The sequence below is a fragment of the Oncorhynchus clarkii genome, chromosome 22 (assembly GCF_045791955.1).
Source record: "Oncorhynchus clarkii lewisi isolate Uvic-CL-2024 chromosome 22, UVic_Ocla_1.0, whole genome shotgun sequence".
Lineage (NCBI taxonomy): Eukaryota > Metazoa > Chordata > Actinopteri > Salmoniformes > Salmonidae > Oncorhynchus > Oncorhynchus clarkii.
Window position 1 is genome coordinate 50,862,067 of NC_092168.1, and position 126,859 is coordinate 50,988,925.

General features: G+C 47.2%; 1 protein-coding gene across 2 annotated transcripts; it reads right to left on the minus strand.

Annotated features, from left to right (window-relative positions):
- Positions 1-13,799: 13,799 nt before the first annotated feature.
- On the minus strand, positions 13,800-121,422 carry LOC139380995 (alsin Rho guanine nucleotide exchange factor ALS2 a). 2 transcript variants are annotated; one of them, XM_071124218.1, is made up of 35 exons: positions 121,347-121,422; positions 120,584-120,732; positions 120,023-120,288; positions 117,490-117,660; positions 114,768-116,019; positions 105,321-105,574; positions 104,948-105,025; positions 104,359-104,466; positions 102,819-102,932; positions 101,520-101,691; positions 96,132-96,321; positions 95,475-95,540; positions 85,352-85,514; positions 85,063-85,194; positions 84,076-84,204; positions 82,164-82,187; positions 48,721-48,788; positions 47,734-47,800; positions 46,221-46,393; positions 45,557-45,622; positions 45,337-45,435; positions 42,416-42,580; positions 40,553-40,664; positions 40,091-40,168; positions 39,335-39,471; positions 38,737-38,895; positions 36,989-37,106; positions 35,584-35,741; positions 29,979-30,059; positions 27,992-28,168; positions 21,848-21,893; positions 19,401-19,462; positions 17,059-17,208; positions 15,058-15,154; positions 13,800-14,897 (listed from the first exon to the last, which is right to left on the minus strand). In XM_071124218.1, exons 1-35 carry the CDS (start codon positions 121,364-121,366, stop codon positions 14,859-14,861), a joined length of 5,340 nt encoding a protein of 1,779 aa, XP_070980319.1. In that variant the 5' UTR covers positions 121,367-121,422; the 3' UTR covers positions 13,800-14,858. The 2 variants fall into 2 exon arrangements, with proteins under 2 accessions (XP_070980319.1, XP_070980321.1); XM_071124220.1 differs by lacking the exons at positions 19,401-19,462; positions 21,848-21,893 and having other exon boundaries at positions 14,806-15,154.
- Between the last annotated feature and the right edge of the window lie 5,437 nt (positions 121,423-126,859).

The following is a 126,859-nucleotide window of genomic DNA, read 5'->3' on the forward strand; positions in this document are numbered from 1 at the left end:
TAGATCTGATTCTGCACCATAGAGGAAAATACTTGTCTATTTGTGGAAAAATCACATTGACTATTTGGTCCTATGACAGTTTACTGACTTACTAATGGCACTGCCTAGTCCAGATGACTCATTTTTTAAATTATATGAGCAAAACATATTTCATTTTATTTGGAATGCTAAGCCAGACAAAATTAAACGTTTATAAAATTAATATGAGTTTGGTGGGGGGGGGGGGGGATAACATGATGAAATACTACAGCCTTAAACTTAAACAAAGGCTCATCCTTTGATCAAAAAATGGCTTTTCCTTTATACAGATTAAAGTATCGCCCTTTTCTTAAACAATTACTTATCCTCCAGAAAAGACAAGAAATATTACGACGAATGTTAAACGCAAATATATAATATTATGATTAAACAAAACAACATTATTTATTATGGTTAAACGCAAATATACTGATTAAACAAAACATGATTTATTATGGTTAAACCCAATATACTGATTAAACAAAACTTAACAACATAATTTATGGATAAAACAAAATGTTTTATATGTATGAATGATATTATGAATGGAAATGGAGGAGTTAAGTCACATATGCAGCTATCGAAAATATCTGGGAATATCTGATCAATCCAAACGTACAACCAACCAACGCAGCACGACCACAGAAAATGGAGGAGACAAGAGGAAAAGAGAGAAGGTAGGGAACTTGTTTGCCTGCCATATTAAAGATACTAATTGGCTGAAAGGAACTGGGATTAAATAGAAAAATTTAACCAGTTTCATTTGAGGACCAACATGTTGACAGCTGCGCCGTGCAGGTTGCAAAATAAATGGGAGGAGATGTTCGATGTTTCGTTTCCATGGCACCTGGTTGATGAACCGGTACAAAACACAACACTTTTTTCAATTTAAATTATATAAAATTCTTGCCATAACAGAATGCTATATATATATATATATATATATATATATATATACACTGCTCAAAAAAATAAAGGGAACACTTAAACAACACAATGTAACTCCAAGTCAATCACACTTCTGTGAAATCAAACTGTCCACTTAGGAAGCAACACTGATTGACAATAAATGTCACATGCTGTTGTGCAAATGGAATAGACAACAGGTGGAAATTATAGGCAATTAGCAAGACACCCCCAATAAAGGAGTGGTTCTGCAGGTGGTGACCACAGACCACTTCTCAGTTCCTATGCTTCCTGGCTGATGTTTTGGTCACTTTTGAATGCTGGCGGTGCTTTCACTCTAGTGGTAGCATGAGACGGAGTCTACAACCCACACAAGTGGCTCAGGTAGTGCAGCTCATCCAGGATGGCACATCAATGCGAGCTGTGGCAAGAAGGTTTGCTGTGTCTGTCAGCGTAGTGTCCAGAGAATGGAGGCGCTACCAGGAGACAGGCCAGTACATCAGGAGACGTGGAGGAGGCCGTAGGAGGGCAACAACCCAGCAGCAGGACCGCTACCTCCGCCTTTGTGCAAGGAGGAGCACTGCCAGAGCCCTGCAAAATGACCTCCAGCAGGCCACAAATGTGCATGTGTCTGCTCAAACGGTCAGAAACAGACTCCATGAGGGTGGTATGAGGGCCCGACGTCCACAGGCTGTGCTGTTGTGCTTACAGCCCAACATCGTGCAGGACGTTTGGCATTTGCCAGAAAAGACCAAGATTGGCAAATTCGCCACTGGCGCCCTGTGCTCTTCACAGATGAAAGCAGGTTCACACTGAGCACATGTGACAGACGTGACAGTCTGGAGACGCCGTGGAGAACGTTCTGCTGCCTGCAACATCCTCCAGAATGACCGGTTTGGCGGTGGGTCAGTCATGGTGTGGGGTGGCATTTCTTTGGGGGGCCGCACAGCTCTCCATGTGCTCGCCAGAGGTAGCCTGACTGCCATTAGGTACCGAGATGAGATCCTCAGACCCCTTGTGAGACCATATCCTGGTGCGGTTGGCCCTGGGTTCCTCCTAATGCAAGACAATGCTAGACCTCATGTGGCTGGAGTGTGTCAGCAATTCCTGCAAGAGGAAGGCATTGATGCTATGGACTGGCGCGCCCGTTCCCCAGACCTGAATCCAATTGAGCACATCTGGGACATCATGTCTCGCTCCACCCACCAACGCCAAGTTGCACCACAGACTGTCCAGGAGTTTGGTGGATGCTTTAGTCCAGGTCTGGGAGGAGATCCCTCAGGAGACCATCCGCCACCTCATCAGGAGCATGCCCAGGCGTTGTAGGGAGGTCATACAGGCATGTGGAGGCCACACACACACTACTGAGCCTCATTTTGAATTGTTTTAAGGACATTACATCAAAGTTGGATCAGCCTGTAGTGTGGTTTTCCACTTTAATTTTGAGTGTGACTCCAAATCCAGACCTCCATGGGTTGATAAATTTGATTTCCCTTGATAAATTGATAGTTATGAGACTGCTTAATGTAAAACTACCATGTACAGTGGGGAAAAAAAGTATTTAGTCAGCCACCAATTGTGCAAGTTCTCTCACTTAAAAAGATGAGAGAGGCCTGTAATTTTCATCATAGGTACACCAACTATGACAGACAAAATGAGAAAAAAAATCCATGCAACAGCCCCAAAACATCACTGCTCTAGAGGAGATCTGCATGTAGGAATGGGTCAAAATACCAGCAACAGTGTGTGAAAACCTTGTGAAGACTTACAGAAAACGTTTGACCTCTGTCATTGCCAACAAAGGGTATATAAGAAAGTATTGAGATAAACTTTTGTTATTGACCAAATACTTATTTTCCACCATAATTTGCAAATAAATTCATAAAAAATCCTACAATGTGATTTTCTGGATTTTTTCCCCTCATTTTGTCTGTCATAGCTGAAGTGTACCTATGATGAAAATTACAGGCCTCTCTCATCTTTTTAAGTGGGAGAACTTGCACAATTGGAGGCTGACTAAATACTTTTTTGCCGCACTGTATGTAACATGTACGTGTAACAAAAAAGCTGTAAAAATATATATTTGTTGCACTACTTTTTACCCCATCGGGCCCTGGTCAAAAGTAGTGCACTATATAGGGAATAGGGTGCCATTTGGGACCTAAACAGAGAGAGATCCACAGATCAAGCTCTACAGTACCAGGTCCAGTTGGTCACCAGAGCTTCTTTAATCAGAACAACAGTTTTCAGTTGTGCTAACATGATTGCAAAAATGTTCAACCGCAGGTCCTGGGAAGGTTATTAAAAACAATTACAACAACAATACAGACAAACAAGGAGCAGTGACCTCAACTGCAGAGCAACATAGAACACGTAGCACACAGACACGTAGCACGCAGACAGACACGTAGCACGCAGACAGACACGTAGCACACAGACAGACACGTAGCACACACACGTGGCACACAGACAGGCACGTAGCAGGCAGACAGACACGTAGCACGCAGACAGACACGTAGCACACAGACAGACACGTAGCACACACACGTAGCACACAGACAGACACGTAGCACACAGACACCCACGTAGCACGCAGACAGTAATGTAGCACACAGACAGACAAGTAGCACGCAGACAGACACGTTGCACGCAGACAGACACGTAGCACGCAGACAGACACGTAGCACACAGACAGACATGTAGCACACAGACAGACACGTAGCACACAGACAGACACGTAGCACACAGACAGACACATAGCACACAGACAGACACGTAGCACACAGACAGTAATGTAGCACACAGACAGACACGTAGCACACAGACAGAGAAATATAGAACAGACAACACAAAGCATGCACTACCCTGAGTTGTAGTACCCCCCCTCCCCCCCAGTACCCTGACCTGTAGTATCCCCCCACTACCCTGACCTGTAGTACCCCCCCACTACCCTGACCTGTAGTACCCCCCCCCCCCAGTACCCTGACCTGTAATACCCCCCCCACTACCCTGACCTGTAGGATCCCCCCCATTGCCCTGACCTGTAATACCCCCCCACTACCCTGACCTGTAGTACCCCCCACTACCCTGACCTGTAGTATCCCCCCACTACCCTGACCTGTAGTATCCCCCCACTACCCTGACCTGTAGTACCCCCCCACTACCCTGACCTGTAGTACCCCCCCACTACCCTGACCTGTAGTACCCCCCCCCCCCCCACTACCATGACCTGTAGGATCCCCCCACTACCCTAACCTGTAGCACCCCCCACTACCCTGACCTGTAATACCCCTTCACTACCCTGACCTATAGTATCCCCCCACTACCCTGACCTGTAGGACCCCCCCACTAACCCTGACCTGTAGGACCCCCCCCCCCCCCCACTACCCTGACCTGTAGTACCCCCCCCCACTACCCTGACCTGTAGTACCCCCCCACTACCCTGACCTGTAGCACCCCCCACTACCCTGACCTGTAATACCCCTTCACTACCCTGACCTATAGTATCCCCCCACTACCCTGACCTGTAGGACCCCGCCACTAACCCTGACCTGTAGGACCCCCCCCCCCCCCACTACCCTGACCTGTAGTACCCCCCCCCCCCCACTACCCTGACCTGTTGTACCCCCCCACTACCCTGACCTGTAGTATCCCCCCACTACCCTGACCTGTAGTATCCCCCACTACCCTGACCTGTAGTACCCCCCACTACCCTGACCTGTAGTACCCCCCCCCCACTACCCTGACCTGTAGTATCCCCCCACTACCCTGACCTGTAGTATCCCCCCACTACCCTGACCTGTAGTATCCCCCCACTACCCTGACCTGTAGTATCCCCCCACTACCCTGACCTGTAGTACCCCCCCACTACCCTGACCTGTAGTACCCTCCCACTACCCTGACCTCTAGTACCCCCCCACACTACCCTGACCTGTAGTACCCCCCACTACCCTGACCTGTAGTACCCCACCCACTACCCTGACCTGTAGTATCCCCCCACTACCCTGACCTGTAGTACCCCCCCACTACCCTGACCTGTAGTACCCCCCCCAGTACCCTGACCTGTAGTATCCCCCCCCCCAGTACCGTGACCTGTAGTATCCCCCCACTACCCTGACCTGTAGTATCCCCCACTACCCTGACCTGTAGTACCCCCCACTACCCTGACCTGTAGTACCCCCCCCCACTACCCTGACCTGTAGTATCCCCCCACTACCCTGACCTGTAGTATCCCCCCACTACCCTGACCTGTAGTACCCCCCCACTACCCTGACCTGTAGTACCCCCCCAGTACCCTGACCTGTAGTATCCCCCCCCCCAGTACCCTGACCTGTAGTATCCCCCCACTACCCTGACCTGTAGTATCCCCCCACTACCCTGACCTGTAGTATCCCCCCACTACCCTGACCTGTAGTACCCCCCCCCACTACCCTGACCTGTAGTACCCCCCCACTACCCTGACCTGTAGCACCCCCCACTACCCTGACCTGTAGTACCCCCCCACTACCCTGACCTGTAGTACCCCTCCCCCAGTACCCTGACCTGTAGTATCCCCCCACTACCCTGACCTGTAGTACCCCCCCATTACCCTGACCTGTAGTATCCCCCACTACCCTGACCTGTAGTACCCCCCACTACCCTGACCTGTAGTACCCCCCCACTACCCAGACCTGTAGTATACCCCACTACCCTGACCTGTAGTACCCCCCCACTACCCTGACCTGTAGTACCCCCCACTACCCAGACCTGTAGTATCCCCCCTACCCTGACCTGTAGTATCCCCCCTACCCAGACCTGTAGTACCCCCCCCCCCCCCACTACCCTGACCTGTAGTACCCCCCCACAACCCAGACCTGTAGTATACCCCACTACCCTGACCTGTAGTACCCCCCCACTACCCTGACCTGTAGTACCCCCCACTACCCTGACCTGTAGTACCCCCCCATACCCAGACCTGTAGTATCCCCCCACTACCCTGACCTGTAGTATCCCCCCACTACCCTGACCTGTAGTACCCCCCCACTACCCTGACCTGTAGTACCCCCCCCCCACTACCCTGACCTGTAGTATCCCCCCACTACCCAGATCTGTAGTACCCCCCCCCCCCCACCCAGACCTGTAGTATCCCCCCCACTACCCTGACCTGTAGTACCCCCCCACTACCCTGACCTGTAGTACCCTCCCACTACCCTGACCTGTAGTATCCCCCCCTTCAACCCTGACCTGTAGTACCCCCCCTACCCAGACCTGTAGTATCCCCCCCTTCAACCCTGACCTGTAGTACCCCCCCTACCCAGACCTGTAGTATCCCCCCCTACCCAGACCTGTAGTACCCTCCCACTACCCAGACCTGTAGTATCGAATAGCTATTTGTTCACATGGAAATTAAGTAATAAAACCATTTCTAGTCTCAGCCATTTATTTTATTGTCCTTTTTAAATAGTTATCTTTTTGTTCAGAAACACATTTCATAATTAGATTTTATACATTTTAGTTAATGACATTTCATACATTTTAGTTAATGAAGTGTTAGAAACATGTCACTGAATGTTAAAAAATGTTAGTAATTTTGTCACAATAACAAACTCACAAAGATCTGCTGGAATAAACAAGTTATGACATAATGACCAAGTATGTCTATCAGGGATGACATAGTGACCAGGTATGACATAATGAACAGGTAAGCCTATCAGGGATGACATAGTCACCAGGTAAGCCTATCAGGGATGACATAGTCACCAGGTAAGCCTATTAGGGATGACATTGTCACCAGGTATGACATAATGACCAGGTATGACATAATGCCTATCAGGGATGACATAGTGCCCAGGTATGCCTATCAGGGATGACATAGTGACCAGGTAAGCCTATCAGGGATAACATAGTCACCAGGTAAGCCTATTAGGGATGACATAGTGACCAGGTATGCCTATCAGGGATGACATAGTGACCAGGTATGCCTATCAGGGATAACATAGTCACCAGGTAAGCCTATTAGGGATGACATAGTGACCAGGTATGCCTATCAGGGATGACATAGTGACCAGGTATGCCTATCAGGGATGACATAGTGACCAGGTATGCCTATCAGGGATGACATAGTGCCCAGGTATGCCTATCAGGGATAACATAGTCACCAGGTAAGCCTATTAGGGATGACATAGTGACCAGGTATGCCTATCAGGTATGACATAATGACCAGGTAAGCCTATCAGGATGACATAGTCACCAGGTAAGCCTATTAGGGATGACATAGTCACCAGGTAAGCCTATTAGGGATGACATAGTCACCAGGTAAGCCTATCAGAGCCCTTTTCTGCACTCACCAGTCACGTGTATGTCCCCCTAATATGTTTCTCTGGCAGGTCCTCTATTTAGATAGGCTATATATGTCCCCCTTTCTGTAACAGAATGCCCCTTCATATGAATTACAATCCCTTTATTAGGTTAAATGAACCTCAATGAACTTTTCCTAAACCCCCTGAGGAGTATCAATATCTCCAATGCATGACAAAATGTAACTTTGATCTCTCTCTCTCTAATGAAATGCCATAAGGATACATTTTAATTGTCAGTCTAGTAGCAGCGTAGTAATATGAATGACATTTTTTGTGATTTTGTAAAAAAAATTATAAGTTCACCATCATTTGCTCAAAGTGAAGTCTGTGTTTAGTATTTGTTTCACGCCAGGCCTCCCTAACCAGACTGTCACGCCAGGCCTTCCTAACCAGACTGTTAGGCCTTCCTTCCTAACCAGACTGTCACGCCAGGCCTTCCTAACCAGACTGTCACACAAGGCCTTCCTAACCAGACTGTCCCGCCAGGCCTTCCTAACCAGACTGTCACACAAGGCCTTTCTAACCAGACTGTCACACAAGGCCTTCCTAACCAGACTGTCCCGCCAGGCCTTCCAAACCAGACTGTCTCGCCAGGCCTTCCTAACCAGACTGTCACGCCAGGCCTTCCTAACCAGACTGTCACACAAGGCCTTCCTAACCAGACTGTCCCGCCAGGCCTTCCAAACCAGACTGTGTCACAAGGCCTTCCAAACCAGACTGTGTCACAAGGCCTTCCAAACCAGACTGTGTCACAAGGCCTTCCAAACCAGACTGTGTCACAAGGCCTTCCAAACCAGACTGTGTCACAAGGCCTTCCAAACCAGACTGTGTCACAAGGCCTTCCTAACCAGACTGTCCCGCCAGGCCTTCCTAACCAGACTGTGTCACAAGGCCTTCCTAACCAGACTGTCCCGCCAGGCCTTCCTAACCAGACTGTCCCGCCAGGCCTTCCTAACCAGACTGTCACACAAGGCCTTCCTAACCAGACTGTCCCGCCAGGCCTTCCTAACCAGACTGTCACGGCAGGCCTTCCTAACCAGACTGTCCCGCCAGGCCTTCCAAACCAGACTGTCCCGCCAGGCCTTCCTAACCAGACTGTCCCGCCAGGCCTTCCTAACCAGACTGTCCCGCCAGGCCTTCCAAACCAGACTGTCCCGCCAGGCCTTCCTAACCAGACTGTCACGCCAGGCCTTCCTAACCAGACTGTCACGCCAGGCCTTCCTAACCAGACTGTGTCACAGTATAAAGACACATCTATGTGCCAAATTGCAAATAGCCTTTATTAGTTGCAATTTTTTTTTTACACAAATCAAATCTAAAAAGGGATCAATCATGATAACTATATTTCTTAGCGATTTTATAATGGCTAACTATTAGCTTGGATTATTCAGTTGAACAATAATAGCAGTCTTGATTTAAGGCATTCTACAGTGTCTGAACTACTAAGATAATGTAACACAGTACCCATACTAAGGGCGGCAGATAAGCTACCGATTAACATTGGGCAAGTAACCAAAAAAGGTTTCTGGATTGAATCCCTGAGCCGACCAGGTGAAAAATGTCTTGACACCTGGACGTGGCTCTCTGAGTGTGTCTCATGGCGAGGTGGGATATGCAAAAATACGTTTCCATTTCACACCTCGTACAGGTTACCCACTTGTACATGCAATGATACAGGACAAATATAAGTTCTCCCTAGTTGACCCTTTTTCAAAATGCTAACATGCTACAACTCTTTAATACAGACTGTAATATAATAACAATAAAAAATACACTCCTTGGCATATTTTAATATATTCTATATTTTTCTCCCAATAATTTTTTTTTCCTAAATATTTTGTAAACATTTTCCAGTGTCTTTCATGATTTTAAAATCTGTCTTTCCCTCATTAGAATGAGTTGGCACAATCCTATCAGTGTTAACAAAATCATTGCACATTCCAACTCAATGTGGAGTTTCTCAATAGTTATCGGTTACAAGAAACATAAAGATATTTCTCAGGATTAAAGAAAGTCAGGATTAAAGAAAGTCAGGATTAAAGAAAGTCAGGATTAGGGTTGCAAAGGGTCGGAAACTTTCTGGTACATTTCCGTAATTTTTCCATGGGAAGTTAGGCCCTGGAATTTGGGGAATTCTGCTTAAATTCATTAAAAAAAGTTATCTTATAACAGTGAACCTTTTTGTGGGATACACATAAGGCAATTCTAGGTCTTGTGGCATATTTTGTGGCATACTATCCCCAATTCAATAGAATTGCAACCCTCTGCATGCACAGTGCATTCTTCCATCACATGTACAGCTGATTCTCAAGATCTTACACACTAATGAGATGCTATTGAGTCCACACTACTACACTGTTTGAGCCAAGGACTACATGCTTTCTGGTAAGTTTTGATTACAATACTGGGTACGGGTGAATATATTTTATATGACACACGTGATTTTTTGTAACCTCTTGAAGCTAGGGGGAACTATTTTTATGTTTGGAAAATTAACGTTCCCAAAGTAAACGGCCTATTTCTCATGACCAGATGCTAGAATATGCATATAATTGACAGACTAGGATAGAAAACACTCTAAAGTTTCCAAAACTGTAAAAATATTGTTTGTGGTTATAGCAGAACTGATATTGCAGTTGATATATTATCGAATATATATTTAAAAAACTACCTGAGGAATGATAAAAAACGTTTGACATGTTTCTGTGGACATTATGAAGACCATTTGGAATTTCCGTCTGCATTTCCGTCTGCGTTGTCATGACTGCTCTTTCCTTGTGGATTTCTGAACATAACGCAACAAACAAACGTCGGTATTTTGGGTATAAAATAATCTTTATGGAACAAAAGGAACATTTGTTGTGTAACTGGGAGTCTCGTGAGTGAAAACATTTGAAGATCATCAAAGGTAAACGGTTCATTTGATTGCTTTTCTGGTTTTCGTGACCAAGCTTCCTGATGCTAAGTGTACATAATGCTATGCTAGGCTATCGATAAACTTTCACAAACGCTTGGATTGCTTTCTCTGTAAAGCATAATTTCAAAATCTGAGACGACAGTGATTAACAAAAGGCTAAGCTGTGTTTCAAAATATTGCACTTGTGATTTCATGAATATAAATATTTTCTAGTAATATTATTTGACTGTTGCGCTATGCTATTCAGCGGTTGCAGACTAAAATGATCCCGCTACAGAGATTGGTAGTGTCAAGAAGTTAACTAGTAAATAGTAGCCTACAGCAAAGTGTGTTTAAATCATTTCTAACTTGTTAACAATTTCTGCTAGTTAGTTTTTGCTACCATGTGGGTTTTAGCTTGCTTCAGCCTGGTAACTGAGGAGTGTTAATTCACCTGTTTCCATACATGTTTCATTTTAAAACATGCATCTTACATAGGAGTTGTTTAATCTAACTGCTTAACTATTTATCTGTACATATAATTTTTTTTAATTTTTTTTTTTTACTCATTTGTTTCTAATCTTTACAGGAAAATGCCACAGGCACTATCTGATGAGTGGAGACATTTCACTACAGGAAAAGCTGTGTACATTTTCAAATACAGTGCCAAATCATATGTGAAGAACTCAACAAAGATGCAGAATCATCTGGCAAAGTGCATAAGGTTACCTCAGCGCTCACAACAAACAACCTCTGACAAAAGTCCCTCTACTATTCCGAGGTGAAAATGATGAATCAGACACCTTATCGATAGCAACAGCTCAGGGTCCTCCTGGAATCAGAAGTTTTTTTTGACTCAATGGAGGAACGTAGTCAAAGAAATGCTGATGAATGTCTTGCTCGAGCTGTGTATGCTACTAGTTCAACTCTGATGCTCACAGGCAATGTGTATTGGAAGAGATTTCTGAATGTTTTTCGTCCAGCATACACCCCTCCAACCAGACATGCTTTATCTACTCATTTGCTGAATGCAGAGTTCAACAGAGTTCAAGTGAAGGTCAAGCAAATCATAGAGAAAGCAGACTGTATTGCAATCATCTGTGATGGGTGGTCGAATGTTCGTGGGCAAGGAATAATTAACTACATAATCTCCACCCCTCAACCAGTATTCTACAAGAGCACAGACACAAGGAACAACAGACACACCGGTCTCTACATTGCAGATGAGCTGAAGGGAGTCATCAATGCCCTTGGACCACAGAAAGTATTTGCACTGGTGACAGACAATGCTGTGAACATGAAGGCTGCTTGGTGTAAAGTGGGAGGAGTCCTACCCTCACATCACACCCATTGGCTGTGCTGCTCATGCATTGAATCTGCTCCTCAAGGACATCATGGCACTGAAAACAATGGATGCACTCTACAAGAGAGCCAAGGAAATGGTTAGGTATGTGAAGGGTCATCAAGTTATAGCAGCAATCTACCTCACCAAGCAAAGTGAGAAGAATAAGAGCACCACATTGAAGCTGCCCAGCAACACCGGTTGGGGTGGTGTTGTCATCATGTTTGACAGTCTCCTGGAGGGGAAGAAATGGCCATATCACAGTCTGCCGATATGGACAGCTCCATCAAGAGGATCCTCCTGGATGATGTATTTTGGGAGAGAGTGGTAAGCAGCCTGAAACTCCTGAAACCTATAGCAGTAGACATTGCACAGATTGAGGAAGACAATGCCATCCTGTCTGATGTTCAGACTCTGCATGCAGATGTAAGAGAAGAAATCTGTACTGCCCTGCCCACTTCACTTTTGCTCCAAGCAGAGGAAACTGAAGTTCTGAAATACATAAAAAAGTGTGAAGACTTCTGCCTGAAGCCCATCCACACCGCAGCGTACATGTTGGACCCCAAGTACGCTGGCAAGAGCATCCTGTCTGGTGCAGAGATCAACAAGGCCTATGGTGTCATCACTACCGTGTCTCGCCACCTTGGCCTGGATGAGGGCAAGGTTCTTGGCAGTCTGGCAAAGTACACTTCCAAGCAAGAGCTTGGGGATGGCTTTGGGATGCTTTGGGATGGAGATGCAATATGCATGTGAAGAGTCAACTCATTTAATTAAAGTTCAATTCAATGCACAAAAAAATAAAGGGAACACTAAAATAACACATCCTAGATCTGAATGAATGAAATATTCTTATTAAATACTTTTTTCTTTACATAGTTGAATGTGCTGACAACAAAATCACACAAAAATGATCAATGGAAATCAAATTTATCAACCCCTGGGGGCCTGGATTTGGAGTCACACTCAAAATTAAAGTGGAAAACCACACTACAGGCTGATCCAACTTTGATGTAATGTCCTTAAAACAAGTCAAAATGAGGCTCAGTAGTGTGTGTAGCCTCTACGTGCCTGTATGACCTCCCTACAACACCTCGGCATGCTCCTGATGAGGTGGCGGATGGTCTCCTGAGGGATCTCCTCCCAGACCTGGACTAAAGCATCCGCCAACTCCTGGACAGTCGGTGGTGGATGGAGCGAGACATGATGTCCCAGATGTGCTCAATTGGATTCAGGTCTGGGGAACGGGCGCGCCAGTCCATAGCATCAATGCCTTCCTCTTGCAGGAATTGCTGACACACTCCAGCCACATGAGGTCTAGCATTGTCTTGCATTAGGAGGAACCCAGGGCCAACCGCACCAGGATATGGTCTCACAAGGGGTCTGAGGATCTCATCTCGGTACCTAATGGCAGTCAGGCTACCTCTGGCGAGCATATGGAGGGCTGTGCGGCCCCCCCAATGAAATGCCACCCCCATGACCGCCAAACCGGTCATGCTGGAGGATGTTGCAGGCAGCAGAACGTTCTCCACGGTGTCTCCAGACTCTGTCACATGTGCTCAGTGTGAACCTGCTTTCATCTGTGAAGAGCACAGGGCGCCAGTGGCGAATTTGCCAATCTTGGTCTTTTCTGGCAAATGCCAAACGTCCTGCACGGTGTTGGGCTGTAAGCACAACCCCCACCTGTGGACGTCGGGCCCTCATACCACCCTCATGGAGTCTGCTTCTGACCGTTTGAGCAGACACATGCACATTTGTGGCCTGCTGGAGGTCATTTTGCAGGGCTCTGGCAGTGCTCCTCCTGCTCCTCCTTGCACAAAGGCGGAGGTAGCAGTCCTGCTGCTGGGTTGTTGCCCTCCTCCACATCTCCTGATGTACTGGCCTGTCTCCTGGTAGCGCCTCCATGCTCTGGACACTACGCTGACAGACACAGCAAACCTTCTTGCCACAGCTCGCATTGATGTGCCATCCTGGATGAGCTGCACTACCTGACCCACTTGTGTGAGTTGTAGATTCCGTATCATGCTACCACTAGAGTGAAAGCACCGCCAGCATTCAAAAGTGACCAAAACATCAGCCAGGAAGCATAGGAACTGAGAAGTGGTCTGTGGTCACCAACTGCTGAACCACTCCTTTATTGGGGGTGTCTTGCTAATTGCCTATAATTTCCACCTGTTGTCTATTCCATTTGCACAACAGCATGTGAAATGTATTGTCAATCAGTGTTGCTTCCTAAGTGGACAGTTTGATTTCACAGAAGTGTGATTGACTTGGAGTCACATTGTGTTGTTTAAATGCTCCCTTTATTTTTTGGAGCAGTGTATATTTTTTCTATTGGAAGAATTTAATCATTTGCAAAAATGTCTACTTATGATAAGGTAAAAGGTTTATGTTTCTGTCTCCATATATGGTAAATATAGCCAACGCAAAAATAATCTACATTGAAATGGTATTAATATAAATTTGCATATATTTTCATTAATTCCCATATTTTCCCGTTAATTCCCACGTGAAGTTTCCACCTCTGAATATTCCCCAAAAAGTGCAACCCTAATCAGGATAAAAGACAGTCAGGATTAAAGTTAGTCAGGCTTAAAGATAGTCAGGATTAAAGATAGTCAGGCTTAAAGATAGTCAGTCAGGATTACAGATAGTCAGTCAGGATAAAAGATAGTCAGGATTAAACAGTCAGGATTAAAGATAGTCAGGATTAAAGATAGTCAGTCAGGATTAAACATAGTCAGGATTAAAGATAGTCAGTCAGGATTAAAGATAGTCAGTCAGGATTAAAGATAGTCAGTCAGGATTAAAGATAGTCAGTCAGGATTAAAGATAGTCAGTCAGAATTAAAGATAGTCAGTCAGGATTAAAGATAGTCAGTCAGGATTAAAGATAGTCAGTCAGGATTAAAGATAGTCAGTCAGGATTAAAGATAGTCAGTCAGGATTAAAGATAGTCAGGACAAAACACAAAAAGGCAGTGATTCTTCAATCTTCTCAGGGTGGTTGCATAAAAGTTCCCTTTGTCATAAGGCAGCAGTACCTGAAATCTAGAAATCTCTTAAACATTTAGTATATATTTTTCTAATAGTATTTCGCCGGCCTTTGATTGTTAGAAGTGTTTCACAAATTCCCTTTGTGTTTTTTATTGTTTTGTTACTTTTTGTGAAGCAGGGTTCCCTTGCAAAAGAGACGTCGGTCTCAATGGGACTTCCCTGTATAAATAATGGTAAAAAAATAATAATAATGTCTTTAGCCAGGGGATAATCCATCTATAGACGGACTATCAGGTCGTCTGGAGTCGACGGTATGAAAAATGGGACCCTCCGTCGACCTCCATTGTAGAAGGCACCTCCTCTTCCCTATGTCGTCTTCTCCTGTTGGATCTGAAAACAGCAAGCCTAGACAAGGACATGTCGAGAAAATCAATCAATCAATGGATCCCTCATAACAAATTCAGAAACGCTAATCAATAAATCCACTTTCCAAACTAGAAAAGGAATATGTTCTTGAAGAAAAATTGTTTGTTTGCTTCAGCTGCGGGAAAGTACTGAATGTTACCTTGAGTGTGGTGAACATGAGTCCCAGCTCTCCGTGCTGCAGAGAGGGGTCCATTAGATCTTCTATAAAACTCACCTCAGCAGCCAGGTTCCTCATCCTAAAACAGGGACAAAGCTATCTGCACCTTGACTGGGACTGCAATGTAGGAAACTAGCTTTAAAACATATAAATGTTGTCTCTGCAGCCCGTTGTCAGTAGGAGTAATGCCTCCTGTCCTCAGTAGTAACAGTAGTAATGTCTCCTGTCCTCAGTAGTAATGCCTCCTGTCCTCAGTAGTAACAGTAGTAATGCCTCCTGTCCTCAGTAGTAATGCCTCCTGTCCTCAGTAGTAATGCCTCCTGTCCTCAGTAGTAACAGTAGTAATGTCTCCTGCCCTCAGTAGTAATGCCTCCTGTACTCAGTAGTAATGCCTCCTGTACTCAGTAGTAATGCCTCCTGTCCTCAGTAGTAATGCCTCCTGTCCTCAGTAGTAACGGTAGAAATGCCTCCTGTCCTCAGTAGTAACAGTAGTAAATACCTCCTGTCCTCAGTAGTAACGGTAGTAATGCCTCCTGTCCTCAGTAGTAACGGTAGTAATGCCTCCTGTCCTCAGTAGTAACGGTAGTAATGCATCCTGTCCTCAGTAGTAACAGTAGTAAATACCTCCTGTCCTCAGTAGTAACGATAGTAATGCCTCCTGTCCTCAGTAGTAACGGTAGTAATGCCTCCTGTCCTCAGTAGTAATGCCTCCTGTCCTCAGTAGTAACGGTAGTAATGCCTCCTGTCCTCAGTAGTAACGGTAGTAATGCATCCTGTCATCAGTAGTAACGGTAGTAATGCATTCTGTCCTCAGTAGTAACAGTAGTAATGCCTCCTGTCCTCAGTAGTAACAGTAGTAATGCCTCCTGTCCTCAGTAGTAACAGTAGTAATACCTCCTGTCCTCAGTAGTAACAGTAGTAATAACTCCTGTCCTCAGTATAAACTGTAGTAATGCCTCCTGTCCTCAGTAGTAATGCCTCCTGTCCTCTTTAGTAACAGTAGTAATGCCTCCTGTCCTCAGTAGTAACAATAGTAATGCCTCCTGTCCTCAGTAGTAACGGTAGTAATGCCTCCTGTCCTCAGTAGTAACAGTAGTAATGCCTCCTGTCCTCAGTAGTAATGCCTCCTGTCCTCAGTAGTAACAGTAGTAATGCCTCCTGTCCTCAGTAGTAACGGTAGTAATGCCTCCTGTCCTCAGTAGTAACAGTAGTAATGCCTCCTGTCCTCAGTAGTAACGGTAGTAATGCCTCCTGTCCTCAGTAGTAATGCCTCCTGTCCTCAGTAGTAACAGTAGTAATGCCTCCTGTCCTCAGTAGTAACGGTAGTAATGCCTCCTGTCCTCAGTAGTAACGGAAGTAATGCCTCCTGTCCTCAGTAGTAACGGTAGTAATGCCTCCTGTCCTCAGTAGTAACGGTAGTAATGCCTCCTGTCCTCAGTAGTAACGGTAGTAATGCATCATGTCCTCAGTAGTAACGGTAGTAATGCCTCCTGTCCTCAGTAGTAACAGTAGTAATGCATCCTGTCCTCAGTAGTAACAGTAGTAATGCCTCCTGTCCTCAGTAGTAACGGTAGTAATGCATCCTGTCCTCAGTAGTAACGGTAGTAATGGTAGTAAAGGTAGTAACGGTAGTAACGGTAGTAACGGTAGTAACGGTAATAACGGTAGTAATGGTAAAAATGGTAGTAATGGTAGTAATGGTAGTAACGGTAGTAATGGTAGTAATGCCTCCTGTCCTCAGTAGTAATTGTAGTAACGGTAGTAATGGTAGTAACGGTACTAATGGTAGTAATGGTAATAATGGTAGTAATGGTAGTAATGGTAATAATGGTAGTAATGGAAATAATGGTAGTAATGGTAGTAACGGTAGTAACGGTAGTAATGGTAATAATGGTAGTAATGGCAGTAATGGTAGTAACGGTAATACTGGTAGTAATAGTAGTAACGGTAGTAATGGTAGTAATGGTAGTAATGCCTCCTTACCGTGCTCTAAGCACCACGTAGAGAAACAGAGGTAAGAGGTCATCCATGGACAACAGGAAGTTCCCCTCTAGCAGGGCTTGTACTTCCTGGTTCAGCTCCTCAAAGGTACGCTGGATCACCTGCAGCTTGTCTGACGGTGTGAAGGTGTTGCTGCGAGAAGTAAACAAACAAACACACAAACACACACAAATCAAAGTTTATTTGTCACGTGCGCCAAATAAAGTGAAATGCTGAATACAACAGGTGTAGTAGACCTTACAGTGAAATGCTGAATACAACAGGTGTAGTAGACCTTACAGTGAAATGCTGAATACAACAGGTGTAGTAGACCTGACAGTGAAATGCTGAATACAACAGGTGTAGTAGACCTGACAGTGAAATGCTGAATACAACAGGTGTAGTAGACCTGACAGTGAAATGCTGAATACAACAGGTGTAGTAGACCTCACAGTGAAATGCTGAATACAACAGGTGTAGTAGACCTTACAGTGAAATGCTGAATACAACAGGTGTAGTAGACCTCACAGTGAAATGCTGAATACAACAGGTGTAGTAGACCTCACAGTGAAATGCTGAATACAACAGGTGTAGTAGACCTTACAGTGAAATGCTGAATACAACAGGTGTAGTAGACCTCACAGTGAAATGCTGAATACAACAGGTGTAGTAGACCTTACAGTGAAATGCTGAATACAACAGGTGTAGTAGACCTCACAGTGAAATGCTGAATACAACAGGTGTAGTAGACCTCACAGTGAAATGCTGAATACAACAGGTGTAGTAGACCTCACAGTGAAATGCTGAATACAACAGGTGTAGTAGACCTCACAGTGAAATGCTTACTTACAGGCTCTAACCAATAGTGCCCAAAAAAAGTATGTGTGTGGGTAAGTAAAGAAATAAAACAACAGTACAAAGATTTGAAAATAAGAGTAGAGAGGCTATATACAGTAGAGGGGCTATATACAGTAGAGGCTATATACAGTAGAGAGGCTATATACAGTAGAGAGGCTATATACAGTGAGAGGCTATATACAGTAGAGAGGCTATATACAGTAGAGAGGCTATATACAGTAGAGAGGCTATATACAGTGAGAGGCTATATACAGTAGAGAGGCTATATACAGTAGAGGCTATATACAGTAGAGAGGCTATATACAGTGAGAGGCTATATACAGTAGAGAGGCTATATACAGTAGAGGGGCTATATACAGTGAGAGGCTATATACAGTAGAGAGGCTATATACAGTAGAGAGGCTATATACAGTAGAGGGGCTATATACAGTAGAGGGGCTATATACAGTAGAGGCTATATACAGTAGAGAGGCTATATACAGTAGAGAGGCTATATACAGTAGAGAGGCTATATACAGTAGAGAGGCTATATACAGTAGAGAGGCTATATACAGTAGAGAGGCTATATACAGTAGAGAGGCTATATACAGTAGAGGCTATATACAGTAGAGGCTATATACAGTAGAGGCTATATACAGTAGAGAGGCTATATACAGTAGAGAGGCTATATACAGTAGAGAGGCTATATACAGTAGAGAGGCTATATACAGTAGAGGCTATATATACAGTGAGAGGCTATATACAGTAGAGGGGCTATATACAGTAGAGGGGCTATATACAGTGAGAGGCTATATACAGTAGAGAGGCTATATACAGTAGAGAGGCTATATACAGTAGAGGGGCTATATACAGTAGAGGGGCTATATACAGTAGAGGCTATATACAGTAGAGAGGCTATATACAGTAGAGAGGCTATATACAGTAGAGAGGCTATATACAGTAGAGAGGCTATATACAGTAGAGAGGCTATATACAGTAGAGAGGCTATATACAGTAGAGAGACTATATACAGTAGAGAGGCTATATACAGTAGAGAGGCTATATACAGTAGAGAGGCTATATACAGTAGAGAGGCTATATACAGTAGAGAGGCTATATACAGTAGAGAGGCTATATACAGTAGAGAGGCTATAAAAGTAGCGAGGCTACATAAAGACACAGGTTAGTCAGGCTGATTGAGGTAGTATGTACATGTATATATGGTTAAAGTGACTATGCATATATGATGAACAGAGAGTAGCAGTAGCGTAAAAGAGGGGTTGGCGGGTGGTGGGACACAATGCAGATAGCCCGGTTAGCCACTGTACGGGAGCACTGGTTGGTCGGCCCAATGAAAGAGAGAAAAGACATGCATGATACAAGACTATATCTGCCTCCCAAATGGGCCCCGGATCAAAAGCAGTCACCTATAAAGGGAATGAGGGTCCATTTGGGAGGTTGCCTGAGGGATATGACACTGTAATACACGACACTGGAGCATCCCTTACCTGATCTGTTGTAAAGTCTTCACTGCAGAAGCAAAGCAAGCATTTTTGGTGCTGGGAAGGACCTAATCGCAGAAATATATCAGAGGTTTGAGTAACAGATATTTATCAAGTGGACGACATTGATGGAAAAGGGTATAGGACATGAAATATCAAGAGGAGGAAAAGTCTCTGGGGGAAATAGGGTACTATAACAATAATCCCCTGTAGTAATACCGTAACAAGGTTTGTTTGATATTGATCTCATGAAATCAAGCTGCCCCGGGGGGTTCAAGCTACCTCGGGAGAGCCAAGCTACCTCGGGAGAGCCAAGCTACCTCGGGAGAGCCAAGCTACCTCGGGAGAGCCAAGCTACCTCGGGAGAGCCAAGCTACCTCGGGAGAGCCAAGCTACCTCGGGAGAGCCAAGCTACCTCGAGAGAGCCAAGCTACCTCGGGAGAGCCAAGCTACCTCGGGAGAGCCAAGCTACCTCGGGAGAGCCAAGCTACCTCGGGAGAGCCAAGCTACCTCGGGAGAGCCAAGCTACCTCGGGAGAGCCAAGCTACCTCGGGAGAGCCAAGCTACCTCATGAGATCCAAGCTATCAAGCTACCTCAGGAGATCCAAGCTACCTCAGGAGATCCAAGCTACCTCAGGAGATCAAAGATCACAGATTTCCTAGAAGAGCTAAAGAGGGTCAACTGCATGAGGACAAAGGCTACATAGTACAGAAAGAGTTACATACAGTGCCTTGCGAAAGTATTCGGCCCCCTTGAACTTTGCGACCTTTTGCCACATTTCAGGCTTCAAACATAAAGATATAAAACTGTATTTTTTTGTGAAGAATCAACAACAAGTGGGACACAATCATGAAGTGGAACGACATTTATTGGATATTTCAAACTTTTTTAACAAATCAAAAACTGAAAAATTGGGCGTGCAAAATTATTCAGCCCCCTTAAGTTAATACTTTCTAGCGCCACCTTTTGCTGCGATTACAGCTGTAAGTCGCTTGGGGTATGTCTCTATCAGTTTTGCACATCGAGAGACTGACATTTTTTCCCATTCCTCCTTGCAAAACAGCTCGAGCTCAGTGAGGTTGGATGGAGAGCATTTGTGAACAGCAGTTTTCAGTTCTTTCCACAGATTCTCGATTGGATTCAGGTCTGGACTTTGACTTGGCCATTCTAACACCTGGATATGTTTAATTTTGAACCATTCCATTGTAGATTTTGCTTTATGTTTTGGATCATTGTCTTGTTGGAAGACAAATCTCCGTCCCAGTCTCAGGTCTTTTGCAGATTCCATCAGGTTTTCTTCCAAAATGGTCCTGTATTTGGCTCCATCCATCTTCCCATCAATTTTAACCATCTTCCCTGTCCCTGCTGAAGAAAAGCAGGCCCAAACCATGATGCTGCCACCACCATGTTTGACAGTGGGGATGGTGTGTTCAGCTGTGTTGCTTTTACGCCAAACATAACGTTTTGCATTGTTGCCAAAAAGTTCAATTTTGGTTTCATCTGACCAGAGCACCTTCTTCCACATGTTTGGTGTGTCTCCCAGGTGGCTTGTGGCAAACTTTAAACGACACTTTTTATGGATATCTTTAAGAAATGTCTTTCTTCTTGCCACTCTTCCATAAAGGCCAGATTTGTGCAATATACGACTGATTGTTGTCCTATGGACAGAGTCTCCCACCTCGGCTGTAGATCTCTGCAGTTCATCCAGAGTGATCATGGGCCTCTTGGCTGCATCTCTGATCAGTCTTCTCCTTGTATGAGCTGAAAGTTTAGAGGGACGGCCAGGTCTTGGTAGATTTGCAGTGGTCTGATACTCCTTCCATTTCAATATTACCGCTTGCACAGTGCTCCTTGGGATGTTTAAAGCTTGGGAAATCTTTTTGTATCCAAATCCGGCTTTAAACTTGTTCACAACAGTATCTCGGACCTGCCTGGTGTGTTCCTTGTTCTTCATGATGCTCTCTGCGCTTTTAACAGACCTCTGAGACTATCACAGTGCAGGTGCATTTATACGGAGACTTGATTACACACAGGTGGATTGTATTTATCATCATTAGTCATTTAGGTCAACATTGGATCATTCAGAGATCCTCACTGAACTTCTGGAGAGAGTTTGCTGCACTGAAAGTAAAGGGGCTGAATAATTTTGCACGCCCAATTTTTCAGTTTTTGATTTGTTAAAAAAGTTAGAAATATCCAATAAATGTCGTTCCACTTCATGATTGTGTCCCACTTGTTGTTGATTCTTCACAAAAAAATACAGTTTTATATCTTTATGTTTGAAGCCTGAAATGTGGCAAAAAGTCGCAAAGTTCAAGGGGGCCGAATACTTTCGCAAGGCACTGTATTATGGGTAAAAGCAAGATGGATTCTAAGATATGGCTCAAAAGACCGGAGAGAAGCAGGAAAGACCTGTCACATAAGAAGAAGAGAGTAGAGATCTAGAGCCCACCTGCTGCTTCTCTCCCAACACGGAGACGGAGACCGGCCAGAACTTCCTGAGAGGTAATCACAGAGGGTCGACATTAATAATCACAGAGGGTCGACATTAATAATCACAGAGGGTCGACATTAATAATCACAGAGGGTCGACATTAATAATCCCAGAGGGTCGACATTAATAATCACAGAGGGTTCAGATAATCACAGAGGGTCGACATTAATAATCCCAGAGGGTCGACATTAATAATCACAGAAAGTAGGTTTTTACCATAAAGAGGTACAGAAGATCAGATACTGCACTGATCAGTGTACAGAGAAGAATTCCGCTGTAGTTAACGAGACACTGTTGGTTTAATATCCGTCTGCTGCTGAGTAGATACAGCTGTAAGACGGTGTGTGAGTGTGTATGTGAGCGTGCCTGTGCACGTGTGTGTGTGTTGGGGTTTGGCAAAATGTTCCCTCTAAACTGCGCACGTGTGCGGGCGTGCAGTAGCTCCGAGACTGCCATTGCCAAGCACAGAAGAAACATCAGCCCATGGAGCATGAGGTTGAATTTCACTTAACTTCCTAGAGTTTTCCCTGTTAGTTAACACTGTCAACGTTTCCCTTTACTGTGGGAAATGTGATGCAATGTTATCCACTTTCAATGCAACATACCGAAACAAAACGAACTATGCAAAAGATTTTGTTGTAGGCAGAACACATCAGAGTAGGATTCTATTGTGCACTACTCAGCCCGTACTCTACACAGACGGTGCGGCATATGCAAATAGACCATTGCCATATATGGATCTGTGCCATTCACTTTGAACTGGACTTTGTTTACAGCATGAGCGGTCGTGAGTAGAATAACTTGTTTTGAGATCAAAGCAAGTGCTGCATGTAGCCAAGCGTGAACATTTGTTCATATCCTTTACTAGTTATTGAGTTATCTATTACTGGGATAATTATTTGTGGTCAACAATGGGGGAGTGATTGCTCCCTACAAGAGCACAAAATGTGTACATTTCTAGACATCTTTGTCTTAAAGTGGCAGTGTTGTATTTTGAGACAGGCTTGAATAAGCTCAGTAGCCAATAGGCAGGGGGGAGCATAATTTGTCTGATTCTCTGTAATATTGGTATTGGAATAATAATAAATGTTTATTTTGTAAAGTGGTTTCTTGCATAAAACAACACAACAACATTTTCAGTGGCTAAACAGGTTAATGTCAAGCCCTGCATGTTTGTTTCTCATGGAATGTAGACCTACATTGAAAACCACCGATTGGCTGCTACTGTAGGCTGAATGATAAAACAGTTGGGATGTCTTCACTATTATTCTACGATGTAGAAAATAGTAAAAATAAAGAAAAAAACCTTGTATGTTCTAAACCTTTTGACCAGTAGAATTGCGACTCCACTTTGTCTCTGTACTGATGTTTAGCCTGTTTGATTGCCTTACAGAGGGAAACACTGTTTGTATTCGGCCATATTCCCAGTCACCTTGCCATGGTTAAATGCGGTGGTTCTCAGTTTCAGTTTTGTGTGAAAGCTGCCATCTATCCACGGTTTTTGGTTTGGGTAGTCACGGTGGGAACAACATCCACAATACACTTCCTGATGAACTCAGTCACCGTGTCAGTGTATACATCAATGTTGTGTTATTCACAGAGGCTACCCGGAACATATCCCAGTCCGCATGATCAAAACAATCTTGAAACATGGATTCCGATTGGTCAGACCAGCGTTGAACAGTACCACAGGTACTTCCTTTGAGTTTCTGCCTATGGGAAAGGAGGAGCAGGACAGAGGCATGATCTGATTTGCCGAAGGGAGGGCGGGGGAGGGCCTTGTAACAATGGTTTTCCTCAGATTTAATTTATCACAGTCCCAAACTACAAATAAATGCAAGCCTCAGGATATTTGGTTTCCAGTTTGCACAAAGTCCAGTGTGGTTCCTTGAGAGCCGTCGTGGTATCGGCTTGAGGGGGAATATACACGGCTTGACGATTACTGAAGATAATTATCTCCGGCGGTAAAGCGGACGGCACTCAATTTGTTTTTCTACTAGCACTGACTTTGTTGATAACTTTTGTGATGTATTGATAACACAATGTATTGATAATACGATTGTGATGTATTGTTGTCTCACCTAGCTATCTGTAGATGAACGCACTAATTGTAAGTCGCTCTGGATAAGAGTGTTAGAGAGCTAAATGACTAAAATGTATTCGGAAAGAATTCAGACCCTTTGCAATGAGACTCTAAATTAGGCTCAGGTGCATCCTGTTTCCATTGATCATCCTTGAGATGTTTCTACAACTTGATTGGAGTCCACCTGTGGTAAATTCAATTGATTGGACATGATTTAGAAAGGCACACACCTGTCTATATTAGGTCCCACAGTTGACAGTGCATGGCATGCCAAAAACCAAGCCATGAGGTCAAAGGAATTGTCCGTAGAGCTCCGAGACAGGATTGTGTTGAGGCACAGATCTGGGGAAGGGTACCAAAACATTTCTGAAGCATTGAAGGTCCCCAAGAACACAGTGGCCTCCATCATTCTTAACCTGTTGAGTGTAGGGGGCAGTATTTTAATGTTTGGATGAAAAATGTACCCAAATTAAACTGCCTATTTCTCAGGCCCAGAATCTAGAATATGGATATAATTGTCAGATTAGGATAGAAAACACTGATATTGCAGGGGAAAACCTGAGGAAAATCCAACCCGGAAGTGCTGTTTTACCTGAAAGATCTCTGTTCCATAGCCTGCCTTCGCTCCATTTAAAGGGATATCAACCAGATTCCTTTTCCTATGGCTTCCCCATGGTGTGAACAGTCTTTAGACATAGTTTCAGTCTTTTATGTTGAAAAATTAGCGAGAAAGATCACATTGCGTCTAGTGGATGTCTTGGTGAAGCAGAGTTTTGCATGCGCAACAGCTTGGAGCAGACATTTTCTCTCTCTCTCCTATTGAAAAAGCTACAGTCCCGGTTTAAATATTATAGATTATATGTTGTAAAAAACAACCTGAGGATTGATTATAAAAAATGTTTGACATGTTTCTACGAACTTTACGGATGCTATTTGGAATTTTCGTCTGCAATGTCGTGACCGCTCGAGCCTGTGGATTTTCTGAACACGCCAACCAAATGGAGGTATTTTGGATATGAAAATAATCTTTATGGAACAAAAGGAACATTTATTGTGTAACTGGGAGTCTCGTGAGTGCAAACATCCGAAGATCATCAAAGGTAAGCAATTTAATTTATTGCTTTTCTGACTTTCGTGACCAATCTACGACTGCTAGCTGTTTGTGATATTTTGTCTACTGAGAGAGATTTTCTTACATAAACGCTTGTTATTCTTTCGTCGAAAAGCTTTATTGAAATCTGACACGCCAGGTGGATTAACAACAAGCTAAGCTGTGTTTTGCTATATTGCACTTGTGATTTCATGAAAAATAAATATTTTTAGTAATTTAATTTGAATTTGGCGCTCTGCAATTTGAAAATGATCAGTGCGCCAAGAAGTTAAATGGAAAAAGTTTGGAACCACTATGGTGGAAATTACAACATTATTCTCTACTCTACTCTATTCTAGTCTACTCTAGTCTACTAGAGTAGCAGCATACCACCCTGCATCCCATACCACATTGATTTATATTAGAATCTATTCTTAATTGTACTTATTAGTAGTATTTATAGCCAGCACCATACAACCCTGCATCCCACTGCTGGCTTGCTTCTGAAGCTAAGCAGGGTTGGTCCTGTTCAGTCACTGGATGGGAGACCAGATGCTGCTGGAAGTGGTGTTGGAGGGCCAGTAGGAGGCGCTCTTCCCTCTGGTCTAAAAAAAAATATCCCAATGCCCCAGGGCAGTGATTAGGGATATTGCCCTGTGTTGGATGCTGTCTTTCAGATGGGACGTTAAACGGGTGTCCTGACTCTCTGTGGTCACTAAAGACCCCATGGCACTTATCGTAAGAGTAACCCCGGTGTCCTGGCTAAATTCCCAAGCTGTCCCTCATACCATCACCTAATCATCCCCAGCTTACAATTGGCTCATTCATGCCCCCCTCCTCTCCCCTGTAACTATTCCAAGTCGTTGCTGTTAAGAGAACGTGTTCTCAGTCAATTTACCTGGTTAAATAAAGTACTTTCACACTTGTCGGTTTTTCTTAGAGGAGCCTCTGAGGCTTAATGCTGACAGTTGATTGAGACAATGGTGATAAAACCTAAAGACTGAAGTGTTGGCCTGTCTGCCAGGCCCTCCAGTTTATTTCTCCCACATCGCAGAGTGAACACTGGGCTTTATCATTTTGAGGACCTAGTTGGTATTTCTGGATAAGGAAGTAGTAATTTGGCACATTTGGCACCATGTACATCTTGCTGTCTGTTGCGTGACCCTTTTATGATATTACATATCTGTTCTTTGTCACAGGGACTCAGGAGGACTAAAAAGACCCTGCTTGTTTGAGCTCTCTGCATCACACTTCAGAGTGTGTGTGTGTGTGGGGAGGGGGGGGGGGGGGGTCGACCAGCTTCATTGATTAATTGATATTAAAGTATGAATATTTGAAGAAATCTAAAAGTCTCTTTCCTTTGAATCAGAAATATTCCACGACACCCCCCGAGACTCTTCCTAGAGCCGTCCGGCCGAACTGAACAATCAGGAGAGATGGGCCTCAGGGAGGTGACCAAGAACCTGATGGTCACTCTGACAGAGCTCCAGAGTTCCTCTGTGGAGATGGGAGAACCTTCCAGAAGGACAACCATCTCTGCAGCACTTCACCAATCAGCGTCACCTGGCACTATCCCTACGGTGAAGCATGGTGGAGGCCGCATCATGCTGTGGTGATGTAGAATGGAACAAAGTACAGAGAGATCCTTAATGAAAACCTGCTCCAGAGCGCTCAGGTCCTCAGACTGGGGTGAAGTTTCACCTTCCAACAGGACAACGACCCTAAGCACACAGCCAAGACAACGCAGGAGTGGCTTTGGGACAAGTCTCTGAATGTCTTTGAGTGGCCCAGCCAGAGCCTGGACTTGAACCTGATCAAACATCTCTGGAGAGACCTGACAAAAGCTGTGCAGCGACGCTCCCCATCCAACCTGACAGAGCTTGAGAGGATCTGCAGAGAAGAATGGGAGAAACTCCCCAAAATACAGATTTGCCAAGCGTGTAGCGTCATACCCAAGAAGACTCGAGGCTGTAATCGCTGCCAAATGTGCTTCAACAAAGTACTGAGTAAAGGGTCTGAATACTTATGTAACTGTGATATTTCAGTATTTTTTATTTATTTGCAAAAATGTCTAAAAACCTGTTTTTGCTTTGTTATTATGGGGTATTGTGATGTCATTATGGGCTTTTTTGTGATGTCATTATGGGGTATTGTGATGTCATTATGGGGTATTGTGTTGTCATTATGGGGTATTGTGATGTCATTATGGGGTATTGTGTTGTCATTATGGGGTATTGTGATGTCATTATGGGGAATTGTGATGTCATTATGGGGTATTGTGATGTCATAATGGGGTATTGTGATGTCATTATGGGGTACTGTGTGTAGATTGATGAGGGGAAAAAAAAACAATTGAATCAATTTTAGAAAAAGGCTGAAACATAACAAAATGTGTAAAAAGTCAAGGGGTCTGAATACTTTCCAAATGTAAATTTAAACTGGCGAACTACGGTAGCCTTCATAATGTAAAAGAATGTGAAAGGTGACATGAAGAACGTGCTCTGCATTATCTCCTTCACCACCATGGTCTATTTATTGCCTTACTTCTCTTATCCTACCTCATTTGCACATACTGTATATAGACTTTTTCTACTGTATTATCGACTGTATGTTTGTTTATTTCATGTGTAACTCTGTGTCGCACTGCTTTGCTTTATCTTGGCCAGATCGCAGTTGTAAATGAGAACTTGTTCTCAACTGGCCTCCCTGGTTAAATAAATGTGAAATAAAATATGAAAATAAATCATGTATTGCACAAGTTGACTCCAGGTATTAACTTAAAAAGCAGATACAAATATTAACATGTATTGAAAAACTTCAGATAAATAGTTTTAACGATATTGAAAAAACATCCAGTTTCCAAATACCCCGGTATATACGGTATACCGCCCAAGAATAGTGTGTCTGTGTGCCTCCGTATTTAACTTACTGTAGGACCCCCAGGAAGGCCAACAGGCCCAGGTCAGGCTGTTTGTTGAGCCTCAGGACACAGTCCCAGTACACCTCCTCCTCTCTCTCCTTGTCCAGGGCATACAGGGTGAACAGAGGAGGGTACAGCCTGGGCAGCAGGACTGGTAGTAGGAGAGTGGAGCTACTCACCATCAAGCTACCATAAAGGACAGGAGGTAGGGAGTGACACACAACGCAGACAGACACGCAGACAGACAGGCAGACAGGCAGACAGACAGACAGGCACACAGGCAGACACACGCAGGCAGACAGACAGACAGACAGGCAGGCAGACAGACAGGCAGACAGGCAGGCAGACAGACAGGCAGACAGACAGACAAACACGCAGACAGACATGAAGACAGACATGCAGACAGACACACAGACGGTGGAAAGGAGGGATTCACACAGAGGAAGGGGACTAATTATATTATATTAATATACAGAAGTAAAAAGTCTGAATACAGGAAGCTGATCTGACCAAGGCAGACTCAACTGACCAAGGCAGACTCATCTGACCAAGGCAGACTCATCTGACCAAGGCAGACTCATCTGACCAAGACAGACTCATCTGACCAAGACCCCAGGCAGACTGATCTGACCAAGGCAGACTGATCTGACCAAGGCAGACTGATCTGACCAAGACAGACTGATCTGACCAAGGCAGACTGATCTGACCAAGGCAGACTGATCTGACCAAGACAGACTGATCTGATCAAGGCAGACTGATCTGACCAAGGCAGACTGATCTGACCAAGACAGACTGATCTGACCAAGGCAGACTGATCTGACCAAGACAGACTGATCTGACCAAGACAGACTGATCTGACCAAGGCAGACTGATCTGACCAAGGCAGACTGATCTGACCAAGGCAGACTGATCTGACCAAGACAGACTGATCTGACCAAGACAGACTGATCTGACCAAGGCAGACTGATCTGACCAAGGCAGACTGATCTGACCAAGGCAGACTGATCTGACCAAGACAGACTGATCTGACCAAGGCAGACTGATCTGACCAAGGCAGACTGATCTGACCAAGACAGACTGATCTGACCAAGACAGACTGATCTGACCAAGACCCCAGGCAGACTGATCTGACCAAGGCAGACTGATCTGACCAAGGCAGACTGATCTGACCAAGGCAGACTGATCTGACCAAGGCAGACTGATCTGACCAAGACAGACTGATCTGACCAAGACAGACTGATCTGACCAAGGCAGACTGATCTGACCAAGGCAGACTGATCTGACCAAGGCAGACTGATCTGACCAAGGCAGACTGATCTGACCAAGACAGACTGATCTGACCAAGACAGACTGATCTGACCAAGGCAGACTGATCTGACCAAGGCAGACTGATCTGACCAAGGCAGACTGATCTGACCAAGACAGACTGATCTGACCAAGGCAGACTGATCTGACCAAGACAGACTGATCTGACCAAGGCAGACTGATCTGACCAAGACAGACTGATCTGACCAAGGCAGACTGATCTGACCAAGGCAGACTGATCTGACCAAGACAGACTGATCTGACCAAGACAGACTGATCTGACCAAGGCAGACTGATCTGACCAAGACAGACTGATCTGACCAAGACAGACTGATCTGACCAAGACAGACTGATCTGACCAAGGCAGACTGATCTGACCAAGGCAGACTGATCTGACCAAGGCAGACTGATCTGACCAAGACAGACTGATCTGACCAAGGCAGACTGATCTGACCAAGACAGACTGATCTGACCAAGGCAGACTGATCTGACCAAGGCAGACTGATCTGACCAAGGCAGACACCCTATTCTAGCCAGTCACGCCGAACATGGTGTTTGATGGAACTTTGATGGTCCAAAAATAATATTCAACTAACAAAGCCACGCACTATATACAGTAATATAACGTCTATCATGGTGGAATGCAGTACCATGACTGGGACTGTAGAGGGCGTATGAAGTGTAGACTCACCCTTGCTGGTCTGTTTCTGAGGATCCTTTGGGGTCAGGGTGAATAACACCTCCCTCGTCAGGGAGGTCAGGGAACAGAAACCTGGACAACACAGAGAGGATGAGGTGAGACAGAAATCTGGACAACACCGAGAGGATGAGGTGAGACAGAAACCTGGACAACAGAGAGAGGATGAGGTGAGACAGAAATCTGGACAACAGAGAGGATGAGGTGAGACAGAAACCTGGACAGCAGAGAGGATGAGAGGAGACAGAAACCTGGACAACACAGAGAGGATGAGAGGAGACAGAAACCTGGACAACAGAGAGGATGAGGTGAGACAGAAACCTGGACAACAGAGAGGATGAGGTGAGACAGAAACCTGGACAACAGAGAGGATGAGGGGAGACAGAAACCTGGACAACAGAGAGGATGAGGTGAGACAGAAACCTGGACAACAGAGAGGATGAGGTGAGACAGAAACCTGGACAACAGAGAGGATGAGGTGAGACAGAAACCTGGACAACAGAGAGGATGAGGTGAGACAGAAACCTGGACAACAGAGAGGATGAGGTGAGACAGAAACCTGGACAACAGAGAGGATAAGAGGAGACAGAAACCTGGACAACAGAGAGGATGAGGTGAGACAGAAACCTGGACAACACAGAGAGGATGAGGTGAGACAGAAACCTGGACAACAGAGAGGATGAGGTGAGACAGAAACCTGGACAACAGAGAGGATGAGGTGAGACAGAAACCTGGACAACAGAGAGGATGAGGGGAGACAGAAACCTGGACAACACAGAGAGGATGAGGTGAGACAGAAACCTGGACAACAGAGAGGATGAGGGGAGAACATGTCACTCAGGTGCTGTGGAACATATCCCTGTAATTAGACAACAGGTGTTGTGGAACATATCCCTGTAATTAGACAACAGGTGTTGTGGAACATATCCCTGTAATTAGACAACAGGTGTTGTGGAACATATCCCTGTAATTAGACAACAGGTGTTGTGGAACATATCCCTGTAATTAGACAACAGGTGTTGTGGAACATATCCCTGTAATTAGACAACAGGTGTTGTGGAACATATCCCTGTAATTAGACAACAGGTGTTGTGGAACATATCCCTTTAATTAGAAAACAGGTGTTGTGGAACATATCCCTGTAATTAGACAACAGGTGTTGTGGAACATATCCCTGTAATTAGACAACAGGTGTTGTGGAACATATCCCTGTAATTAGACAACAGGTGTTGTGGAACATATCCCTGTAATTAGACAACAGGTGTTGTGGAACATATCCCTGTAATTAGACAACAGGTGTTGTGGAACATATCCCTGTAATTAGACAACAGGTGTTGTGGAACATATCCCTGTAATTAGACAACAGGTGTTGTGGAACATATCCCTGTAATTAGACAACAGGTGCTGTGGAACATATCCCTGTAATTAGACAACAGGTGTTGTGGAACATATCCCTGTAATTAGACAACAGGTGTTGTGGAACATATCCCTGTAATTAGACAACAGGTGCTGTGGAACATGTCTCTACATCTAGTGTACTGTACCTGTACCTGTAGTATCTCTACATCTAGTGTACTGTACCTGTAGTATCTCTACATCTAGTGTACTGTACCTGTACCATCTCTACATCTAGTGTACTGTACCTGTAGTATATCTACATCTAGTGTACTGTACCTGTACCATCTCTACATCTAGTGTACTGTACCTGTAGTATCTCTACATCTAGTGTACTGTACCTGTAGCATCTCTACATCTAGTGTACTGTACCTGTAGTATATCTACATCTAGTGTACTGTACCTGTAGCATCTCTACATCTAGTGTACTGTACCTGTAGCATCTCTACATCTAGTGTACTGTACCTGTACCTGTAGCATCTCTACATCTAGTGTACTGTACCTGTAGTATCTCTACATCTAGTGTACTGTACCTGTACCTGTAGAATCTCTACGTCTAGTGTACTATACCTGTAGCATCTCTACATCTAGTGTCCTGTTTTTTATTTTTTATTTTACCTTTATGTACCTGTAGCATCTCTACATCTAGGGTCCTGTACCTGTAGCATCTCTACATCTAGTGTACTGTACCTGTACCTGTAGAATCTCTACATCTAGTGTACTGTACCTGTACCTGTAGTATTTCTACATCTAGTGTACTGTACCTGTAGCATCTCTACATCTAGTGTACTGTACCTGTAGCATCTCTACATCTAGTGTACTGTACCTGTACCTGTAGCATCTCTACATCTAGTGTACTGTACCTGTACCTGTAGCATCTCTACATCTAGTGTACTGTACCTGTACCATCTCTACATCTAGTGTACTGTACCTGTAGTATATCTAAATCTAGTGTACTGTACCTGTAGCATCTCTACATCTAGTGTACCTGTACCTGTAGCATCTCTACATCTAGTGTACTGTACCTGTAGTATATCTACATCTAGTGTACTGTACCTGTAGCATCTCTACATCTAGTGTACTGTACCTGTAGCATCTCTACATCTAGTGTACTGTACCTGTACCTGTAGCATCTCTACATCTAGTGTACTGTACCTGTAGTATCTCTACATCTAGTGTACTGTACCTGTACCTGTAGCATCTCTACATCTAGTGTACTATACCTGTAGCATCTCTACATCTAGTGTCCTGTACCTGTAGCATCTCTACATCTAGTGTCCTGTACCTGTAGCATCTCTACATCTAGTGTACTGTACCTGTACCTGTAGTATTTCTACATCTAGTGTACTGTACCTGTAGCATCTCTACATCTAGTGTACTGTACCTGTAGCATCTCTACATCTAGTGTACTGTACCTGTACCTGTAGCATCTCTACATCTAGTGTACTGTACCTGTACCTGTAGCATCTCTACATCTAGTGTACTGTACCTGTACCTGTAGTATCTCTACATCTAGTGTACTGTACCTGTAGTATCTCTACATCTAGTGTACTGTACCTGTAGTATCTCTACATCTAGTGTACTGTACCTGTAGTATCTCTACATCTAGTGTACTGTACCTGTAGTATCTCTACATCTAGTGTACTGTACCTGTAGTATCTCAACATCTAGTGTACTGTACCTGTACCTGTAGTATCTCTACATCTAGTGTACTGTACCTGTAGTATCTCTACATCTAGTGTACTGTACCTGTACCATCTCTACATCTAGTGTACTGTACCTGTAGTATCTCTACATCTAGTGTACTGTACCTGTAGCATCTCTACATCTAGTGTACTGTACCTGTACCTGTAGCATCTCTACATCTAGTGTACTGTACCTGTAGTATCTCTACATCTAGTGTACTGTACCTGTACCTGTAGTATCTCTACATCTAGTGTACTATACCTGTAGCATCTCTACATCTAGTGTCCTGTACCTGTAGCATCTCTACATCTAGTGTCCTGTACCTGTAGCATCTCTACATCTAGTGTACTGTACCTGTACCTGTAGCATCTCTACATCTAGTGTACTGTACCTGTAGCATCTCTACATCTAGTGTACTGTACCTGTACCATCTCTACATCTAGTGTACTGTACTGTACCTGTAGTATCTCTACATCTAGTGTCCTGTACCTGTAGTATCTACATCTAGTGTCCTGTACCTGTAGTATCTCTACATCTAGTGTACTGTACCTGTACCTGTAGCATCTCTACATATAGTGTACTGTACCTGTAGCATCTCTACATCTAGTGTACTGTACCTGTAGTATCTCTACATCTAGTGTACTGTACCTGTACCTGTAGCATCTCTACATCTAGTGTACTGTACCCGTAGCATCTCTACGTCTAGTGTACTGTACCTGTAGCATCTCTACATCTAGTGTACTGTACCTGTACCTGTAGCATCTCTACATCTAGTGTACTGTACCTGTAGCATCTCTACATCTAGTGTACTGTACCTGTAGTATCTCTACATCTAGTGTACTGTACCTGTACCTGTAGCATCTCTACATCTAGTGTACTGTACCTGTAGCATCTCTACATCTAGTGTACTGTACCTGTACCTATAGTATATCTACATCTAGTGTACTGTACCTGTAGCATCTCTACATCTAGTGTACTGTACCTGTAGCATCTCTACATCTAGTGTACTGTACCTGTAGCATCTCTACATCTAGTGTACTGCACCTGTAGCATCTCTACATCTAGTGTACTGTACCTGTAGCATCTCTACATCTAGTGTACTGTACCTGTAGCATCTCTACATCTAGTGTACTGTACCTGTAGTATCTCTACATCTAGTGTACTGTACCTGTACCTGTAGCATCTCTACATCTAGTGTCCTGTACCTGTAGCATCTCTACATCTAGTGTCCTGTACCTGTAGCATCTCTACATCTAGTGTCCTGTACCTGTAGCATCTCTACATCTAGTGTCCTGTACCTGTACCTGTAGCATCTCTACATCTAGTGTCCTGTACCTGTACCTGTAGCATCTCTACATCTAGTGTACTGTACCTGTACCTGTAGTATCTCTACATCTAGTGTCCTGTACTTGTAGCATCTCTACATCTAGTGTACTGTACCTGTACCTGTAGTATCTCTACATCTAGTGTACTGTACATGTACCTGTAGCATCTCTACATCTAGTGTACTGTACCTGTAGTATCTTTACATCTAGTGTACTGTACCTGTACCTGTAGTATCTCTACATCTAGTGTACTGTACCTGTAGCATCTCTACATCGAGTGTCCTGTACCTGTAGCATCTCTACATCTAGTGTACTGTACCTGTAGTATCTCTACATCTAGTGTCCTGTACCTGTAGTATCTACATCTAGTGTACTGTACCTGTAGTATCTCTACATCTAGTGTACTGTACATGTACCTGTAGCATCTCTACATCTAGTGTACTGTACCTGTAGTATCTTTACATCTAGTGTACTGTACCTGTACCTGTAGTATCTCTACATCTAGTGTACTGTACCTGTAGCATCTCTACATCGAGTGTCCTGTACCTGTAGCATCTCTACATCGAGTGTCCTGTACCTGTAGCATCTCTACATCTAGTGTACTGTACCTGTAGTATCTCTACATCTAGTGTCCTGTACCTGTAGTATCTACATCTAGTGTACTGTACCTGTAGTATCTCTACATCTAGTGTCCTGTACCTGTAGTATCTACATCTAGTGTCCTGTACCTGTAGCATCTCTACATCTAGTGTACTGTACCTGTACCTGTAGTATCTCTACATCTAGTGTACTGTACCTGTACCATCTCTACATCTAGTGTACTGTACTGTACCTGTAGTATCTCTACATCTAGTGTCCTGTACCTGTAGTATCTTTACATCTAGTGTACTGTACCTGTGCCTGTAGTATCTCTACATCTAGTGTACTGTACCTGTAGTATCTCTACATCTAGTGTTCTGTACCTGTACCTGTAGCATCTCTACATCTAGTGTACTGTACCTGTAGTATCTTTACATCTAGTGTACTGTACCTGTACCTGTAGTATCTCTACATCGAGTGTACTGTACCTGTAGTATCTCTACATCTAGTGTACTGTACCTGTAGTATCTCTACATCTAGTGTACTGTACCTGTAGCATCTCTCTATACTGGGGCATCAGTTTAGACAGTGGTACAACATCTAGTGTACTGTACCTGACCAGCTGGAAGATCCGTATGAGGTAGGACCTGATCTCTTCCACAGCCTGTTGTAGCAACCTTCTGTTAGATCCTACCCCTATATAGGTAATCCTGTACACAGTCACTAGGGTCTCCAGTAACCCCCCCAAAGGGTGGAGGGGGGTTTCGCAGGCCTGGAGAAGGACAGGGGAGGGCGAGGGGAGGAGGAGGATGATGATGTAGAAGAGAGGTGCAATGAGGGGAAGAAGAAGAATCATCTACAGACAAATCATCTAGCAAGCACAAAGTCTTACGCAACAGCCCCAATCTGTTAGCGTACCATGTCGAAACACAACTAGGTATACTGGGAATATCAGTCTGCTATCAGTCTGCTACCCTTGACAGCTGTTGACCTTATCAGTCTGCTACCATTGATAGTTGTTGACCCTATCAGTCTGCTACCCTTGACAGCTGTTGACCCTATCAGTCTGCTACCCTTGACAGCTGTTGACCTTATCAGTCTGCTACCCTTGACAGTTGTTGACCCTATCAGTCTGCTACCCTTGATAGTTGTTGACCATATCAGTCTGCTACCCTTGACAGTTGTTGACCCTATCAGTCTGCTACCCTTGGCAGTTGTTGACCATATCAGTCTGCTACCCTTGACAGCTGTTGACCCTATCAGTCTGCTACCCTTGACAGTTGTTGACCATATCAATATGCTACCCTTGACAGTTGTTGACCATATCAGTCTGCTACCCTTGACAGTTGTTGACCATATCAGTCTGCTACCCTTGACAGCTGTTGACCATATCAGTCTGCTACCCTTGACAGCTGTTGACCATATCAGTCTGCTACCCTTGACAGCTGTTGACCCTATCAGTCTGCTACCCTTGACAGTTGTTGACCTTATCAGTCTGCTACCCTTGACAGCTGTTGATCATATCAGTCTGCTACCCTTGACACTTGTTGACCATATCAGTCTGCTACCCTTGACAATTGTTGACCCCATCAGTCTGCTACCCTTGACAGCTGTTGACCATATCAGTCTGCTACCCTTGACAGCTGTTGACCAAATCAGTCTGCTACCCTTGACAGCTGTTGACCATATCAGTCTGCTACCCTTGACAGTTGTTGACCCTATCAGTCTGCTATCAGTCTGCTACCCTTGACAGTTGTTGACCATATCAGTCTGCTACCCTTGACAATTGTTGACCCCATCAGTCTGCTACCCTTGACAGCTGTTGACCATATCAGTCTGCTACCCTTGACAGCTGTTGACCATATCAGTCTGCTACCCTTGACAGCTGTTGACCATATCAGTCTGCTACCCTTGACAGCTGTTGACCATATCAGTCTGCTACCCTTGACAGCTGTTGACCATATCAGTCTGCTACCCTGTTGACCTACAGTACGGTGTGTTAAAATGTGTGTTATTCACCTTGGTGAGGTATCGTCGGATGCCGTCATACCCCCCAGCAGTAACTGGACCTGTGTGTTGAGGAATCACCTCCAGCTTCTCCAGGACTCGACTCTGAGACCTGCTCAGCAGCTCTGGACTGGAGACAGACATCATACACCCATCACTATAGAAACCAGTCACCGTGAGTGTTTGTTCAGGTGTGTAAATTAAAAATCCCCATAAAGCAAGAGACATATTTTTTTGCATGGTCTGGGTGGTCTCAGTTCACCGCATCCGCAGATGTCGCACTTTCACATTTGAGGTGAAAGGTGACCGAGTTAGAGAGGTGTTTGTCAGACCAGGAGACATCCCATCTGAGGTGAAAGGTGACAGAACTAGAGAGGTGTTTGTCAGACCAGGAGACATCCCATCTGAGGTGAAAGGTGACAGAACTAGAGAGGTGTTTATCAGACCAGGAGACAGTTTGGCCTACAAACTATTAGACAGGTCCTCACCCCGGGGTTAGACGGGTCCTCACCCCGGGGTTAGACGGGTCCTCACCCCGGGGTTAGACGGGTCCTCACCCCGGGGTTAGACGGGTCCTCACCCCGGGGTTAGAAGGGTCCTCACCCCGGGGTTAGAAGGGTCCTCACCCCGGGGTTAGACGGGTCCTCACCCCGGGGTTAGACGGGTCCTCACCCCGGGGTTAGACGGGTCCTCACCCCGGGGTTAGAAGGGTCCTCACCCCGGGGTTAGACAGGTCATTACCCCGGGGATAGACAGGTCCTCACCCCGGGGTTAGACAGGTCAATACCCCGGGGTTAGACAGGTCATTACCCCGGGGTTAGACAGGTCCTTACCCCGGGGTTAGACAGGTCCTTACCCCGAGGTTAGACAGGTCCTTACCCCGGGGTTAGACAGGTCCTTACCCCGGGGTTAGACAGGTCATTACCCCGGGGTTAGACAGGTCATTACCCCGGGGTTAGACAGGGCCTTACCCCGGGGTTAGACAGGGCCTTACCCCGGGGTTAGACAGGTCATCACCCCGGGGTTAGACAGGTCATCACCCCGGGGTTAGACAGGTCATTACCCCGGGGTTAGACAGGTCATTAATATGACCCCTCTGTGGAAAGGTGAGACTCTCACGAACACGTTCATGTTGGTTGTTTTGCTTTAGGATCCCAACAGGACTTACAAAGACTCGTCTGATTGGTACCCGTTAAAACATTCTATGAAAGTATAATGAACAAAAAATATAAATAGCCACATGTAAAGTGTATATAACACAACACAGATGTGTCAAGTTTTGAGGTTGTGTGCAATTGGCATGCTTGACTGCAGGAATGTCCACCAGAGCTGTTGGGCGGAGAATGTAATGTTCATTTCTCTACCATAAGCCGCCTCCAACGTCATTTTAGATAATTTGTCAGTACGTCCAACCGGCCTCACAACCACAGACCAGGTGTAACCACGTCAGCCCCACAGACCACATGTAGCCACGCCAGCCCAGGACCTCCACATCCGGCTTCTTCACCTGTGGGATCGTCTGATCCCAGACCGACCAGCTGGTCTCAGACCAGCCACCCGGACAGCTGATGAAACTGAGGAGTATTTCTGTCTGTAATAAAGCCTTTTTGGGGGGAAAAACTCATTCTGATTGGCTGGGCCTGGCTCCCCAGTGGGTGGGCCCATGCCCTCCCAGGCCCACCTCTGGCTGAGCCCCTGCCCAGTCATGTGAACTCCATAGATTAGTGTGTGTGTGTGTGTGTGTGTGTGTGTGTGTGTACCTGTCTCTGCGTCCTGTGGTGAGTGTAACAGCGATGTTTTCCCAGGCCCTCGTTCTCTCCTCAGGCTGTCCCGGGGCCTCACAGCCCAGCCTGCTCCAACACTCTGAGAACACTGCCTTCCACTTCTGCTCTGGGGATACGGCTAGACGGCCCAACTCACTGTAGAGAAACACAGACAGCCTCACTGTAGAGAAACACAGACAGCCCACCTCACTGTAGAGAAAACACAGACAGCCTCACTGTAGAGAAAACACAGACAGCCTCACTGTAGAGAAACACAGACAGACAGGCAGAGAGACACAGACAGACAGACAGACAGACAGGCAGAGAGACACAGACAGACAGACAGGCAGAGAGACACAGACAGACAGACAGGCAGAGAGACACAGACAGACAGGCAGAGAGACACAGACAGACAGGCAGAGAGCCACAGACAGACAGGCAGAGAGCCACAGACAGACAGGCAGAGAGCCACAGACAGACAGGCAGAGAGCCACAGACAGACAGTCAGAGAGAGAGACGCGCAGGAAGAGATGAAAGCTCACACTTTACACCAAATGATATTAGATTTCTAGAGTATAAAGAAGACCATCCTTACAGCACCCTGGTTGATTGCTTCTTGTCAGGTTCATAGAGGTTAGGCTTCATGTAGGTTCCCGTGATCTTCAGCCCCGAGGTCCACTCTCCACTAAACAGACCCTCTATGGAGTCTCCATTGGACATGGACAGGTAACCCTGTGGACAGACGGCAACACAAGATGAGTGTTTAATGCAGTGTCTTCTGACAGAGGGCGTCAATTCTGACGACTACCGTCTCACGTAATTGGTCAGCTGCTCGAAAAGTTATTTAACGAGGCTAGTCAGTTAAGAACAAATTCTTATTTTCTATGATGGCCTGGGAATTGTGGGTTAACTGGTCTAGGAACAGTGGGTTAACTGGTATAGGAACAGTGGGTTAACTGGCCTAGGAACAGTGGGTTAACTGGCCTAGGAACAGTGGGTTAACTGGCCTAGGAACAGTGGGTTAACTGGCCTAGAAAAAGTGGGTTAACTGGCCTAGAAACAGTGGGTTAACTGGCCTAGGAACAGTGGGTTAACTGGCCTAGGAACAGTGGGTTAACTGGTCTAGGAACAGTGGGTTAACTGGTCTAGGAACAGTGGGTTAACTGGTCTAGGAACAGTGGGTTAACTGGTCTAGGAACAGTGGGTTAACTGCCTTGTTCAGGGGGCAGAATGACAGATGTTTTACCTTGTCAGCTCAGGGATTCGAGCCACCAACCTTTCGGTTACTGGACCAACACTCTAACCACTAGGCTTCCCTGCTGCCCCGCATCCCTCTCTATCTATACCTTACCTTGCCATTAGGGGTCCAGTCTTCTGAGAACTCTCCCTCAAAGGCTGTGTCATCATCAGATACTAGCAGACCAGTACCCTAACAGAGAAAATATTACATTCAACATTGAGATCAAGTTAGATAGGAAGGGTTGAGGGTAGCTGAAGAATGGGATTAAAAACTAACATATAACTCTGGTAAACTAGGTTGTGACAGTAAAATGTATATAGTATGTATAAACAGGAAGTAGAAGCCCAAGTGTTGTTGTTTATTAGTTTACTCCAATTAGGAGAGGGATGGTAGGGTTAAGGGACAATAATAAAGGAACATATATTTACATATATATACAGTATATTTATATATATTTAACCCCCCAAATATATATGAGGGATTGGAAATAATGCAGATAATTACATTGATAGAAATCACAATCTATTTGCAATATTAAAGCTGATCTACAGCCTAAAAGATTTAATGACTCACCACCATCTTGTTGTTGCTGAAGGTCCCTTCATAGTAAAGACCAAACTGAGTGACTACCACACCACTGCCCTGTCGCTGGTCATCAGTCCACAGGCCCATGTACTTCTCTCCTCTGAAACAAGACAGGCACATAGACTGGAGCAAAGCAGAGAAGCAACCACAGACCTGAGACCAGGCTATTCAACCACAGACCTGAGACCAGGCTATTCAACCACAGACCTGAGACCAGGCTATTCAACCACAGACCTGAGACCAGGCTATTCAACCACAGACCTGAGACCAGGCTATTCGACCACAGATCTGAGACCAGGCTATTCGACCACAGACCTGAGACCAGGCTATTCAACCACAGATCTGAGACCAGGCTATTCAACCACAGATCTGAGACCAGGCTATTCAACCACAGACCTGAGACCAGGCTATTCAACCACAGACCTGAGACCAGGCTATTCAACCACAGATCTGAGACCAGGCTATTCAACCACAGACCTGAGACCAGGCTATTCAACCACAGACCTGAGACCAGGCTATTCAACCACAGATCTGAGACCAGGCTATTCAACCACAGATCTGAGACCAGGCTATTCAACCACAGATCTGAGACCAGGCTATTCAACCACAGATCTGAGACCAGGCTATTCAACCACAGACCTGAGACCAGGCTATTCAACCACAGACCTGAGACCAGGCTATTCAACCACAGACCTGAGACCAGGCTATTCAACCACAGACCTGAGACCAGGCTATTCAACCACAGATCTGAGACCAGGCTATTCAACCACAGATCTGAGACCAGGCTATTCAACCACAGACCTGAGACCAGGCTATTCAACCACAGACCTGAGACCAGGCTATTCAACCACAGACCTGAGACCAGGCTATTCAACCACAGACCTGAGACCAGGCTATTCAACCACAGATCTGAGACCAGGCTATTCGACCACAGATCTGAGACCAGGCTATTCAACCACAGATCTGAGACCAGGCTATTCAACCACAGACCTGAGACCAGGCTATTCAACCACAGACCTGAGACCAGGCTATTCAACCACAGATCTGAGACCAGGCTTTTCGACCACAGATCTGAGACCAGGCTATTCGACCACAGATCTGAGACCAGGCTATTCAACCACAGATCTGAGACCAGGCTATTCAACCACAGATCCGAGACCAGGCTATTCAACCACAGATCCGAGACCAGGCTATTCAACCACAGATCCGAGACCAGGCTATTCAACCACAGACCTGAGACCAGGCTATTCAACCACAGATCTGAGACCAGGCTTTTCGACCACAGATCTGAGACCAGGCTATTCGACCACAGATCTGAGACCAGGCTATTCAACCACAGATCTGAGACCAGGCTATTCAACCACAGATCCGAGACCAGGCTATTCAACCACAGATCCGAGACCAGGCTATTCAACCACAGATCCGAGACCAGGCTATTCAACCACAGACCTGAGACCAGGCTATTCAACCACAGATCTGAGACCAGGCTATTCAACCACAGATCTGAGACCAGGCTATTCAACCACAGATCTGAGACCAGGCTATTTAACCACAGATCTGAGACCAGTCTATTCAACCACAGAACTGAGAATTTTTCAACTACAGCTGTACGTTTGTATCAACAGATCTGAGACCAGGCTAAGAAACCACAGATTAACGTTTTCATCAACCACAGACCAGGCTATTCAACCACAGACCTGAGACCAGGCTATTCAATCACAGATCTGAGACCAGGCTATTCAATCACAGACCTGAGACCAGTCTATTCAACCACAGATCTGAGACCAGGCTAAGAAACCACAGATGTACGTTTTCGATGACAAATCAAGTCAATCAAGCGCTGTACTATACCTAGTGATGTCATCAAACACTCCATATCCCATCTTCTTGTCTTGAAGCCACTGGCCAACGAACACACTGGAAGAAGAGCCAAGCAGCTTCCCAGAGCTCAGCATCCCATGGCCCTGACGGATGTTCTCATGGAAGGATCCCTCATACACCTGACCTGTAGCATACCTGGAGAGAACTACAATCATACACCTGACCTGTAGCATACCTGGAGAGAACTACAATCATACGTGGAGAGAGCTACAATCATACACCTGACCTGTAGCATACCTGGAGAGAACTACAATCATTCACCTGTAGCATACCTGGAGAGAACTACAATCATTCACCTGTAGCATACCTGGAGAGAACTACAATCATACGTGGAGAGAACTACAATCATACACCTGACCTGTATCATACCTGGAGAGAACTACAATCATACCTGGAGAGAACTACAATCATACACCTGACCTGTAGCATACCTGGAGAGAACTACAATCATTCACCTGTAGCATACCTGGAGAGAACTACAATCATACGTGGAGAGAACTACAATCATACACCTGACCTGTAGCATACCTGGAGAGAACTACAATCATACACCTGACCTGTAGCATACCTGGAGAGAACTACAATCATACACCTGACCTGTAGCATACCTGGAGAGAACTACAATCATACACCTGACCTGTAGCATACCTGGAGAGAACTACAATCATACACCTGACCTGTAGCATACCTGGAGAGAACTACAATCATACACCTGACCTGTAGCATACCTGGAGAGAACTACAATCATACACCTGACCTGTAGCATACCTGGAGAGAACTACAATCATACGTGGAGAGAGCTACAATCATACACCTGACCTGTAGCATACCTGGAGAGAACTACAATCATACACCTGTAGCATACCTGGAGAGAACTACAATCATTCACCTGTAACATACCTGGAGAGAACTACAATCATACCTGGAGAGAACTACAATCATTCACCTGTAACATACCTGGAGAGAACTACAATCATTCACCTGTAACATACCTGGAGATAACTACAATCATTCACCTGACCTGTAGTATACCTGCAGAGAACTACAATCATTCACCTGTAACATACCTGGAGATAACTACAATCATTAACCTGTAACATACCTGGAGATAACTACAATCATACCTGGAGAGAACTACAATCATTCACCTGTAACATACCTGGAGAGAACTACAATCATCCACCTGACCTGAACACAGTAACTCCCTTACTGTAGCATATACAGGTGAACACAGTAATTCCCTGTAGTATATACAGGTGAACACAGTAACTCCCTGTAGTATATACAGGTGAACACAGTAACTCCCTTACTGTAGTATATACAGGTGAACACAGTAACTCCCTTACTGTAGTATATACAGGTGAACACAGTAACTCCCTTACTGTAGTATATACAGGTGAACACAGTAACTCCCTTACTGTAGTATATACAGGTGAACACAGTAACTCCCTTACTGTAGTATATACAGGTGAACACAGTAACTCCCTTACTGTGGTATATACAGGTGAACACAGTAACTCCCTTACTGTAGTATATACAGGTGAACACAGTAACTCCCTTACTGTAGTATATACAGGTGAACACAGTAACTCCCTTACTGTAGTATATACAGGTGAACACAGTAACTCCCTTACTGTAGTATATACAGGTGAACACAGTAACTCCCTTACTGTAGTATATACAGGTGAACACAGTAACTCCCTTACTGTAGTATATACAGGTGAACACAGTAACTCCCTTACTGTAGTATATACAGGTGAACACAGTAACTCCCTTACTGTGGTATATACAGGTGAACACAGTAACTCCCTTACTGTAGTATATACAGGTGAACACAGTAACTCCCTTACTGTAGTATATACAGGTGAACACAGTAACTCCCTTACTGTAGTATATACAGGTGAACACAGTAACTCCCTTACTGTAGTATATACAGGTGAACACAGTAACTCCCTTACTGTAGTATATACAGGTAAACACAGTAACTCCCTTACTGTAGTATATACAGGTGAACACAGTAACTCCCTGTAGTATATACAGGTGAACACAGTAACTCCCTTACTGTAGTATATACAGGTGAACACAGTAACTCCCTTACTGTAGTATATACAGGTAAACACAGTAACTCCCTGTAGTATATACAGGTGAACACAGTAACTCCCTGTAGTATATACAGGTGAACACAGTAACTCCCTGTAGTATATACAGGTGAACACAGTAACTCCCTTACTGTAGTATATACAGGTGAACACAGTAACTCCCTGTAGTATATACAGGTGAACACAGTAACTCCCTTACTGTAGTATATACAGGTGAACACAGTAACTCCCTGTAGTATATACAGGTGAACACAGTAACTCCCTGTAGTATATACAGGTGAACACAGTAACTCCCTGTAGTATATACAGGTGAACACAGTAACTCCCTTACTGTAGTATATACAGGTGAACACAGTAACTCCCTTACTGTAGTATATACAGGTGAACACAGTAACTCCCTTACTGTAGTATATACAGGTGAACACAGTAACTCCCTGTAGTATATACAGGTGAACACAGTAACTCCCTGTAGTATATACAGGTGAACACAGTAACTCCCTGTAGTATATACAGGTGAACACAGTAACTCACCTGTAGTATATACAGGTGAACACAGTAACTCCCTGTAGTATATACAGGTAAACACAGTAACTCCCTGTAGTATATACAGGTGAACACAGTAACTCCCTGTAGTATATACAGGTGAACACAGTAACTCCCTGTAGTATATACAGGTGAACACAGTAACTCCCTGTAGTATATACAGGTGAACACAGTAACTCCCTTACTGTAGCATATACAGGTGAACACAGTAACTCCCTGTAGTATATACAGGTGAACACAGTAACTCACCTGTATGTCCCAAAGCCATGCATCTTCCCATCTCTCCAGTGGCCCTGGTAACAATCACTCTTGTTGAGGATCTTGTTTGGCATTATACAGTCTCCATAGCTACAGGCACAAGAGACAAAAACACAGTGGTTACAACATCTGCATGTTGACCATGCCTCTCACACTGCCTGGTTTAACCACTGTGAACTCTGAACTCTGCATTAATCGGGCTAACACTGACCCGTCCTCCAGTCCTTGTTTAAAGGTCCCCGTGAACTTTCTTCCATCTGGCCATTTCATGATCCCTCTGTTCCAAAAAGAAGAAGACAATCTGTCAGCACAAACAAAACAAAAAAAGTGTACTTTGGCCTTATTATACAATAGTGCAGAATTGTATGTTAAGGATAGACCTACTAGAAAGTGTAAATAATCTAGCTAATACAAACGACTGGTCTTAGAACACCTTCAGTTCCCTGTTTTCTGTAAAGTGTTCTGTAAAGTTATCTGTAAAGTTCTCTGTAAAGTGTTCTGTAAAGTGTTCTGTAAAGTACTCTGTAAAGTTCTCTGTAAAGTTCTCTGTAAAGTGTTCTGTAAAGTGTTCTGTAAAGTTCTCTGTAAAGTGTTCTGTAAAGTGTTCTGTAAAGTGTTCTGTAAAGTTCTATGTAAAGTGTTCTGTAAAGTGTTCTGTAAAGTGTTCTGTAAAGTTCTCTGTAAAGTGTTCTGTAAAGTGTTCTGTAAAGTTCTCTGTAAAGTGTTCTGTAAAGTGTTCTGTAAAGTGTTCTGTAAAGTGTTCTGTAAAGTGTTCTGTAAAGTTCTCTGTAAAGTGCTCTGTAAAGTTATCTGTAAAGTTCTCTGTAAAGTTATCTGTAAAGTTTTCTGTAAACCCGTCCCTTCTTTAGACTCACTTGCCGTGGGGTTTGCCAGACAGCCAGCGGCCTGAGTAGGAGGCATCCTTCAGACGTAGGTCTTTGTAGAAGATGTAGGAGGCGGTACGAGAGACAGCGGGGACCCCAGGACCGCTCCCCTCTCCGGTCAACACCGCCTCCACGGCCTGGTTGATAGCCCTCAGCCACTTAGCCTAGAGGGAAACAGTGGGAAACAGTGGGATAACACATCAACCTTAAGAGTCAAAGACAGCTGTGGTTAGTCTGATGTGGATATCCTGGGAGAGTTGGGATTATGAGGTGTGTCAACTAGACTGAGAGCTGTACCTTCTCCTGAGGTGAGGATGCTATCAGAGTTGGGATTATGAGGTGTGTCAACCAGACACTAGACTGAGAGCTGTACCTTCTCCTGAGGAGAGGATGCTATCAGAGTTAGGATTACGAGGTGTGTCAACCAGACACTACACTGAGAGCTGTACCTTCTCCTGAGGAGAGGATGCTATCAGAGTTGGGATTATGAGGTGTGTCAACCAGACACTAGACTGAGAGCTGTACCTTCTCCTGAGGAGAGGATGCTTTCAGAGTTGGGATTATGAGGTGTGTCAACCAGACACTAGACTGAGAGCTGTACCTTCTCCTGAGGAGAGGATGCTATCAGAGTTGGGATTATGAGGTGTGTCAACCAGACACTACACTGAGAGCTGTACCTTCTCCTGAGGAGAGGATGCTATCAGAGTTGGGATTATGAGGTGTGTCAACAAGACACTACACTGAGAGCTGTACCTTCTCCTGAGCTGAGGATGCTATCAGAGTTGGGATTATGAGGTGTGTCAACCAGACAGAGCTGTACCTTCTCCTGAGGAGAGGATGCTATCAGAGTTGGGATTATGAGGTGTGTCAACCAGACACTACACTGAGAGCTGTACCTTCTCCTGAGGAGAGGATGCTATCAGAGTTGGGATTATGAGGTGTGTCAACCAGACACTACACTGAGAGCTGTACCTTCTCCTGAGGAGAGGATGCTATCAGAGTTGGGTGTATGAGGTGTGTCAACCAGACACTAGACTGAGAGCTGTACCTTCTCCTGAGGAGAGGATGCTATCAGAGTTGGGATTATGAGGTGTGTCAACCAGACACTAGACTGAGAGCTGTACCTTCTCCTGAGGAGAGGATGCTATCAGAGTTGGGATTATGAGGTGTGTCAACCAGACACTAGACTGAGAGCTGTACCTTCTCCTGAGGAGAGGATGCTATCAGAGTTGGGATTATGAGGTGTGTCAACCAGACACTAGACTGAGAGCTGTACCTTCTCCTGAGGAGAGGATGCTATCAGAGTTGGGATTATGAGGTGTGTCAACCAGACACTACACTGAGAGCTGTACCTTCTCCTGAGGAGAGGATGCTATCAGAGTTGGGATTATGAGGTGTGTCAACCAGACACTAGACTGAGAGCTGTACCTTCTCCTGAGGAGAGGATGCTATCAGAGTTGGGATTATGAGGTGTGTCAACCAGACACTAGACTGAGAGCTGTACCTTCTCCTGAGCTGAGGATGCTATCAGAGTGAAGCTCTCCTCTGGAGTTGTCACCTTAATTCCATACCTGGGGGCAGAAGAAGACAACATTAAATAGAACAGTAGGAGATTTAAAAACAAGCTTTCTAGGGGTGTTGGTCGGATTCGCGTTTATCGTCAAAGGAATGAGCATTTCACCGAGGCCTGTACTCTGGAGCGGGATCGATTTGGAGGTGGAGGGTCCGTCATGGTCTGGGGCGCTGTGTCACAGCATCATCGGACTGAGCCTGTTGTCATTGCAGGCAATCTCAACGCTGTGCGTTACAGGGAAGACATCCTCCTCCCTCATGTGGTACCCTTCCTGCAGGCTCATCCTGACATGACCCTCCAGCATGACAATGCCACCAGCCATACTGCTCGTTCTGTGCGTGATTTCTTGCATGTCAGGAATGTCAGTGTTCTGCCACGGCCAGTGACGAGCCTGGATCTCAATCCCATTGAGCACGTCTGGGACCTGTTGGATCGGAGGGTGAGGGCTAGGGCCATTCCCGCCAGAAATGTCCGGGAACTTGCAGGTGCCTTGGTGGAACAGTGGGGTAACATCTCACAGCAAGAACCGGCAAATCTGGTGCAGTCCATGAGGAGGAGATGCACTGCAGTACTTAATGCAGCTGGTGGCCACACCAGATACTGACTGTTAGTTTAGATTTTGACCCCCCCCCCCCCCTTTTGTTCAGGTTCACATTAAATTTCTGTTAGTCACATGTCTGTGGAACTTGTTCAGTTTATGTCTCAGTTGTTGAATCTTGTTATGTTCAGACAAATATTTACACATGTTAAGTTTGCTGAATATAAACTCAGTTGACAGTGAAAGGACGTTAATTTTTTAGCTGAGTTTACATTAGTTATTGATTAGTCTGGTGTTACCAGACCTCAACCCCATACTCTCCCTAGAACAGGCTAGTCAGTTATTGGTTGACAGAAGGATAGCAGGTAGACTAAACTTACAGGTTTCTGCTGGCAGTGATTGGTTCCACCCAGAGAGTAGCCAGGGAGTAGACATGATGAGATGAGAACTGAAGGGAGACAGAACAGTGATGTCAGTGATTGGTTCCACCCAGAGAGTAGCCAGGGAGTAGACATGATGAGATGAGAACTGAAGGGAGACAGAACAGTGATGTCAGTGATTGGTTCCACCCAGAGAGTGGCCAGGGAGTAGACATGATGAGATGAGAACTGAAGGGAGACAGAACAGTGATGTCAGTGATGGGTTCCACCCAGAGAGTAGCCAGGGAGTAGACATGATGAGATGAGAACTGAAGGGAGAGAGAACAGTGATGTCAGTGATGGGTTCCACCCAGAGAGTGGCCAGGGAGTAGACATGATGAGATGAGAACTGAAGGGAGACAGAACAGTGATGTCAGTGATTGGTTCCACCCAGAGAGTGGCCAGGGAGTAGACATGATGAGATGAGAACTGAAGGGAGACAGAACAGTGATGTCAGTGATTGGTTCCACCCAGAGAGTAGCCAGGGAGTAGACATGATGAGATGAGAACTGAAGGGAGACAGAACAGTGATGTCAGTGATGGGTTCCACCCAGAGAGTGGCCAGGGAGTAGACATGATGAGATGAGAACTGAAGGGAGACAGAACAGTGATGTCAGTGATTGGTTCCACCCAGAGAGTGGCCAGGGAGTAGACATGATGAGATGAGAACTGAAGGGAGACAGAACAGTGATGTCAGTGATTGGTTCCACCCAGAGAGTGGCCAGGGAGTAGACATGATGAGATGAGAACTGAAGGGAGACAGAACAGTGATGTCAGTGATGGGTTCCACCCAGAGAGTAGCCAGGGAGTAGACATGATGAGATGAGAACTGAAGGGAGAGAGAACAGTGATGTCAGTGATGGGTTCCACCCAGAGAGTGGCCAGGGAGTAGACATGATGAGATGAGAACTGAAGGGAGACAGAACAGTGATGTCAGTGATTGGTTCCACCCAGAGAGTGGCCAGGGAGTAGACATGATGAGATGAGAACTGAAGGGAGACAGAACAGTGATGTCAGTGATTGGTTCCACCCAGAGAGTGGCCAGGGAGTAGACATGATGAGATGAGAACTGAAGGGAGACAGAACAGTGATGTCAGTGATTGGTTCCACCCAGAGAGTGGCCAGGGAGTAGACATGATGAGATGAGAACTGAAGGGAGACAGAACAGTGATGTCAGTGATGGGTTCCACCCAGAGAGTGGCCAGGGAGTAGACATGATGAGATGAGAACTGAAGGGAGACAGAACAGTGATGTCAGTGATTGGTTCCACCCAGAGAGTAGCCAGGGAGTATACATGATGAGATGAGAACTGAAGGGAGACAGAACAGTGATGTCAGTGATTGGTTCCACCCAGAGAGTGGCCAGGGAGTAGACATGATGAGATGAGAACTGAAGGGAGACAGAACAGTGATGTCAGTGATTGGTTCCACCCAGAGAGTGGCCAGGGAGTAGACATGATGAGATGAGAACTGAAGGGAGACAGAACAGTGATGTCAGTGATGGGTTCCACCCAGAGAGTGGCCAGGGAGTAGACATGATGAGATGAGAACTGAAGGGAGACAGAACAGTGATGTCAGTGATTGGTTCCACCCAGAGAGTAGCCAGGGAGTAGACATGATGAGATGAGAACTGAAGGGAGAGAGAACAGTGATGTCAGTGATGGGTTCCACCCAGAGAGTGGCCAGGGAGTAGACATGATGAGATGAAAACTGAAGGGAGACAGAACAGTGATGTCAGTGATTGGTTCCACCCAGAGAGTGGCCAGGGAGTAGACATGATGAGATGAGAACTGAAGGGAGACAGAACAGTGATGTCAGTGATTGGTTCCACCCAGAGAGTGGCCAGGGAGTAGACATGATGAGATGAGAACTGAAGGGAGACAGAACAGTGATGTCAGTGATTGGTTCCACCCAGAGAGTAGCCAGGGAGTAGACATGATGAGATGAGAACTGAAGGGAGAGAGAACAGTGATGTCAGTGATTGGTTCCACCCAGAGAGTAGCCAGGGAGTAGACATGATGAGATGAGAACTGAAGGGAGACAGAACAGTGATGTCAGTGATTGGTTCCACCCAGAGAGTGGCCAGGGAGTAGACATGATGAGATGAGAACTGAAGGGAGACAGAACAGTGATGTCAGTGATTGGTTCCACCCAGAGAGTAGCCAGGGAGTATACATGATGAGATGAGAACTGAAGGGAGACAGAACAGTGATGTCAGTGATTGGTTCCACCCAGAGAGTGGCCAGGGAGTAGACATGATGAGATGAGAACTGAAGGGAGACAGAACAGTGATGTCAGTGATTGGTTCCACCCAGAGAGTGGCCAGGGAGTAGACATGATGAAATGAGAACTGAAGGGAGACAGAACAGTGATGTCAGTGATTGGTTCCACCCAGAGAGTGGCCAGGGAGTAGACATGATGAGATGAGAACTGAAGGGAGACAGAACAGTGATGTCAGTGATTGGTTCCACCCAGAGAGTGGCCAGGGAGTAGACATGATGAGATGAGAACTGAAGGGAGACAGAACAGTGATGTCAGCGATTGGTTCCACCCAGAGAGTAGCCAGGGAGTAGACATGATGAGATGAGAACTGAAGGGAGACAGAACAGTGATGTCAGTGATTGGTTCCACCCAGAGAGTGGCCAGGGAGTAGACATGATGAGATGAGAACTGAAGGGAGACAGAACAGTGATGTCAGTGATTGGTTCCACCCAGAGAGTGGCCAGGGAGTAGACATGATGAGATGAGAACTGAAGGGAGACAGAACAGTGATGTCAGTGATTGGTTCCACCCAGAGAGTAGCCAGGGAGTAGACATGATGAGATGAGAACTGAAGGGAGACAAAACAGTGATGTCAGTGATTGGTTCCACCCAGAGAGTGGCCAGGGAGTAGACATGATGAGATGAGAACTGAAGGGAGACAGAACAGTGATGTCAGTGATTGGTTCCACCCAGAGAGTGGCCAGGGAGTAGACATGATGAGATGAGAACTGAAGGGAGACAGAACAGTGATGTCAGTGATTGGTTCCACCCAGAGAGTGGCCAGGGAGTAGACATGATGAAATGAGAACTGAAGGGAGACAGAACAGTGATGTCAGTGATTGGTTCCACCCAGAGAGTGGCCAGGGAGTAGACATGATGAAATGAGAACTGAAGGGAGACAGAACAGTGATGTCAGTGATTGGTTCCACCCAGAGAGTGGCCAGGGAGTAGACATGATGAGATGAGAACTGAAGGGAGACAGAACAGTGATGTCAGTGATTGGTTCCACCCAGAGAGTGGCCAGGGAGTAGACATGATGAGATGAGAACTGAAGGGAGACAGAACAGTGATGTCAGCGATTGGTTCCACCCAGAGAGTAGCCAGGGAGTAGACATGATGAGATGAGAACTGAAGGGAGACAGAACAGTGATGTCAGTGATTGGTTCCACCCAGAGAGTGGCCAGGGAGTAGACATGATGAGATGAGAACTGAAGGGAGACAGAACAGTGATGTCAGTGATTGGTTCCACCCAGAGAGTGGCCAGGGAGTAGACATGATGAGATGAGAACTGAAGGGAGACAGAACAGTGATGTCAGTGATTGGTTCCACCCAGAGAGTAGCCAGGGAGTAGACATGATGAGATGAGAACTGAAGGGAGACAGAACAGTGATGTCAGTGATGGGTTCCACCCAGAGAGTGGCCAGGGAGTAGACATGATGAGATGAGAACAGTGATGTCAGTGATTGGTTCCACCCAGAGAGTAGCCAGGGAGTAGACATGATGAGATGAGAACTGAAGGGAGACAGAACAGTGATGTCAGTGATTGGTTCCACCCAGAGAGTGGCCAGGGAGTAGACATGATGAGATGAGAACTGAAGGGAGACAGAACAGTGATGTCAGTGATTGGTTCCACCCAGAGAGTGGCCAGGGAGTAGACATGATGAGATGAGAACTGAAGGGAGACAGAACAGTGATGTCAGTGATTGGTTCCACCCAGAGAGTGGCCAGGGAGTAGACATGATGAGATGAGAACTGAAGGGAGACAGAACAGTGATGTCAGTGATTGGTTCCACCCAGAGAGTGGCCAGGGAGTAGACATGATGAGATGAGAACTGAAGGGAGACAGAACAGTGATGTCAGTTATTGGTTCCACCCAGAGAGTGGCTAGGGAGTAGACATGATGAGATGAGAACAGTGATGTCAGTGATTGGTTCCACCCAGAGAGTAGCCAGGGAGTAGACATGATGAGATGAGAACTGAAGGGAGACAGAACAGTGATGTCAGTGATTGGTTCCACCCAGAGAGTGGCCAGGGAGTAGACATGATGAGATGAGAACTGAAGGGAGACAGAACAGTGATGTCAGTGATTGGTTCCACCCAGAGAGTAGCCAGGGAGTAGACATGATGAGATGAGAACTGAAGGGAGACAGAACAGTGATGTCAGTGATGGGTTCCACCCAGAGAGTGGCCAGGGAGTAGACATGATGAGATGAGAACAGTGATGTCAGTGATTGGTTCCACCCAGAGAGTAGCCAGGGAGTAGACATGATGAGATGAGAACTGAAGGGAGACAGAACAGTGATGTCAGTGATTGGTTCCACCCAGAGAGTGGCCAGGGAGTAGACATGATGAGATGAGAACTGAAGGGAGACAGAACAGTGATGTCAGTGATTGGTTCCACCCAGAGAGTGGCCAGGGAGTAGACATGATGAGATGAGAACTGAAGGGAGACAGAACAGTGATGTCAGTGATTGGTTCCACCCAGAGAGTGGCCAGGGAGTAGACATGATGAGATGAGAACTGAAGGGAGACAGAACAGTGATGTCAGTTATTGGTTCCACCCAGAGAGTGGCTAGGGAGTAGACATGATGAGATGAGAACAGTGATGTCAGTGATTGGTTCCACCCAGAGAGTAGCCAGGGAGTAGACATGATGAGATGAGAACTGAAGGGAGACAGAACAGTGATGTCAGTGATTGGTTCCACCCAGAGAGTGGCCAGGGAGTAGACATGATGAGATGAGAACTGAAGGGAGACAGAACAGTGATGTCAGTGATTGGTTCCACCCAGAGAGTAGCCAGGGAGTAGACATGATGAGATGAGAACTGAAGGGAGACAGAACAGTGATGTCAGTGATTGGTTCCACCCAGAGAGTAGCCAGGGAGTAGACATGATGAGATGAGAACTGAAGGGAGACAGAACAGTGATGTCAGTGATTGGTTCCACCCAGAGAGTGGCCAGGGAGTAGACATGATGAGATGAGAACTGAAGGGAGACAGAACAGTGATGTCAGTGATTGGTTCCACCCAGAGAGTGGCCAGGGAGTAGACATGATGAGATGAGAACTGAAGGGAGAGAGAACAGTGATGTCAGTGATTGGTTCCACCCAGAGAGTGGCCAGGGAGTAGACATGATGAGATGAGAACTGAAGGGAGACAGAACAGTGATGTCAATGATTGGTTCCACCCAGAGAGTGGCCAGGGAGTAGACATGATGAGATGAGAACTGAAGGGAGACAGAACAGTGATGTCAGTGATGGGTTCCACCCAGAGAGTGGCCAGGGAGTAGACATGATGAGATGAGAACAGTGATGTCAGTGATTGGTTCCACCCAGAGAGTAGCCAGGGAGTAGACATGATGAGATGAGAACTGAAGGGAGACAGAACAGTGATGTCAGTGATGGGTTCCACCCAGAGAGTGGCCAGGGAGTAGACATGATGAGATGAGAACTGAAGAGAGACAGAACAGTGATGGCAGTGATGGGTTCCACCCAGAGAGTGGCCAGGGAGTAGACATGATGAGATGAGAACTGAAGGGAGACAGAACAGTGATGTCAGTGATTGGTTCCACCCAGAGAGTGGCCAGGGAGTAGACATGATGAGATGAGAACTGAAGGGAGACAGAACAGTGATGTCAGTGATTGGTTCCACCCAGAGAGTGGCCAGGGAGTAGACATGATGAGATGAGAACTGAAGGGAGACAGAACAGTGATGTCAGTGATTGGTTCCACCCAGAGAGTGGCCAGGGAGTAGACATGATGAGATGAGAACTGAAGGGAGACAGAACAGTGATGTCAGTGATTGGTTCCACCCAGAGAGTGGCCAGGGAGTAGACATGATGAGATGAGAACTGAAGGGAGACAGAACAGTGATGTCAGTGATTGGTTCCACCCAGAGAGTGGCCAGGGAGTAGACATGATGAGATGAGAACTGAAGGGAGACAGAACAGTGATGTCAGTGATTGGTTCCACCCAGAGAGTGGCCAGGGAGTAGACATGATGAGATGAGAACTGAAGGGAGAGAGAACAGTGATGTCAGTGATTGGTTCCACCCAGAGAGTGGCCAGGGAGTAGACATGATGAGATGAGAACTGAAGGGAGACAGAACAGTGATGTCAGTGATTGGTTCCACCCAAAGAGTGGCCAGGGAGTAGACATGATGAGATGAGAACTGAAGGGAGACAGAACAGTGCTGTCAGTGATGGGTTCCACCCAGAGAGTGGCCAGGGAGTAGACATGATGAGATGAGAACAGTGATGTCAGTGATTGGTTCCACCCAGAGAGTAGCCAGGGAGTAGACATGATGAGATGAGAACTGAAGAGAGACAGAACAGTGATGTCAGTGATGGGTTCCACCCAGAGAGTGGCCAGGGAGTAGACATGATGAGATGAGAACTGAAGGGAGACAGAACAGTGATGTCAGTGATTGGTTCCACCCAGAGAGTGGCCAGGGAGTAGACATGATGAGATGAGAATTGAAGGGAGACAGAACAGTGATGTCAGTGATTGGTTCCACCCAGAGAGTAGCCAGGGAGTAGACATGATGAGATGAGAACTGAAGGGAGACAGAACAGTGATGTCAGTGATTGGTTCCACCCAGAGAGTGGCCAGGGAGTAGACATGATGAGATGAGAACTGAAGGGAGACAGAACAGTGATGTCAGTGATTGGTTCCACCCAGAGAGTAGCCAGGGAGTAGACATGATGAGATGAGAACTGAAGGGAGACAGAACAGTGATGTCAGTGATTGGTTCCACCCAGAGAGTGGTCAGGGAGTAGACATGATGAGATGAGAACTGAAGGGAGACAGAACAGTGATGTCAGTGATTGGTTCCACCCAGAGAGTAGCCAGGGAGTAGACATGATGAGATGAGAACTGAAGGGAGACAAAACAGTGATGTCAGTGATTGGAACCACCCAGAGAGTAGCCAGGGAGTAGACATGATGAGATGAGAACTGAAGGGAGACAGAACAGTGATGTCAGTGATTGGTTCCACCCAGAGAGTGGCCAGGGAGTAGACATGATGAGATGAGAACTGAAGGGAGACAGAACAGTGATGTCAGTGATTGGTTCCACCCAGAGAGTGGCCAGGGAGTAGACATGATGAGATGAGAACTGAAGGGAGACAGAACAGTGATGTCAGTGATTGGTTCCACCCAGAGAGTGGCCAGGGAGTAGACATGATGAGATGAGAACTGAAGGGAGACAGAACAGTGATGTCAGTGATTGGTTCCACCCAGAGAGTAGCCAGGGAGTAGACATGATGAGATGAGAACTGAAGGGAGACAAAACAGTGATGTCAGTGATTGGAACCACCCAGAGAGTGGCCAGGGAGTAGACATGATGAGATGAGAACTGAAGGGAGACAGAACAGTGATGTCAGTGATGGGTTCCACCCAGAGAGTGGCCAGGGAGTAGACATGATGAGATGAGAACAGTGATGACAGTGATTGGAACCACCCAGAGAGTGGCCAGGGAGTAGACATGATGAGATGAGAACTGAAGGGAGACAGAACAGTGATGTCAGTGATTGGTTCCACCCAGAGAGTAGCCAGGGAGTAGACATGATGAGATGAGAACTGAAGGGAGACAGAACAGTGATGTCAGTGATGGGTTCCACCCAGAGAGTGGCCAGGGAGTAGACATGATGAGATGAGAACTGAAGGGAGACAGAACAGTGATGTCAGTGATTGGTTCCACCCAGAGAGTAGCCAGGGAGTAGACATGATGAGATGAGAACTGAAGGGAGACAGAACAGTGATGTCAGTGATGGGTTCCACCCAGAGAGTGGCCAGGGAGTAGACATGATGAGATGAGAACTGAAGGGAGACAGAACAGTGATGTCAGTGATGGGTTCCACCCAGAGAGTGGCCAGGGAGTAGACATGATGAGATGAGAACTGAAGGGAGACAGAACAGTGATGTCAGTGATTGGTTCCACCCAGAGAGTGGCCAGGGAGTAGACATGATGAGATGAGAACTGAAGGGAGACAGAACAGTGATGTCAGTGATTGGTTCCACCCAGAGAGTGGCCAGGGAGTAGACATGATGAGATGAGAACTGAAGGGAGACAGAACAGTGATGTCAGTGATTGGTTCCACCCAGAGAGTGGCCAGGGAGTAGACATGATGAGATGAGAACTGAAGGGAGACAGAACAGTGATGTCAGTGATTGGTTCCACCCAGAGAGTGGCCAGGGAGTAGACATGATGAGATGAGAACTGAAGGGAGACAGAACAGTGATGTCAGTGATTGGTTCCACCCAGAGAGTGGCCAGGGAGTAGACATGATGAGATGAGAACTGAAGGGAGACAGAACAGTGATGTCAGTTATTGGTTCCACCCAGAGAGTGGCTAGGGAGTAGACATGATGAGATGAGAACAGTGATGTCAGTGATTGGTTCCACCCAGAGAGTAGCCAGGGAGTAGACATGATGAGATGAGAACTGAAGGGAGACAGAACAGTGATGTCAGTGATTGGTTCCACCCAGAGAGTGGCCAGGGAGTAGACATGATGAGATGAGAACTGAAGGGAGACAGAACAGTGATGTCAGTGATTGGTTCCACCCAGAGAGTAGCCAGGGAGTAGACATGATGAGATGAGAACTGAAGGGAGACAGAACAGTGATGTCAGTGATGGGTTCCACCCAGAGAGTGGCCAGGGAGTAGACATGATGAGATGAGAACAGTGATGTCAGTGATTGGTTCCACCCAGAGAGTAGCCAGGGAGTAGACATGATGAGATGAGAACTGAAGGGAGACAGAACAGTGATGTCAGTGATTGGTTCCACCCAGAGAGTGGCCAGGGAGTAGACATGATGAGATGAGAACTGAAGGGAGACAGAACAGTGATGTCAGTGATTGGTTCCACCCAGAGAGTGGCCAGGGAGTAGACATGATGAGATGAGAACTGAAGGGAGACAGAACAGTGATGTCAGTGATTGGTTCCACCCAGAGAGTGGCCAGGGAGTAGACATGATGAGATGAGAACTGAAGGGAGACAGAACAGTGATGTCAGTTATTGGTTCCACCCAGAGAGTGGCCAGGGAGTAGACATGATGAGATGAGAACAGTGATGTCAGTGATTGGTTCCACCCAGAGAGTAGCCAGGGAGTAGACATGATGAGATGAGAACTGAAGGGAGACAGAACAGTGATGTCAGTGATTGGTTCCACCCAGAGAGTGGCCAGGGAGTAGACATGATGAGATGAGAACTGAAGGGAGACAGAACAGTGATGTCAGTGATTGGTTCCACCCAGAGAGTAGCCAGGGAGTAGACATGATGAGATGAGAACTGAAGGGAGACAGAACAGTGATGTCAGTGATTGGTTCCACCCAGAGAGTGGCCAGGGAGTAGACATGATGAGATGAGAACTGAAGGGAGACAGAACAGTGATGTCAGTGATTGGTTCCACCCAGAGAGTAGCCAGGGAGTAGACATGATGAGATGAGAACTGAAGGGAGACAAAACAGTGATGTCAGTGATTGGAACCACCCAGAGAGTAGCCAGGGAGTAGACATGATGAGATGAGAACTGAAGGGAGACAGAACAGTGATGTCAGTGATTGGTTCCACCCAGAGAGTGGCCAGGGAGTAGACATGATGAGATGAGAACTGAAGGGAGACAGAACAGTGATGTCAGTGATTGGTTCCACCCAGAGAGTGGCCAGGGAGTAGACATGATGAGATGAGAACTGAAGGGAGACAGAACAGTGATGTCAGTGATTGGTTCCACCCAGAGAGTGGCCAGGGAGTAGACATGATGAGATGAGAACTGAAGGGAGACAGAACAGTGATGTCAGTGATGGGTTCCACCCAGAGAGTGGCCAGGGAGTAGACATGATGAGATGAGAACTGAAGGGAGACAGAACAGTGATGTCAGTGATTGGTTCCACCCAGAGAGTGGCCAGGGAGTAGACATGATGAGATGAGAACTGAAGGGAGACAGAACAGTGATGTCAGTGATTGGTTCCACCCAGAGAGTAGCCAGGGAGTAGACATGATGAGATGAGAACTGAAGGGAGACAGAACAGTGATGTCAGTGATGGGTTCCACCCAGAGAGTGGCCAGGGAGTAGACATGATGAGATGAGAACTGAAGGGAGACAGAACAGTGATGTCAGTGATTGGTTCCACCCAGAGAGTGGCCAGGGAGTAGACATGATGAGATGAGAACTGAAGGGAGACAGAACAGTGATGTCAGTGATTGGTTCCACCCAGAGAGTGGCCAGGGAGTAGACATGATGAGATGAGAACTGAAGGGAGACAGAACAGTGATGTCAGTGATTGGTTCCACCCAGAGAGTGGCCAGGGAGTAGACATGATGAGATGAGAACTGAAGGGAGACAGAACAGTGATGTCAGTGATGGGTTCCACCCAGAGAGTGGCCAGGGAGTAGACATGATGAGATGAGAACTGAAGGGAGACAGAACAGTGATGTCAGTGATTGGTTCCACCCAGAGAGTGGCCAGGGAGTAGACATGATGAGATGAGAACTGAAGGGAGACAGAACAGTGATGTCAGTGATTGGTTCCACCCAGAGAGTGGCCAGGGAGTAGACATGATGAGATGAGAACTGAAGGGAGACAGAACAGTGATGTCAGTGATTGGTTCCACCCAGAGAGTGGCCAGGGAGTAGACATGATGAGATGAGAACTGAAGGGAGACAGAACAGTGATGTCAGTGATTGGTTCCACCCAGAGAGTGGCCAGGGAGTAGACATGATGAGATGAGAACTGAAGGGAGACAGAACAGTGATGTCAGTGATTGGTTCCACCCAGAGAGTAGCCAGGGAGTAGACATGATGAGATGAGAACTGAAGGGAGACAGAACAGTGATGTCAGTGATTGGTTCCACCCAGAGAGTGGCCAGGGAGTAGACATGATGAGATGAGAACTGAAGGGAGACAGAACAGTGATGTCAGTGATTGGTTCCACCCAGAGAGTGGCCAGGGAGTAGACATGATGAGATGAGAACTGAAGGGAGACAGAACAGTGATGTCAGTGATTGGTTCCACCCAGAGAGTGGCCAGGGAGTAGACATGATGAGATGAGAACTGAAGGGAGACAGAACAGTGATGTCAGTGATTGGTTCCACCCAGAGAGTAGCCAGGGAGTAGACATGATGAGATGAGAACTGAAGGGAGACAGAACAGTGATGTCAGTGATTGGTTCCACCCAGAGAGTGGCCAGGGAGTAGACATGATGAGATGAGAACTGAAGGGAGACAGAACAGTGATGTCAGTGATTGGTTCCACCCAGAGAGTGGCCAGGGAGTAGACATGATGAGATGAGAACTGAAGGGAGACAGAACAGTGATGTCAGTGATTGGTTCCACCCAGAGAGTGGCCAGGGAGTAGACATGATGAGATGAGAACTGAAGGGAGACAGAACAGTGATGTCAGTGATTGGTTCCACCCAGAGAGTGGCCAGGGAGTAGACATGATGAGATGAGAACTGAAGGGAGACAGAACAGTGATGTCAGTGATTGGTTCCACCCAGAGAGTGGCCAGGGAGTAGACATGATGAGATGAGAACTGAAGGGAGACAGAACAGTGATGTCAGTGATTGGTTCCACCCAGAGAGTGGCCAGGGAGTAGACATGATGAGATGAGAACTGAAGGGAGACAGAACAGTGATGTCAGTGATTGGTTCCACCCAGAGAGTGGCCAGGGAGTAGACATGATGAGATGAGAACTGAAGGGAGACAGAACAGTGATGTCAGTGATTGGTTCCACCCAGAGAGTGGCCAGGGAGTAGACATGATGAGATGAGAACTGAAGGGAGACAGAACAGTGATGTCAGTGATTGGTTCCACCCAGAGAGTGGCCAGGGAGTAGACATGATGATGAGATGAGAACTGAAGGGAGACAGAACAGTGATGTCAGTGATTGGTTCCACCCAGAGAGTGGCCAGGGAGTAGACATGATGAGATGAGAACTGAAGGGAGACAGAACAGTGATGTCAGTGATTGGTTCCACCCAGAGAGTGGCCAGGGAGTAGACATGATGAGATGAGAACTGAAGGGAGACAGAACAGTGATGTCAGTGATTGGTTCCACCCAGAGAGTGGCCAGGGAGTAGACATGATGAGATGAGAACTGAAGGGAGACAGAACAGTGATGTCAGTGATTGGTTCCACCCAGAGAGTGGCCAGGGAGTAGACATGATGAGATGAGAACTGAAGGGAGACAGAACAGTGATGTCAGTGATTGGTTCCACCCAGAGAGTGGCCAGGGAGTAGACATGATGAGATGAGAACTGAAGGGAGACAGAACAGTGATGTCAGTGATTGGTTCCACCCAGAGAGTAGCCAGGGAGTAGACATGATGAGATGAGAACTGAAGGGAGACAGAACAGTGATGTCAGTGATTGGTTCCACCCAGAGAGTGGCCAGGGAGTAGACATGATGAGATGAGAACTGAAGGGAGACAGAACAGTGATGTCAGTGATTGGTTCCACCCAGAGAGTGGCCAGGGAGTAGACATGATGAGATGAGAACTGAAGGGAGACAGAACAGTGATGTCAGTGATTGGTTCCACCCAGAGAGTGGCCAGGGAGTAGACATGATGAGATGAGAACTGAAGGGAGACAGAACAGTGATGTCAGTGATTGGTTCCACCCAGAGAGTGGCCAGGGAGTAGACATGATGAGATGAGAACTGAAGGGAGACAGAACAGTGATGTCAGTGATTGGTTCCACCCAGAGAGTGGCCAGGGAGTAGACATGATGAGATGAGAACTGAAGGGAGACAGAACAGTGATGTCAGTGATTGGTTCCACCCAGAGAGTGGCCAGGGAGTAGACATGATGAGATGAGAACTGAAGGGAGACAGAACAGTGATGTCAGTGATTGGTTCCACCCAGAGAGTAGCCAGGGAGTAGACATGATGAGATGAGAACTGAAGGGAGACAGAACAGTGATGTCAGTGATTGGTTCCACCCAGAGAGTGGCCAGGGAGTAGACATGATGAGATGAGAACTGAAGGGAGACAGAACAGTGATGTCAGTGATTGGTTCCACCCAGAGAGTGGCCAGGGAGTAGACATGATGAGATGAGAACTGAAGGGAGACAGAACAGTGATGTCAGTGATTGGTTCCACCCAGAGAGTGGCCAGGGAGTAGACATGATGAGATGAGAACTGAAGGGAGACAGAACAGTGATGTCAGTGATTGGTTCCACCCAGAGAGTGGCCAGGGAGTAGACATGATGAGATGAGAACAGTGATGTCAGTGATTGGTTCCACCCAGAGAGTAGCCAGGGAGTAGACATGATGAGATGAGAACTGAAGGGAGACAGAACAGTGATGTCAGTGATTGGTTCCACCCAGAGAGTGGCCAGGGAGTAGACATGATGAGATGAGAACTGAAGGGAGACAGAACAGTGATGTCAGTGATTGGTTCCACCCAGAGAGTGGCCAGGGAGTAGACATGATGAGATGAGAACTGAAGGGAGACAGAACAGTGATGTCAGTGATTGGTTCCACCCAGAGAGTGGCCAGGGAGTAGACATGATGAGATGAGAACTGAAGGGAGACAGAACAGTGATGTCAGTGATTGGTTCCACCCAGAGAGTGGCCAGGGAGTAGACATGATGAGATGAGAACTGAAGGGAGACAGAACAGTGATGTCAGTGTCATTGGTTCCACCCAGAGAGTGGCCAGGGAGTAGACATGATGAGATGAGAACTGAAGGGAGACAGAACAGTGATGTCAGTGATTGGTTCCACCCAGAGAGTAGCCAGGGAGTAGACATGATGAGATGAGAACTGAAGGGAGACAGAACAGTGATGTCAGTGATTGGTTCCACCCAGAGAGTGGCCAGGGAGTAGACATGATGAGATGAGAACTGAAGGGAGACAGAACAGTGATGTCAGTGATTGGTTCCACCCAGAGAGTGGCCAGGGAGTAGACATGATGAGATGAGAACTGAAGGGAGACAGAACAGTGATGTCAGTGATTGGTTCCACCCAGAGAGTGGCCAGGGAGTAGACATGATGAGATGAGAACTGAAGGGAGACAGAACAGTGATGTCAGTGATTGGTTCCACCCAGAGAGTAGCCAGGGAGTAGACATGATGAGATGAGAACTGAAGGGAGACAGAACAGTGATGTCAGTGATTGGTTCCACCCAGAGAGTGGCCAGGGAGTAGACATGATGAGATGAGAACTGAAGGGAGACAGAACAGTGATGTCAGTGATTGGTTCCACCCAGAGAGTGGCCAGGGAGTAGACATGATGAGATGAGAACTGAAGGGAGACAGAACAGTGATGTCAGTGATTGGTTCCACCCAGAGAGTGGCCAGGGAGTAGACATGATGAGATGAGAACTGAAGGGAGACAGAACAGTGATGTCAGTGATTGGTTCCACCCAGAGAGTGGCCAGGGAGTAGACATGATGAGATGAGAACAGTGATGTCAGTGATTGGTTCCACCCAGAGAGTAGCCAGGGAGTAGACATGATGAGATGAGAACTGAAGGGAGACAGAACAGTGATGTCAGTGATTGGTTCCACCCAGAGAGTGGCCAGGGAGTAGACATGATGAGATGAGAACTGAAGGGAGACAGAACAGTGATGTCAGTGATTGGTTCCACCCAGAGAGTGGCCAGGGAGTAGACATGATGAGATGAGAACTGAAGGGAGACAGAACAGTGATGTCAGTGATTGGTTCCACCCAGAGAGTGGCCAGGGAGTAGACATGATGAGATGAGAACTGAAGGGAGACAGAACAGTGATGTCAGTGATTGGTTCCACCCAGAGAGTGGCCAGGGAGTAGACATGATGAGATGAGAACTGAAGGGAGACAGAACAGTGATGTCAGTGATTGGTTCCACCCAGAGAGTGGCCAGGGAGTAGACATGATGAGATGAGAACTGAAGGGAGACAGAACAGTGATGTCAGTGATTGGTTCCACCCAGAGAGTGGCCAGGGAGTAGACATGATGAGATGAGAACTGAAGGGAGACAGAACAGTGATGTCAGTGATTGGTTCCACCCAGAGAGTGGCCAGGGAGTAGACATGATGAGATGAGAACTGAAGGGAGACAGAACAGTGATGTCAGTGATTGGTTCCACCCAGAGAGTGGCCAGGGAGTAGACATGATGAGATGAGAACAGTGATGTCAGTGATTGGTTCCACCCAGAGAGTAGCCAGGGAGTAGACATGATGAGATGAGAACTGAAGGGAGACAGAACAGTGATGTCAGTGATTGGTTCCACCCAGAGAGTGGCCAGGGAGTAGACATGATGAGATGAGAACTGAAGGGAGACAGAACAGTGATGGCAGTGATGGGTTCCACCCAGAGAGTGGCCAGGGAGTAGACATGATGAGATGAGAACTGAAGGGAGACAGAACAGTGATGTCAGTGATTGGTTCCACCCAGAGAGTGGCCAGGGAGTAGACATGATGAGATGAGAACTGAAGGGAGACAGAACAGTGATGTCAGTGATTGGTTCCACCCAGAGAGTGGCCAGGGAGTAGACATGATGAGATGAGAACTGAAGGGAGACAGAACAGTGATGTCAGTGATTGGTTCCACCCAGAGAGTGGCCAGGGAGTAGACATGATGAGATGAGAACTGAAGGGAGACAGAACAGTGATGTCAGTGATTGGTTCCACCCAGAGAGTGGCCAGGGAGTAGACATGATGAGATGAGAACTGAAGGGAGACAGAACAGTGATGTCAGTGATTGGTTCCACCCAGAGAGTGGCCAGGGAGTAGACATGATGAGATGAGAACTGAAGGGAGACAGAACAGTGATGTCAGTGATTGGTTCCACCCAGAGAGTGGCCAGGGAGTAGACATGATGAGATGAGAACTGAAGGGAGAGAGAACAGTGATGTCAGTGATTGGTTCCACCCAGAGAGTGGCCAGGGAGTAGACATGATGAGATGAGAACTGAAGGGAGACAGAACAGTGATGTCAGTGATTGGTTCCACCCAGAGAGTGGCCAGGGAGTAGACATGATGAGATGAGAACTGAAGGGAGACAGAACAGTGATGTCAGTGATGGGTTCCACCCAGAGAGTGGCCAGGGAGTAGACATGATGAGATGAGAACTGAAGGGAGACAGAACAGTGATGTCAGTGATTGGTTCCACCCAGAGAGTAGCCAGGGAGTAGACATGATGAGATGAGAACTGAAGGGAGACAGAACAGTGATGTCAGTGATGGGTTCCACCCAGAGAGTGGCCAGGGAGTAGACATGATGAGATGAGAACTGAAGGGAGACAGAACAGTGATGTCAGTGATTGGTTCCACCCAGAGAGTGGCCAGGGAGTAGACATGATGAGATGAGAACTGAAGGGAGACAGAACAGTGATGTCAGTGATTGGTTCCACCCAGAGAGTGGCCAGGGAGTAGACATGATGAGATGAGAACTGAAGGGAGACAGAACAGTGATGTCAGTGATTGGTTCCACCCAGAGAGTGGCCAGGGAGTAGACATGATGAGATGAGAACTGAAGGGAGACAGAACAGTGATGTCAGTGATTGGTTCCACCCAGAGAGTGGCCAGGGAGTAGACATGATGAGATGAGAACTGAAGGGAGACAGAACAGTGATGTCAGTGATTGGTTCCACCCAGAGAGTGGCCAGGGAGTAGACATGATGAGATGAGAACTGAAGGGAGACAGAACAGTGATGTCAGTGATTGGTTCCACCCAGAGAGTGGCCAGGGAGTAGACATGATGAGATGAGAACTGAAGGGAGACAGAACAGTGATGTCAGTGATTGGTTCCACCCAGAGAGTGGCCAGGGAGTAGACATGATGAGATGAGAACTGAAGGGAGACAGAACAGTGATGTCAGTGATTGGTTCCACCCAGAGAGTGGCCAGGGAGTAGACATGATGAGATGAGAACTGAAGGGAGACAGAACAGTGATGTCAGTGATTGGTTCCACCCAGAGAGTGGCCAGGGAGTAGACATGATGAGATGAGAACTGAAGGGAGACAGAACAGTGATGTCAGTGATTGGTTCCACCCAGAGAGTGGCCAGGGAGTAGACATGATGAGATGAGAACTGAAGGGAGACAGAACAGTGATGTCAGTGATTGGTTCCACCCAGAGAGTGGCCAGGGAGTAGACATGATGAGATGAGAACTGAAGGGAGACAACAACAGTGATGTCAGTGATTGGATGTCAGTGACCACCCAGAGAGTGGCCAGGGAGTAGACATGATGAGATGAGAACTGAAGGGAGACAGAACAGTGATGTCAGTGATTGGTTCCACCCAGAGAGTGGCCAGGGAGTAGACATGATGAGATGAGAACTGAAGGGAGACAGAACAGTGATGTCAGTGATTGGTTCCACCCAGAGAGTGGCCAGGGAGTAGACATGATGAGATGAGAACTGAAGGGAGACAGAACAGTGATGTCAGTGATTGGTTCCACCCAGAGAGTGGCCAGGGAGTAGACATGATGAGATGAGAACTGAAGGGAGACAGAACAGTGATGTCAGTGATTGGTTCCACCCAGAGAGTGGCCAGGGAGTAGACATGATGAGATGAGAACTGAAGGGAGACAGAACAGTGATGTCAGTGATTGGTTCCACCCAGAGAGTGGCCAGGGAGTAGACATGATGAGATGAGAACTGAAGGGAGACAGAACAGTGATGTCAGTGATTGGTTCCACCCAGAGAGTGGCCAGGGAGTAGACATGATGAGATGAGAACTGAAGGGAGACAGAACAGTGATGTCAGTGATTGGTTCCACCCAGAGAGTGGCCAGGGAGTAGACATGATGAGATGAGAACTGAAGGGAGACAGAACAGTGATGTCAGTGATTGGTTCCACCCAGAGAGTGGCCAGGGAGTAGACATGATGAGATGAGAACTGAAGGGAGACAGAACAGTGATGTCAGTGATTGGTTCCACCCAGAGAGTGGCCAGGGAGTAGACATGATGAGATGAGAACTGAAGGGAGACAGAACAGTGATGTCAGTGATTGGTTCCACCCAGAGAGTGGCCAGGGAGTAGACATGATGAGATGAGAACTGAAGGGAGACAGAACAGTGATGTCAGTGATTGGTTCCACCCAGAGAGTGGCCAGGGAGTAGACATGATGAGATGAGAACTGAAGGGAGACAGAACAGTGATGTCAGTGATTGGTTCCACCCAGAGAGTGGCCAGGGAGTAGACATGATGAGATGAGAACTGAAGGGAGACAGAACAGTGATGTCAGTGATTGGTTCCACCCAGAGAGTGGCCAGGGAGTAGACATGATGAGATGAGAACTGAAGGGAGACAGAACAGTGATGTCAGTGATTGGTTCCACCCAGAGAGTAGCCAGGGAGTAGACATGATGAGATGAGAACTGAAGGGAGACAGAACAGTGATGTCAGTGATTGGTTCCACCCAGAGAGTGGCCAGGGAGTAGACATGATGAGATGAGAACTGAAGGGAGACAGAACAGTGATGTCAGTGATTGGTTCCACCCAGAGAGTAGCCAGGGAGTAGACATGATGAGATGAGAACTGAAGGGAGACAGAACAGTGATGTCAGTGATTGGTTCCACCCAGAGAGTGGCCAGGGAGTAGACATGATGAGATGAGAACTGAAGGGAGACAGAACAGTGATGTCAGTGATTGGTTCCACCCAGAGAGTGGCCAGGGAGTAGACATGATGAGATGAGAACTGAAGGGAGACAGAACAGTGATGTCAGTGATTGGTTCCACCCAGAGAGTGGCCAGGGAGTAGACATGATGAGATGAGAACTGAAGGGAGACAGAACAGTGATGTCAGTGATTGGTTCCACCCAGAGAGTGGCCAGGGAGTAGACATGATGAGATGAGAACTGAAGGGAGACAGAACAGTGATGTCAGTGATTGGTTCCACCCAGAGAGTGGCCAGGGAGTAGACATGATGAGATGAGAACTGAAGGGAGACAGAACAGTGATGTCAGTGATTGGTTCCACCCAGAGAGTGGCCAGGGAGTAGACATGATGAGATGAGAACTGAAGGGAGACAGAACAGTGATGTCAGTGATTGGTTCCACCCAGAGAGTAGCCAGGGAGTAGACATGATGAGATGAGAACTGAAGGGAGACAGAACAGTGATGTCAGTGATTGGTTCCACCCAGAGAGTGGCCAGGGAGTAGACATGATGAGATGAGAACTGAAGGGAGACAGAACAGTGATGTCAGTGATTGGTTCCACCCAGAGAGTGGCCAGGGAGTAGACATGATGAGATGAGAACTGAAGGGAGACAGAACAGTGATGTCAGTGATTGGTTCCACCCAGAGAGTGGCCAGGGAGTAGACATGATGAGATGAGAACTGAAGGGAGACAGAACAGTGATGTCAGTGATTGGTTCCACCCAGAGAGTAGCCAGGGAGTAGACATGATGAGATGAGAACTGAAGGGAGACAGAACAGTGATGTCAGTGATTGGTTCCACCCAGAGAGTGGCCAGGGAGTAGACATGATGAGATGAGAACTGAAGGGAGACAGAACAGTGATGTCAGTGATTGGTTCCACCCAGAGAGTGGCCAGGGAGTAGACATGATGAGATGAGAACTGAAGGGAGACAGAACAGTGATGTCAGTGATTGGTTCCACCCAGAGAGTGGCCAGGGAGTAGACATGATGAGATGAGAACTGAAGGGAGACAGAACAGTGATGTCAGTGATTGGTTCCACCCAGAGAGTGGCCAGGGAGTAGACATGATGAGATGAGAACTGAAGGGAGACAGAACAGTGATGTCAGTGATTGGTTCCACCCAGAGAGTAGCCAGGGAGTAGACATGATGAGATGAGAACTGAAGGGAGACAGAACAGTGATGTCAGTGATTGGTTCCACCCAGAGAGTGGCCAGGGAGTAGACATGATGAGATGAGAACTGAAGGGAGACAGAACAGTGATGTCAGTGATTGGTTCCACCCAGAGAGTGGCCAGGGAGTAGACATGATGAGATGAGAACTGAAGGGAGACAGAACAGTGATGTCAGTGATTGGTTCCACCCAGAGAGTGGCCAGGGAGTAGACATGATGAGATGAGAACTGAAGGGAGACAGAACAGTGATGTCAGTGATTGGTTCCACCCAGAGAGTGGCCAGGGAGTAGACATGATGAGATGAGAACTGAAGGGAGACAGAACAGTGATGTCAGTGATTGGTTCCACCCAGAGAGTGGCCAGGGAGTAGACATGATGAGATGAGAACTGAAGGGAGACAGAACAGTGATGTCAGTGATTGGTTCCACCCAGAGAGTGGCCAGGGAGTAGACATGATGAGATGAGAACTGAAGGGAGACAGAACAGTGATGTCAGTGATTGGTTCCACCCAGAGAGTGGCCAGGGAGTAGACATGATGAGATGAGAACTGAAGGGAGACAGAACAGTGATGTCAGTGATTGGTTCCACCCAGAGAGTGGCCAGGGAGTAGACATGATGAGATGAGAACTGAAGGGAGACAGAACAGTGATGTCAGTGATTGGTTCCACCCAGAGAGTAGCCAGGGAGTAGACATGATGAGATGAGAACTGAAGGGAGACAGAACAGTGATGTCAGTGATTGGTTCCACCCAGAGAGTGGCCAGGGAGTAGACATGATGAGATGAGAACTGAAGGGAGACAGAACAGTGATGTCAGTGATTGGTTCCACCCAGAGAGTGGCCAGGGAGTAGACATGATGAGATGAGAACTGAAGGGAGACAGAACAGTGATGTCAGTGATTGGTTCCACCCAGAGAGTAGCCAGGGAGTAGACATGATGAGATGAGAACTGAAGGGAGACAGAACAGTGATGTCAGTGATTGGTTCCACCCAGAGAGTGGCCAGGGAGTAGACATGATGAGATGAGAACTGAAGGGAGACAGAACAGTGATGTCAGTGATTGGTTCCACCCAGAGAGTGGCCAGGGAGTAGACATGATGAGATGAGAACAGTGATGTCAGTGATTGGTTCCACCCAGAGAGTAGCCAGGGAGTAGACATGATGAGATGAGAACTGAAGGGAGACAGAACAGTGATGTCAGTGATTGGTTCCACCCAGAGAGTGGCCAGGGAGTAGACATGATGAGATGAGAACTGAAGGGAGACAGAACAGTGATGTCAGTGATTGGTTCCACCCAGAGAGTAGCCAGGGAGTAGACATGATGAGATGAGAACTGAAGGGAGACAGAACAGTGATGTCAGTGATGGGTTCCACCCAGAGAGTGGCCAGGGAGTAGACATGATGAGATGAGAACTGAAGGGAGACAGAACAGTGATGTCAGTGATTGGTTCCACCCAGAGAGTGGCCAGGGAGTAGACATGATGAGATGAGAACTGAAGGGAGACAGAACAGTGATGTCAGTGATTGGTTCCACCCAGAGAGTGGCCAGGGAGTAGACATGATGAGATGAGAACTGAAGGGAGACAGAACAGTGATGTCAGTGATTGGTTCCACCCAGAGAGTGGCCAGGGAGTAGACATGATGAGATGAGAACTGAAGGGAGACAGAACAGTGATGTCAGTGATTGGTTCCACCCAGAGAGTGGCCAGGGAGTAGACATGATGAGATGAGAACTGAAGGGAGACAGAACAGTGATGTCAGTTATTGGTTCCACCCAGAGAGTGGCTAGGGAGTAGACATGATGAGATGAGAACAGTGATGTCAGTGATTGGTTCCACCCAGAGAGTAGCCAGGGAGTAGACATGATGAGATGAGAACTGAAGGGAGACAGAACAGTGATGTCAGTGATTGGTTCCACCCAGAGAGTGGCCAGGGAGTAGACATGATGAGATGAGAACTGAAGGGAGACAGAACAGTGATGTCAGTGATTGGTTCCACCCAGAGAGTAGCCAGGGAGTAGACATGATGAGATCCACCCAGAACTGAAGGGAGACAGAACAGTGATGTCAGTGATTGGTTCCACCCAGAGAGTAGCCAGGGAGTAGACATGATGAGATGAGAACTGAAGGGAGACAGAACAGTGATGTCAGTGATTGGTTCCACCCAGAGAGTGGCCAGGGAGTAGACATGATGAGATGAGAACTGAAGGGAGACAGAACAGTGATGTCAGTGATTGGTTCCACCCAGAGAGTGGCCAGGGAGTAGACATGATGAGATGAGAACTGAAGGGAGACAGAACAGTGATGTCAGTGATTGGTTCCACCCAGAGAGTGGCCAGGGAGTAGACATGATGAGATGAGAACTGAAGGGAGACAGAACAGTGATGTCAGTGATTGGTTCCACCCAGAGAGTGGCCAGGGAGTAGACATGATGAGATGAGAACAGTGATGTCAGTGATTGGTTCCACCCAGAGAGTAGCCAGGGAGTAGACATGATGAGATGAGAACTGAAGGGAGACAGAACAGTGATGTCAGTGATGGGTTCCACCCAGAGAGTGGCCAGGGAGTAGACATGATGAGATGAGAACTGAAGGGAGACAGAACAGTGATGTCAGTGATGGGTTCCACCCAGAGAGTCAGTGATTGGTTCCACCCAGAGATGGCCAGGGAGTAGACATGATGAGATGAGAACTGAAGGGAGACAGAACAGTGATGTCAGTGATTGGTTCCACCCAGAGAGTGGCCAGGGAGTAGACATGATGAGATGAGAACTGAAGGGAGACAGAACAGTGATGTCAGTGATTGGTTCCACCCAGAGAGTGGCCAGGGAGTAGACATGATGAGATGAGAACTGAAGGGAGACAGAACAGTGATGTCAGTGATTGGTTCCACCCAGAGAGTGGCCAGGGAGTAGACATGATGAGATGAGAACTGAAGGGAGACAGAACAGTGATGTCAGTGATTGGTTCCACCCAGAGAGTGGCCAGGGAGTAGACATGATGAGATGAGAACTGAAGGGAGACAGAACAGTGATGTCAGTGATTGGTTCCACCCAGAGAGTGGCCAGGGAGTAGACATGATGAGATGAGAACTGAAGGGAGAGAGAACAGTGATGTCAGTGATTGGTTCCACCCAGAGAGTGGCCAGGGAGTAGACATGATGAGATGAGAACTGAAGGGAGACAGAACAGTGATGTCAGTGATTGGTTCCACCCAGAGAGTGGCCAGGGAGTAGACATGATGAGATGAGAACTGAAGGGAGACAGAACAGTGATGTCAGTGATGGGTTCCACCCAGAGAGTGGCCAGGGAGTAGACATGATGAGATGAGAACTGAAGGGAGAGAACAGTGATGTCAGTGATTGGTTCCACCCAGAGAGTGGCCAGGGAGTAGACATGATGAGATGAGAACTGAAGGGAGACAGAACAGTGATGTCAGTGATTGGTTCCACCCAGAGAGTGGCCAGGGAGTAGACATGATGAGATGAGAACTGAAGGGAGACAGAACAGTGATGTCAGTGATTGGTTCCACCCAGAGAGTGGCCAGGGAGTAGACATGATGAGATGAGAACTGAAGGGAGACAAAACAGTGATGTCAGTGATTGGTTCCACCCAGAGAGTGGCCAGGGAGTAGACATGATGAGATGAGAACTGAAGGGAGACAGAACAGTGATGTCAGTGATTGGTTCCACCCAGAGAGTGGCCAGGGAGTAGACATGATGAGATGAGAACTGAAGGGAGACAGAACAGTGATGTCAGTGATTGGTTCCACCCAGAGAGTGGCCAGGGAGTAGACATGATGAGATGAGAACTGAAGGGAGACAGAACAGTGATGTCAGTGATTGGTTCCACCCAGAGAGTGGCCAGGGAGTAGACATGATGAGATGAGAACTGAAGGGAGACAGAACAGTGATGTCAGTGATTGGTTCCACCCAGAGAGTAGCCAGGGAGTAGACATGATGAGATGAGAACTGAAGGGAGACAAAACAGTGATGTCAGTGATTGGTTCCACCCAGAGAGTGGCCAGGGAGTAGACATGATGAGATGAGAACTGAAGGGAGACAGAACAGTGATGTCAGTGATGGGTTCCACCCAGAGAGTGGCCAGGGAGTAGACATGATGAGATGAGAACTGAAGGGAGACAGAACAGTGATGACAGTGATTGGTTCCACCCAGAGAGTGGCCAGGGAGTAGACATGATGAGATGAGAACTGAAGGGAGACAGAACAGTGATGTCAGTGATTGGTTCCACCCAGAGAGTAGCCAGGGAGTAGACATGATGAGATGAGAACTGAAGGGAGACAGAACAGTGATGTCAGTGATTGGTTCCACCCAGAGAGTGGCCAGGGAGTAGACATGATGAGATGAGAACTGAAGGGAGACAGAACAGTGATGTCAGTGATGGGTTCCACCCAGAGAGTGGCCAGGGAGTAGACATGATGAGATGAGAACTGAAGGGAGACAGAACAGTGATGTCAGTGATTGGTTCCACCCAGAGAGTGGCCAGGGAGTAGACATGATGAGATGAGAACTGAAGGGAGACAGAACAGTGATGTCAGTGATTGGTTCCACCCAGAGAGTGGCCAGGGAGTAGACATGATGAGATGAGAACTGAAGGGAGACAGAACAGTGATGTCAGTGATGGGTTCCACCCAGAGAGTAGCCAGGGAGTAGACATGATGAGATGAGAACTGAAGGGAGACAGAACAGTGATGTCAGTGATGGGTTCCACCCAGAGAGTGGCCAGGGAGTAGACATGATGAGATGAGAACTGAAGGGAGACAGAACAGTGATGTCAGTGATTGGTTCCACCCAGAGAGTGGCCAGGGAGTAGACATGATGAGATGAGAACTGAAGGGAGACAGAACAGTGATGTCAGTGATTGGTTCCACCCAGAGAGTGGCCAGGGAGTAGACATGATGAGATGAGAACTGAAGGGAGACAGAACAGTGATGTCAGTGATTGGTTCCACCCAGAGAGTGGCCAGGGAGTAGACATGATGAGATGAGAACTGAAGGGAGACAGAACAGTGATGTCAGTGATTGGTTCCACCCAGAGAGTGGCCAGGGAGTAGACATGATGAGATGAGAACTGAAGGGAGACAGAACAGTGATGTCAGTGATTGGTTCCACCCAGAGAGTGGCCAGGGAGTAGACATGATGAGATGAGAACTGAAGGGAGACAGAACAGTGATGTCAGTGATTGGTTCCACCCAGAGAGTGGCCAGGGAGTAGACATGATGAGATGAGAACTGAAGGGAGACAGAACAGTGATGTCAGTGATTGGTTCCACCCAGAGAGTAGCCAGGGAGTAGACATGATGAGATGAGAACTGAAGGGAGACAGAACAGTGATGTCAGTGATTGGTTCCACCCAGAGAGTGGCCAGGGAGTAGACATGATGAGATGAGAACTGAAGGGAGACAGAACAGTGATGTCAGTGATTGGTTCCACCCAGAGAGTGGCCAGGGAGTAGACATGATGAGATCAGAACTGAAGGGAGACAGAACAGTGATGTCAGTGATTGGTTCCACCCAGAGAGTGGCCAGGGAGTAGACATGATGAGATGAGAACTGAAGGGAGACAGAACAGTGATGTCAGTGATTGGTTCCACCCAGAGAGTGGCCAGGGAGTAGACATGATGAGATGAGAACAGTGATGACAGTGATTGGTTCCACCCAGAGAGTAGCCAGGGAGTAGACATGATGAGATGAGAACTGAAGGGAGACAGAACAGTGATGTCAGTGATTGGTTCCACCCAGAGAGTGGCCAGGGAGTAGACATGATGAGATGAGAACTGAAGGGAGACAGAACAGTGATGTCAGTGATTGGTTCCACCCAGAGAGTGGCCAGGGAGTAGACATGATGAGATGAGAACTGAAGGGAGACAGAACAGTGATGTCAGTGATTGGTTCCACCCAGAGAGTGGCCAGGGAGTAGACATGATGAGATGAGAACTGAAGGGAGACAGAACAGTGATGTCAGTTATTGGTTCCACCCAGAGAGTGGCTAGGGAGTAGACATGATGAGATGAGAACAGTGATGTCAGTGATTGGTTCCACCCAGAGAGTAGCCAGGGAGTAGACATGATGAGATGAGAACTGAAGGGAGACAGAACAGTGATGTCAGTGATTGGTTCCACCCAGAGAGTGGCCAGGGAGTAGACATGATGAGATGAGAACTGAAGGGAGACAGAACAGTGATGTCAGTGATTGGTTCCACCCAGAGAGTGGCCAGGGAGTAGACATGATGAGATGAGAACTGAAGGGAGAGAGAACAGTGATGTCAGTGATTGGTTCCACCCAGAGAGTGGCCAGGGAGTAGACATGATGAGATGAGAACTGAAGGGAGACAGAACAGTGATGTCAATGATTGGTTCCACCCAGAGAGTGGCCAGGGAGTAGACATGATGAGATGAGAACTGAAGGGAGACAGAACAGTGATGTCAGTGATGGGTTCCACCCAGAGAGTGGCCAGGGAGTAGACATGATGAGATGAGAACAGTGATGTCAGTGATTGGTTCCACCCAGAGAGTAGCCAGGGAGTAGACATGATGAGATGAGAACTGAAGGGAGCGAGAACAGTGATGTCAGTGATGGGTTCCACCCAGAGAGTGGTCAGGGAGTAGACATGATGAGATGAGAACTGAAGAGAGACAGAACAGTGATGTCAGTGATGGGTTCCACCCAGAGAGTGGCCAGGGAGTAGACATGATGAGATGAGAACTGAAGGGAGACAGAACAGTGATGTCAGTGATTGGAACCACCCAGAGAGTGGCCAGGGAGTAGACATGATGAGATGAGAACTGAAGGGAGACAGAACAGTGATGTCAGTGATTGGTTCCACCCAGAGAGTGGCCAGGGAGTAGACATGATGAGATGAGAACTGAAGGGAGACAGAACAGTGATGTCAGTGATTGGTTCCACCCAGAGAGTGGCCAGGGAGTAGACATGATGAGATGAGAACTGAAGGGAGACAGAACAGTGATGTCAGTGATTGGTTCCACCCAGAGAGTGGCCAGGGAGTAGACATGATGAGATGAGAACTGAAGGGAGAGAGAACAGTGATGTCAGTGATTGGTTCCACCCAGAGAGTGGCCAGGGAGTAGACATGATGAGATGAGAACTGAAGGGAGACAGAACAGTGATGTCAGTGATGGGTTCCACCCAGAGAGTGGCCAGGGAGTAGACATGATGAGATGAGAACTGAAGGGAGACAGAACAGTGATGTCAGTGATTGGTTCCACCCAGAGAGTGGCCAGGGAGTAGACATGATGAGATGAGAATTGAAGGGAGACAGAACAGTGATGTCAGTTATTGGTTCCACCCAGAGAGTGGCCAGGGAGTAGACATGATGAGATGAGAACAGTGATGTCAGTGATTGGTTCCACCCAGAGAGTAGCCAGGGAGTAGACATGATGAGATGAGAACTGAAGAGAGACAGAACAGTGATGTCAGTGATGGGTTCCACCCAGAGAGTGGCCAGGGAGTAGACATGATGAGATGAGAACTGAAGGGAGACAGAACAGTGATGTCAGTGATTGGTTCCACCCAGAGAGTGGCCAGGGAGTAGACATGATGAGATGAGAATTGAAGGGAGACAGAACAGTGATGTCAGTGATTGGTTCCACCCAGAGAGTAGCCAGGGAGTAGACATGATGAGATGAGAACTGAAGGGAGACAGAACAGTGATGTCAGTGATTGGTTCCACCCAGAGAGTGGCCAGGGAGTAGACATGATGAGATGAGAACTGAAGGGAGACAGAACAGTGATGTCAGTGATTGGTTCCACCCAGAGAGTAGCCAGGGAGTAGACATGATGAGATGAGAACTGAAGGGAGACAGAACAGTGATGTCAGTGATTGGTTCCACCCAGAGAGTGGCCAGGGAGTAGACATGATGAGATGAGAACTGAAGGGAGACAGAACAGTGATGTCAGTGATTGGTTCCACCCAGAGAGTAGCCAGGGAGTAGACATGATGAGATGAGAACTGAAGGGAGACAAAACAGTGATGTCAGTGATTGGAACCACCCAGAGAGTGGCCAGGGAGTAGACATGATGAGATGAGAACTGAAGGGAGACAGAACAGTGATGTCAGTGATGGGTTCCACCCAGAGAGTGGCCAGGGAGTAGACATGATGAGATGAGAACTGAAGGGAGACAGAACAGTGATGTCAGTGATTGGTTCCACCCAGAGAGTAGCCAGGGAGTAGACATGATGAGATGAGAACTGAAGGGAGACAGAACAGTGATGTCAGTGATTGGTTCCACCCAGAGAGTGGCCAGGGAGTAGACATGATGAGATGAGAACTGAAGGGAGACAGAACAGTGATGTCAGTGATTGGTTCCACCCAGAGAGTGGCCAGGGAGTAGACATGATGAGATGAGAACTGAAGGGAGACAGAACAGTGATGTCAGTGATTGGTTCCACCCAGAGAGTGGCCAGGGAGTAGACATGATGAGATGAGAACTGAAGGGAGACAGAACAGTGATGTCAGTGATTGGTTCCACCCAGAGAGTGGCCAGGGAGTAGACATGATGAGATGAGAACTGAAGGGAGACAGAACAGTGATGTCAGTGATTGGTTCCACCCAGAGAGTGGCCAAGGAGTAGACATGATGAGATGAGAACTGAAGGGAGACAGAACAGTGATGTCAGTGATTGGTTCCACCCAGAGAGTGGCCAGGGAGTAGACATGATGAGATGAGAACTGAAGGGAGACAGAACAGTGATGTCAGTGATTGGTTCCACCCAGAGAGTGGCCAGGGAGTAGACATGATGAGATGAGAACTGAAGGGAGACAGAACAGTGATGTCAGTGATTGGTTCCACCCAGAGAGTGGCCAGGGAGTAGACATGATGAGATGAGAACTGAAGGGAGACAGAACAGTGATGTCAGTGATTGGTTCCACCCAGAGAGTGGCCAGGGAGTAGACATGATGAGATGAGAACTGAAGGGAGACAGAACAGTGATGTCAGTGATTGTACTAGTAGACATGAGATGGTTCAGTGCAGTCACAGCGCAGTGGATTTTTATGCTTCACATGTTTCAAACAAACAAGCAGAACAAGCAGAACAAGCAGAACAAGCAGAACAAGCAGATCAAGCAGAAGTAAAGCAGAAGTCAAGCCGGATAAGCAGAACAAGCAGAAGTCAAGCAGAAGTAAAGCAGAAGTCAAGCCGGATAAGCAGAACAAGCAGAAGTCAAGCAGAAGTAAAGCAGAAGTCAAGCCGGATAAGCAGAACAAGCAGAAGTCAAGCAGAAGTCAAGCCGGATAAGCAGATCAAGCAGAAGTAAAGCAGAAGTCAAGCAGAACAAGCAGAAGTCAAGCAGAACAAGTAGAACAAGCAGAACAAGCAGAACAAGTAGAACAAGCAGAACAAGCAGAACAAGTAGAACAAGCAGAAGTAAAGCAGAAGTCAAGCATAATTCAAGCAGAACAAGCAGAATTCCACGTGTTACAGGATGACTTGCCTCTGGTAACACAAAACTACACTGAGTGCACAAAACATTAGGAACACCATAATATTGAGTTGCACCCCCTTTTCCCCTCAGAACAGCCTCAATTCGTCGGGGTCATGGACTCTACAAGGAGTTGGAAAGCGTTCCACAGGGATGCTGGTCCATGTTGACTCTACAAGGTGTGGAAAGCGTTCCACAGGGATGCTGGCCCATGTTGACTCCGATGCTTCCTACAGTTGTGTCCAGTTGGCTGGATGTCCTTTGGGTGGTGGACCATTCACAAAGGAAACTGTTGAGCGTTAAAAACCCAGCAGCGTTGTAGTTCTTGACACAAACCTCCCCTTCATCTACACTGATTGATGACATCAATAAGGGATCATATCTTTCACCTGGATTCACCTGGTCAGTCACTGTCATGGAAAGAGCAGGTGTACCTAAAGTTTTGTCCACTCAGTATAGATTGTAGATATTATTTTTAACCACGTTATGCAACTTTAAAAGAAATGTCGTTGTTTATATTGTGAGAACTTATAGATTGTTTCATTTCTGTATTTCTTCGGTTTATGTTACTGTACATGTAGAGTCATTTTTCAGTATCTGCTGAATCAATAGGTTTCTGGAGGAATCTCTTCCCCTTCTGCAGTGTGTGTGTGTGTGTGTGTGTGTGTGTGGTGTGTGGTGTGTGTGTGTGTGTGTGTGTGTGTGTGTGTGTGTGTGGTGTGTGTGTGTGTGTGTGTGTGTGTGATCAAGAGACAAAGAGGAGAAGGACATTCTGGGAACTCTAATGACACCGTCAAAAAGTCAAATGAGAGAAAATGACAAATCACACAGAGAGCAGTAGTCTATAGCAGCTCCAACAGAGAGAGCAGTAGTCTATAGCAGTCACCACAGCTCCAACAGAGAGAGCAGTAGCCTATAGCAGTCACCACAGCTCCAACAGAGAGAGCAGTAGTCTATAGCAGTCACCACAGCTCCAACAGAGAGAGCAGTAGCCTATAGCAGTCACCACAGCTCCAACAGAGAGAGCAGTAGCCTATAGCAGCTCCAACAGAGAGAGCAGTAGCCTATAGCAGCTCCAACCGAGGGAGCAGTAGCCTATAGCAGCTCCAACAGAGAAAGCAGTAGCCTATAGCAGCTCCAACAGAGAGAGCAGTAGCCTATAGCAGCTCCAACAGAGAGAGCAGTAGCCTATAGCAGCTCCAACAGAGAGAGCAGTAGCCTATAGCAGCTCCAACAGAGAGAGCAGTAGCCTATAGCAGCTCCAACAGAGAAAGCAGTAGCCTATAGCAGCTCCAACAGAGAGAGCAGTAGCCTATAGCAGCTCCAACAGAGAGAGCAGTAGCCTATAGCAGCTCCAACAGAGAGAGCAGTAGCCTATAGCAGCTCCAACAGAGAAAGCAGTAGCCTATAGCAGCTCCAACAGAGAGAGCAGTAGCCTATAGCAGCTCCAACAGAGAGAGCAGTAGCCTATAGCAGTCACCACAGCTCCAACAGAGAGAGCTGTAGCCTATAGCAGCTCCAACAGAGAAAGCAGTAGCCTATAGCAGCTCCAACAGAGAGAGCAGTAGCCTATAGCAGTCACCACAGCTCCAACAGAGAGAGCAGTAGCCTATAGCAGTCACCACAGCTCCAACAGAGAGAGCAGTAGCCTATAGCAGTCACCACAGCTCCAACAGAGAGAGCAGTAGCCTATAGCAGTCACCACAGCTCCAACAGAGAGAGCAGTAGCCTATAGCAGTCACCACAGCTCCAACAGAGAGAGCAGTAGCCTATAGCAGTCACCACAGCTCCAACAGAGAGAGCAGTAGCCTATAGCAGTCACCACAGCTCCAACAGAGAGAGCAGTAGCCTATAGCAGTCACCACAGCTCCAACAGAGAGAGCAGTAGCCTATAGCAGTCACCACAGCTCTAACAGAGAGAGCAGTAGCCTATAGCAGCTCCAACAGAGAGAGCAGTAGCCTATAGCAGCTCCAACAGAGAGATCAGTAGCCTATAGCAGCTCCAACAGAGAGAGCAGTAGCCTATAGCAGTCACCACAGCTCCAACAGAGAGAGCAGTAGCCTATAGCAGCTCCAACAGAGAGAGCAGTAGCCTATAGCAGCTCCAACAGAGAGATCAGTAGCCTATAGCAGCTCCAACAGAGAGATCAGTAGCCTATAGCAGCTCCAACAGAGAGATCAGTAGCCTATAGCAGCTCCAACAGAGAGAGCAGTAGCCTATAGCAGCTCCAACAGAGAGAGCAGTAGCCTATAGCAGCTCCAACAGAGAGAGCAGTAGCCTATAGCAGCTCCAACAGAGAGAGCAGTAGCCTATAGCAGCTCCAACAGAGAGAGCAGTAGCCTATAGCAGCTCCAACAGAGAGAGCAGTAGCCTATAGCAGCTCCAACAGAGAGAGCAGTAGCCTATAGCAGCTCCAACAGAGAGAGCAGTAGCCTATAGCAGCTCCAACAGAGAGATCAGTAGCCTATAGCAGCTCCAACAGAGAGATCAGTAGCCTATAGCAGCTCCAACAGAGAGATCAGTAGCCTATAGCAGCTCCAACAGAGAGATCAGTAGCCTATAGCAGCTCCAACAGAGAGAGCAGTAGCCTATAGCAGCTCCAACAGAGAGAGCAGTAGCCTATAGCAGCTCCAACAGAGAGAGCAGTAGCCTATAGCAGCTCCAACAGAGAGAGCAGTAGCCTATAGCAGCTCCAACAGAGAGAGCAGTAGCCTATAGCAGCTCCAACAGAGAGAGCAGTAGCCTATAGCAGCTCCAACAGAGAGATCAGTAGCCTATAGCAGCTCCAACAGAGAGATCAGTAGCCTATAGCAGCTCCAACAGAGAGATCAGTAGCCTATAGCAGCTCCAACAGAGAGAGCAGTAGCCTATAGCAGCTCCAACAGAGAGAGCAGTAGCCTATAGCAGCTCCAACAGAGAGATCAGTAGCCTATAGCAGCTCCAACAGAGAGATCAGTAGCCTATAGCAGCTCCAACAGAGAGATCAGTAGCCTATAGCAGCTCCAACAGAGAGATCAGTAGCCTATAGCAGCTCCAACAGAGAGATCAGTAGCCTATAGCAGCTCCAACAGAGAGAGCAGTAGCCTATAGCAGCTCCAACAGAGAGAGCAGTAGCCTATAGCAGCTCCAACAGAGAGAGCAGTAGCCTATAGCAGCTCCAACAGAGAGATCAGTAGCCTATAGCAGCTCCAACAGAGAGATCAGTAGCCTATAGCAGCTCCAACAGAGAGATCAGTAGCCTATAGCAGCTCCAACAGAGAGAGCAGTAGCCTATAGCAGCTCCAACAGAGAGAGCAGTAGCCTATAGCAGCTCCAACAGAGAGATCAGTAGCCTATAGCAGCTCCAACAGAGAGAGCAGTAGCCTATAGCAGCTCCAACAGAGAGAGCAGTAGCCTATAGCAGCTCCAACAGAGAGATCAGTAGCCTATAGCAGCTCCAACAGAGAGAGCAGTAGCCTATAGCAGCTCCAACAGAGAGAGCAGTAGCCTATAGCAGCTCCAACAGAGAGAGCAGTAGCCTATAGCAGCTCCAACAGAGAGAGCAGTAGCCTATAGCAGCTCCAACATAGGCGGTTCATCAACTGTCAACAAACCAGAATAAAGGACAACAGTGTTCATTGAAAATGACCTTCTCAAAGGACAGTGTTGCAATGTTATAGCCAGGTTACAACAGGGTAAGTTGTACTGTAAGTCACTGCTGATAAGGCTCTGTGCTGTGTAAATACAACAGGAGGACAAAGCCTGGTGCAAATCTCCTAACCCAGGCCATTGTTCCACAATCACACCCAAAACAGACATACAGGCAGCCAAGGACAGCCCCTGGCCTGGGAGTCTTGTATGTATGACAAGCTTTCTCAAGCAGAGCCACAAGAACCCAGGAGATACAATACCAGGAGAGGACAGGTTCAATCCCAAGACAACAGCACACAGTGTATACTTACAAAGCTCTTAGAGGGGATGGTACCCTGATGGAATAAAGACACAATATCAGCCTTATAGAATCAAATCTTACCAACACTTTCATTGGTTTCAATAGTTCCTTACCAACTCTCTCATTAGTTTCAATAGTTCCTTACCAACTCTCTCATTAGTTTCAATAGTTCCTTACCAACTTTCTCATTAGTTTCAATAGTTCCTTACCAACTCTCTCATTAGTTTCAATAGTTCCTTACCAACTTTCTCATTAGTTTCAATAGTTCCTTACCAACTCTTTCATTGGGGTTTCAATAGTTCCTTACCAACTCTTTCATTGGGGTTTCAATAGTTCCTTACCAACGCTTTCATTGGGGTTTCAATAGTTCCTTACCAACTCTTTCATTGGGGTTTCAATAGTTCCTTACCAATGCTTTCATTGGCGTTTCAATAGTTCCTTACCAACTCTGGCATTGGTTTCAATAGTTCCTTACCAACGCTTTCATTGGCGTTTCAATAGTTCCTTACCAACTCTTTCATTGGTTTCAATAGTTCCTTACCAACTCTTTCACTGGGGTTTCAATAGTTCCTTACCAACGCTTTCATTGGGGTTTCAATAGTTCCTTACCAACTCTTTCATTGGTTTCAATAGTTCCTTACCAATGCTTTCATTGGTGTTTCAATAGTTCCTTACCAACTCTGGCATTGGTTTCAATAGTTCCTTACCAACTCTTTCACTGGGGTTTCAATAGTTCCTTACCAACGCTTTCATTGGGGTTTCAATAGTTCCTTACCAACTCTTTCATTGGTTTCAATAGTTCCTTACCAACGCTTTCATTGGGGTTTCAATAGTTCCTTACCAACTCTTTCATTGGGGTTTCAATAGCTGTTTAGTAAAGGCCTTTGCGGCCTGTGTGATTATAGCCATCTCATGCCACGATTTTACCCAGACAGTAATCCCCAGTTCAGTGTAACAGGGTCTAGGGCTGCTGATTCAGTGAGACAGGGTCTAGGTCTGTTGATTCAGTGAGACAGGGTCTAGGTCTGCTGATTCAGTGAGACAGGGTCTAGGTCTGCTGATTCAGTGAGACAGGGTCTAGGTCTGCTGATTCAGTGAGACAGGGTCTAGGTCTGCTGATTCAGTACCACTAGGTCTTGGCTGGTTCAGTGAGACAGGGTCTAGGTCTGCTGATTCAGTGAGACAGGGTCTAGGTCTGCTGATTCAGTGAGACAGGGTCTAGGTCTGCTGATTCAGTGAGACAGGGTCTAGGTCTGCTGATTCAGTACCACTACGTCTCGGCTCCTCGTTCAGTGAGACAGGGTCTAGGTCTGCTGATTCAGTGAGACAGGGTCTAGGTCTGCTGATTCAGTGAGACAGGGTCTAGGTCTGCTGATTCAGTGAGACAGGGTCTAGGTCTGCTGATTCAGTACCACTACGTCTCGGCTCCTCGTTCAGTGAGACAGGGTCTAGGTCTGCTGATTCAGTGAGACAGGGTCTAGGTCTGCTGATTCAGTGAGACAGGGTCTAGGTCTGCTGATTCAGTGAGACAGGGTCTAGGTCTGCTGATTCAGTGAGACAGGGTCTAGGTCTGCTGAGATCGTCGGCTCAGATCAGACCTCTACAGTCGATGTGGCCTACGTCGGCTCAGATCAAACCTCTGCAGTCGATGATCCCTACGTCGACTGACGTAGCCTCGCAAGCGAATCGTAGAATGTGACGACGAAACTGAAGCAAATCGTACAATCTGGCCAGGTTGATATCAATATTTTAAATCTGGTAACATCGCACAGTGTGACGTGATAATTGTAACAGATTAGTCTGCTAAAGGCCTTAAATGCCTGATTCAGAGTCGAGATCAACGTGTGCTACCCAGCCCTTCACTAGCCTTATCGATGTTGATGTGTGCCTACTGTTTACAGATTATGGTTATAGACTCTTACCTGTGCATGAATCAGAGCGTCGTTGAACAGGATGAACCAGTTAACAGAGAACCTCCCGGCGTTCTGGAGGGTCAGGCTCTTGTTGCTACTCTCATACACCAGCCTGCGCTGGGGATTACGGAGGACATCCTGGGAGCAGAGCAGAGTACTACTGTATTTAGAGAGTAACTTATTCTCTACACAGCAGCCTGGGGCTTCTGAAGGAAATCCTGCAGACTAGCAGGACCTAACACAGTATAAACACATCTGAGACCAGTATTAGATCTATAGACAGGATAACTAGTGAGATCTACAGACAGGATAACTAGTGGGATCTACAGACAGGATAACTAGTGGGATCTATAAACAGGATAACTGGTGAGATCTACAGACAGGATAACTAGTGGGATCTACAGACAGGATAACTCGTGGGATCTACAGACAGGATAACTAGTGGGATCTATAGACAGGGTAACTAGTGAGATCTACAGACAGGATAACTAGTGAGATCTACAGACAGGATAACTAGTGGGATCTACAGACAGGATAACTCGTGGGATCTACAGACAGGATAACTCGTGGGATCTACAGACAGGATAACTAGTGAGATCTACAGACAGGATAACTAGTGGGATCTATAGACAGGATAACTAGTGAGATCTACAGACAGGATAACTAGTGAGATCTACAGACAGGATATCTAGTGGGATCTACAGACAGGATAACTAGTGAGATCTACAGACAGGATAACTAGTGAGATCTACAGACAGGATAACTTGTGGGATCTACAGACAGGATAACTCGTGGGATCTACAGACAGGATAACTAGTGGGATCTACAGACAGGATAACTAGTGGGATCTACAGACAGGATAACTAGTGGGATCTACAGACAGGATAACTAGTGGGATCTACAGACAGGATAACTAGTGGGATCTACAGACAGGATAACTAGCACAACAAAATGTCTCTGGTTCTGTAACATCTGTAACAGGACCACTCTACTCACAGTAGTTTTCCCAGAATATGTCCTCCAGAATTGGTTTGTTGTCTCTGCCTCCTTCCTCTTCCTCCCCAGGCTGAGAGACAGTGCCTCATACTTGGAGCAGCCCTCCTGCAGCCTCTGGTATTCCACTGTACTCTGAGATTACCAGGAGAAAGGCTTTAAATGTGATTGATTGATTGATTGATTGATTGATTGATTGAGAAGAAAAGAGAAGAGAAGCGAAGATATAGTGACAACATTCCACAAAGACTTCAGAACCTGTTAGAAGTACTGATAGATGGAAGGTACGTACCACATCGAAACAGGTGGCCAGTTTGAGCAGCAGCCTGGCGTACTCGTGGATGTGTTGCATAGGAGAGTAGAACAGCAACACCAACAGGTCCAACAGAGGAACCTTGTCTTCACTGGACTCTGACAGCTGACGCAAAACCTCAAACTTCTTACCAAAACACTCCCTGGAGAGGACATCAAGGGGAGTTGTATCAGCAATGTGAATGTACTATGAAGCCTATATAAACTCAGCTAAAAAAAATTATAATAAACGTCCTATCACTGAGTTTATATTCAGCAAACTTAACATGTGTAAATATTTGTATGAACACAACAAGATTCAACAACTGAGACAAACTGAACAAATTCCACAGACATGTGACTAACAGAAATGGAATAATGTGTTCCTGAACAAAGGGAGGGGGTCAAAATCAAAAGTAACAGTCAGTCTGCATTAAGTACTGCAGTGCATCTCCTCCTCATGGACTGCATCAGATTTGCCAGTTCTTGCTGTGAGATGTTAACCCACTCTTCCACCAAGGCACCTGCAATTTCCTGGACATTTCTGGGGGGAATGGCCCAAACCCTAGATCAGTTCCTCCGATCACCAGTCAGTTCCACTGATCACCAGTCAGTTCCTCCGTTCACCAGTCCGATCACCAGCCGGTTCCATTGATCACCAGTCCGTTCCTCCGATCACCAGTCAGTTCACCAGTCGGTTCCACCGTTCACCAGTCCGTTCCTCCGATCACCAGTCCGTTCCTCCGATCACCAGTCCGTTCCTCCGATCACCGGTCCGTTCCTCCGTTCACCAGTCCGTTCACCAGTCAGTTCCTCCGATCACCAGTCAGTTCCTCCGATCACCAGTCCGATCACCAGCCGGTTCCTCCGTTCAACAGTCGGTTCCACCGTTCACCAGTCCGTTCCTCCAATCACCAGTCCGTTCCTCCGATCACCAGTCCGTTCCTCCGATCACCAGTCCGTTCCTCCGATCACCAGTCCGTTCCTCCGATCACCAGTCCATTCCTCCGATCACCAGTCCGATCACCAGTCCGATCACCAGTCGGTTCCTCCGGTCACCAGTCGGTTCCTCCAGTCACCAGTCGGTTCCTCCGATCACCAGTCCGGTTCCTCCGATCACCAGTCCGTTCCTCCGTTCACCAGTCCGTTCCTCCGATCACCAGTCCGTTCCTCCGATCACCAGTCCGTTCCTCCGATCACCAGTCCGTTCCTCCGATCACCAGTCCATTCACCAGTCCGTTCCTCCGATCACCAGTCCGATCACCAGTCCGATCACCAGTCCGATCACCAGTCCGTTCCTCCAATCACCAGTCCGTTCCTCCGTTCACCAGTCCGATCACCAGTCCGATCACCAGTCCGATCACCAGTCCGTTCCTCCAATCACCAGTCCGTTCCTCCAATCACCAGTCCGTTCCTCCAATCACCAGTCCGTTCCTCCAATCACCAGTCCGTTCCTCCAATCACCAGTCCATTCACCAGTCCGTTCCTCCGATCACCAGTCCGATCACCAGTCCGATCACCAGTCCGGTCACCAGTCGGTTCCTCCGGTCACCAGTCGGTTCCTCCGGTCACCAGTCGGTTCCTCCGGTCACCAGTCCGTTCCTCCGGTCACCATTCCGTTCCTCCGGTCACCAGTCCGTTCCTCCGGTCACCAGTCCGGTCACCAGTCCGTTCCTCCGATCACCAGTCCGTTCCTCTGATCACCAGTCCGTTCCTCCGATCACCAGTCCGTTCCTCCGATCACCAGTCCGTTCACCAGTCCGTTCCTCCGATCACCAGTCCGTTCCTCCGATCACCAGTCCGTTCCTCCGATCACCAGTCCGTTCACCAGTCCGTTCCTCCGATCACCAGTCTGTTCCTCCGATCACCAGTCCGTTCCTCCGTTCACCAGTCCGTTCACCAGTCAGTTCCTCCGATCACCAGTCCGTTCACCAGCCGGTTCCTCCGATCACCAGCCGGTTCCTCCGATCACCAGCATGTTCCTCCGATCACCAGCCAGTTCCTCCGATCACCAGTCAGTTCCTCCGTTCACCAGTCCGTTCACCAGCCGGTTCCTCCGATCACCAGCCGGTTCCTCCGATCACCAGTCGGTTCCTCCGTTCACCAGTCCGTTCCTCCGATCACCAGTCGGTTCCTCCGTTCACCAGTCCGTTCCTCCGATCACCAGTCCGTTCCTCCGATCACCAGTCCGTTCCTCCGATCACCAGTCCGTTCCTCCGTTCACCAGTCCGATCACCAGTTCGATCACCAGTCCGATCACCAGTCAGTTCCTCCGTTCACCAGTCCGTTCACCAGCCGGTTCCTCCGATCACCAGCCGGTTCCTCCAATCACCAGTCCGTTCCTCCGATCACCAGTCCGTTCCTCCGATCACCAGTCCATTCACCAGTCCGTTCCTCCGATCACCAGTCCGATCACCAGTCCGATCACCAGTCCGGTCACCAGTCCGTTCCTCCGGTCACCAGTCCGTTCCTCCGGTCACCAGTCCGTTCCTCCGGTCACCAGTCCGTTCCTCCGGTCACCAGTCCGTTCCTCCGGTCACCAGTTCGTTCCTTCGATCACCAGTCCGTTCCTCCGATCACCAGTCCGTTCCTCCGTTCACCAGTCCGATCACCAGTCCGTTCCTCCGATCACCAGTCCGATCACCAGTCCGATCACCAGTCCGATCACCAGTCCGGTCACCAGCCGGTTCCTCCGATCACCAGCCGGTTCCTCCGATCACCAGCCGGTTCCTCCGATCAACCGGTCCGGTTCCTCCGATCACCAGTCCGGTTCCTCCGATCACCAGTCCGTTCCTCTGTTCACCAGTCCGATCACCAGTCCGATCACCAGTCCGATCACCAGTCCGTTCCTCCAATCACCAGTTCGTTCCTCCGATCACCAGCCGGTTCCTCCGATCACCAGTCCGGTCCTCCGTTCACCAGTCCGATCACCAGTCCGATCACCAGTCCGATCACCAGTTCGATCACCAGTCCGATCACCAGTCCGTTCCTCCGATCACCAGTCCGTTCCTCCGATCACCAGTCCGATCACCAGTCCGTTCACCAGTCCGTTCCTCCAATCACCAGTCCGTTCCTCCAATCACCAGTCCGTTCCTCCAATCACCAGTCCGTTCCTCCGATCACCAGTCCATTCACCAGTCCGTTCCTCCGATCACCAGTCCGATCACCAGTCCGATCACCAGTCCGGTCACCAGCCGGTTCCTCCGATCACCAGTCCGTTCCTCCGTTCACCAGTCCGATCACCAGTCCAATCACCAGTCCAATCACCAGTCCAATCACCAGTCCGATCACCAGTCCGTTCCTCCAATCACCAGTTCGTTCCTCCGATCACCAGGCCGTTCCTCCGATCACCAGTCCGTTCCTCCGATCACCAGTCCGATCACCAGTCCGATCACCAGTCCGATCACCAGTCCGATCACCAGTCCGTTCCTCCAATCACCAGTCCGTTCCTCCAATCACCAGTCCGTTCCTCCGATCACCAGTCCGTTCCTCCGATCACCAGTCCGTTCCTCCGATCACCAGTCCGATCACCAGTCCAGTCACCAGTCCGGTCACCAGTCGGTTCCTCCGGTCACCAGTCGGTTCCTCCGATCACCAGTCCGATCACCAGTCCGATCACCAGTCCGATCACCAGTCCGTTCCTCCAATCACCAGTCCGTTCCTCCGATCACCAGTCCGTTCCTCCGATCACCAGTCCGTTCCTCCGATCACCAGTCCGTTCCTCCGATCACCAGTCCGTTCCTCCGATCACCAGTCCGATCACCAGTCCAATCACCAGTCCGGTCACCAGTCGGTTCCTCCGGTCACCAGTCGGTTCATTCGGTCACCAGTCCGTTCCTCCGGTCACCATTCCGTTCCTCCGGTCACCAGTCCGTTCCTCCGGTCACCAGTCCGGTCACCAGTCCGTTCCTCCGATCACCAGTCCGTTCCTCCGGTCACCAGTCCGTTCCTCCGATCACCAGTCCGATCACCAGTCCGATCACCAGTCCGGTCACCAGTCCGGTCACCAGTCGGTTCCTCCGGTCACCAGCCGGTTCCTCCGATCACCAGTCCGTTCCTCCGTTCACCAGTCCGATCACCAGTCCAATCACCAGTCCAATCACCAGTCCGATCACCAGTCCGTTCCTCCAATCACCAGTTCGTTCCTCCGATCACCAGTCCGTTCCTCCGATCACCAGTCCGTTCCTCCGTTCACCAGTCCGATCACCAGTCCGATCAACAGTCCGATCACCAGTCCGTTCCTCCAATCACCAGTCCGTTCCTCCGTTCACCAGTCCGATCACCAGTCCAATCACCAGTCCAATCACCAGTCCAATCACCAGTCCAATCACCAGTCCAATCACCAGTCCAATCACCAGTCCGTTCCTCCAATCACCAGTTCGTTCCTCCGATCACCAGTCCGTTCCTCCGATCACCAGTCCGTTCCTCCGATCACCAGTCCGTTCCTCCGTTCACCAGTCCGATCACCAGTCCGATCACCAGTCCGATCACCAGTCCGTTCCTCCAATCACCAGTCCGTTCCTCCAATCACCAGTCCGTTCCTCCAATCACCAGTCCGTTCCTCCAATCACCAGTCCGTTCCTCCAATCACCAGTCCGTTCCTCCGATCACCAGTCCGTTTTTCCGATCACCAGTCCGATCACCAGTCCGATCACCAGTCCGATCACCAGTCCGTTCCTCCGGTCACCAGTCCGTTCCTCCGGTCACCAGTCCGGTCACCAGTCCGTTCCTCCGATCACCAGTCCGTTCACCAGTCCGTTCCTCCGATCACCAGTCCGTTCCTCCGATCACCAGTCCGTTCACCAGTCCGTTCCTCCGATCACCAGTCGGTTCCTCCGATCACCAGTCCGTTCCTCCGTTCACCAGTCCGTTCACCAGTCAGTTCCTCCGATCACCAGTCCGTTCACCAGCCGGTTCCTCCGATCACCAGCCGGTTCCTCCGATCACCAGCATGTTCCTCCGATCACCAACCAGTTCCTCCGATCACCAGTCAGTTCCTCCGTTCACCAGTCTGTTCACCAGCCGGTTCCTCCGATCACCAGCCGGTTCCTCCGATCACCAGCCGGTTCCTCCGATCACCAGTCGGTTCCTCCGTTCACCAGTCCGTTCCTCCGATCACCAGTCCGTTCCTCCGATCACCAGTCCGTTCCTCCGATCACCAGTCCGATCACCAGTCCGATCACCAGTCCGATCACCAGTTCGATCACCAGTCCGATCACCAGTCCGTTCCTCCGATCACCAGTCCGTTCCTCCGATCACCAGTCCGATCACCAGTCCGTTCACCAGTCCGTTCCTCCAATCACCAGTCCGTTCCTCCAATCACCAGTCCGTTCCTCCAATCACCAGTCCGTTCCTCCGATCACCAGTCCATTCACCAGTCCGTTCCTCCGATCACCAGTCCGATCACCAGTCCGATCACCAGTCCGATCACCAGTCCGATCACCAGTCCGGTCACCAGCCGGTTCCTCCGATCACCAGTCCGGTTCCTCCGATCACCAGTCCGTTCCTCTGTTCACCAGTCCGATCACCAGTCCAATCACCAGTCCAATCACCAGTCCAATCACCAGTCCGATCACCAGTCCGTTCCTCCAATCACCAGTTCGTTCCTCCGATCACCAGGCCGTTCCTCCGATCACCAGTCCGTTCCTCCGATCACCAGTCCGATCACCAGTCCGATCACCAGTCCGATCACCAGTCCGATCACCAGTCCGTTCCTCCAATCACCAGTCCGTTCCTCCAATCACCAGTCCGTTCCTCCGATCACCAGTCCGTTCCTCCGATCACCAGTCCGTTCCTCCGATCACCAGTCCGATCACCAGTCCAGTCACCAGTCCGGTCACCAGTCGGTTCCTCCGGTCACCAGTTGGTTCCTCCGATCACCAGTCCGATCACCAGTCCGATCACCAGTCCGATCACCAGTCCGTTCCTCCAATCACCAGTCCGTTCCTCCGATCACCAGTCCGTTCCTCCGATCACCAGTCCGTTCCTCCGATCACCAGTCCGTTCCTCCGATCACCAGTCCGTTCCTCCGATCACCAGTCCGTTCCTCCGATCACCAGTCCGATCACCAGTCCAATCACCAGTCCGGTCACCAGTCGGTTCCTCCGGTCACCAGTCGGTTCATTCGGTCACCAGTCCGTTCCTCCGGTCACCATTCCGTTCCTCCGGTCACCAGTCCGTTCCTCCGGTCACCAGTCCGGTCACCAGTCCGTTCCTCCGATCACCAGTCCGTTCCTCCGGTCACCAGTCCGTTCCTCCGATCACCAGTCCGATCACCAGTCCGATCACCAGTCCGGTCACCAGTCCGGTCACCAGTCGGTTCCTCCGGTCACTAGTCGGTTCCTCCGGTCACCAGCCGGTTCCTCCGATCACCAGTCCGTTCCTCCGTTCACCAGTCCGATCACCAGTCCAATCACCAGTCCAATCACCAGTCCGATCACCAGTCCGTTCCTCCAATCACCAGTTCGTTCCTCCGATCACCAGTCCGTTCCTCCGATCACCAGTCCGTTCCTCCGATCACCAGTCCGTTCCTCCGTTCACCAGTCCGATCACCAGTCCGATCACCAGTCCGATCAACAGTCCGATCACCAGTCCGTTCCTCCAATCACCAGTCCGTTCCTCCGTTCACCAGTCCGATCACCAGTCCAATCACCAGTCCAATCACCAGTCCAATCACCAGTCCAATCACCAGTCCAATCACCAGTCCAATCACCAGTCCGTTCCTCCAATCACCAGTTCGTTCCTCCGATCACCAGTCCGTTCCTCCGATCACCAGTCCGTTCCTCCGTTCACCAGTCCGATCACCAGTCCGATCACCAGTCCGATCACCAGTCCGTTCCTCCAATCACCAGTCCGTTCCTCCAATCACCAGTCCGTTCCTCCAATCACCAGTCCGTTCCTCCAATCACCAGTCCGTTCCTCCAATCACCAGTCCGTTCCTCCGATCACCAGTCCGTTTTTCCGATCACCAGTCCGATCACCAGTCCGATCACCAGTCCGATCACCAGTCCGTTCCTCCGGTCACCAGTCCGTTCCTCCGGTCACCAGTCCGGTCACCAGTCCGTTCCTCCGATCACCAGTCCGTTCACCAGTCCGTTCCTCCGATCACCAGTCCGTTCCTCCGATCACCAGTCCGTTCACCAGTCCGTTCCTCCGATCACCAGTCGGTTCCTCCGATCACCAGTCCGTTCCTCCGTTCACCAGTCCGTTCACCAGTCAGTTCCTCCGATCACCAGTCCGTTCACCAGCCGGTTCCTCCGATCACCAGCCGGTTCCTCCGATCACCAGCATGTTCCTCCGATCACCAACCAGTTCCTCCGATCACCAGTCAGTTCCTCCGTTCACCAGTCTGTTCACCAGCCGGTTCCTCCGATCACCAGCCGGTTCCTCCGATCACCAGCCGGTTCCTCCGATCACCAGTCGGTTCCTCCGTTCACCAGTCCGTTCCTCCGATCACCAGTCCGTTCCTCCGATCACCAGTCCGTTCCTCCGATCACCAGTCCGATCACCAGTCCGATCACCAGTCCGATCACCAGTTCGATCACCAGTCCGATCACCAGTCCGTTCCTCCAATCACCAGTCCGTTCCTCCAATCACCAGTCCGTTCCTCCAATCACCAGTCCGTTCCTCCAATCACCAGTCCGTTCCTCCAATCACCAGTCCGTTCCTCCGATCACCAGTCCGTTCCTCCGATCACCAGTCCATTCACCAGTCCGTTCCTCCGATCACCAGTCCGATCACCAGTCCGGTCACCAGTCCGGTCACCAGTCCGGTCACCAGTCCGGTCACCAGTCGGTTCCTCTGGTCACCAGTCGGTTCCTCCGGTCACCAGTCCGTTCCCCCGGTCACCAGTCCGTTCCTCCGGTCACCAGTCCGTTCCTCCGGTCACCAGTCCGTTCCTCCAATCACCAGTTCGTTCCTTCGATCACCAGTCTGTTCCTCCGATCACCAGTCCGTTCCTCCGTTCACCAGTCCGATCACCAGTCCGATCACCAGTCCGTTCCTCCGATCACCAGTCCGATCACCAGTCCGATCACCAGTTCGATCACCAGTCCGATCACCAGTCCGTTCCTCCAATCACCAGTCCGTTCCTCCGATCACCAGTCCATTCACCAGTCCGTTCCTCCGATCACCAGTCCGGTCACCAGTCCGGTCACCAGTCCGGTCACCAGTCCGGTCACCAGTCGGTTCCTCCGGTCACCAGTCGGTTCCTCCGGTCACCAGTCGGTTCCTCCGGTCACCAGTCCGATCACCAGTCTGATCACCAGTCCGGTCACCAGTCGGTTCCTCCGGTCACCAGTCCGTTCCTCCGGTCACCAGTCCGTTCCTCCGGTCACCAGTCCGTTCCTCCGGTCACCAGTCCGTTCCTCCGATCACCAGTCCGGTCACCAGTCCGTTCCTCCGGTCACCAGTCCGTTCCTCCGATCACCAGTCCGTTCCTCCGATCACCAGTAGGTTCCTCCGATCACTAGTCCGTTCACCAGTCCGTTCCTCCGATCACCAGTCCGTTCCTCCGATCACCAGTCCGTTCACCAGTCCGTTCCTCCGATCACCAGTCCGTTCCTCCGATCACCAGTCCGTTTCTCCGATCACCAATCGGTTCCTCCGATCACCAGTCCTTTCCTCCGATCACCAGTCCTTTCCTCCGATCACCAGTCCGATCACCAGTCCGTTCACCAGTCAATTCCTCCGATCACCAGTCAGTTCCTCCGATCACCAGTCTGTTCACCAGTCAATTCCTCCGATCACCAGTCAGTTCCTCCGATCACCAATCCGTTCCTCCGATCACCAGTCCGTTCACCAGTCGGTTCCTGCGATCACCAGTCGGTTCCTCCGATCACCAGTCCGTTCACCAGTCTGTTTCTCCGATCACCAGTCAGTTCCTCCGATCACCAGTCAGTTCACCAGTCAATTCCTCCGATCACCAGTCCGTTCCTCCAATCACCAGTCAGTTCCTCCGATCACCAGTCCGTTCACCAGTCAATTCCTCCGATCACCAGTCCGTTCCTCCGATCACCAGTCCGTTCCTCCGATCACCAGTCCGTTCCTCCGATCACCAGTCAGTTCCTCCGATCACCAGTCCGTTCACCAGTCGGTTCCTCCGATCACCAGTCCGTTCACCAGTCGGTTCCTCCGTTCACCAGTCGGTTCCTCCGTTCACCAGTCGGTTCCTCCGTTCACCAGTCAGTTCCTCCGATCACCAGTCAGTTCCTCCGATCACCAGTCCGTTCAGCAGTCGGTTCCTCCGATCACCAGTCGGTTCCTCCGATCACCAGTCCGTTCACCAGTCCGTTCCTCCGATCACCAGTCCGTTCCTCCGATCACCAGTCCGTTCCTCCGATCACCAGTCCGTTCCTCTGATCACCAGTCTAGCGGTGATAGAGCTGCCAACGGAGCTAATGCAGTCACTCTACAGCTGAAGGTGGGGGACCAGGTCTTCATACGCCCATTGGCTAACATACCTGTATGGGACTCCTTGAACCTCTGTGAACCTCACGGTCCTCTACAGGTCAGTTGGTAGAGCATGGTGCTTGCTACCGGCAGCATAGTGGGTTTGATTCCAGGGACCACATGGCAATAAGTGGATTTGGATAAAAACCATCTGCTAAATTGCATATTACTATTTGTTAATATTATTTTTGTAAACAGTGACTCTTTCCCACATCACTGTAACACCTGTATTGGATGCATCCAGATGGGAATCGTTGGGAGAAATACATTGGTTGGCTAGCTGTCCTCTACTGTCTAGGTAGAGTCACATTACCACGTTTTCTTGTCGTTACACTCTTGCTCAACACCAAGACAAATTTCTCTCACCACTGCTGCACATTGCAAAAGCAATGCATTCTTTAAGAGAAGTAGAGAGTTTCTACCTGATCAATACACGGTTAGTGATGAGGAAGTCAATATGGTTAGTGATGAGGAAGTCAATGTGGTTAGTGATGAGGAAGTCAATGTGGTTAGTGATGAGGAAGTCAATGTGGTTAGTGATGAGGAAGTCAATGTGGTTAGTGATGAGGAAGTCAATGTGGTTAATGTAACTGGAGTGATGTACAGTACAATAGACAGTAAGAGTTTACACAAAATATAGTGTAACTGGGATAAGGTCAAATAGAAGGACTTACACAGAGGGCTTCATGAGGGCTTGGAATCCCCCCATAACCAGGAAATTACCCACTGAGCCACAGTACCTGCAGAGAGAGAGAGCGAGAGCTTGAGAAAACAGATGGTGAGAACACTCGGGCGGGGGAGGAGGGAACACTCGGGCGGGGGAGAAGGGAACACTCGGGCGGGGGAGAAGGGAACACTCGGGCGGGGGAGAAGGGAACACTCGGGCGGGGGAGAAGGGAACACTCGGGCGGGGGAGAAGGGAACACTCGGGCGGGGGAGAAGGGAACACTCGGGCGGGGGAGAAGGGAACACTCGGGCGGGGGAGAAGGGAACACTCGGGCGGGGGAGAAGGGAACACTCGGGCGGGGGAGAAGGGAACACTCGGGCGGGGGAGAAGGGAACACTCGGGCGGGGGAGAAGGGAACACTCGGGCGGGGGAGAAGGGAACACTCGGGCGGGGGAGAAGGGAACACTCAGGAGGGGGAGAAGGGAACACTCAGGAGGGGGAGAAGGGAACACTCAGGAGGGGGAGAAGGGAACACTCAGGAGGGGGAGAAGGGAACACTCAGGTGGAGGACAAGGGAACATTCAGGCAGAGGCCATTTGACAGTGTAACTACTACAGAAGAAACAACACTAAAACAGACATCTCCCTAGTAATTGTGTACTTGCTCTTTATACATGTCCAGGAAGGTGTTAGCGTGTTTCAGGATGACCAGTCCCTTGACGTCCCGGTCAGTATGGAGGAAGGCTGTAAGGGAGACGGAGTGTTGTCCTGTCAGGTGGCAGAGCCTGCTGTAGCTACTAGCCAGGGACTGGAAAAGCAGGCTGGACGTCTGGCCCAACACCGTGCACACAGACTCTAGAGGAGACACAGAGAGTACACAGATCAATTCACCACCCTCTCTACAACACATAGATCAGCCAGAAGAGGACTGGCCACCCCTCATAGCCTGGTTCCTCTCTAGGTTTCTTTGTAGTTTCCTGCCTTTCTATTGAGTTTTTCCTAGCCACTGTGCTTCTACACCTGCATTGCTTGCTGTTTGGGGTTTTAGGCTGGGTTTCTGTACAGCACTTTGTGACATCAGCTGATGTAAGAAGGGCTTTATAAATACATTTGGTTGATTGATTGAGATCAGTCCACCACACTCTTTACCACTGTTGTGTCATCAGCAAACTTAATGATTGAGTTGGAGACGTGCGTGGCCACACAGTCATGGGTGAACAGGGAGTATAGGAGGGGGCTGGGCACGCACCCCTGTGGGGCCCCTGTGTTGAGGACAAGTGTGGCGGAGGTGTTGTTGCATACAACACAGGGAATGTCAGTGAAGACATTCACCACCTGGGGTAGACCCGTCAGGAAGCTTAGTGATGAGCATGGAGGGCACTATGGTGTTGAAGGCTGTGCTTTAGTCCATGAACAACATTTTTACAAAAGTATTCCTCTAGTCCAGCTGGGAAAGGGCAGTGTGCAGTCAAATCAAATCAAATGTTATTTGTCACATATGCCGAATAAAACAGGTGTAGACCGTGAAACTTACAAGCTCTTAACCAACAATGCAATTAAGAAAATATTTACTTAATAAAATAAAGTAAAAACATTTAAATAAACAATAAAGAGGTGGGGGGTTACAGGTCATTTGTGGGGGGGGGGGGGGGTCGTTGCAATTAGTCTGGGTGGCCATTTGATTAATTGTTCAGCAGTCTCATGGCTTGGGGGTAGAAGCTGTTAAGGAGCTTTTTGGACCTAGACTTGGCGCTCCGGTACCGCTTGCCGTGCGGTAGCAGAGAGAACAGTCTGACTTGGGTGGGGTTGGGTTTTTAGGGATTCCCCTGACACCGCCTGGTATAGAGGTCCTGGATGGCAGGAAACTTGGCCCCAGTGATGTACTGGGCAGTACACAATACCCTCTGTAGTGCCTTATGGTCGGATGCTGAGCAGTTGCCATACCAGGTGGTGATGCAACCAGTCAGGATGTTCGATGGTGGAGCTGTAGAACCTTTTGAGGATCTGAGGACCAATGCCACATCTTTTTAGTTTCCTGAGGGGGAATAGGTTTTGTCGTGCCCTCTTCACGACTGTCTTGGTGTGTTCGGACCATTCTAGTTTGTTGGTGATGTCGACACCAACAACTTGAAGCTCTCAACTTGTTCCACTACAGCCCTGTCCATGTGAATGGGGGTGTGCTTGGCCCTCCTTTTCCTGTAGTGAACGATCATCTCCTTTGTCTTGCTCACGTTGAGGGAGATGTTGTTTTCCTGGTACCACACTGCCAGGTCTCTGACCTCCTCCCTATAGGCTGTCTCATCATTGTTGATCAGGTCTACCACCATTGTATCGTCAGCAGCTTAATGATGGTGTTGGAGTCGTGCTTGGCCACGCAGTCGTGGGTGAACAGGGAGTACAGGAGGGGCCTAAGCACACACCCCTGAGTGGGCCCCTGTGTTGAGTATCAATGTGGCAGATGTTTTTGCCATTTAGGCAGGTTACCTTCTCTTTCAGGGACTATGGTGGTCTGCTTGAAACATGTAAGTATTAAAGACTCGGTCAGGGAGAGGTTGAAAATGTCAGTGAAGACACTTGCCAGTTGGTCCGAGCATGCTCTGAGTACACGTCCTGGTAGTCCGTCTGAATGTTGACCGGTTTAAAGATCTTGCTCACATTGGCTACAGAGAGCGTGATCACACAGTTGTCCAGAACAGCTGGTGCTCTCATGCATGCTTCAGTGTTAAAAAAAAAGCATTTAGCCCGTCTGGTAGGCTCGCATCACTGGGCAGCTCACGGCTGGGTTTCCCTTTGTAGTAATTAACCGTTTGCAAGCTCTGCCACATCCGACGACTGTCAGAGCCGGTGTAGTAGGATTCAAACTTAGTCCTGTATTGACGCTTTGCCTGTTTGATAGTTCGTCTGAGGGCATAGCGAGATTTATAAGCGTCCATTTTAGTGTCCCGCTCCTTGAAAGAGGCAGCCCCTGCCTTTAGCTCAGTGTGGATGTTTCTTGTAATCCATGGCTTCTGGTTAGGATATGTACGTACGGTCACTGTGGGGACGACGTTGTTGATACACTTATTGATGAAGCCGGTGACTGTGGTGGTATACTCCTCAATGCCTTGGGTGAATCACGGAACATATTCCAGTCTGTGCTGGAGTTTTTGCTTGTAAGCATGAATCAGGAGGATAGAATTATGGACAGATTTAACAAATGGAGGGTGGGGGAGAGCATTGTACGTGTCTCTGTGTGTGGAGTAAAGGTGGTCTATATTTATTTTCCTCAGGTTGCACATGATACATGCTGATAGAAATGAGGTAAAACGGATTTAAGTTTGCCTGCATTAAAGTCCCCGGCCACTAGGAGTGCTGCTTTTGGATGAGCACTTTCTTGTTTGCTTAAGGCCTATTACAGCTCGTTGAGTGGCCTTATACAGATTGTTGAGTGCGGTCTTAGTGCCAGCATCGGTCTGTGGTGGTAAATAGACGGCTACGAATAATATAGACGAGAACTCTCTTGGTAGATAGTGTGGTCTACAGTTTATCATGAGGCACTCTACCTCAGACGAGCAATACCTTGAGATGACCTTAATATTAGACATTGCGCATCAGCTGTTATTGACAAATAGACACACACCTCCACCTCTCCTCTTGCCGGACATAGCTGTTCTGTCCTGCCGATGCACGGAAAACCCAGCCAACTGTATGGGTTAGGGTTAGGGAAAACCAACTGTATATTATCCATGTCGTAGTTCAGCCACGACTTGGTGAAAAATAAGATATCACAGGTTTTGATGTCACGTTGGTAGGATAGTCTCAAACGGAGAACATCCAGTTTATTCAAAATCAAATCAATGTTTATTGGTCACAAACACATGGTTAGCAGATGTTAATGTGAGTGTAGCGAAATGCTTGTGCTTCTAGTTCTGACAGTGCAGTAATATCTAACAAGTAATCTAACACTTTCACAACAACTACCTAATACACACATCTAAAGGGGGGAATGAGAATATGTACATATAAATATATGGATGACCGAGTGTCATAGGCAAGGTGCAATAGATGGTAAAAAATATAGTATATACATGTGATATGAGTAATGTAAGATGTGTAAACTAGAGGTTGACCGATTAATCGGAATGGCCGATTAATTAGGGCCGATTTCAAGTTTTCATAACAATCGGAAATCGGTATTTTTGGGTGCCGATTTTCCAATTTTTTTAAAAATATTTTTTTACACCTTTATTTAATCTTCATTTAACGAGGCAAGTCAGTTAAGAACACATTCTTATTTTCAACGACGGCCTAGGAACAGTGGGTTAACTGCCTGTTCAGGGGCAGAAAGACAGATTTTTACCTTGTCAGCTCGGGGGATCCAATCTTGCAACCTTACAGTTAACTAGTCCAACGCAATTAACGACCTGCCTCTCTCTCGTTGCACTCCACAAGGGACTGCCTGTTACGCAAATGCAGTAAGCCAAGTTAAGTTCCTAGCTAGCATTAAACTTATCTTATAAAAAACGATCAATTATAATCACTAGTTAACTACACATGGTTGATGATATTATCTAGCGTGTCCTGTGTTGCATATAATCTGACTGAGCATACAAGTATCTAAGTACCTGACTGAGCGGTGGTAGGCAGAACCAGGCGCGTAAACATTCATTCAAACAGCACTTTCGTGCGTTTTGCCAGCAGCTCTTCGTTGTGCGTCAAGCATTGCACTGTTTATGACTTCAAACCTATCAACTCCCGAGATGAGGCTGGTGTGACCGAAGTGAAATGGCTAGCTAGTTAGCGCGCGCTAATAGTGTTTCAAACTTCACTCGCTCTGAGCCTTGGGGTGGTTGTTTCCCTTGCTCTGCATGGGTAACGCTGCTTACGGAGGCTATACTGTTACACTGGCAATACTAAAGTGCCTATAAGTACATCCAATAGTCAAAGGTTAATGAAATACAAATTGTATAGAGGGAAATAGTCCTATAATAACTACAACCTAAAACTTCTTACCTGGGAATATTGAAGACTCATGTTAAAAGGAACCACCAGCTTTCATATGTTCTCATGTTCTGAGCAAGGAACTGAAACGTTAGCTTTCTTACATAGCACATATTGCACTTTTGCGTTCTTGACAATGATCCCAAACACACCGCCCGGGCAACGAAGGAGTGGCTTCGTAAGAAGGATTTCAAGGTCCTGGAGTGGCCTAGCCAGTCTCCATAGAAAATCTTTGGAGGGAGTTGAAAGTCTGTGTTGCCCAGCAACAGCCCCAAAACATCACTGTTCTAGAGGAGATCTGCATGGAGGAATGGACCAAAATACCAGCAACAGTGTGTGAAAACCTTGTGAAGACTTACAGAAAACGTTTGACCTCTGTCATTGCCAACAAAGGGTATATAACAAAGTATTGAGATAAACTTTTGTTATTGACCAAATACTTATTTTCCACCATAATTTGTAAATAAATTCATTAAAAATCTACAACGGGATTTTCTGGATTTTTTTTTTCCTCATTTTGTCTGTCATAGTTGAAGTGTGCCTATGACGAAAATTACAGGCCTCTCTCATCTTTTTAAGTGGGAGAACTTGCACAAATGGTGGCTGACTAAATACTTTTTTGCCCTACTGTATGTCGAACACACATCCTCCGCCTTTGCCACCTTCTATAGGAATTGAACGACTGCATAGGGCTATGTTCAGTCAGGTCAGTCAGTCAGGCCAGTCAGTCAGGCCAGTCAGTCAGGCCAGTCAGTCAGGCCAGTCAGTCAGGCCAGTCAGTCAGGCCAGTCAGTCAGGTTTAGTCAGTCAGGCCAGTCAGTCAGGTCAGTCAGTCAGGCCAGTCAGTCAGGCCAGTCAGTCAGGCCAGTCAGTCAGGCCAGTCAGTCAGGCCAGTCAGTCAGGCCAGTCAGTCAGGCCAGTCAGTCAGGCCAGTCAGTCAGGCCAGTCAGTCTATGTTTTGGCTGCAAATGTTTATTGAATTGTTTTATTTCTGCCTTTTCTATTCCAGACATTCTGAAGCATCCCACGTATGTAACTTTAGTCTTTCACTTTCCGTTTGTCTTTCGTCTCACCTTTCCTCAGTAGAGGGCTGACCACCCGCTTGTTGACGTCTCTGAGCCTGCAGTAATACTTCCTGTCTGCTGCAGCCAGCTCGTGAAGAGCAGAGATGAACCCCATCACGTTGAGGTCAGCCTGGGCTAGACAGGACTGTCCTCCGCCATACACACTGCTGATGTAGCCCATCTAGACGGGAAGACACCAACACATTACATAGCAATATTTGATGTGGCATGTTATGATATTGCCCAGATACATGACTGTAGGCTCTCACGGAGTTAGCCTACGAGTCTACAGTCAAGTCTCAGGGGACAGGTTACTGGTAGGAGTCTACAGTCAAGTCTCAGGGACAAGTTACTGGTAGGAGTCTACAGTCAAGTCTCAGGGGACAGGTTATTGGTAGGAGTCTACAGTCAAGTCTCAGGGACAAGTTACTGGTAGGAGTCTACAGCCAAGTCTCAGGGGACAAGTTACTGGTAGGAGTCTACAGTCAAGTCTCAGGGGACAAGTTACTGGTAGGAGTCTACAGCCAAGTCTCAGGGGACAAGTTACTGGTAGGAGTCTACAGCCAAGTCTCAGGGGACAAGTTACTGGTAGGAGTCTACAGTCAAGTCTCAGGGGACAGGTTACTGGTAGGAGTCTACAGCCAAGTCTCAGGGGACAAGTTACTGGTAGGAGTCTACAGTCAAGTCTCAGGGGACAAGTTACTGGTAGGAGTCTACAGCCAAGTCTCAGGGGACAAGTTACTGGCAGGAGTCTACAGCCAAGTCTCAGGGGACAAGTTACTGGTAGGAGTCTACAGCCAAGTCTCAGGGGACAAGTTACTGGTAGGAGTCTACAGCCAAGTCTCAGGGGACAAGTTACTGGTAGGAGTCTACAGCCAAGTCTCAGGGGACAGGTTATTGGTAGGAGTCTACAGCCAAGTCTCAGGGGACAAGTTACTGGTAGGAGTCTACAGCCAAGTCTCAGGGGACAAGTTACTGGTAGGAGTCTACAGCCAAGTCTCAGGGGACAAGTTACTGGTATGTTTAAGAAGTTATAATAAATTATAAAATCAAGAAAAAGTAGCACTCTGTTTCCGCATAGATGTGATTGATTTATTAACAGGGGAAACTAACAGACAATATCTAAACAGAGTGCCCTTTTTCCATTCTCCTGGATAGTCACCTGTCAAAGTGTTCTGGGGTAAAGGAATGTTGTGGGATTTTACTCAGTTCCTCAGTCGAGGGCCCTTTCGTTCAAGCTGGGCCGAAGCGCGTTTGGGTAAAAACGTTCTTCCTACATATTATAGAGAGGCATTATGTTCTACTCACATTCATACAGAAGGGCAGTAGGACAGGTCTGAGGGTGTACGTGTCAGTTCTAGCGGGAGAGCTCTCAGTTGACCCTGTCCCAGGTATGTGGTTCTCGGGTGTGGTCTCCATCACCTGAATTAATTCATTAATACTTTATTGTTCCATAGGGAAATTTGTTCACCAACTATAAAGGCATTCCTGTCATACATTCACTGACTATACAAACACACACACACACACACACACACGCACACACACACTGCAGAAGGGGAAGAGATTCCTCCAGAAACCTATTGATTCAGCAGATACTGAAAAATGACTCTACATGTAACATAAACTGAAGAAATACAGAAATGAAACAATCTACAAGTTCTCACAATATAAACAACGACAAGTTGCGTAACATGTTTAAAAAAGATATCTTTACGCTCGACAGTTTCCCGTGTGTATCAAGAATGATCCACCACCCAAAGGACATCCAGCCAACTTGACACAACTGTGGGAAGCATTGGAGTCAACATGGGGCCAGCATCCCTGTGGAACGCTTTCAACAACTTGTAGAGTCAACATGGGGCCAGCATCCCTGTGGAACGCTTTCAACACCTTGTAGAGTCAACATGGGGCCAGCATCCCTGTGGAACGCTTTCAACACCTTGTAGAGTCAACATGGGTCAGCATCCCTGTGGAAGGCTTTCAACACAATGTAGAGTCCACGACCCCGACGAATTGAGGCTGTTCTGAACACCTTCCTAACTCAATATTAGGAAGATGCTCCTAATGTTTTGTACACTCAGTGTATTTAGCATCACAAGACACAACACATAACTTATAAACTCCGCTTGGCTAGCTACTACTGCAGCTATACAGCTAGCTAGGTGTCCGCTTGGCTAGCTACTACTGCAGCTATACAGTTAGCTAGGTGTCCGCTTGGCTAGCTACTACTGCAGCTTTACAGCTAGCTAGGTGCTTGGCTGAACACAGAACGTCAGCGCGCTGTTCTCTGATTGGCCAAAGGGACCCGTCTCGCCGTAAGTCTTCGGTCAAGATTTGACAAAGGGCGGCAGATAGCATAGTGTTTAAGAGTGTTGGGCCAAAAACCGAATGATCGCTGGTTCAAACCCCGGGCCGACTAGGTGAAAAATATGTTGATGTACCCCTGAGCAGGGCACTTACCTCTAATTGCTCCTGTAAGTCTGCAAAATTACTCAAATGTAATACTGTATTTTGGAAACTTCAGCAGCCGACGTGAGACGTTCTAAAACGACATCGTTCAGACGAAGCAAACTGTTGTAGAACGAGCTCATTACGAACGTTGTGTCACGTCTCGTCTACTGTATCTGAACTGGGCTTTACAGGACATACTGACCTGTTGACCTCTGTAGCAGCGGACATACTGACCTGTTGACCTCTGTAGCAGGGGACATACTGACCTGTTGACCTCTGTAGCAGGGGACATACTGACCTGTTGACCTCTGTAGCAGGGGACATACTGACCTGTTGACCTCTGTAGCAAGGGACATACTGACCTGTTGACCTCTGTAGCAGGGGACATACTGACCTGTTGACCGCTGTAACAGAGGATGGGCTGGCAGCAGTCACCATCAGCCAGGAAAACACTGTGGCTCTGCCCAGCTGCCAGGTCCCACACACGCAGACCCTCTGACATCTGAGAGGAGGTCAAAACACACACACACAAACAAACACAGATCAGCAAGGAACACACTGTGGCTCTGACCTACCACCAGGTCCCACACAAACAGACCCTCTGACATCTGAGTGTGATTTGACAAGCCAAATATAATGCATGACAACAACAGTAGGAATTGGCTTTACAGCAGATAACAGATCTGGGACCACCAAGCTAGACCCTGCAGGCTAGACCACCAGACCAGCAGGCTTGACCACCAGACCTGCAGGCTAGACCACCAGACCAGCAGGCTAGACCACCAGACTAGACCACCAGACCAGCAGGCTAGACCACTAGACCTGCAGGCTAGACCACCAGACCTGCAGGCTAGACCACCAGACCTGCAGGCTAGACCACCAGACCTGCAGGCTAGACCACCAGACAAGCAGCGCAGTATAACCATGAAGAACTAAAGACAAGAACCTATGCCATCCATAGTAGGTAAATGTAGGTCGAGTACCTTGGCCTGTTGAGGCATGGTAGTGGGGCTGTTCATGTGTCCCAACTGGCCGGATCTGTTGCTGCCCCACGAAAACACCTGGGGTGATAGAGCCTGGTTATATTACACACCAGTCTCTCCATTTATAGGACGCTACAATATTAGCTACGTTGCGCTACATTTGCTCACACCATAACAACTTCTCTCCTCTAAATTCAAAAGAAGAGAGGCAATCAAATAAATACAATGCTAAAATGGCTAATGACTTTGCAATAGGATAAGGCGATGGGATAGGGCGATGGGATAGGGCGATGGGATAGGGCGATGGGATAAGGCGATGGGATAAGGCGATAGGATAAGGGTACTGTGAGTGTGATGGGGACTGTGTTTTTACCTGACACTGTGCAGAAAGGGCCAGAGAGTGGTGTGTTCCTGCCACTACCTTCACTACCTCCTCTCCATTCAGGCTCTTGATACACAGCGGCTGGAGCCTGGGTAGCTGGTCTCCGTGGCCCAGCTGTCCCTCCTGCCCCCGGCCCCAGCTCCACACCTCTGTGTTCAGGGAGGGCAGCGACTCCACTACCTCCTCCTTCCTTGGCACATTGGGCCTGGAGCGGGAGCTCCTCCTGCCGGGGAACTCAGGGGATGCTGGAAGGAAAAACAAAAGCCACCAAACTGTTATTTGACATATGACTTACCGTATAATGAGTAATATAAATGAGTTAGAATTGAGTTATAGAGAGAGGGGGTGCTGGAAAACCCAGCTTCGGACATACAACATAGTTGATACAGCTATTTCAACACGGTTCTAATCTCAAGGGTCTTTCTGGGTTAAATAAAGGACGGATCGCACAATATAATATGAAAGTGCTGTAAACCAGCGCTTAGCAGACAATATGACAGAAATAGAAACTGCTGGAATGCAATTTTAAACTTCTAAAAACCAGAAGTCTATCAGGGCTGACCATGGGACTGAACACATCCCTCTGCAACTGGATCCTGGACTGGCAAGGAGACTGGGAATATGGTTGAACACAAACAGTCCAGTTATGTCCTCCGTAAGGCAATCAAACACGCTGTCAGTACAGAGACAAAGTGGAGATGAAATTCAACGACTCAGACACAAGACGTATGTGGCAGGGTCTACAGACAATCACGGATTACAGTGGCAAAACGTCGCTGACACCGATGTCTTGCTCCCGGACAAACTAAACACCTTCTTCACCGGCTTTAAAGATAACACAGTGCCATGGAAGCAGGCTGCTCCCGAGTACCGTGGGCTCTCGTTCTCCGTGACTGACGTAAGACATTTAAGCATGTTAACCCTTGCAAGGCTGTCGGCCCATACGTCAACCCTAGCCACGCCCAGCTGGCTGGTGTGTTTACGGACGTATTCAATCTCTCCCTATCCCAGTCTGCTGTCCCCACTTGCTTCAAGATGGACACCATTGTTCATGTACCCAAGAAAGCGAAGGTAACTTAACTAAATGACTATCACCCAGAAGCACTCACTTCTGTCATCATAAAGTGCTTTGAGAGACTAGGATCAAGGATCATATCACCTCTACCTTACATGACACCCTAAAACAAAGGGGGGCAAAGCACGGCCCGTGGGCCATAACCGGCCCGTCGGGCACTTCAACGAGACATTTTACCCATTTTTATCTCCCCAATTTCATGGTATCCAATTGGTAGTTACAGTCTTGTTCCCTCAACTGCAACTCCCGTAAGGAGTCAGGAGAGGCAAAGGTCGAGAGCCGTGCGTCCCCCGAAACACGACCCAACCAGGCCGCACTGCTTCTTGACACAATGCCCGCTTAACCCGGAAGCCAGTCGCGCCAATGTGTCAGAGGAAACACCGTACACCTGGCGACCGTGTCAGCGTACATGCTCCTGGCCTGCCACAGGAGTCGCTAGAGCGCGACGGGACAAGGAAATTTCGGCCCGCCAAACCCTCTCCTAACCCAGACAACGCTGGGCCCATTGTGCGCAGTCTCGGGGGTCTCCCAGTCACGGCCAGCTGTGACACAGCCACAGGTCTGTAGTGACGCCTCAAGCACTGCGATGCCTTACACCGCTGCGCCACTCAGGAAGCCCCCGCAAATTGATTTTACCAAACAATTGGTTGCCCAAAAAATGCATCCCTCAGTTGAATGACAAAATCCCGATGTGGCCCTCGAGCCAAAAGGTATGCCCACATCTGCCCTACACCCACTTCAGTTTGCAAACCGCCACAATAGTTCCACAGACGATACAATCGCCATCTCACCTGGACAAGAGGAAGAATGCTGTTCATTGACTACAGAACAGCCTTCAACACCATAACCCTCCAAGCTCATCATTAAGCTCGGGAACCTGGGTCTGTACCCCGCCCTGTCCAACTGGGTCTTGGACCCCAGGTGGTGAAGGTAGGAAACAACACCTCCACTATGCTGATCCTCAACACATGGGCACCACAAGGGTGCGTGCTCAGCCCCCTCCTGTACTCCCTGTTCACCCATGACTGCGTGGCCACGCAAGCCTCCAACTCAATCATGAAGTTTGTAGACGACCCAACAGTGGTAGGCCTGATTACCAACAATGACAAGACAGCCTACAGGGAGGAGGTGAGGGCACTCGGAGTGTGGTGTCAGGAAAACAACCTCTCACTCAACGTCAACACAACAAAGGAGATGATCGTGGACTACAGGATAGAGCAGACGCCCCCTACCCTACAGGAGACGCCCCCTACCCACATTGACGGGACCGCAATGGAGAAAGTGAAAAGCTTCAAGTTCCTCGGCGTACACATCACTGACAATCTGAAATGGTCCACCCACAGAGATGCAACAGCTCCTCTTCAACCTCAGGAGGCTGAAGAAATGTGTCTTGGCCCCTAAGACCCTCACAAACTTTTACAGATGCACAATTGAGAGCATCCTGTCAGGCTGTATCACCGCCTGGTACAACAACTGCACCGGCAGCAACCACAGGGCTCTCTAGACAGTGGTGAGTTCTGCCCAACGGATCACCAGCGGGCACACTGCCTGCCCTCCAGGACACCTACAGCACCCAATGTCACAGGAAGGCCAAAAAGGTCATCATAGACATCAACAACCTGAGCCAATGCCTGTTCACCCCGCGACCATCCAGAAGGCGAGGTCAGTACAGGTGCATCAAAGCTGGGGCCGAGAGACTAAAAAACAGCTTCTATCTCAAGGTCATCAGACTGTTAAATAGACATCACTAGCCGGCCTCCACCCAGTACCCTACCCTGAACTTAGTCACTGTCCCTAGCCGGCTACCACCTGGTGCTCTACCCTGAACTTAGTCACTGTCCCTAGCCGGCTACCACCTGGTGCTCTACCCTGAACTTAGTCACCGTCACTAGCCGGCTACCACCTGGTGCTCTACCCTGAACTTAGTCACCGTCCCTAGCCGGCTACCACCTGGTGCTCTACCCTGAACTTAGTCACTGTCCCTAGCCGGCTACCACCTGGTGCTCTACCCTGAACTTAGTCACCGTCCCTAGCCGGCTACCACCTGGTGCTCTACCCTGAACTTAGTCACTGTCACTAGCCGGCTACCACCTGGTGCTCTACCCTGAACTTAGTCACTGTCCCTAGCCGGCTACCACCTGGTGCTCTACCCTGAACTTAGTCACTGTCCCTAGCCGGCTACCACCTGGTGCTCTACCCTGAACTTAGTCACTGTCACTAGCCGGCTACCACCTGGTGCTCTACCCTGAACTTAGTCACTGTCACTAGCCAGCTACCACCTGGTGCTCTACCCTGAACTTAGTCACTGTCCCTAGCCGGCTACCACCTGGTGCTCTACCCTGCACCTTAGAGGCTGCTGCCCCATATACATCACTGGTTACTTTAATAATGGAACATTATTTAATAACGTTTACGTACTGTTTTACTCATTTTATATGTATTTGCTGTATTCTAGTCAATACCATCCTATTCAACTATAGCTCTATATACTATTCTACCCTACGTATTCTACAGATATACCTCATATTCTATACACATACTGTCCATAATGTCTATACATCCCATCACACACATACATACATACATACATACATACATACATACATACATACATACATATAGTCTGGACACACCTACTCATTCAAGTTTTTTATTTTTTATTATTTGTACTGTTTTCTATACTGTAGAATAATAGTGAAGACATCAAAACTATGAAATAACACATATGGAATCATGTAGTGTCCAAACATTGGACTGGTACTGTATATGTACATACAGCGGGCTCCAAAATTACTGGTACCCCTGACTGGCAATGCACAAATAATACTTTAAAAATATATAAACAATATAATTATAGAGAAAATCAAAATACCAACATGTGACAAATGCTGTGCTTTATTAATGATTCAATGGAACTTATTGATTAAATTTTTTAAAAATCAATCTCCGCCAAATCAAGGTTTCCCAATTAAATTGTAAATAACAAAATTAAAGATGATTGTAAATAACATTACCAAAATTAAACCAGGAACTACATACCACTTAATTAAGTGTATCTAAGTCTTAGGGAACTATATTGAGCCATTACATCACTTCCTGTTTCACTAGATTATAAAAATGAGGTCACACCAATGCAATATCCCTTTGTCGTCCAACACCATGAAGAAAACAAAAGAACTGGTTCTCTCCAGACCTGACTGCCCTTGACCAGCACAAAGACATTCTGTGGTGTTCTGCATTAGCATCGAATAGCCCCCGTGATATGCAACTTCTCAGGGAAGTTAGGAACAAATATACACAGGCAGTTAGGAAAGCAAAGGCTAGCTTTTTCAAACACAAATTTGCATCGTGTTGCACAAACTCCAAAAAGTTCTGGGACACTGTAAAGTCCATGGAGAACAAGAGCACCTCCTCCCAGCTGCCCACTGCACTGAAGCTAGGAAACATTGTCACCACCGATAAATCAGCGATAATTGAGAATTTCAATAAGCATTTTTCTACGGCTGGCCATGCTTTCCACGTGGTTACCCCTACCACGGTCAAAAGCCCTGCGCCCCTCACAGCAACTTTCCCAAGCCACCCCCATTTCTCTTTCATCCAAATCCAAATTCGTCTGGTTCACCAACTACTTCTCAGACAGAGTTCAGTGTGTCAAATAGGAGGGCCTGCTGGTCAGACCTCTGGCAGTCTCTATGGGGGTGCCACAGGGTTCAATCCTCGGGCCGACTCTTTTCTCTGTATACATCAATGATGTCGCTCTTGCTGCTGGTGAGTCTCTGATCCACTTCTACGCAGACGACACCATTCTGTATACTTCTGGCCCTTCTTTGGAGACTGTGTTAACAACCCTCCAGGCAAGCTTCAATGCCATACAACTCTCCTTCCGTGGCCTCCAACTGCTCTTAAATGCAAGTAAAACTAAATGCATGCTCTTCAACCGATCGCTGCCTGCACCTGCCCGCCTGTCCAGCATGACTACCCTGGACGGTTCTGACTTAGAATATGTGGACAACTACAAATAACTAGGTGTCTGGTTAGACTGTAAACTCTCTTTACAGACTCACATTAAGAATCCCCAATCCAAAATTAAATCTAGAATCGGCTTCCTATATCGCAACAAAGCCTCCTTCACTCATGCTGCCAAACATACCCTCGTAAAACTGACTATCCTACTGATCATTGACTTCTGTGATGTCATTTACAAAATAGCCTCCAACACTCCACTCAGCAAATTGGATGCAGTCTATCACAGTGCCATCCGTTTTGTCACCAAAGCCCCATACACTACCCACCATTGAGGCCTGTACCTTCTCGTTGGCTGGCCCTCGCTTCATACTCGTCGCCAAACCCACTCGCTCCAGGACATCTATAAGTCTTTGCTAGGTAAAGCCCCGCCTTATCTCAGTTCACTGGTCACCATAGCAGCACCCACTTGTAGCACGCGCTCCAGCAGGTATATCTCACTGGTCACCCGCAAAGCCAATTCCTCCTTCGGCCGCCTTTCCTTCCAGTTCTTTGCTGCCACTGACTGGAACGAACTGCAAAAATCACTGAAGCTGGAGACTCATATCTCCCTCACTAACTTTAAGCACCAGCTGTCAGAGCAGCTCACAGATCACTGCACCTGTACATAGCTCATCTGTAGATAGCCCATCCAACTACCTCATCCGCCTACTATTAATTATTTTGCTCCTTTGCACCCCAGTATCTCTACTTGCACATTCATCTTCTGCACATCTATCACTCCAGTGTTTAATTGCTATATTGTAATTACTTCACCACTATGGTCTATTTATTGTATATAGATTTTTATACTGTATTATTGACTGTATGTTTGTTTATGTGTAACTCTGTGTTGTTGTTTGTGTCGCACTGCTTTGCTTTATCTTGGCCAGGTCACAGTTGTAAATGAGAACTTGTTCTCAACTGGCCTACCTGGTTAAATAAAGGTGAAATATTAAAAATTAAAACTGGCAGTTGAAAAGAGACAGATGGTCGTAGACCTTCATAAATCTGGTAATGGCTACAAGAAGATCCACAAACTATTGAATATACCACTGAGAACTGTCAATTATTATTTTTTAATCAAAATATATGGAACGGTTGAAAACATCACGGGTAGAGGACGGATAGGGTTATATATAGGATAGGACGGATAGGGTTATATATAGGATAGGACGGATAGGGTTATATATAGGATAGGACGGATAGGGTTATATATAGGTAGAGGACTGATAGGGTTATATATAGGATAGGGTTATATATAGGTAGGGGATGGATAAGGTTATATATAGGATAGGACGGATAGGGTTATATATAGGATAGGACGGATAGGGTTATATATAGGTAGGGGACGGATAGGGTTATATATAGGATAGGGTTATATATAGGTAGGGATAGGGTTATATATAGGTAGGGATAGGGTTATATATAGGATAGGATGGATAGGGTTATATATAGGATAGGACGGATAGGGGTATATATAGGATAGGGTTATATATAGGTAGAGGACGGATAGGGTTATATATAGGATAGGACGGATAGGGTTATATATAGGATAGGACGGATAGGGTTATATATAGGATAGGACGGATAGGGTTATATATAGGATAGGACGGATAGGGTTATATATAGGATAGGACGGATAGGGTTATATATAGGATAGGACGGATAGGGTTATATATAGGAGAGGACGGATAGGGTTATATATAGGATAGGACGGATAGGGTTATATATAGGATAGGACGGATAGGGTTATATATAGGATAGGACGGATAGGGTTATATATAGGATAGGACGGATAGGGTTAAATATAGAATAGGACGGATAGGGTTATATATAGGATAGGACGGATAGGGTTATATATAGGATAGGACGGATAGGGTTATATATAGGATAGGACAGATAGGGTTATATATAGGATAGGACGGATAGGGTTATATATAGGATAGGACGGATAGGGTTATATATAGGATAGGACGGATAGGGTTATATATAGGATAGGACGGATAGGGTTATATATAGGATAGGACGGATAGGGTTATATATAGGATAGGATGGATAGGGTTATATATAGGTAGGGGACGGATAGGGTTATATATAGGATATGATGGATAGGGTTATATATAGGATAGGATGGATAGGGTTATATATATAGGTAGAGGACGGATAGGGTTATATATAGGATAGGACGGATAGGGTTATATATAGGTAGAGGACGGATAGGGTTATATATAGGTAGAGGACGGATAGGGTTATATATAGGATAGGACGGATAGGGTTATATATAGGATAGGACGGATAGGGTTATATATAGGATAGGACGGATAGGGTTATATATAGGATAGGATGGATAGGGTTATATATAGGTAGAGGACGGATAGGGTTATATATAGGATAGGATGGATAGGGTTATATATAGGATAGGATGGATAGGGTTATATATATAGGTAGAGGACGGATAGGGTTATATATAGGATAGGACGGATAGGGTTATATATAGGTAGAGGACGGATAGGGTTATATATAGGTAGGGATAGGGTTATATATAGGTAGGGATAGGGTTATATATAGGATAGGACGGATAGGGTTATATATAGGATAGGATGGATAGGGTTATATATAGGTAGAAGACGGATAGGGTTATATATAGGATAGGGTTATATATAGGTAGGGGATGGATAAGGTTATATATAGGTAGGGGATGGATAGGGTTATATATAGGTAGGGGATGGATAGGGTTATATATAGGATAGGATGGATAGGGTTATATATAGGTAGAGGACGGATAGGGTTATATATAGGATAGGGTTATATATAGGATAGGACGGATAGGGTTATATATAGGATAGGACGGATAGGGTTATATATAGGATAGGACTGATAGGGTTATATATAGGATAGGACGGATAGGGTTATATATAGGTAGGGGATGGATAGGGTTATATATAGGATAGGACGGATAGGGTTATATATAGGATAGGATGGATAGGGTTATATATAGGTAGGGGACGGATAGGGTTATATATAGGATAGGATGGATAGGGTTATATATAGGATAGGATGGATAGGGTTATATATAGGATAGGATGGATAGGGTTATATATAGGATAGGATGGATAGGGTTATATATAGGTAGGGGACGGATAGGGTTATATATAGGATAGGATGGATAGGGTTATATATAGGATAGGACGGATAGGGTTATATATAGGTAGGGGACTGATAGGGTTATATATAGGATAGGATGGATAGGGTTATATATAGGTAGGGGACGGATAGGGTTATATATAGGATAGGATGGATAGGGTTATATATAGGATAGGACGGATAGGGTTATATATAGGATAGGACGGATAGGGTTATATATAGGTAGGGGACTGATAGGGTTATATATAGGATAGGGTTATATATAGGATAGGGTTATATATAGGTAGGGGATGGATAGGGTTATATATAGGATAGGGTTATATATAAGTAGGGGATGGATAGGGTTATATATAGGATAGGGTTATATATAGGTAGGGGACGGATAGGGTTATATATAGGTAGGGGATGGATAGGGTTATATATAGGATAGGGGATGGATAGGGTTATATATAGGATAGGGTTATATATAGGTAGGGGATGGATAGGGTTATATATAGGTAGGGGATGGATAGGGTTATATATAGGATAGGGGATGGATAGGGTTATATATAGGATAGGGTTATATATAGGTAGGGGACTGATAGGGTTATATATAGGATAGGGTTATATATAGGATAGGGTTATATATAGGTAGGGGATGGATAGGGTTATATATAGGATAGGGTTATATATAGGTAGGGGATGGATAGGGTTATATATAGGATAGGGTTATATATAGGTAGGGGACGGATAGGGTTATATATAGGTAGGGGATGGATAGGGTTATATATAGGATAGGGGATGGATAGGGTTATATATAGGATAGGGTTATATATAGGTAGGGGATGGATAGGGTTATATATAGGATAGGATGGATAGGGTTATATATAGGTAGGGGATGGATAGGGTTATATATAGGTAGGGGATGGATAGGGTTATATATAGGATAGGATGGTGAGAGAAGCAACAAAACCCCCAAGAATCACTGTGACAGAATTGGGGTCACCAGGTTTCAAACCACACCTACCGTGAGAGAGGAGAGGAGGTAGTGACCACACCTACCATGAGAGAGGAGAGGAGTTGGTGACCACACCTACCATGAGAGAGGAGAGGAGGTAGTGACCACACCTACCATGAGAGAGGAGAGGAGGTAGTGACCACACCTACCATGAGAGAGGAGAGGAGGTAGTGACCACACCTACCATGAGAGAGGAGGAGGTGGTGACCACACCTACCATGAGAGAGGAGAGGAGGTAGTGAGTGCCGTCTACTCCCCTCTGTGACCTCCTCCAGCAGGATATCAGTCAGACTGGAGCATTTCTTCCCTTGCAAGGAGTCCTCCTCCATACAGAGACGCACTTCCTGGTTGGTCTTCCTGTATGCCATGACAGGCCCAGACAGAGCCTCGCACAGCCCTGCGACTGGGATACACCCTTCACTCTTAGATGAGTCACAGAGGCTGCTGGTGGAGCCGATGCCTAAAGGGGTGTTTACCTCGAAGGGTGAGGCTGAGGCAGCACGGCCCGTTAAGGCTAAGGTATGTTCCATACCTAAGGCACCCGTGTAGTTCTCTAGTAGTGAACATGATAGGCTGGATGCCATGGTGGTGTCGTCTGTAGATTGTGGTAGAAGATATGGTGTTAAGGTAGAAGGTTGGTATTGATCAGGTAGGTCACCGTTTAGGCACTGTCCTGGGACATGACTTACCAGGGTGAGTAGATCTCCTGAGCTATGACTGGCTAAGGTGAGTGAATCCTCTGCTGTTTCATTGGCTAAGGTGAGTGAATCCCCTGTTGTCTGATTGGCTAAGGTGAGCGAATCCCCTGTTGTCTGATTGGCTAAGGTGATTGGATTCCCTGTGTTGTTATTGTCATTCTGTTCAGACAGGATGTGATCAGACGTTCTCTTGAGGTATTCCTTCAGTTCCTTCTCGTCGGTTGAAGATGAGGTTTTCCTCCTCGCCTGTGTTCGAGACGAGTTACTGTCTGTCTCTGTCAGAGTCCCAGGGCCTTGTCTTTGAAGGTCAGAGGTACCAGTATCCTCTTGGTTAGTTTGTTCTTTGGAGCCAGACTCTCTGAGAAAACTGTCAGTGTCACCAGGAAATAGGTATTCTGGGCCTATAATGGGGTCTGGGTCTTGGGCTAGGTCTGGGTCAAGGCCCAGATCAAGGCTGACTGTCTGAGAGAGCGGGCAGGCTGAGGCTCTGTGTCTCTGGGCTAGAGAGGCCTGTCTAGATTGGGAGGCCTGTCTGGCTGGGGAGGCCTGTCTGGATCTCGAGCAGCTCCCTGGTTTGCTATCAGCCATCTCAATCCCTAGGGGGCAATAGTGGCTGTGGCTGATGATGACATGGTCGTCTTTATCCACCATAGAGAAGAGCAGCTGGTTGCACTGGGCACACTTTTCAGTAGCTGTCGGCCGGGGGAACTGAGAGTCTTGTGCAGGGAAGCGTCGTACCAGGGCCAGGCTGTGGTATCCTCCACACGCCACCTGGACCACAACGGAAACAAGTCAGTCGGACTTCATTATATTGGCTTTTAAATCCTCCCTTTTTTTTATGTACAGTATGTATTGTTGAACTGACTGAGACATATTGTTGAACTGACTGAGGTGTATTGTTGAACTGACTGAGGTGTATTGTTGAACTGACTGAGGTGTATTGTTGAACTGACTGATGTATTGTTGAACTGACTGAGGTGTATTGTTGAACTGACTGAGGTGTATTGTTGAACTGACTGAGACGTATTGTTGAACTGACTGAGGTGTATTGTTGAACTGACTGAGGTGTATTGTTGAACTGACTGAGGTGTATTGTTGAACTGACTGAGACGTATTGTTGAACTGACTGAAGTGTATTGTTGAACTGACTGAGACGTATTGTTGAACTGACTGAGACGTATTGTTGAACTGACTGAGACGTATTGTTGAACTGACAGATGTATTGTTGAACTGACTGAGGTGTATTGTTGAACTGACATGTGTATTGTTGAACTGACTGAGGTGTATTGTTGAACTGACTGAGGTGTATTGTTGAACTGACTGAGACGTATTGTTGAACTGACTGAGACGTATTGTTGAACTGACTGAGACGTATTGTTGAACTGACTGAGACGTATTGTTGAACTGACTGAGACGTATTGTTGAACTGACTGAGACGTATTGTTGAACTGACTGAGACGTATTGTTGAACTGACTGAGACGTATTGTTGAACTGACTGAGGTGTATTGTTGAACTGACTGAGACGTATTGTTGAACTGACTGAGACGTATTGTTGAACTGACTGAGACGTATTGTTGAACTGACTGAGACGTATTGTTGAACTGACTGAGACGTATTGTTGAACTGACTGAGACGTATTGCTGAACTGACTGAGGTGTATTGTTGAACTGACTGAGGTGTATTGTTGAACTGACTGAGACGTATTGTTGAACTGACTGAGGTGTATTGTTGAACTGACTGAGATGTATTGTTGAAATTACAGATGTATTGTTGAACTGACTGAGACGTATTGTTGAACTGACTGAGACGTATTGTTGAACTGACTGAGACGTATTGTTGAACTGACTGAGACGTATTGTTGAACTGACTGAGACGTATTGTTGAACTGACTGAGATGTATTGTTGAACTGACTGAGACGTATTGTTGAACTGACTGAGACGTATTGTTGAACTGACTGAGATATATTGTTGAACTGACTGAGGTGTATTGTTGAACTGACTGAGACGTATTGTTGAACTGACTGAGGTGTATTGTTGAACTGACTGAGATGTATTGTTGAACTGACTGAGGTGTATTGTTGAACTGACAGATGTATTGTTGAACTGACTGAGGTGTATTGTTGAACTGACTGAGGTGTATTGTTGAACTGACTGAGGTGTATTGTTGAACTGACTGAGACGTATTGTTGAACTGACTGAGGTAACTCTAGATGTATGTCTAATGAGAAGCACTCACTCACCTGAACTACGTGCCTCCCAGCCAGGTGCTCCACTTTCTGGGGTCTCCACACAGGGAACACACTGGTGACCAGACCCAGCTGGCAGCCGCTGCCCCAGGCCCACACCTCATGCTGGGCAGACAGAGCCAGAGTGTGCTGCTCCCCACAGGTTACCTCCAGGATCCTGATGATCTGTTGGGAGGGACAGAATCACAATTACCAAGTCTGTTTAGATGTACAGGGGATTTGACCTGGTGAAGTGGTGGTGTCATCGTCTAACAATAATTATAAAAACGGGTTGTTTGGATTCTGGATGCTGATTGGTTCATAGCAGCAGGGATATATAGCACCACAATCCCACAGCCCAGCCAGTCAATTTATAATCTCCCTTGGAATTTGGAATTAGGCAGGAATTTGGTTTGGAACAGTTGGGGTTTCTATAAACCTTGCTGTCTCCCTCTCCGACCAGTGGAACAATATTGCAGTTTGTTTGGTGATCTGCACTGTCCCATGCATATGAATGTGACAAGACAGACTGCATCTCTGATCCAGGCCAATTCATTTATCAGGATCATTATAATGGATATATCCAACGAAAGTCTAACAAACTAAAGTGCACTTCGTTTGCTGTCCTTTCAGCTGCTTGACGTGATTGTGTATTAGCTTTAGTTGGCTAGCTAGCAAAGGAGAAGTAGCTAGCCTGCATAGCTACATGCCACTGTTTTGTTTAGCATAGCAACCATTTGGCTAACAACTACAGAATCTCAGAATGAACGACCAGCCCATTTGGCTAGCAACTACAGAATCTCAGAATGAACGACCAGCCCATTTGGCTAGCAACTACAGAATCTCAGAATGAACGACCAGCCCATTTGGCTAGCAACTTCAGAATCTCAGAATGAACGACCAGCCCATTAGGCTAGCAACTACAGAATCTCAGAATGAACGACCAGCCCATTTGGCTAGCAACTTCAGAATCTCAGAATGAACAACCAGCCCATTTGGCTAGCAAATACAGAATCTCAGAATGAACGACCAGCCCTTTTGGCTAGCAACTTCAGAATCTCAGAATGAAGGACCAGCCCATTTGGCTAGCAACTACAGAATCTCAGAATGAACGACCAGCCCATTTGGCTAGCAACTTCAGAATCTCAAAATGAACGACCAGCCCATTTGGCTAGCAACTACAGAATCTCAGAATAAACGACCAGCCCATTTGGCTAGCAACTTCAGAATCTCAGAATGAACGACCAGCCCATTTGGCTAGCAACTTCAGAATCTCAAAATGAACGACCAGCCCATTTGGCTAGCAACTTCAGAATCTCAGAATGAACGACCAGCCCATTTGGCTAGCAACTTCAGAATCTCAGAATGAACGACCAGCCCATTTGGCTAGCAACTACAGAATCTCAGAATGAACGACCAGCCCATTTGGCTAGCAACTACAGAATCTCAGAATGAACGACCAGCCCATTTGGCCAAACTATTTTGTATGGTGGCTAAATAAAACAAATGTACTTATTAAAATACAGTTTAATGAAAACATGTTGTTAATCTTCTTTTAATATGTTACCAACCGTTTTATAAAAGCAATAAGGCACTTAAACCCGGGAATTGTCGTGAATAACTCCTCCGGCCCTTGGCTTCGCCTCAGGCCTAACAACAGCACTTCGTTGGAAAGTTATTCACGCGACAATCGCCGGGTTCTCATGCCTTATTGCTTCACCAGAATAGACCGACAGAATACCGGGATGGGCGGCAGGTAGCCTAGTGGTTAGAGCGTTCGGCCAATAACCGAAAGGTTGCTAGATCGAATCCCCGAGCTGACTAGGTACAAATCTGTTGTTCTGCCCCTGAACAAGGCAGTTAACCCACTGTTCCTAGGCCGTCATTGAAAATAAAAATGTGTTCTTAACTGACTTGCCTCATTAAATAAAGGTACAATATAGACAGAAGAATACATTATTTACAGACAGAACTTTAACCAGGTTTCCAGCCAGCCTTTTTATGCGAGTAAAGTACATGTCGGATAAACATTTTACGACAGGCCTGATGGAAACCGCTAATTTGTCGTTAAACTTACAAATGTCGACAAAACAAAATAGGCTAAATAAGGATCTTCTTGTGGAAAATGTACTATGTGAGAAATGGCAAAGGAAACACTTTAATGCGGCAGGAAGCCTAGTGGTTAGAATGTTGGGCCAGTAACCGAATCCCCCAGCTGACAAGGTACAAATCTGTCGTTCTGCCCCCTGAACAAGGCAGTTAACCCCACTGTTCCTAGGCTGTCATTGTAAGTAATAATTTGTTCTTAACTGACCTGCCTAGATAAATAAAAGGTTCATTTAAAAAAAATATGGAAACACATTACTGGTGGGAATATGCGCATATTATTTATATGCAGATTTTTAAAATATTTGCGTGAAAATCGGTCCCCAATTGGATGGAAACTTGGCTATTGTCATTGTTCTATCTGTTGTTTTCAAAGATGTCTAAAATGTTTTCTATAATTTTGGTGTTTCGTAATGAAAATAAGACAAAACAGATACATCACCTGTGGAGGGACAGCCTCAGAGTCCACCATACTGACGAGGCTAGGATCTGGGACCAGGCCTCTCTCTGACAGACCACACTGCCCCGAGGAGTTCTCTCCCCACATGTACACAGCCCCTTCCCGTGTGACGGCGCCACAGTGGAAGGAGCCTGCAGCTACAGACACAACACATTGACCAGAGAGGACAGACTCAAGGAGAGGGTAAGTAGGAGGAATCCTCAGGCCCTGGCGCCATGTCAGGTCCCCGAAGCTGTACACCAGCCCACCTGGAGATAGATAGGATGGTGAAGAGAGCAGGTATACAGTAATCTTCATCAGGTTATCCCAAACGGTATAAGTTACACCTTTTCAAGTATATTTTCTATGTGTAACAGATGAAATACAGTGGAAATCTGACTCAATATTCAAATCTATACGCTACGTATTGGAGGCTTAGTCATCGTTATAACTCATTATACGTGTGTTTATAATACATTACAAAATGACGTTATAAAGCATTATGCATTTAAAAGGTCGTAGAAAGAGCTGTTTATCTTATTAGACTCCAAAGAGAAGTCTCACCTTCGGCCAGGAGGATACCATGGCTGATGCCGAGGGCAGCCTGGAGGACTGGCCGGGACAGAAGCACCCGTTCGGGGGTAACACTACTGCTGTAGCCTCTCCATAAGTGGAGCAGGCCTCGTTCTCTGGAGCTCTCCTCCTTCACGGGGCTGAAGGGGAGAGACAGACAGACAGACAGACAGACAGACAACTCTGTCACTACAGTCGCAGAACCAGAGACAGACCCTTGGCCTTGTAACCGCACCATAGAGTGTGGTGTGAGTGTGAGTGTGGAGTGTGAGTGTGTGGTGTGTGTGTGTGTGGTGTGTGTGAGTGTGTGTGTGGTGTTGTGTGGTGTGTGTGAGTGTGTGTGTGGTGTGGTGGTGTGTGGGTGGGTGTGAGTGTGAGTGTGGTGTGTGTGAGTGTGTGGTGTGTGAGTGTGTGTGTGTGGTGTGTGGTGTGTGAGTGTGTGGTGTTTGAGTGTGTGAGTGTGTGAGTGTGTGTGTGGTGGTGTGTGGGTGGGTGTGAGTGTGAGTGTGTGTGTGGTGTGTGTGAGTGTGTGTGTGGTGTGTGAGTGTGTGGTGTTTGTGTGTGTGAGTGTGTGAATGTGTGAGTGTGTGAGTGTGTGAGTGTGTGTGGTGTGTGTGTGGTGTGTGTGTGGTGTGTGTGTGTGTGTGGTGTGTGAGTGGTGTGTGTGTGTGGTGTGTGGTGTGTGTGTGTGTGGTGTGTGGTGTGTGTGTGTGTGGTGTGTGAGTGTGTGTGAGTGTGTGTGTGGTTACAGTACCTCTTCTGGTCCTCCATCATCACTGGGGCGTCTCCATTTTAAGGCATCTATTGTAAATTACTGTCAATATCCAAATCTAGGAGGAATAAATTGTTTTTGCAATGATCAGGTTCACGTCTTTGTTCCCCAGGTATATTTCATATAACTCAGATTTGCAGTATAAAGTACAACTAGCTATGATGCCAAAGCTAAATCGAAAGCAAATATGCATTTAACGGTATAGGATTACAGTTACAGTAGTAACGTTATACCTACTCGATAACAAAAAATACATGGTTTGCTATTACATTTAACAAAAGCACGACATGTAGCTTGCTAATGTAGCAGATGTGAAATGGCTAGCTAGTTTGCGGTAGTGCGCGCTAGTGGCGTTTCAATCGGTCACGTCACTCGCTCTGAGACCTGCAAGGGCCGCGGCTTTTGTGGAGCGATGGGTAACGATGCTTCGTGGGTGTCAGTTGTTGATGTGTGCAGAAGGTCCCTGGTTCGAGCCAGGGTCGGGGCGAGGGGACGGACGTAAAGTCGATACTGTTACACTAACGTTAGCTGTCCCATCCAGAAGCACACTACTCTCTAGCTAACTCCCGTTAGCTAAGCCTAGCCAACTAGTGAATCGACAACAAAAAAATAAAGTTACTTACGAAGTTTTTGAAAGTAGTTCTCCATTACCCATGGGATTTACAGTCGTATTCTTTCTTTAATTATACAAAACTATGGCTGTCACTGTCATGTTTGTATAAACAAAGCTAGCTAGCATGTTAGCTTATATAATCACTGCAGTGAAGTGGAGAACTTTCGTTTTGTCATTCAACTCTGTGACAGCTGAGTTTGTTTTGGGACCAGCCTTCCGATGGAAAGCGTCGAGGGTCAAAAAAACAGTTTGAGTTTCACCGCACAACAGTTGTGCTGTGGAATTTGCTCTAATTTCAACGCGCTAGAGGAAAAAACATGTATTTATATATATATATTTATTTTTTATTCCCAGTTTGTGTTTTCGGGAACTGTTTGCAACAAAAATTGTCCAAGGTATTATGGTTGAAGATGTTTTAGCTTTTAAATGACTGATCAGATCATTGCAAAATATTACTCCAGAGGTATCATAACACTGTATTGAACGGGCTCTGTGTGTAATAACTGACTCAATCACTGACAGCATAGGCTGTTTATTAGGGTTTGGGAATCATTAGTGGCATTTGGAGCTGTCATATCTGTGAATAAACCAACAGCAGAGACATGTCGGCTTCAGGCCAGACATCATTACTTCCCTTCATAGTAATATATATATATACATATATATACTCTCTCTCTCCTCTTACCTCTCTCTCTTTCCCTCTCCCTCCTCTCTCTCTCCTCTCTCCCTCTCTCTCAATTCAAGGGCTTTATTGGCATAGGAAACATGTGTTAACATTGCCAAAGAAAGTGAGGTAGATAATATATAAATTGAATATATAAAGTGAAATAAATAATACAAATTAACAGTAAACATTACACATACAGAAGTTTCAAAACAATAAAGACAATCCAAATGTCATATTATATATATCTATAGAGTGTTGTGACAATGTACAAATGGTTAAAGGACACAAGATAAAATAAATAAGCATAAATATGGGTTGTATTTACAATGGTGTTTGTTTTTCACTGGTTGCCCTTTTCTCGTGGCAACAGGTCACAAATCTTGCTGCTGTGATGGTACACTGTGGCATTTCACCCAGTAGATATGGGAGTTTATCAAAATTGGATTTGTTTTCGAATTCTTTGTGGATCTGTGTAATCTGAGGGAAATATGTCTCTCTAATATGGTCATACGTTGGACAGGAGGTTAAGAAGTGCAGCTCGGTTTCCACCTCATTTTGTGGGCAGTGAGCACATAGCCTGTCTTCTCTTGAGAGCCATGTCTGCCTACGGTGGCCTTTCTCAATAGCAAGGCTATGCTCACTGAGTCTGTACATAGTCAAAGCTTTCCTTAATTTTGGGTCAGTCACAGTGGTCAGGTATTCTGCCGCTGTGTACTCTCTGTTTAGGGCCAAATAGCATTCTAGTTTGCTCTGTTTTTTTGTTAATTCTTTCCAATGTGTCAAGTAATTATCTATTTTTTTCTCATGATCTGGTTGGGTCTAATTGTGCTGCTGTCCTGGGGCTCTGTAGGGTGTGTTTGTGTTTGTGAACAGAGCCCCAGGACCATCTCTCTGTAGGTGATGGCTTTGTTATGGAAGGTTTGGGAATCGCTTCCTTTTAGGTGGTTATAGAATTTAACTGCTCATTTCTGGATTTTGATAATTAGTGGGTATCGGCCTAATTCTGCTCTGCATGCATTATTTGGTGTTCTACGTTGTACACGGAGGATATTTTTGCAGAATTCTGCGTGCAGAGTCTCAATTTGGTGTTTGTCCCATTTTGTGAAGTCTTGGTTGGTGAGCGGACCCCAGACCTCACAACCATAAAGGGCAATGAGCTCTATGACTGATTCAAGTATTTTTAGCCAAATCCTAATTGGTAAGTTGAAATGTATGTTCCTTTTGATGGCATAGAATGCCCTTCTTGCCTTGTCTCTCAGATCTCTCTCTCTCTCCTCTCTCTCTCTCTCTCTCTCTCTCTCTCTCTCATCAAACATCATACATTTTTTGTTCATGTACATTACTTGTGTCTTTCTGAGCCCGCTGTCTGACCCTTTCTGGGGCTGTGTGTAGATGCCTAGACGCCATCCAGCAGGGCATAACTACAACTTTCTCTCTTATTCTCTCATACACATGAGTTTGCTTCCCTCTGCTGGAAGTAGAGGGTACAGCAACATGGAATAAACAGGGAGGGGGGGGTAAGATTAAACTCACTTTATTTAACCGGCCAAATGGGACTCCGCCCTATGGGACTCCGCCCTATGGGACTCCCAATACAGCCTGGATTCGAACTGTAATGACGCCTCTTGCAGTGCCTTAGACCAAATTTTACTTCAGCTTTTTAACCCAACCCCTCTGAAAGACACAGGTTCTAGAGGGGGGGGGGGGTAATGCCCGACAGCTCAAGAGCACAACGGCAGGCAATGCCAGAAAACCTCCAGTTGCCAGGTTACTTCCATCCAGATTTTGTCCTTCAGACACGAATCCGGTTGCTGGCTGGTTAGCGATCTGTCGCCCATTATGATGGATCCCCACAATGACTGTCACTAGGTCAGTGATCTCTCTCTATTTTATTTTGCCTTTATTTAACTAGGCAAGTCAGTTAAGAACAAATTCTTATTTTCAATGACGGCCTAGGAACAGTGGGGTTAACGGCCTGTTCAGGGGCAGAACGACAGATTTGTACCTTGTCAGCTCGGGGATTTGCACTTGCAACCTTTCGGTTACTAGTCCAACGCTCTAACCACTAGGCTACCCTGCCGCCTCTACACTCTAACCACTAGGCTACTCTACCGCCTCTACACTCTAACCACTAGGCTACCCTGCCGCCTCTACACTCTAACCACTAGGCTACCCTACCGCCTCAGGATACACGTATGTCACTGTACTCTCAGTCAATTGCAATTACTAAATATTGTCTGTATGTTTTCAAGAAAAGAGAAGCTATAATTTAGACCTTCCATCTCTCTCTCTACAGTTCCATTCCATTTGGTAGTTTGATTGATGATGATCATATTTGACAGGCTGTTGTGAAGAAGTTTAAAGCCGGATTTGGATACAAAAAGATTTCCCAAGCTTTAAACATCCCAAGGAGCACTGTGCAAGCGATAATATTGAAATGGAAGGAGTATCAGACCACTGCAAATCTACCAAGACCTGGCCGTCCCTCTAAACTTTCAGCTCATACAAGGAGAAGACTGATCAGAGATGCAGCCAAAAGGCCCATGATCACTCTGGATGAACTGCAGAGATCTACAGCTGAAGTGGGAGACTCTGTTCATAGGACAACAATCAGTCGTATATTGCACAAATCTGGCCTTTATGGAAGAGTGGCAAGAAGAAAGCCATTTCTTAAAGATATCCATAAAAAGTGTCATTTAAAGTTTGCCACAAGCCACCTGGGAGACACACCAAACATGTGGAAGAAGGTGCTCTGGTCAGATGAAACCAAAATTGAACTTTTTGGCAACAATGCAAAATGTTATGTTTGGCGTAAAAGCAACACAGCTGAACACACCATCCCCACTGTCAAACATGGTGGTGGCAGCATCATGGTTTGGGCCTGCTTTTCTTCAGCAGGGACAGGGAAGATGGTTAAAATTGATGGGAAGATGGATGGAGCCAAATACAGGACCATTCTGGAAGAAAACCTGATGAAGTCTGCAAAAGACCTGAGACTGGGACGGAGATTTGTCTTCCAACAAGACAATGATCCAAAACATAAAGCAAAATCTACAATGGAATGGTTCAAAAATAAACATATCCAGGTGTTAGAATGGCCAAGTCAAAGTCCAGACCTGAATCCAATCGAGAATCTGTGGAAAGAACTGAAAACTGCTGTTCACAAATGCTCTCCATCCAACCTCACTGAGCTCGAGCTGTTTTGCAAGGAGGAATGGGAAAAAATGTCAGTCTCTCGATGTGCAAAACTGATAGAGACATACCCCAAGCGACTTACAGCTGTAATCACAGCAAAAGGTGGCGCTACAAAGTATTAACTTAAGGGGGCTGAATAATTTTGCACGCCCAATTTTTCAGTTTTGATTTGTTAAAAAAGTTTGAAATATCCAATAAATGTCGTTCCACTTCATGATTGTGTCCCACTTGTTGTTGATTCTTCACAAAAAAATACAGTTTTATATCTTTATGTTTGAAGCCTGAAATGTGGCAAAGGGTCGCAAAGTTCAAGGGGCCGAATACTTTCGCAAGGCACTGTAACATACTGGAAGCTTCAAAAGGAGGGTGGTGCTTGGAATCATTGTTCTTCCTCTGTCAACCATGGTTACATGCAAGGAAACACTTCATTGCTTTGCACAAAAAAGGGCTTCACAGGCAAGGATATTGCTGCCAGTAAGATTGCACCTAAATCAACCATTTATCGGATCATCAAGAACCTAAAGGAGAACGGTTCAATTGTTGTGAAGAAGGCCTCAGGGCGCCCAAGAAAGTCCAGCAAGCACCAGGACCGTCTCCTAAAGTTGATTCAGCTGTGGGATCAGGGCACCACCAGTACAGAGCTGACTCAGGAATGGCAGCAGGCAGGTGTGAGTGCATCTGCACGCACAGTGAGGCGAAGACTTTTGGAGGATGGCCTGGTGTCAAGAAGGGCAGCAAAGAAGCCACTTCTCTCCAGGAAAAACACCAGGGACAGACTGATATTCTGCAAAAGGTACATGGATTGGACTGCTGAGGACTGGGGTAAAGTCATTTTTTCTGATGAATCCCCTTTCCGATTGTTTGGGTCATCTGGAAAAAAGCTTGTCCGGAGAAGATAAGGTGATGAACAATGCCTTTTCCAGCACGATGGAGCACCTTGCCATAAGTCAAAAGTGATAACTAAGTGGCTCAGGGAACAAAACATCAATATTTTGGGTCCATGGCCAGGAAACTCCCCAG

Bases quoted from the DNA above. Each gene is read 5' to 3' on its own strand.
- LOC139380995 (XM_071124218.1), bottom strand. From the start codon at position 121,366: ATGATGGAGGACCAGAAGAG. The intron at 116,020-117,489 runs GTGAGTGAGTGC...GTTGTGGTCCAG, and splicing joins CTGGGAGGCACGTAGTTCAG to GTGGCGTGTGGAGGATACCA. The intron at 95,541-96,131 runs GCAAGTACACAA...CTCTCTCTGCAG, and splicing joins TTCCTGGACATGTATAAAGA to GTACTGTGGCTCAGTGGGTA.